The 113,741-nt window shown below is 51.1% G+C and overlaps 3 protein-coding genes across 30 annotated transcripts in view; 1 reads left to right on the top strand and 2 right to left on the bottom strand.

The window, feature by feature from the left end:
• The window catches only part of Tollip (toll interacting protein), a 22,704-nt gene extending 15,472 nt beyond the window's left edge, over positions 1 to 7,232 (bottom strand). The window contains exons 1-2 of one of the 2 annotated variants that reach the window (XM_042257624.2): positions 6,931 to 7,165; positions 2,295 to 2,341 (exon numbers count right to left, since the gene is read on the bottom strand). Coding sequence is in view for 1 of the 2 variants with exons in the window: in XM_006977241.4 (XP_006977303.1) it covers positions 6,931 to 6,963 (33 nt within the window). In the remaining variant the exon portion in view is untranslated. Of the gene's footprint in view, positions 1 to 2,294; positions 2,342 to 6,930 lie in introns of both variants that reach the window. The other variant, XM_006977241.4, reaches the window with a different exon arrangement.
• A 41,683-nt stretch (positions 7,233 to 48,915) lies between these two features.
• On the bottom strand, positions 48,916 to 55,244 carry LOC121820956 (uncharacterized). 3 transcript variants are annotated; one of them, XM_076555396.1, is made up of 6 exons: positions 53,724 to 55,244; positions 52,915 to 53,021; positions 50,978 to 51,090; positions 50,595 to 50,754; positions 50,415 to 50,478; positions 48,916 to 49,042 (listed from the first exon to the last, which is right to left on the bottom strand). In XM_076555396.1, exon 1 carries the CDS (start codon positions 55,216 to 55,218, stop codon positions 54,571 to 54,573), a length of 648 nt encoding a protein of 215 aa, XP_076411511.1. In that variant the 5' UTR covers positions 55,219 to 55,244; the 3' UTR covers positions 48,916 to 49,042; positions 50,415 to 50,478; positions 50,595 to 50,754; positions 50,978 to 51,090; positions 52,915 to 53,021; positions 53,724 to 54,570. The 3 variants fall into 3 exon arrangements, with proteins under 3 accessions (XP_076411511.1, XP_076411509.1, XP_076411510.1); XM_076555394.1 differs by having other exon boundaries at positions 52,915 to 55,244; XM_076555395.1 differs by lacking the exon at positions 50,595 to 50,754 and having other exon boundaries at positions 52,915 to 55,244.
• On the top strand, positions 55,107 to 110,806 carry Brsk2 (BR serine/threonine kinase 2). 25 transcript variants are annotated; one of them, XR_013046123.1, is made up of 22 exons: positions 55,398 to 55,633; positions 87,724 to 87,818; positions 88,942 to 89,027; positions 90,353 to 90,493; positions 90,835 to 90,951; positions 91,510 to 91,543; positions 91,699 to 91,767; positions 91,884 to 92,030; positions 93,431 to 93,462; positions 93,760 to 93,924; positions 94,123 to 94,220; positions 94,295 to 94,445; positions 96,535 to 96,600; positions 98,422 to 98,482; positions 99,264 to 99,471; positions 99,888 to 99,936; positions 103,175 to 103,298; positions 104,717 to 104,897; positions 104,974 to 105,063; positions 105,257 to 105,351; positions 107,333 to 107,380; positions 108,987 to 110,806. XR_013046123.1 is itself a non-coding variant. In XM_076555292.1 (21 exons), the coding sequence occupies exons 1-21, from the start codon at positions 55,212 to 55,214 to the stop codon at positions 109,004 to 109,006; spliced, it is 2,442 nt and encodes an 813-aa protein (XP_076411407.1). In that variant the 5' UTR covers positions 55,107 to 55,211; the 3' UTR covers positions 109,007 to 110,806. The 25 variants fall into 25 exon arrangements, 21 of the variants coding, with proteins under 21 accessions (XP_076411407.1, XP_076411415.1, XP_076411439.1 ...); XR_013046124.1 differs by lacking the exon at positions 108,987 to 110,806 and adding an exon at positions 108,572 to 108,659; XM_076555292.1 differs by lacking the exons at positions 55,398 to 55,633; positions 105,257 to 105,351 and adding an exon at positions 55,107 to 55,305 and having other exon boundaries at positions 98,898 to 99,471.
• The last annotated feature ends 2,935 nt before the right edge of the window (positions 110,807 to 113,741 follow it).

Below are 113,741 nucleotides of genomic sequence, written 5' to 3' on the forward strand. Positions count from 1 at the left end.
GAGAAACATTAGGTGACTGTCCAGGCTGCCAGCTGTCTTGGTCTACTCTTGCAAGATTCCCGAAAGTTGCTTGCATCAATCTACCATTTCTCAGGTACCATTATGTTCCTTCTCAGGTCTTTGATGGGATTGAAGACTAACAGTTATAGTTACAACTTAGTATATATAATATCTTAGATAGAACATATTAAGTATTAGATTCAGGTTCTTTAGGATAGGACACCTTTGAATGATCTTTATAACATGCCGTTTACCTATGCTCTATACTCCTCTGGATTTTAGCATGTGTTTCTTGCTTGATATTGTTTGCATTGGTTGTAGTTACATCTTATCTAGGTCATTATCCCTCATTATTTCTGGACAATATTTGATAACCATTCCTTTGTATATAGTCTTGTATTAGTTTAGAACCTTCTTATTTAGACAAAAAGGGGGAGATGTAGTGGGTAGCCATTCCAGCTTGGATCTGGAAGTTCCAACCCCCATTGAGACTCTGGCAACTGTCACGCCTACGAGGCGGGGCCAGGGGAGGCGCCAGGGGACCGGAGAGCTGGATGGGCGAGCGCTCTCTCTGTGCGCTCTCTTGGTGCCGGGACGCTGGACGGTGGAGGTTGACTGTGCAGAGCTCCGGAGAACACCGCTGGACTGTGTTACACCTTCCCCAGACCCTGCGACCTACCCATTACTTAATTTGTGAGTTACGCCATTAAATAAATATCCTTTTAACTACGTGGAGTGGCCAAAATAATTTCTCCAATAGCAAGGTGCTGGGAGGTGCCCACAACAGTGAATGGAAAAGCTGAATCTGGAGCATGGACTGAAGCCAGTTTCATGGTAGTGATAACGGTTTGTGTCACAACAATAGGGGAAACAGAGTGATAAAAGGGGGAGCTTTTTTCTATAGATTTTCCTTAAATATAAAATTATTCAATCCACAAATTTAGTAGAAAGTTTTGCCTTAACCCAAAGAGGGAGCAGGAAGGGATGGGAAAGACTTCAGCCCAAACTGGACAACAAACAATCTGGTTATACAACCAATACCTGCTGTCCTGGAAGGGAAAAGACAAGCCTGCCTGTTGTTGCAGGTCCCTGATGATTTGTCTAAATGAGGACACCTCATGCTACACCTAAAGGAAGCCACCACTGTTAGCATAATGAGAAATGCTTCAAGAGCAAAAGGTGAACCCAGACATCGGCGCAAATTCAATAAAGTCAATGACCGCACAGGAAAATACCATCAATAAACAGTTATTTTTAGTGAAGTTTTAAAATAGGGGGCTAATCCTAAAATGCATTTTTCCATATATTGGTGGAGGAAATGTTTGGCCACATGAAAATGTATATTTTTATCATGGCTTAAAGACTTAAGAATATTAAATGATAAATTCTACCAGCAGACTCACAGTGGATCTTTTTATGGTTTTACTTCAATTGAGTCCAATACTAACAAATGACTTTTAACATGTGGGTTAAACAATTTCACTTCCAGGCACCAGTCCCATGGAAAAGCTTCAAGAGTGTAAGTATTGGGATGCTCACTCCTTGTGGCCTAGGAAAAAGAAAGAACCACCAAGCAATGTTCCCTAGCCAGAAGCATCTGTGTGCCTCAGACTCACAGTCCTCAAAAGGAATGGGTATGTCTGTGTCACTAAAAGAATGCAAGGAACCCCCAGGACCCTGTCCAAAAGGAGGGGCCAGTAGGCAGGGAACACTGGGCTTCACCCTTGGCTCTGTGTAGCACTTGATGACAAGTAAAAGTAGGAACAGGCAGACTAATCTAGTGAATGAGGGCATACAAGATACCCAATCCTTGCATCTGAGGCACAGCCTATGGGATTTCCTCACAGACAGAGCTTTTGGCCTGCCCAGCATGGAGGACCTGCCTACTGGCATGTCTGGTACAATGTATGAAAAGGCAATAAGCTGCTAGTTTAGAGTTCAGAAAAAAAAAAAAAAAGATAGACAAGGACACAGTTACTTCAGTGGGTGAGTGTGCACATGCATGTGTGAGCTGCATGCGTGTGTGCACATGTGTGAGGCAGTGGTACCACCAAGGCCAAAGGGAGCAAGGGAGAATTCTGAAAAAGCACCAGCTCATAATTTAGAGTATCTGTGGCAGCTGGGCAGAGGTGGCTCTGTTGCCTGGTGCCAAGGCCAGGACAACTTTCCAGAGTCAGAGATCACAGAGATTCCTACACACAAGACTAGCTGATGCAGTGTCTCCCCACAGTCACCACAGCCAGCCCCAATCCCTGCCTTCATAGGTACAGGGACCTGGCAACTGCACAACCCACCTGTATCCAGCTCCACCATCCCTTTGATGTCAAAGCAGAAATGGTATCTGAAAAGGAGTTGATCAAAGAAATAATCATGTTTTCTGAGAAATGAAAAAGAATTCATAAGGACCCAGTAGATCACTACTAGTTCATAGTACTTCCCTTGGGCTGGGCCTGGTGCACTCTCCACGAATAAACTTGGCACATCCTCACAAGCCCTGACAACAGTTCTGTAAACGGTAACTGGCTCTCAGTCAGAACTGAAACTGCACTTAAAGGCATTCAGTGATTTACAATGAAACTCCAAAGAATGGAATTGAAGTAAATTAGTGGCTGGGACGACAGCAAGACAGACTTAGAGTGGACCGAAGAGCTACTGCCCTCTGAAACTCTCACAGAGCCCCCAGGAGCTAAAAGATTCTTACTTGAAAGTAAGGCAAAGGGATCCTGACAACAGACACAAGAGGCTTGGGAAGAAAATGGCACATCTCAGATCTGAACAGCACTGACTACATAAAAACACTGCCGCTCAAAGGAAAGTAGAACCATCACATATGGCACAACAGCACCAGGTGGCCACCTGGCCACCACCAGCTATGGTCTTTGCACAGACTGGGAGAGACAGAGATGCAACCAACTTCAGATCTGCAATACTGTGCGTTGAAATTCCTAAGGCAACTCCCTAGAAAAAAAGAAATACACCATACCTTTATCAAACTAGTGAAGAATTTACTATGAACTGAATTTTAAAAAAAAATTATGCTTAATAAATCAAAGCAAGAATAGAAACATGTAGGACAAATGGAAGCCTAAAAGTGTTAAAAATATATGTATATATTTATCCTATATAAAATAAAGCTATGTAATAGATTCCAATAGAAACCTGTACTTCTTAGATTTGACTTTTAAGGATACAGCTGTATGCTGCTGTGGGTAGATCCCTCTTAAACATAAATGTTGAATAAAATGTAAAGTCAAAAAACAAATGAAAGAAAGAAAAACTCTATCAAATACTTTCTAAAATGAAAAGCAGAGTAGCCATACTATCATACAAAATAAAAGTCAAGAGGTCAGTGGAGGTCATCATCTGGTAGCCACAGCCTGGTGCAGGAATGTTAACTTGTACCCGGGCATAGCCTCACCTCAGAATCCAGAGCAGACATTCCCAGGGACCCAGAGACACAGGGCTAGTGGCTAGCTGGTGAGCACAACCTCCCCTTGCTCAGGTTCTTCTACTCTGTGAGAATGCATGGACACAGGCTGCTAACTCACACAGCAGGACTGAAAACTATCAGTATGCAGTAACACTAAAAAAGAAAGCCGACATACACCCTAAAGAAGTGAACTTCCTCTATTACTAGAAAAGAAGAAGCCTGCATTTTGTTTGACTTTAGAAACTGTTTAGGGACAACCCAGATACCTCTGGCTGATGGGAAAAGCTTATCTTTAACAACAGACCCAGTTACCAAGTGTAGAACACATGATCAAATTCAAATATCACCCTTTTGGACCTGGACAGACATTTCAGTGGTTAAGTGCAGTGAGGCTGCTCTTCCAGAGGACCCAGGTTTAATTCCCAGCACCTACATGGTTTACAACTGTAAGTAACTGTAACTCCAGTTCTGGGAAATCTGATCCCTTCTTCTGACCTCCAACAGCACCAAGAATGCACAAGGTATACTTACATACACACAGGCAAAATGTTCATATAAAAACAACAAAACAAACAAAAAACATTTTTGTCATTTCTATTCAAGTCCCTGGCTCAATAATCAGGGAAGAATAGGACTGATGAGGCTCCAAACAGGCATGGGCATTAAGGACTACCCACAGAATAAGGAGGGGCAAAGCCAGAGCCAGTGGCCTCTGGCAAAGCTCAATGGTTAACCAGCATCTCAAGCACGACAAGTTAGTGCCTGCTGGACTCCACAGAACGCATCTATAAAGGAGGACCTTCAAAATGCCACCCCCTACATCTGATGTAGCCTCCAGCTAGAAAGACCTGCATGCATCCCCACAAGAAGTAGGTTCCTTAAAGTCACTCACTGTAGGAAAGGAACAAGTGTGTGGACTGGGTAGCAAAAGGGGTAGTTTCAAAATACCAGCATTTTCAAAAGTGAGATGGATACAGGATAGGATGTAATGCCCTATGGTGGCTATTTAAAACAAACAAACAAACAAACAAACAAAAAACCTAAAAACATAAAATACCAAATGTCCCAAGGAAAAACTTATTCCTTCACAACTACGTGGGTGCTGGCTGTCCTCACACCTGCCCCCCTAAACCCTCTCAACCAAGAATAGAGAACCCTCCTAGCCCAGATGAGAGTGTCCTGCCAGGACACTGTTTTGTCAGTCCTTCCCCACTCATTAGGGGTGAAGGTCAGCTCCAGAGACAACTGCCCAAGCCTAACTCCAGGCTCCTGGGATGGCGACTCTGAGCCATGGCCTAACCCACTGCTGGACCTACGCAAAGAAGGCTGCCTTTAGAACCCAGTACTGACCAAATGCATACTTTATCTATGTTTGGAAGCCAGCATTCTGTTTATCTTTACAGATCCACAACCCTGAGCATGACATGAATAGTAGAGAAGCACTACCACACTCTGACAGTTCTACCCTGACAACTAAAAAAGACCTTCGCAAATACTAATGAATCCAGAGGTATATGGGTAGGTCATCCTAAGTGAAGTAGCCATGAAAAGTTGAAAACTGAAAAAGGCATGTACTCTGAGAAATGGCACTCACCAGATGAAGACTCTAGCCATGACCCATGCAGTCCTCCCACACCAAGTCCATACCTTTCTGCTTTCAATGGTTAGGAGCACAGACCTGATGGTGACTGTTCTTCTCTGGCTTACATGAGTCACCATGCATAGCTGTGTCCCTGTGTTCCATACTTGTGCCTCAGTGTCCATCAATTGCTATAATATTGTGTTCACTAACACTATGGCAAAAAGTCCTGTATAGCCCAAGTAAAGACTGAGATATGGATAACTGGTGACAATTTCTTAGAGCCCAGACCCAAGGTTACAAGTCATCAAAAGGGCTCCTAAAAACCACTCAGCTGCCTATGTTTATTTATATGACTACGTGGTCCCTAGAACACTGGGGAAGTAGGAAGATCAAACATCAGGACTCGACTCCACAGATTTTGCTAGTATGAACCTCATCTGACACTCCCAATTACTCATCAGAGTAGGTTATTCCAGTGTTGTACACACAGCACCAGAGTTTCCCTCAGCAACAGGGAATTAATGTCAGACACTGAGCTCACCATCAGATGAATTCAAATGCAGCCAACCACAGAAGTAAGGACACTCTCAGACCACACAGTAAGGAAGGGTCCACTCTGCCTGGCCATCTGTCCACTTGGCAGGGGATATGAAAAGGGCAAAGCACTGGCTCCCTTTCTCTTCTGGCAGCCACTATCAATCTTCTGTAGTTTGCTGAGACACAGTGAGGATGAAGAAGCGTTGCTGAACATAAGGGAACTCCAACTCTGGAAAGCTCCACATCAAGTATGACAGTGGGTCACGAGTTCTGGCTTCAAAGCCCTCCATAAAAGCACCTTGCCTTACCTTAAAGGCATCTAATCAAGCCTGGGGCTTTCTTCAAAATCAGAAAATCAGCCACCTACCCCAAGGAGTTATCTGTTACACACACACACACACAAACACACACCACCACACCTGTCAGCTCTGTCTGGGTGAGAGATCTGGGAAACCAAAGGCTTTGTAGACACACTTAATATTAACTTAAGGGAAAGGACAGTGGGGCCATCAGAACCGTGTTCTACTACACACCGCCACTGTTAGCCAACAACATCCGATCCACACCAGTCTCAGAGCTACTGGGAGGACATCCACACTAGGGGCAGGGGAGACAGGCAGTATCATGGAACCCAAGGCAACCTCTAGGAGACATCACCGTTGGGTCTCTTTTTAGGAGAGAACACTGTCGGGAGTTCTCTGCTCCTTTCTCATTTACAGATGAACAACTGAGGCTTGGAAAGGTAGCCACTAGCTGGGCTCAAGAGGTAGTACCCTAAGAGGAGGAAACTGACACAACTAAGGACTGACTACAAAGTGGCATCTTTTGGGTCTTTTACTATTTCTGAAACCAAGGTGACCAGGACATCACTCCTTCTGGGAAATCAAGGGTGTCCAGCTTCACTCCTCTGAGAGACCATGGGAGCCACGACTCCTCTCAGTTTGGAAATTAATGGGGTCAGGACCACTCTCCATCTGGGGAAGCAGGAGAGTCAGAGCCCATGTACATCTGGGGAAGTAAGGGGTTCGGGGCCCCTTTTCCACCTGGGGAACGAAGGAGAGTCGGAGTCCCTCTCAGTCTGGGGAACCAAGGAGGGTTGAAGCCCTTCTCAGGGATTCAGAGCCCCTCTCCATCTAGGCGCCCCGGGGCTCCAGGGCCCGTGAGCATCCAGCGAACCAGCAAGCTCTGCCTTCTTGCACCCGCGACACCCGCAGGACCAGGGTCGCTACTCCGTATGGGTACCGGAAGGTGGGACCTGCGCAGCTCCGGGATGGCCCAGCAACTCTCGAGGGGCCGCGCAAGGAGCCCCGTGAGGGGCTGAGAAGAGGAGCCCGATCCCAAGCTCCGTTGCCCCAGTCCGGCCCTCGCCCAGAGGACTCACCGGGCCGCGCTGCGTGCTGACGGTGGTCGCCATGGTGCTGCGGCGGCCCTGTGCCTCGCCGACCGCACAGAGACCCGCCGGGAGAGCCCTTCCGCCCCCACCACCTCAACCTGCGTCGCCGACCGTTGTCCCGCGAGGCGATCTGCTCCTCAGTCAGCTGACAGTCGCCCCGCCCCGCCCCACCCCGGCATTCCCAAAGCGCAGGCGCTTCGCGATGGTTGACCCCGCCCCTTCCGGCTGCTCCGCGCACGCGTGCTCCGGGCGCAGGGGCGTGGGGGCGGGTTAAGTCTCCCGAGTACGCCTGCGCGGTGGCTCACTCCCGGAGTAGAGTAACCCCTTAAAATGGCTGCCAGACTGTCTGCGCATGCCTAAGCTTGAGCGCTTCCCGGCGGGCGCCGGTCTGTTCACCCAGGAGCAGGCGCGAGGAACAGGGACGTTTATCTCACTTCTGTCAAATCACCACAGAGTCTGGTCACCTGGCTGGAGATAGCTATGAGACCACCACCTGCAGGTGCCTGGTCCGCTTGAAGGAAGAAGAAAACTGATGTTTGGCAGCTTGGGGAGAAAGCAGATGGCAGTAAAACCAGCTACCCTCAAGCCCTTGAATTACCTCAAAATGCTGTGGGAGGAAGAACATTTATATTTAAATTTTTAAAAAAGAAACCAAGCTGAAAGAGAGGCAAGAGTGGGCTGGAGCACTTCCACCAGTCTTGAATTTGCGAAATGAATGGAAGGGATGGAAGATATGTCCCTAGGAAACCCAGGCCACCCACTCTTGCCGCTTCAGAGCACTCTCCTCAGAAGGACCTTTGGCCAGATAGACTCAGTGTAGTTCCTGTAAGGAGTTTACCCTATGGTGGTCACCAATCTGCAGGTCCCCTTCCATTGTGCTACAGTGGACTTGGTACTGCCACTACTCCTAGTACATTTCTTCACTCACACCATGTTCTCGTGTGTGTGTGTGTGTGTGTGTGTGTGTGTGTGTGTGTGTGTGTGTGTGTGTTTTCATCTCTAGGACCACATCTTCTACCTCTGTTACCAGTCTCTGCCTTGATATCACATGGGACTGCATGTAGACTGTCCCTGGGCAGCTGTCTATTCAGTTCTCACTGGTCTCCAGCTCCTGTTGCCAGAAATATCATCTCCATGCTGATGAAGCTAAGATGGACCAGGACACAAGACTCATCACCCAATGTGGCAGACAGAGTTTAAGAGACCCATGATCCCTTCTGTGGTGGTATTGTGTTCCCCAATACATTGTGCATCCTAATAAGCTTATCTGGGGTCAGAGAACAGAACAGCCACTTGACAGACATAGAGGCCAGAAAATGGTGGCACACACACCTTTAATCCTAGCATTCCATAGGCAGACCTCTATCTGGATCTCTGAGTTCAAAGCCACACTGGAAAGAGCTAGGCATGGTGACATACTAATCCCAGGAAGTGATAACAGGAAGCAGAAAGGCATATAAGGCATGAAAACCAGGAACTAGAACTGGTTAAGCTTTTAGGCTTCTGAGCAGCAGTTCAGCTGAGATCCATTCAGATGAGGACACACAGGCTTCCAGTTTGAGGAAACGAGATCAGCTGAGGAATTGGCAAGGTGAGGTTAACTGTGGCTGGTTCTGTTTCTCTGATCTTTCAGTGTTCACCCCAATACCTGGTTCTGGGTTTGTTTTCATTAATAAGACCTTCTAACAATTCATTCTACACCCTTCCTGGTGTACACAACCTTATATAATCCTCTTCCCTTGGTTACAGACAAAACCTGTGATTTGTGTCTAAAAGTGCAACAGAAATCCTGTAAGTGGTGTAAGACTGAATCTGGATAGCAGCCTAGGAACTCCTTGTGACAAAGACCAGCTCTAACTGATTGGGTTTGAGATATTCACACATATGCCCTTAAATGGATCCCAAATCCCTCAACATTAAGGTCAAACAAACAAACAAACAAACAAAAAGCCAAGCAAACAACAAAACCAAGGGGAAATTGTTACTGAGGAAAAACTTTATCCCATAAAATACCCCAGTAAGTCCCCAAAGTCAGTTCAGGTGACATAGTCTGTCAGAGCAAAATCACAGCATTTGCTCTACATTGGCTTAAAGCTCTCTAGTGGTAGTAGTCACAAAACAGAACACAACCTTACTTTTTTCTATTACATTTGCTGTAGATAGCACCAGCTCTGGTGTATGTGGGCTGTGATAGAATTTGCCTAGGTTACTTTGCAGAAACATGGAAACTACCTCTGTTGTAAGTACTAACTCTCCACTCAGTAGAGAGATGTTATGAGTAACAGAACTTATGGTTTCAGAGGGTTAGAGTCCATGATGGTGGAGCAGAAGTAGCAGGTGGCTGAAGCAGCAGCTGAGAGACAAGCAGGAGACATAGAGCACATTAGGAATGGCATCAGTCTTTTGAAAACTCAAAGCCTTCCTCCAGGATCATACCTCCTCCAATAAGGCCACCCCTAATTCTTCTCAAATAGTTACACCAACTGAGGATCAAGTATTCAAACCCAGGCCTATGAGCTTAACCACCACAAGATTCTACTCAATTCTTCATGTAGACACATAGAAACTCTGGGAAATGTGTTGTTGCTGAGCACAGTGGCACACATCGATAATCCTGACAATCAGGAAGCTGAGGCAGGAGGAGGATTGGGAATTTGAGGCCAGCTTGGGCTACAAACCAAGGGGGGTGGGAAGCAGTTATATCCAAGACTGCTATGTCCAGCGCTAACTTAGCCATTGGAGCTGGCATGTCTCTTCTTGCCAACCACAGTGACTCAGTTATCTAAGGTTCCATGGCCTTTTAAGGCTCAGACCAAATTACAAGGCCAGGATGTTTAAGCAAGACACTGATGCTAGCTCTAAACAAAACCAATAACTTCTTGGATTAAGTCAACTAAGTAAACCTCAAGGCCAGAATAATATTTCAGGAGAAGAAAAACATGCCCATAGACAATGAAAAATAACCAAACTTTAGTCTTCTCCAGAAAAATCAATAAAAAGCCTGCTGCTTCCCTAGTTGAGCAGCCTGATCACCTCTTCAGCTGACATTAAGTCCCTCTGCTCATGAGCTGAAGTCTCAGTAAAGCTTTAACTATCTTGTTCATCATATAGGGTTTGGTGCCATTTCTTTTGTTTCCGTACTATAAGAACCAATCATCTAATGACAGGTGGTAGTTATGCAAACATATAAGATTCTCAAAACCCATTCACTTGTGTATTTGTGATCTGTGTGTTTCAATGCATACAAGTTTTACCCCAATAATTTAAAAAGTGACAAAACATCTCCTATGTATTTTACAGGGTTGCTAATCTCACTTTATTTTAAAGCCTGAAAAATTTATAAGAAAAAAAGTAAAAAAAAAAATAATAATAAAGGAAGGAAGAAACTAGTTGAAAGTAACATGATCGTCCCCATATTCACTGTTGTAAAATATTTGCCATGGGCTCATGTGTTTAGACATTTCGTCTCCAGTTGGTGGCCCTGTTTTGAAAGGTTGCTTAACCTTTAGGAGATGGAGGAAGTGGGTCATTGGAGCCAGGCTTTGAGGTTTCTAGGCTGGTCTTACTTCCTGTCCACTCTCTGCTACCAACTGCCTTGCTCTCCTCCTGCCCCAATCTCCCCCAACACAGACTGTACTTTCAAACTGTGAGCTAAAACAAACCCTTCCTATCTTAAGTTTCTTTTTGTTGAGTACATGGTCACAATAATAAGAAAAGTAACTAGCACACAACTTTATAAATTCTTAGGAATAAGGGTTCATCTGGGGAAAAAAAGGAAGGCAAAGAGAGGTACCTGTGTTCAACTGAAGCACCAGCTGCTCCATCAAAAGAAGTACGTTTTGTGAGAACAAACAGAAAGGAGCTTGAGTTGCTGAAGCCCATTCTCTGTGAATTCATGGCTTACTGTATAAAAAGACCTAGACTATAAAGTGTTTTTCTTTAAAGGAAAAAAAAAGGAATTTTAAAGACTCAAATATTCAGGGTACAAGCAGGTGCCAAGTGTCACACTTAAGCATAGTTCAAGATATTTTAATTAAACATTTGTTTACCAGAATGTAAGCAGGGATAAAAAGATGAGGTAGGTGGACATGCCAATCCCTAGCACTTGGGAGGCAGAAGCAAGCTGATATCTGTGAGTTGATGCCAGCCTGGTTTATGTAGTGAGTTCTAAGCCAGCCATTGCTACAGAGTGAGACCCTGTCAAAAGAGGAGGATGGGGGAAGAAAAGAAAAACAAAACCATGAGGCACTAAGAACAAGGTACCTAGGGATAAAAACAGCTCCAGGCACATCTACTTCTACCTGGAGAGCCGACTCAGGAGGTTGCGAACAGACCGAGGAGGAGTTGGACTTTGGGTTGAAAGGTGTATGAGGACCATGCTGAGCTAAAACCCCAGGGACATTCAGGAGTTCATCCATGACAGGGTGGTGAGGCAGATGCTGACCAGTATTAACTGACTCTCCTTTTATATGATCCAAGCATAAGAAATAGATATTATAGTTTATCATCAATATGAGGTGCACTTAGAGTTGATTGGCATTATAGGAGGCACTAACCAGCCCCTTCCTTCCCCTAGCTGGTGCCTGGCATGTCAAGACATTGAAATTTAGAAAGTTTTACTTGACTGAGCCCAGGATCTGAAAGGGAAGGGGTCAGACTCAAGCCCCAAATTTCTCATTGAATGATGCTTTGTGTTCTAGGCCAATGAAATGGGGAATTTGGGAGGGGTGCAAGTTCTAACCTATGGAAGAAGAGGACAGGAATGTCTAGCAATTGAAGGATTTTAAAAACCACTGTCTTGTGACAAATTCACTTGCTGGCAGAGGTTTTTGCTGGCAACCCTTTCTGCAGAACTATATATTAACAACAGCATGGTTTTCACAAGTATCTTGAATTTGTTATTATCTTATTTCCAACATGGTGAGGGGGGTTGCATCCTTTCTTGGTCTAATATGTTCAGTAAGTCTACAGGCTAGGTTTAAAAAAATGTATATGGGTATCTTAGTTAGGGTTTCTATTGCTGCAACAAAACACCATGACCAAAGAGCAAGTTGGGGAGGAAAGGGTTTGTTTGGCTTATGCTTCAGCATTGCTGTTCATCTCTAAAGGAAGTCAGGGAAGGAACTCAAAACAGGGCAGGATCCTGGAAGCAGGAGCTGATGCAGAGGCCATGGAGAGAAGTTGCTTACTAACTTGCTTGCCATGGCTTGCTCAGCCCACCTTCTTATAGAACCCAGGACCAGCAGCCCAGGGATAGCACCACCCACCATGGGCTGGACCCTCTCTCATTGATCACTAAATGAGGAAATGCCTTACAGTTAGATCTTATCAAGGCATTTCCTCAACTGAGGCTCCTTCCTCTGATGACTAACTTGTGTCAAGTTGACGCACAAAACCAGGTAGTACACTGGGTATTTGCCTGAATATATGTTTGTGCACATGTATGCTTGCTGTCTGAGAAGGCCAGAAAAAGGCTTTGGGTCCCCTGGGATTCGAGTTACCAGCAGTTGTGAGCCACAGTGTCGGTGCTAGGAATAGAACCCGCATCCTCTGGAAGAGCAACCAGAACTCTTAACAACTGAGCCATCTTTCCAGTTCCCTCTAATGTTATTTTAATACACCCTGTACCCATGTGTCCCCAATCTACTTTGATAAATTCATAGGTGGTACTCTTTTACATGCACAAACAAGTGACTTTTCAGTTTCTGTGTTAAAGAAGGTGCTGTACAGGTAGTATTGTCTGTGTACTCAAGAAGTGAAGAGTTTGCCTGTCCATTTGCACTCAAAATGGAACCAAATGCTGACTGGAAGTGGAGTCACCCAGGGCACAGCCTGAAAGCCCAGTTTCCACACAATATAGGGTAGCTTAGGGCACATAGCCTGTGGTCCTCACTGGGGGATTCTGGTGAACATGAGCAAGTTAACTGAGCAAGGCCACTGTGCGACAGGAGGATAATTAGTCTGGACACTGTGCTTTTTTTTTTTTTTTCAACTTGACAGAAGCTAAAGTCATCTGGGAAGAGGGCCCCTCAACTGAGAAGATACTTCCATTAGATTGGTCTGTAGGCAAATCTGAGGGACATTTTCTTGATTAATGATTGATCGTGTGTGGAGCGGGGCAGCCCACTGTGTGTAAGTCCTGGGTTGGATAAGAAAGCAAACTTAGCAAGCCATGGAAAGCAAGCCATGTTCCTCCATGGCCTCTGCTTCAGTTCCTGCCTTCAGGTCCCTGCCCTGCTTGAGTACCTGACTTGGCTTCCCTCAATGTTAGAATATGATTGGGACATGTAAGCCAAATAAATCCTTTCTTTCTCAGGTTGCTTTTTGTCATAATGTTTATCACAATAATAGAAAGCAAGCTAAGATGTTGTAGAATATTATTTTAAGATGTGTTACTTTGTTCATGTTGCATTTGTTTAACTCTGTGAAGCTGTGTTACTGTGCCTGTGTAAAACACCTGATGGTCTAATGAACTGAATGGCTGGTGGTGAGGCAGGAGAGAGGATAGGCGGGGCTGGCAGGCAGAGATAATATATAGAAGGAGAAATCTGAGAGGAAGAGGTAGAGAGAAGTATCCAGAGAAGGAGAAGGACTCCAGAGGCCAGCCACCCAGCTACACAGCAAGCTGTAGAGTAAGAGTAAGATTTACAGAAGGAAGAGAACAGGAAAAGCCCAGAGGCTAAAGGTAGATAGGATAATTTAAGTTAAGGAAAGCTGACTAAAAACAAGCCAAGCTAAGGCCAGGCATTTATACTTAAGAATAAGTTCTGTGTGTGATTTTTTTGGGAGCCAGGTGGTGGGCCTTCAAAAGATCAAAAATATCAACAACAACACTAGGACACCATTCAAGCCAAATAAACAGGCCTTTCATCCTAGTATGATAGTCATGGGGTCAGACTAGACTCAGTTTCATATTCTTCTTTTTTTTTTTTCAAAATGAGGTTTTTCTGAGTAGCCCTGGCTGTTCTGAAACTCACTCTGCAGACCAGGCTAGCCTCGAACTCAGAGATCCTCCTGTCTCCACTTCCCGAGTGCTGGGATTAAAGGTGTACACCAACACTGTCTGGCTCATATTCTTTTTACATGAGAATTTCTAGAAATCTAATGATAGACTTACCTCTGATTCCTAATAGCATCCAATCCAGAGCAAAATCTTACTTCCCAAATCCTCTCTGATAAGTACCAATGATATCTTTATTGGGAAAGGAATAATCTTTGTGTCACACAAAGGAACACATGAAGAGAGTGAAAGAATTTGGCAAGGTGATTTCTTTTTGCAAATAGAGTGTGCCAGAACCCAAACAGGGATATTGAGCACACTTCCAAAATGGCCTTTGTCTTTTATTCTTGACATAGGGATCATTCCAATGGCACATTCTGATGCCATTGGCTAATAGATGTAGAGGGGAAAGGGGAAGTTAGGGAAATAATGAACTTTTATTGGGATGACTACTTTTGGCAGAAAAAAATATTTTTCATTGCTTTGTTATTTGTTATGTTTTATTTATTTTGAGTGTGCACATGCATACGGTCCATAGTATAAAAAGAAGTAACTGCTGGGAAAGGAGATTCTAACCAGCTGAGCTGCAATGCAGAGAGAAGAGGATTCTTGGACCATTGAGCCACAAGCAAGTTATGCAGAAAGCTCCAGGATTGCAGCCTTTGTATTGGAGTGGACTTTTCAGTGATACGATAGCTTTTGAGTCATCTTTGATCCTTGTAATTCATCACCCATATTGCTGTAAGTAACCTCAATAAGAACTCAAAGTTCACCCTAATTGAACTTTGGTTCCAATGTCACTTTGGTCTGTTGTGAGTTATTTTTCTGGTGCAAGCAGTTGTGTGTGTGTGTGTGTGTGTGTGTGTGTGTGTGTGTGTGTGTGTGTGTGTCGTGTTGCATCTCCCAAGGAGAAATTTGTCTCACAATAGTGTCTGTCTATCTGTGAGTATATGCTTGCCATACTGTGTATGTGCATGGGTCAGAGGACAATTTGTGAGAATTGGTTCTCTCCTACTACAATGGTCCAGGGATCAAACTCAGGTTAAGCTTGGCAGCAGGCACCCTCACTAGCTGAGACATCTGGTTAGCCCTCTTAAAGTCTCTCTTCAGTTTCCATGATATGTGTTCTCCTACAGAGAAGTGAGCCATGACTTTGCTTTGCTCAGCTGCAGGTGTGCTCTTGGAATTGGTCAGAGGACTTTGGCATACCCAAGGCTGAAACTGCCTAGTCCTGTGTGTACAGCTTCCAGAAAAGTCAGAAGTGACCATCCCTTCCTCTGAAATAGTTTTTTTTTGTCATAGCAACTAAGTGGTTTAGCCCCTGTCTATTCTATCTATTAGTCTTCTGCTTATGTTGAATCCCATGCCATTACTGAAGGTAGTTTGTCACCATAGAATGCCAGTTCCCAATGTTTCACTCACCCCGGCAAGGAGTATATCCATGTGCTCATCACTCTGTACTAGAATCCCACTCCAAGAGTCTGTTTCCTAGGACCACTTCTGCTACCAATTACTGTGTTAGTTGGGATCCCAGCAGGAAACAGATGGCATACTCAAAAAGATAATTAATGGGGACACTCTGTCCTAGCAACCACAAGTAATGTGCTGATCAACCACCTAGAAAAATCAGCAGATCAGAGAAGAGAGGTCACAGGGCAAATGCCCCCATCAGATAAGCTAGAAAGACCAACAGAAGAAAACAAAGAATTGTAACTCAGCAAAGCAGAAACCACCGGAGAACCTGGTACCTAGTTAATGAAGCACAAGAGGTTCAGCCTGCCAGGAGGACCTGAGATGAAGCTACAAGCTTTGTGAGACTCACTCTCAAGGGATCTACCAAGTTCTCCCAGGGAAGACCTGAGAAACACCTCCCCAAGCATCCACAGTAAGTAGGGAAGGTGTCTGTTGTGAACTATGCCACATGTTCTACTTTTCTTAAGGCCTGCCCCCAAGAGAGACTCGTTTATCAGCACTGACCTGATCGGGATGTTACCATTCCAACTGACATGTGTGCAAACCCTCCTCTGCCTAGTTTCCCACCAGAGAAGGAAGACACCCAATTTCAGATCTGTCAATGTCACATAACCTGAAGTTGTGTGGAACCTACAAGGTTCTGATGAGGTTGACAACTCAAGGTCACAAGCTCACTGACACAGAGCCCTCAGCATAGAACAGGCCTCTTGGCAATAGGTCCTTTCAATACATCATGTCAGGTTTTCCAATAAAGATCACAGGGCACACTAGAGAGCAGAAAATTCCACCTGGAGAGGGGGGAGAGGGAGGGGGAGGGGGAAGGAGACGGGAGGGAGAGGAGAGAAGAGGAGAGAGAGAGAGAGAGAGAGAGAGAGAGAGAGAGAGAGAGAGAGAGAGAGAGAGAGAATAGTCAGACCCAGATAACAGTAGGAATGTTGGAACACTAAGAATGGGAATTCAAAACAACTATGGCTAATACTGGGTTGTAAGAGGGGATCAGGAAACATGAAAGAGGGGTGGGAAAGGTAAGCAGAGAAAGAATCAAAAGAAAATGACACACAGAGAAAAAATTATCATGGAGATGAAGATTGCCTTGTGTCTTAGAGTTTCTACTGCTGTGATGAAACACCATGACCAAAACACAAGTTGAGGAGGAAAGGGTTTATTTGGCTTACACTTCAACATTGCTGTTCATCACTGAAGGAAGTCAGGGCAGGAACTCAAACAGTGCAGGATCCTGGAGGCAGGAGCTGATGCAGAGGCCATGGAGGGGTGCTGCTTACTGACTTGCTCATCATGGCTTGCTCAGCCTGATTTATTAAAGAACCCAGGACCACCAGCCCAGGGATGGCATCACCCATCCTGGGCTGGGCCCTCCCTCATTGATCACTAATTGAGAAAATGCATCACAGATGGATTTTATGGAGGCATTTCTTCAACTGAGGCTCTGTCCTCTCTGATGACTCTAGCTGTGTCAAGTTGATACACAAACCCAGCCAGTACACCTTGTGAGCTTATTTTATTGGACACAGCAGGAAAATAATCTTTGATCTCTAGGATGGATTGGTAGAAACTTCTAAAGTGGAAAAGCAGAGCCGAGAGGCCTGAGTAGAACAGAGGAGAGGAACAGGGAGCTGTGGTGGCAACTGAGAAAGTGTGAATACTTCTGATGGGGATACTGGGAGAAGAGTAAAGAGCAAAAGGAACAAACAATCTGAAGCACATGGCTGAGAATTCCCCCAAATCGCTGAAAGATCTCAAACCATAGACACAGCAAGCTCGAGAAACATTAGGCAGGATAAACACAAAACAAAAACCAAAGGGATATTTCCTAAAATTCTTGAAAGAGGAAGGGAATCTTTCACACAGAGAGCAAAGATGATAATTACACACAGCTTTATTTCAGAAACTGTACAAGCAAGAAGACAGTGGTGTGGAATAAAATCCCATGCTGTGATTGAGTCTGTGTCCTTAACACCCCCATCCCACAAAACAACGGGAACACACAGTGGAACTGCCCTGCCAGGAACACTGAAAGAAGTTCTTCATTCTCTTTTTAGCTTAGCTTAGTTTTGAAGTGTTGGGCGATCAAACCCTGGTTTGCATGCATGGGAGACAAACACTGTACCAACCGACCTATATTCCCAGCCCCAAAATACTGATGCAAATTCTTGAGATGGAGGAGTGATAAAGTCAGGTATTCAGACCCATCTAAAGGAAGAACATCAGAGAAGAGACTAGTGAAGGATAAATAAAAACTTCAGTTTTCCTTATTTTTAATTGATATTCGGGTTAGGTAAGAGTTGTCAGTCCCAGTGATACACATTGGTCATCCTAGCACTTGGGAAACTGAGGCAGATGGATTGTGAGTTTGAAGTTAGCCTGATCAGAAAGGAAGGAAGGAAAGAAAGGAAAAAGAAAAAAGTCAAACCCAGACAAACAAGAAACAAGACCAGTAAGTTTATTCAAATATACTCATGAGGGTGTCTTTGAGGATTTCAGCCTATATGTAGTTTTGATGAATGGCAGCAGCCATACAAGGCCGAAAGAAGGATCAGAATTATCTCTTGTAGTGTCTTCACACCACCTGTGAAGCTGTATTGTGTGAGCTGTAAATAATTGTCTGTCCTGAACTACAGGGAAACCACTAAGAGTTTTTTCTAAGTATAATTAATATGCATTTTAGCTCTTTTCATTGTTGTAACAAATACATAACAGAAACAATTTAAAGGCAGAAAAACTTATTTTGGCTTAAAGTTTAAGGAGATAAGGTCCATCATGGTGAGGGATGGTAGAAGACTCAGAAGTCTCCAAACTGCTCTATAAAATTCAATTTCTCAAGAGGGCTTATATTTATTAAATATATATATATATATATTCTGAGCTATCTATCTATCTATACCTCAAAAGGGATATATATATTCACACACATGTGCACACACACATTAAAATAAATATTTTAATTAAAAAAAAACAGGACAGCAATTCCTAATACAGTTGGTCCTGTAAATATTGTTGAATTCAGTATCTGGATCATGTTTTTGAAGGATGACCAAGAAGTCACCTCTGCAGTGATTCATTTGGGAAGGCTCGAACAGGAGCTGAGGTGTTGGGAAACAATGGGTATATTGAAAGTGGAGCCACTTAGTAAGCAAGGCAGAAAGGTGCCCAGCAGACTAAAACAACCTGACAGGGCACTGAGGAACAGTACACATGAAGGTGGAGTTAATGAGGAGGAAGAACGGGCTAGGTGGGACAGAAAGGGAGTTCCCTACCTAGGGAAGACATTAGGAGCCATCACAGGCACAGTGATGTGCTCATCACAGAGTCTCAGGAGTGGAGAGATGCAAACAAAAACGTAGCCTTACCCATGTGAGCAGGGAAGTGTCTGCCCATACAGGTGAGTGGGTAAGATGTCTTTCTGACTAGATGAACCAGTAAAATGATTCCCCATCCAGGTGCTCAGGGAAGGTGTTGCCCTTTACAGGTTGTTGGAAAAGAATATTCTTAATGTCTTACAAAGAAACAGATGAATCAAGTCAAAGTAACTTGGCAAGGCGATTTTCACTCTTGGAAAAGGGTGCACTAAGAACCAAACCAGATGAGTAAGCACACTGGGGCAGGAAGCTGGCTTAGTTCTTAACATAAGGAGTGACTGTGTCTCGCCCTGTGGGTGGATGTTCAACCTCACAACCTGACACAATTAGCTAATTCACAATCAGCATGAAGAGGAAGGGTGTGATAGAGAGTCAATGTTCAGGAATGTTTAGTACCCTGAATAAACAGAAATGTACACAAGTTGGAGAGGTCTATAGAATATGGCCCCTTGGTGGGCTAGCCATTGTCGAATTTTTTTTCGAGACAGGATTTCTCTGTGTTATTTTGGTGCCTGTCCTGGATCTCGCTCTGTAGGCCAGGCTGGCCTCCAATTCACAGAGATCCACCTGCCTCTGTCTCCCGAGTTCTGGGATTAAAGGCGTGTGCCACCACCGCCCGGCGCCATTATCGATTTTTAAAAAAGACTTTCTCACAAGGTAGACAGGGAAGAGGTCATCACCTCATCATTAACTACTAAATGTCAAAAGGAATAAAGGAAGGCCCGAGAAGCAATGATGATACTCTCCCATCCTGGTGAGCAGAGATGGTGTATTTGGCAGGAAAACTACAAAAGGGGGTATGGTGGAGGCCAGGAACCCGGCCAAATGCATTTCTGCCTTTAGTGTTGACTCTGTAAGGAATTCTGACTTGAGCATCAGTAGCTTCTGCGAATTGCCTATAATCTCTTAGACATCTGAATGCCAGTACTGAGTCTCATACTTAAGGAGATGATGATCTCTCTGTTGCCTGCAGAAGTCTACTCTGTCACCATTTTTGTTTCTATCCCAGGCTTGCAATGACACAGGTGTCTTCATGTTCATGGGACAGTATAGCATTCGGCCCAGATTCGTTTCCTGCATATCTTTAGGTTGCATTACATTTTTTTGCTGCTGTAAAAACATCGGGTTCTCACTACATAGCCCAGGCTGACCTTGTGCTCAAGATCCTTAGCCTTCCCTGTGCTGGGGCAACAGGCCTGTGACATTTTAGAATACTTACTGTGTTCTAGGCATTGCTCTAAGTCATGCCTGTCTCCTCAGCGAATGGACAACACAACCCAGCAGAACGTATTTGGGGGTCAATCTGCTTCAAGCTGAGGATACCAGATGGAAGGTGAAATGTTTACAATGTCCAAATCCAATAAATAATTTATATTCATACAACATATAACTCACTACTAAATATCAAAAGGAATACAGAAGTTGTAGTTAGATGAATCTGTGTTGTAAATGGATAGCATAAAGGTGAATCCCAAATGCTTCCCAGATACATCAAGGGGCTCTCAAATTCATCAATAAGAAGAGAAATTAAACAGCATTGAGATTCCACTTGTGTTTATCAGAATAACAATTAGAACAGGAGGAGCCGGGGTTGCTGTGGAGAGGGGAGGCTCTGGGTGGGGGCCAGATGGTATAGGATCTCTGAAACATGATGTAGGCTTGCTTAAGGAAGTCAAAGACACCCCTAATGAGCTCCCTTGGAGTCTATTCGGTAAACACTCTCACAGGGGCTCACAAGGGAACACACTTCAGACTGCCTGTTGCACAGTTGTTTGTGTAGCAGGAGTTGCTGGCTTAATCATCCCTCTTTAGAGGCATGAATAAGCACACTGTGATGAGTATCCACTGTGGAACACTGTGCAGCAGGGAGAAGCAACAAAGCAGATGTTTACAGAACGACTTGCACACTTTTATTTTTAATCCAGAAAAATAGGTTAGGCAGCAGTTTTCAGGGCACTGGGTATCGGGGGAGGAAAGGCAGCTCTCTCCCTGCGAGACAAGCAGCAAGCGACGAGAGCCCCATAATTGTTTACTGCCTGGAGAGTTTCCAGGCTACAGCACAAAGAAGGGAAACCGAGGCAAAGACTAGGACTCCCTAACTTGAGAAGACCAGAAAGACTGGAATTTTCTGGGGACAGAACCAGGGAGGAGAGATCTGCACAGAGAACAAGCAGCAGAGATCTGCAGAGACTCTCTGAGACTCAGTACAGATCAATACAGGCATCTCATGCAGCTGCCCCAGGGAAGAAATGGAGTTAGCACCCCGAGCTCACAGGGGCAGGAGAAGCATCTCCACCACCAGTCAAAATAAGTAAGAGACCACATAGTTGTCAGGATATCCTAGACGGTGCTCAGAAGGGTAACAGATCCCTCAGGGACCTGTGAGTCGTTTCACAAAAGAAGATAAAAATCCTGTAAGTTTATATACTAGTTTCAGAGCTTTGAAATACTTGGGGCCAAAATTGACGGAACCACAAGAAATAAAACAAATACCAAATTATATCTGGGGATCTTAACACCCCTCTCTTAGCATTCAGGAAAATGTAGTGAGGGTGTGAAGGACTCTACCAGCACCCAATCAACGTTCATAAAAAAATGTCAGTTTATAGATTAGTCAACAAAGGAACATGTAAGTTGCATATCAAACATTTACAAAAACAGACCATATTCTGGACCAGAAAACAAGTCTGAAATTATTAAAATAGTAGGAAGTATATTCTCTTGTAAAAATGGAATTAAACTTGAAATCAGAGTGTAAGAAAACATGAGAGGGAAGGAGTCTGGGGGTTTAAGAGAAGGCTCAGTGGTTGAGAGTGCTTGCTGCTCTTGCAGAGGACCTGAGTTCTGTTCACTACACCCATAAAACAGGTAGCTCACAAATGTTTGTAACTCCAGCTCTAGGGAGATCTGACGTCCTCTTCTGGCCTCCTTGGGCACTACACTCACGGACATAAACCCCACAAAGACATACTCATGCACTTAATTAATAATAAAATAAAATCCTTGAAAATATTTTTTAAACAGATCTTGAAATTTCTCACAATGGGTGTAGACTAAATACAACCAAATAACCCATGCTTCAGGGAAGAAATGAAAGAGGAAACTACACAGTCCTTTGTGTAACAAAATAAAACATATAACATAGAATGCTTTATAGAATGAAGCAGAAGCAGTATTTAGGGGAAACCACAGCACTATGCATCTACATTAGAAAAGAAGGTAAGCAGAATTCTCTGTTATATCTCTGAAAACCGGTAGAAAATTAATATTAAGTAAGCAGGGGCTGGGGAAAGGAAACATACAAGTCATAGAAGAAATTAACAGCCAAATCATGCACCCTGAGAAGACAAGTGGAGCTAATATACATCTGGCAGATTGAGAACAAGAGAAAGAAGACACAAGTTATGAGTTCCGTCAGCGAACACAGAGATATCACTACAGCTCCACAGAGTTGTCAAGGACAATTTTCCTTGAGTTAAATGTTGAAAAATGAAGCAAATTCTTTGTTGCCTCTGTTTTTGTTTGTTTGTTTGTTTTTAAACAGGGTTTCATGAGGCCCAATCTGTCTCCTCAGAATCCCTATATAGCTGAGAACAGCCTTGAACTCATGATCTTCCTGTCTCTACCTCCTAAGTGCTGAGATTACTGGTATGTGCCATCATGCCTGGCTCAGACAAATTCTGTGAAAGAAGTGAATGACTAAAGCTTTCTGAAGTGGGAGGGGAGGGGATAGACAACCTGAACAGCCCTTGCTTGTTAAAGAAGTCTAAAAACGTTTCCACTGAGAAACCTCAAACTCAAACGGCTCCACAGGCAAGTTCTAGAAATAGTTTAGCCGGGCGGTGGTGGCGCACGCCTTTAATCCCAGCACTTGGGAGGCAGAGCCAGGCGGATCTCTGTGAGTTCGAGGCCAGCCTGGGCTACCAAGTTAGTCCCAGGAAAGGCGCAAAGCTACACAGAGAAACCCTGTCTCGAAAAAAACCAAAAAAAAAAAAAAAAATAGAAATAGTTTAGAAAGAACATCAGTTCTATAGACTATAGCAGAGAAACATTTTCCAATTCACTTTGTGAAGCCAGCAAGCCAGTATCACTTGTGAACCTAGATGCGAAGGTATTGTGATGGCAGAAAGCAGAAAGGTATATAAGGCATGAAAACCAGGAACTAGGGCCACTTAAGCTTTTAGGCTTTTGAGCAGTGGTTCAGCTGAGATTCATTCTGGATGAGGACTCAGAGGCTTCCAGGAAACGGATCAGCTGAGGAGCTGGCAAGGTGAGGTGGCTGTGGCTTGTTCTGTCTCTCTGATCTTCCAGCTTTAACCCAATACCTGGCTCCAGGTTTGATTTTATTAACAAGACCTTCTAACATTCGTGCTACAGTATTGTTCTGCTTTCCAGGCACATGTTTGCTGTGTATTTCAAACTGGTCTCCAGCTTGAGGGCATCCTCTTGCCTCAGATTTCCACATGACAGATCACAGGTGTGTGCTACTACAGCTGGCTAGGAAAAAAATGTTTAACAAAAATTGCCTGGATGTGATGTCACACACCTTTAATCCCAGCATGCAGGAGGCAAGAGCAGATGAATCTCAGTGAGTTCAAGATCAGCCGTGTCCACTTAATGAGTTCCAGGCCAGCTAGGGCTGCATAGTAACACCCTGTCTCAATAAAATAAAGTAAAATAAAATAAAATAAAAGTGTTGAGGGCTGAAGAGATGGCTCAGCAGTTAAAAGCACCAAAGACCTGGATTTAGTTCCTAGCATCCACTCAGTTGGCTCACAATTGCCTGTAATTCCAGTTCAGGGTACCCATTGCACTCCTCTGGCCTCTGAAGATGCCAGGTATGCACAGAATGTATGTATGCATGCATGTATGTATGCATATATATATATGCAAACACTCATACACATACAAATAAAAATAAATCAACCTTTTGGAAAAGAAAATCATATTAAAAATTGCAAGTGTCAATATATAGAAAGGTCAGAACATGATCACAGTGGCAGCTATCTCAAGTATGCCAGAGTGATTTTCATCTAAAATCATCATTCAATGTAATCTTTCATATGCTACACTAAAAAGGAAGATAGGCAGCTGAAGAGATGCAGAAAGAACTTTAGATGAGAATAAGACAAAGCAACCCATGTCTGTTTAGTAGTTCATTTGTGTGTGTGTGTGTGCGTGTGCGTGTGTGTGTGTGTGTGTGTGTGTGTGTGTGTGTGTGTGTGTGTGTGTGTGTGTGTAGCAGAATTAGAAAGAACAACTTCTGTCTGACACTGAGCAACAAACAGTGCAGGTGGTGGTGGACAAGGGACAGTGCTCCCAGGTTGTGGAGCAGGGTGCCAAGGCCACTTCTGTCACTTTTATTCGGGGCAGAAAGAGAGGCCAAGCTCAGGGTACGCAGACAAGAAAGAGAAACAATGTGTCCTAACTGAAAAATAACAGGTCCATTTATCTTCACTCACAGGCAAAATACATGTGGGAAAACCTACAAAACAGTTATTAGAATTAGTGAGTTTTACCAATTGCCAAAATTTAAGAAAAGTAAAAAACACTGTTGCATTTCTGTAGCAGTAATATTCAGAAATTAAACTTAAAGGTACAATTTATAATAACGTCAAAATTACTCAGGGATAGGCTGACCAGATGGCTCAGCAGGTGAAGCTGCTTCCTGCCAAACTTGATGACCTGAGTTCAATCCCCAAGATCCACATGGTGGGGACAACTTGTGTGAGTCAATTTTCTTCCCCCACACAGAGACACAGGATAAATAAATACAATTTAAAAAATTAAAGAATAAAAAAAACCCCAGAGACAAGAAAAATATTTGCAAATTATCAATTAGATAAAGAATTTTTATGCAGAATGCATCACAAACTCTTTATACTCAACAACAAGAAAAATCAACAGCTCAACTAAAATGGGCAAAAGTTGTGGACTGAAAAGAGCCGTGGATGGTGGCACACACTTGTGACCCCAGCACTGGGGAGGCAGAGACAAGAAGATCATGAGTTGAATGTCATTTTCTGCTGGCTGTTCTTCAAGCTGTAGACAAACATTCCGTTCAGGGGCTTGGTCCAGCCTCATCCATTAAAGCCCAGATTTGAACTACAGTACTACATGGTATATGTGGCCACTTCTCACAGGACAGACACACACACAAAAAAGCTGCCCATGCTTCCTCCCGTGCCCCTGGGAACTCTCAGAAGTCCCAACCTCCCCACAGCAGAGTTGCTCCTTTGCTTTGGCATGCAGGTTCCTGAGGCTGGTGGCCTCAACAAAGCCATGTCACAGGCTGAATCCTGTCTGCCTCTGTGCTGAAGCCCTGACCCCTAACACCTCGGAACGCAGCTGTATTTGGAGACAAGCTGTAGTGGTTTGAGTGAGAAACGTCCGCCATAGGCTCTGGCATTTGAACACCTGGTGCCCAGTTGGCAGTGCTGTTTGGGGAGGTTTAGGAGGTACGGCCTTGATGTAGGAAGTAGTCACTGGGGTAGGGCTTTGAGGTTTCAAAGCATGGTACCATCCTCAACTCTCTCTCTCTCTCTCTCTCTCTCTCTCTCTCTCTCTCTCTCTCTCTCTCTCTCTCTCCCTCTCTCTCTCTCTCTGCTTTGTCTGTGCAGTTTAAGGTGTGAGCTCTCACCAGGCGGTGGTGGCGCACGCCTTTAATCCCAGCACTCGGGAGGCAGAGGCAGGCGGATCTTTGTGAGTTCGAGGCCAGCTTGGGCTACTAAGTGAGTTCCAGGAAAGGCGCAAAGCTACACAGAGAAACCCTGTCTCGGAAAACCAAAAAAAAAAAAAAAAAAAAAAAAAAAAAAAAAGTGAGCTCTCAGTTTCCTGTTCCTGTCATGCTTCCCCACTGCTATCATGGACTCTCATCGCTCTGGAACCAGAAGCCAAAATAAACTCTCTTCCTTAAGTTGCCTTGGTCACAGTGTTTTTATCCCAGCCATAGAAAAGTAACCCATACACATATACCTTTTCTTTTTTTTTAAATTTTTTTGGATCATGCCTCTTGGTGGACTTCTTCATCAGCTGGCTCTTGTACATTTTCTGCATTGTAAAATGGCCAAGATAATTTTCCAGGACAATGACAGAGGCACAATCACCACTTGGGGGAGGGGTATTGCAGGAATTCTTCCCCTGAAGAGATGTAAACAACTGTCTATCCTGTCCTTATAGAATAAAAATGACAAACTGAAGTATGATTCGTCAAAAGTCCAGTTTGATGAACCTGTGAGTTTATTAGACTTACTTAACAGAGCATGGGTGAGAGGTTACGGGAGTGTGGGTGACCGCAAAGCAGCCACACCATGGGAAAACCTCACCCTGGTACGGATGATGTCCTCTTAGCTGCATAAATGGGGTCCTCGCTTCAGTTAACCTTTCACAGTCTGTATGTCCTAGTACCTTCAGAGACCACAAGTCTGGGAGCAGAGCCATGTAGAGCTGGCTGGGAGGTGCAAGAGAGAGTGACTGGGATTAGGTAAGGGTCCAGTGCCTCTCCCCACAAGCCCTCTTCTACTGGAAGTATCAAAAGTCAGCACAATGCTGACCAGAAATGTCCTTTCAACTGTCCTAGCCAGCCGTGGAAGAACAGGCTAAGGGGAATTTTTCCCTCTAGGAGTTGGTCCCAAGAGGATAGACTCATTCTGCCTTTAAATTAAGAAACAAGAGACGCCGAGATGGAAAACTACAACCGTGCCTCTTGAAAGAGTTCAGTGCCCATCTGGGCTGCTGTCTGGGGCCAAACCCAGATCTCTCTCTCTCTCTCTCTCCCTCTCTCCCTCTCTCCCTCTCTCCCTCTCTCCCTCTCTCTCTCTCTCTCCCTCTCTCCCTCTCTCCCTCTCTCCCTCTCTCCCTCTCTCCCTCTCTCCCTCTCTCCCTCTCTCCCTCTCTCCCTCTCCCTCTCCCTCTCCTTCTCCCCTCTCCTCTCTTTCTCAGAAGCAGGGCCTCACTCTGTAACCCAAGCATCCCTTGGACTCATGGCAATCCTTTTGCCTCAGGCTGAGTTCTAGGCTTATAGGTATGGAACCACCACAGTCTTTAATCTTGAATTTTGACCCTCCCATTTCTTGTGGTTGTTTTGCTTTTGTTTCTGTTTTGAAATTTTATCTTGCTATATAATCTTGCCAGACCTTGTGCTCACTATGTAGCCAAGTCTAGACTTGACCTTACAGCAATCCCCTTGCCTTGGCTCCCTGAGTTCTGGGGTTATAAGTCTATACCAGTAAACCCAGCTGTGTGGGCTTCTCAAAAGCATGGGTTTGTTTTGCAGATGGCAGCTTCTGGTGTGTGGAGAAGGGTCAGCACTTCAGGGTGTAGGGAGAAGCAAGTGGGGGACCCACTCTTCTCCTTCTTGGCTTCTGTATCCTTTTCTGTGCACATAGAGGCCAGGGCCTGTGCGCAGCCCCACAATAAGGTGCCCGGGATCTTCAGCTCAAGCAAGTCGAGATCTTTTTTTTTTCAAGGACAAAGCTAGGCATTTTTTTCTGGGTCCCCGGATCCTTTCTCCCCACAGATGCCTCCACCCAGAAAAGGAGAGGCCAAGAACTCCTGCTTAGGCTACACCCTGCTGTACCTTCTTCTTAGGGTTTAGTCACATGGCCTGAAGGGATGGGGTGTGTATTCCAGACTAGAGACACTTCGTAACTAAGAGGAAAGGGGAAGCAAAGATCCCAACAACTTTCTGAGGTTTCCTTAGCAGGCCTCTCTAGGGCGACTGGGCCTGTGGAGGAGGAAACTTGTAGCTGGTCATTGTGGAAGCAGAAAGCTTGGCATGGATGTGGGATGTGGCTATAGGCCTTGTGAAGCTTAATTTTGACCATCAACTTGACAGTCTGAAATCATCTAGGAGACAACGTTCTGGGTGTGTTTTTGAGGGAGTGTCTAGATCAGGCTAATTGAAGTGGGAAGATCACCCTAAACGTAGACTGTACCATTCCATGGTGTGGTGGTTTGAAGGAAAATGGCCCCCAAAGGAAGTGGCACTATTAGGAAGTGTGGCCTTGTTGGAATAGGTGTGGTCTTGTTGGAGGAAGTGTGTCACTGTGGAGGGGGGCTTTGAGGTCTCATATGTGCTCAAGATACCACCAGTGTCTCAGTTCACTTCCTGTTGCCTGCAAGATGTAGGATACTCGGCTGCTTCTCTAGCACCACGTCTGCCTGCACACCACCATGTCCCACCATGATGATAATGGACTGAACCTCTGAAAGTGTAAGCCACTGCAATTAAATGTTTTTCCTTTACAAGAGTTGCTGTGGTCATGGTGTCTCTTCACAGCAATAGAAACCCTAACTAAGACGTTTGGGCTGGAGTTCTGGACTCAATTAAAAAAAAAAAAAGAAGAAGAAGAAAGTTCCTGACTGTAAGTGCAATGTGACCAGCTGCCTCAACCTTCTGCCACTGTGTCCTCTTTGCTGTGATGGAATATACCCTCAAACCATGAGCCAAAAGAAAGCCTTCCTTCTTAAATAACTCTGGTCAGGTATGTTGTCATAGCAACAAGACAAGTAACTAATATAACCCTCCAGGCTCATCCCAAAGATCCCATAATCTCCCCAAACACACCACCCACAGGGGACCAAACATTCTAACCCATAAGTCTACAGGGACATTTTGCATTTAAACCATAACACTTTCCTCTGATCTTAGTGGGGTTTTCTGGATGTATTCTAATAATAGAAGTGTGATGGCAACCAGTGACTTTGCAACTCAAATGATGTGGAAATGACAGGGTAACCAAGCAAATAACAGTATCTGGTCATCTCACGGGTGGTGCTAATCCTGGCCAGTTTCAGGTGGCGCAGCTGTGATATGGCGATATGGCTTGGCAGATACATCAGCTTCCAGCAACCTTGTAGTTTGTACCATTTTCCCTTTGCCTGTCCAGCTTGCCTCACTTTGCATCGATTTTTTTGCCTGTGACCTAAGATGCCTGTCCCTTTCTAGTGACCATTAAACTCTCTGGTTCCTTAATTTTTCTGCTTTGTAAATCCTCTCCACCACCTGGAAATCTCTTGCTCATTTGGCAAGACCCAACCTTGGGGGCTGGCAGGACAGCTCGGGGGATAAAAAGCACTTTTGCTAAGACTCAGGACTTGAGTTCCATCTCTGAGACCCACAGGATGGAAAGAACTATTCCTACAAGTTGTCCTTTGAGCTCCACACTCATGCCATGGCCCACCATGTACTCACATGCATATACATATACACACTAAAAAATTAAAACATAAAAGATAAAACCAGACCTGGACTAAGACTGTCCCCCACAGTCCTGGACAGCTTTAGTGACTGGCTGGGACCCAGGCCCATGACTTGTGTCTTTGCACCAGTACTGATGTTAGTCTGGCAGGAATGTCCCTGCTCACAGATGAGCAGATGCACATGTGCAGGGCTGAGTAGCTAATGAGCATTTAGCTAACATCCATGGAGAAGAGCCAGTAAGCTCGCCCCTTCACACTCCTCACAACAGCGTCACATCCCGCATAACACAGTGTCCCTGCTAGAGCACTAGGACGATGCATGAAACAGTTTCACCTGTTAATTCTGAGAGCATCTTAGATATGTGGAAAACCACACATTTTCCTCACAGTGCTCTAGGTTGTTCAGGTGTGGTGGCTAATACACGTAATCCCAGCACTCAGAAACCGAGGCAAGGAAATTGCTGAGTTTGAGGACAGCCTGGGCTACAGTGTAAAACACTCTCTCAAACAAAATAAAACAACAAGAAAAAACAAGACAAACAAACAACAACAAAAACAAAGCCATGTGTCTCCCCCTGACAAGTGTGTGTGTGTGTGTGTGTGTGTGTGTGTGTGTGTGTGTGTGTGTGTTTACCTGGGTGATGTATATACACTATCAGAATACAGTACCTATGGAAGTCAGAAGTAGGTGTCAGGTTCCCTGGAACTGGAATTACAGACAGTTATGAGCTGCCACGTGGGTGCTGGGAACTGAAACCAGGTCATCTGGAAGAATGCTCTTAACCACTGAACCACCTCTCCAGCCCTAGTACTCAGCTTTTTATGTGGAAGCTGGGGATTGAACTCAAGTCTTCACGTTCACGTGGGAAACGTTATTTACTGAACCAAACAAGTTGAACAGCACAGACCAAGGACTCGGAACTCAGCTCACTCCCATGTGAAGTGAGCAGGCACACACACCATGGGAATTAGAACATTCCATCCTGGAAAGAGGTGAGAGGCTCCTAAGACACAGGAAGTTCAGGATGCTGACCACGAGTATAAAACTCAGAAAACGCCACAACTCATGGGCTCACAACTCTACCCAAGATTATACACGATCCCAGTAACCTCCGAGGAGACGGGGTGCCTCAGTGGAGCTGCCTGCAGTTTGTGCTCTAGGAAGCAAGCTTTAAACTAAGTCATTGGTTCACCAAGATACGCTTAGGTGGAGATGATTTCTTTGATCTGTCCTTGATGCCCTGTCTACAGTGAACAAATGTTTTGCTCACAACTCCCCAGAAAAAGAGGCAGGAGGACAGCCCCACAGAAGTGGGTGCATTTGGCTATGATTCATGGGTAGTGTGGAGTTCAGAAACCCTTGGAAAGATTACTGATAAATTGAAGAGTGCCTGTCTCTGTCAGCTGATTGTGGAAGGAAGATGTCCACTATCAACTGTGTCCTAAGACCCCAGCTCCATGGAAGGGGACGTTAGAGACAGGATGGGGAGTGGGGATCCCAGTCCTGGGGTTCCTCCAGCCACCTCCCCTAGGACGACTTGCATTTGATGTTGAGCGCCTCAGAGAATGCTTGCTTCTACAGGATGCCATGGTGTTGAGCCTGCCTCTTTCAAAGCTCCCTCCTCCCACCCCACATCCATCATTGTTCCCTAGCCTCCTGGTACAATGTTCCTAAATAAGAGGGAGGAGGGGCCCAGATCAGAAATCAGAAATTCATGGTCCTGCCTGCAGAAACCAAGCTGGGGGGCCTCTAGCGCCACCTGCCGGCTGAGGTGCGCACGTTTCTCCCAACCCCCCCAGAGCCAGTGAAGGAAGGAGGGAGTCAGAGACCAAGCTTCACCAGCCAGGATGGGATGGGTGTTTTCCAGCTCTTGAGGTTCCCAGCCACCTACCCTCATCTTTTCGATTTTCCTGTCTCTGTCTCCCTGTCTCGGTGTCTATCTTTGTCACCAGGTCTCAACGTTCACTTCCTGCCTTCTTTTAAAAATGCCTTCTATTGATCTTCTGTCCTTCTTCCTCCTGCCCTGGCCTCACTCCCACAGCAAGGAGAGAGGCCCAGTTCCTGCTCTTCACTGGCACCCTGGGTCCCCTCGTTTAGTACTGAGGCCCTATTTTCAGGATCTGGAGGTTGTCCATGAGGCCAGAGTGTGCCCCAGAGTTTAGAGTCCCCCAGTGGCTGTGTGGCACACTGGGCAGCATCAGGCTGCAATGGACAGCCTTCAGAATGCTGGCTATTTGCAGCTGTTCATACACTGACAGTTACTGTCCCATTTTGAGTCTCTGGACATTAGTGGGCAAAGACAGAGCAGTCCCTGAGAGGACAAAGCTGACCTGGGCCCTGGCCCTGGCCCCTGCTTCCTAGTCCCACACACCACAACTCTATTTTCCTAGGGCACTATCAGGTGTCCCCTGGCATCTCAGGGAACAAAGCCAGAGCGGAGAGGAGAGAGGCCATGTGGGAGTGAACAATAGAGTGTACACACATGTGTTGCTGAGGTACGTGAGGTGTTCCCTACACGCCTGTGTGTAGCTGTGGTCCATGATTAGTCTCATATACTGTGTAGATATTATACACAAAGGGGCCACGCGTGCATGTGTGTGTGTATTTCAGATACCTGTATGGGTAGGTATATAGGCACAAGAGTATGCGATTGTGGTGGAAGTGGGTGTTCAGTTGTGCATATGTATGTGGGGTGACTTTGTAGTTATGTAACACACATACATATCTGTTTTGTGTGCACATGCATAAATGTGTAGTATGTACTGGGCATATGTGGGCATATAGGTATGCTGTTGTCAGAGTGTAGTTGTGTGTATGGACATGTGTGCGTTGTGTATGTAGGTATAAGTACACACATGTATGGGGGCTTTCTGATTCAGTGTGTGGGACTCTTTTTGTTTCTGAAGGGACCTTGGCTAATGATAGCCACCTACCAAGAGACAGGTAGACACACCACACCCAGGTGCTAAGAGGACTCAAAAATCAGTAACATACCAATTGTGTATGTGTGTGTTGGCACCACACCATGACTGTCTCAAATGCTGTGAGTGATTGTCCCTCAGAAGAATGGTTGCCCCACCTGGGTGGACCACAAGGGATCACTTCTGATGTTGATAGAAATACTTTTTTGGTGTATAATGTGTGAAAGGGAGGTACCAGAAAAACTTGCAACACTGAAAAGCAGAACAAAGGAAGTTCAGTTGATGCAGTGAGTGCTAATGTCTTAGTTATTTTTCTATTGTTTTGATAAAACACCATAATCAAGACAACTTATAAAAGAAAGCATTTAATTTGGCTTATTGTTTCAGATGGTTACAGTGCATGATGTTGGAGCAAAGAAGCAGCCGAGAGCTCACATTTTGACCCACAACCATGAGGCAGAGAGAGGGGACGAGTCTTTTGAAAACTCAAAACCTGCTGTGAGTGACACATCTTCTCCAATACAGCCACACCTCCTAATCCTTTCCAAACTGTTCCACCAGCTGGGGACCAAGTATCTGAATATATGAGCCTGTGGGGGCCATTCTCATTCAAACCACCACAGCTGGAGAAGGAAAAGGAGACAGGAAGTCATAGGTAGTAGGAGCAGATGCCAAGTCACTGGAAATCAGAGTAGGGGCCAGGCCTTAAACTTTACTGAAACTCTTCCAAATTTGAGAGTGTTGGGAAAGGGGACCAGAGCCAATATGCCTTGTACAATAGACACAATAGAAAATGAACCACAAAACAGGATGAAGAAAGCATAGGTTAGGCAACCAGCCATGAAGCCAAACAGAGAACAACTGTGTTTGTAAATACATATAATAGATGCTCATCTAAACAGTTGGGTGTGGGACTAGAGAGATGGCTCAGTGGTTAAGAGCACTAGGGGCTCTTATAGAAGATCTGGGTTCAGTTTCCAGCACCCACACCATTTGCAGCTCCAGTTCCAGGGGATTTGATGCTCTCTTGTAACCTTTGTGGGCAACAGACACATTCACATACATTCAGGCAAAACATCCAAACACATTAAATAAAATATATATTTATTTAAATATCAGATGTGGACAGGCTCACAGCCACAGATGGCTTATCAGGTAAAGGAGCTTGCTGCCAAGCCTGACAACCTGAGTTTGATCCCTGGGACTCACATAGTAGAAGGAGAGAACTGACTCCTGCAGATTGTCCTTTGTGTCCTTTGACCTCAACAGGTGAGCCATGACATGAACATGCGGGCATGCATGGACTCCCTCTCTCTCCTTCCCTCTCTCTCTCTCTCACACACACACAAATACATAAAATGTACTAATAATTTTTTTCTAAAATATTAAGCCAGATGTGGTAGTGCATGTTGGTAATCCTGGCTGAAGGAACACAATTGTGAATTCGACTAGCTTAGACTATATCATGAGCCCTTGTAGCAACAAAACTAAACAAACAGACCCCCCCACACACACACACAAACAATAAACAAACCAAAAAGTAAAAACTGAACAAGAAAAAGGTGGACATTACACACATTTTACTGCTTATAATTTTATTACTATGAATTTGCAGCAATTGCAATGGATAATTTGTAAGGCCATTTGGGGTCACAGCAGGCTCATTCACTAAATTCATTCCCAAACGTTCTGTGGGACCATCTGACGAGCCTGGCCAACTAGATCTGGGACAGGTAGTAGATAAACATTGACCCCTGCTCTTGAGGCTCCAACTTTCTAACAGGACAGGACCCAGAGAGGCAGAAAGCCAGGATGAAGGCAACCAGGAGAGTGGAGGGTAGTGACTTTGACATTGACACTGTGGGAACCTGACAACAGGTGAATATCCAAGTAGTATTCTGCCCAAATGTGAACATAGTGTCCCTAAAGCTGTGGACAGCTCCCTCAGTCCTGGGTCCTGCACAGTCACAAACAACTAGACAGAGAAACACACACAAACATACACATAGGCATGCACACAGACAGTCCACATGCCACACACCCATACATACATACAAACACACACATAGGCATGCAATAGACAATCCACATGTCACACACCCATATATAAACACATACATACACATAGATACAGACAGTCCACATGTCACACACCTATACACACATACAAACATACACATAGGCATGCACACAGACAATCCACCTTTCACACACCTGTACACACACATAGATACACAGACAGTCCACATGTCACACACACAGATAAACCTAGACAACATTCACACAGCCCAGTCTGACACACAGGCCCAGAGAAACACACACACACAAGAAAGAAATATACCACAGGAAAATACCTCAGAGAAGGTGGACACAAACACTCCAAGGAGGTCCACTCTGCGGTGTATGTTAGTCCACATGCCACTTACTCAGGGGGTGTCCCTCCTGCCCCGTGGCTGCCTCCTATGGCCTGTCCCTGCCCCTCCCAAGATAAATGGTTTTCTGGGCTTGGAACTGTGGGTTCTCTACACTTGTGGAAATGCACAGAGCTGCTTTTGTGCTTCCTAAATAAGACACTAGGAACGGGACCCAGCAGAGGATGAAAATAGCAGCTAGTCGTGGTGGGAAGCAGGTTATCTCAGCGCGAGGGCGGCAATGTTAGGAAGTCTATTATTGCACCCAGCCCCACACACAGAGCTGAGAAGTTCGTCAGGAATAGAAATCTCTGCCTTAGCGGCCCGGGATGTGGCTCAGAGACCCCCAGCAATGGCCCCTGACTTCTTCTGCATTAGCTGGACAGGGCCATTCCTTATGTCTGAAATGAAGCACAGAGGGAGATTTGGGGACATTCAACATGCTCAGCTCCAAGTTTGGGACCCAACTCTGCAGTGTTTTTCTCTGCTTTTAGTTATGAATTAAATCCTCTCAGACTGTCACGATTTTTGTGCCGTTTTCTCACATCTCTTGCTGGATTTACTCACACGTGTTTGATATTTGGGGAGATATCAGGAACATTGTCTCCACTTAACCAGTGGTTTGATGCCAACATGTAAACAACTGGTTTGGTTTTGGTCTAGCTTGGTTTGATTTTAGTTTTTGTTGTGGTGGTGGTGGTTGTGGTTTGTTTGTTTTAGACATAGTCTAATGTAGTTGGGGAGGACCTTGAACTCCTGATCTTCCTGCCTCTACTGCTCAAGTGTTGAGAGTATGTGCGTGCATCACTCCACCTGGCTCACAACTGATTTCTTGCACTATTTTTCCTTTTTCCTTAGTAGTTTCATGTATATGTGTATATCTGAATGTGTGCTGGTGTTTGTGTTTGAGTGTGTGTCCATGTGTATATGAGTGCATGTGGAGGCCCAAAGTTGGTGTCGGGAGTTTTCCTCGAGCGTTCTTCTGCCTTTTCTTTGTGCTTTTGGATATGTCTTGTCTCCTCACTACCAGCTTGCTCCAAGAATCCCCGTCTCCACCTTCCAAGACAAATACAGGTGGGCCGCTGCACCCCCTTGACACTTATGCAGGTTCTGGGGACCCAAATTCCAGTCCTCTCATTTGAACAGAAAGTGCCTCACCTGCTGAGCCCTCTTCTCAACCTTACATTAACTGTTTTAGTGGCGCAAAATACAATGTAAAATGTTCTGTCTAAACCGCTGTAAGTACACAGCTTGGCAGCAATAGACACCTTCACGTTGTGTGGCCATCCACCTCCAAATTTCCCCAAGCTAAAACTGCTCTCTCTATGCTGATTTTGTAGTTTGCTTCAGTCTGTGTCCCCAAAACCATGGGCCAAGGGCTTGAACAGAAATTCATTTTATCATAGTCTCAGGAACTGGAAGTCAGAGACAAGGATGTCACAGGGCTGGCTCACCCAAGGCCTCTCTCTTTGGCTTGAGACGGTGTCTTCTGTCTTCACATGGTCATCCTCCTGCTGTCTGTGCCATGAAATGCTCTTCTGTTTGCGTGTGTATCTGAGTGTGGGGGCAGTCATGTATGTGGAGGCCAGAGGACAACCTTGGGTATCAGTCCTTGCATTCTACTAGGTCTCTTGTTCCTTGTTGCAGATGACTGACTGGCCGGCCTACAGTCTTCCAGGGTCTTCTGTGTCTCTGCCTCCCATTCAGCTGTGGAGCACTGGGATTATAGATGCATGCTCCCACACCCAGCTTTATGTAGGCTCTGGGGATTCAAACTCAGGTTCTTATGCTTGTGTGGCAAGTGTTTTACCCACAGAACCATCTCCTTAGCCTCTTCTTTTTAAATGTGCTTTATTAGCATATAGAAATTATTCATAAAATGGATTTCATTATGACATTTCATACATGTACATAATTTAGTTTGATCATATCCATCTCATTATTGTCTTTTGTCCCCTCCTGCTTCTGCTGATGTCCTTCCTTTTCACAACTAATCCCTCTTCCACTCTCATGCCTTTATTTTGTCCCTGCTGACCCAATGAGTTTCATTAGGGGGCTTATAGAAGCATGAGCACCCTGGAATCCTTTTTTTCTAAGGACCCCAGTTTTGTGGGTCAGAACCAACCCCAGCAACCTCCCTATAACTTCATTACCTCTGACCTGGCCCGTCACAGGGTCACAGTGTGCAATACAGGGGTTAGAGGCTGGCTTTTCCATGCGTCCAGCCGTGTCACATGTGAGAGCAGTACTGCCTTTCCTCTGTGTTCTCCAGAGCCCAGGACTGAAGGCAGGTTCGCCAGAAGCCTCAGCTCCATTCATAACGTCAGGGATGGCTTGTGTGACTCACCAGGGTGCTTGAAGAAGCTACCTCTACTCCTAGTTTTTTTTAAATGATGAATGAATGTTAGGTTTTATTGAAAGCATTACCAGATCTATTGAGAAGAGCCAACAACTCCTCCCTTCCCTCTGTTCGCACACGGGCTTTGCCGATGAAGTCTCCAAGGGTCCCATGTCCTTGGCATCCTGTGTACTATAAATTCCAGCACAAATTCATCCATTCTCTGAAGCCCATCTGCCCTATCACAATCATCATTTCAATTCTGCTGATGTGGTGGGTATCAAGGTCACCTTAAGGACCCAGGCAAGGTTGGGGTCTCTCCCATGGGCACAGGGATATGTGGAGGAGGCATGGGGGCTGGGGATGGTTCTCCAGGGAGTTCTTAAATGCCAGGATTAGAACCAAAACATGGGTTCCTGTCACTTAAAACCTCTCTGGAATGACAGTGACAGCTGCTGTGAGCCATGCTGCTGCCCTAAGCCCTGTAGTGGGGACACCATTAGATGCCTGATAGATATATGAATCACCTGAGTGAATGAAGAAGTATCCCCTTCTTGTGGACAGAAGGACCAAGTCCCATGTTGATGTCAGCTCTTCCCATGTTAATTTGCAAATTCTGTGCAATTCTGGTGAAGATTCAGAACCCAAGTTGTGGCATCAGACACAATGACCCTAAGGAAACACCTGTGTCTGAACAGCCAGGGTAGAAAACTTGTGAGGGAGGCTGGACAAAATGACTCATCTTTTGCCAAGCCTGATGACCTATGTTCAACCCCCAGGACCCATGTGGTGGAAGGAAAGAACAGATCTCCACAAATTGTTCTTTGACCTCCACATTCACGCCGTGCCATGCACACATACATGCACACATTGATAAAATAAAATGAAACAATTAAGGAAGAGAAAGGAAACTTGTGAGGGAACCAGATGGCACAGACTTGGAAACTCTCTGCAAACCTCTGGGAAAGATGAAGATCACATGTTTGTGACAAGGGGATGCTACAAGGAATGGGCAGAGATGTGTTGAAATAACCCACAGCCTTTGAAAGAGAATATAGACCTGATCCAAGGTGTGCTGGGATGTGTGAGGCAGGGAGAGCCTTCAGAAACAGATGCTCCACATACCTTGACATTGACAGGTGCTGGGAAGAGGAGGACACCTTGGATCTGAGCCAGACTCTTCCAGGAACAGGACACCTGCTCTGGTCCCACCACCTCTCTCATGTAGTCCTGCTGAACCAAAACTCTTACAAATATCTGTATTTATTTATTTGTTTGTTTATTCATATTATGAATCTATATGAGTTTATGGGGACCACTTGCATGTAGGTACCCATGGAGGCCATCAGAGAGTGTCAGATCCCCTGGAACTAGAATTATATGAGGTTATAAGCCACCTTGTAGGTGCTGGAAACTGAACTCAGATCCTCTGCAAGGCCAGTAAGTGCTCTGCTCTCAAGACACCTAAAACTGAAAACACACAAATAGCCATGGGCTATTTTTATTGACAGTGCTTCTCTTCTCTTCTCTTCTCTTCTCTTCTCTTCTCTTCTCTTCTCTTCTCTTCTCTTCTCTTCTCTTCTCTTCTCTCCCTCTCCCTTCCCACCTCTCTCTCTCTCTCTCTCTCTCTCTCTCTCTCTCTCTCTCTCTCTCTCTCACACACACACACACACACACACACACACACACACACACACACACACACACACACACACACGGACCACACGGACCACACGGGATGTACTTTGTAATACATATTGGTCTCCAATGTGTAATCCTCCTGTCTCAGCCTCCTCGTTTAGGGATCACAGATCATGCCAGGCTTTAATAGTTGGATACTGGCAGTGAGGGGGAATCACCCATGCTCAGCACAGACGAAATTGTTTTCCTGTGCTTGGCTGAATTCTAAATGCATGGTGTAGCTATAGAGGTGGATCACAGTCCAGTATGTCTTCTTGACTCTGGAGATCTAGATGTTTCCACTTATTTTTCTTCAAAATATCAGGTATAGTTCTTAGGTCATGGAATTATGTTCCAGACTAATTAAAAGTATTCATTACTGGGCCCTCAAGATGAGTAAAGGTCACCAAGCCTGATGGCCTGAGTGAGACCTGCAGAACTCACATGGTGAAAACGGAGAACCACCTCCTTCAAGTCATCCTCTGACCTCCACATGTACACCATGGCATGCACATACACACACACACAAACACCCAAGCGTGCACACTATAAATACATAAATGTAATTTTTAAATTTTAAAAAGATTACTTTTTAATTCACCCAAGGTGTGGTGGTGCACACCTTTAATTCTAACACGTGGCAGAGGCAGGTGGAGCTCTATGAGCTTGAGGCCAGCCTGATTGACACAGCAAGTTCCAGGTCATGGCAGAGAGACCCTGTCTCAAACAAACACCCACTGCTGCCAGGGGCAGGACAGGCATGGAACTGTCCTGAAGACAGTAGCTGTTGCCAGTTTTATGACAGTTGCTACCAAGTGCCATTGAGCCCCCACTCTCTGTCTCTGGCTGATTTCTAACCGGGCTCAGCACACACTCTCCAGAGCCTTGCAGTGGACCCTTCCCGACCCGGTTCTTTAAGCATAAAGATGGCTAGGAACCTTAGTCAGTGGATCTTCCCTCACTCTCAACAGCTTTGCCGTGGACCCAGCGTGGGACTTGACCCAGATTCTGCCTTTCTGCCTGGTGGTGAATTAATGCTCCTTTGGAATAAGATGTTTCCATAGTCTTTGGGGATCTCCCCTGCAAACCCCATCCCCTTCACACCACTCTCCAAAGCATCTCAAACTCATCCCATTTCTCCTATTGCAGGGGTTCAAAACCTAGGCCCGGATCCTTCCTGTCTGTGCACATAGGTGCAGATGTGTGGCCCTGTCGGGGTCCCAGTAAATGTCAGGCAGTAACATCCCTGGTCAATGCGTAGGCAGGGCCCGGTGTGGGACACTGCACCCATCTGGGAAGGGGCATCTATTACTCTTTACACACTAGGCCAGCTGAGAGTAGAGAAAATTTGTATCAGCTACAGTGGGGCCCCGGGAGAACTCAGTCCTCGGCAAGCAGGGCTGGGCAGGGTCCAGGCAGGCCTCCCTGCAAGCAGGCAGGGGCAGTTTGCTGTGCCTTCTGTGGCAGGTGGTACAATCTGGGTGGATCTCCAGGAAAGCCAGGAGCACACACGCTTCTGTTCTCTGGGAGGCAGCCTCTCACTGCCTAGCCCAGTGGGGCCCTGGGACTCTGGCTGGTGGATCAGCTGCTCCATTTGGTCCCCACTCCCTTCTCATTAGAATGCAGATGAGGGACTTTCAGGTTGATGATGGATGATGGATGTCAGGCCCCGGGCTGACAGCACAAAGCCCCAGTCCTGGTGGTGGCCCGCACCTGCTCCGTCTGGTCTGACACTGGGAGATAGGCTGCCTGCTGTGGGGGCAGGCTCAGTGGCCAGCTGTTGGCCAGCCTTCTCTTTGTCTCTCATTCACTAGACTGTGGGATTCCACTTCTCCGCGGAGGGGCCTGGCCAGGATGATGGGGTCTGACCAAAAACTGGGTAGCAAGGCTGTTCCAGTAGAGTCACCTGCCTCTAGTCCTCAGGACCTGTCTGTCCTGTAGGGGTCTCTACCCGCTTTGGGCTGGGGGTTTTGGTTTCTGCCATCTTCTGCCCTGTACTTTGTCTCTCTGTTGTTCTGGGAGCTCCCAGGCCATTTTGAGATCCTGGCAGGCCAGTCTGTCACTCACGCCCAGGGCGAAACCGACCATCTGCTTGCCTATTGCACTGACCCATAGCTTCAGGAGGGTGAGGTACTATCCCAAGAGGCCAATAACTTTCAGGCAGTTCCAGGATGATCATGATAGGATTGCTGCACTAACTTGGAGGCAGGATCTAGGAAGACAGAAGAGTCAGTCCCTCATAACCCCTAGGCCTGTGGGAGTCAATATCACCCTTAAGCCTCACCCTGCAGCCATGGAGGGCTTCAGAGCCATCTCTGTCCTGGCTGCTATGGATCTTCTTCCTTGGCAGAGGGTGAGTGTGGGGTCACTCAGGGCTCTGCAAGGGTCCAAGCCAAGCCCTCACCTGGAGGTAGCAGATCTAGTTGGAGCATTTGCTGCTTAGAGTAGCTCTTTCATAACCAGTGACAACCCCCCCCCCCAGGTTGATGCTGGGCTCACATCCTGCTGGTTTCTGAAAAGGTCCATGGCCTGGGTGTTCCTGAGCATAGGGCTCCCAGGACCATGTTTTTCTTGCCCACATATGATATCCTGGACCCAGCCTCATCCTCCACTCCTTGGAGAAGGACCACTGCTCCACAGGTATAACAGGTTTGGGCCCCGACCCAAGAGTCTGGGTCCCTTGTTTTTATGAGCATCTTGATTAACACTATAGGGTGGTACAGAGTTGTAGTGGGCTATATGGAGGCCCTGAAGATCCACCTATGTCCAGTCCTCAGCATCCATGAGGGCATCTACATGACAGAAGGACTCTGACAGATGTAATCAAGTGGAGGAGTTGGAGATGATACTGTCCTGAGTTAGGGTGGCCCCTGTACAATGTGTTAATAGAAGAGATCAAAGAAGAATGGGCAGAAAGGAGGGGGCCATGAGAACGCCAAACAGAGGCTAGAGTGATGCAGATACAATCAAAGAACACAAAGAGGAGGAAGGCATTGCCCAGGCTTGGCCACACCTTTCATGGCTCTGGCCCTGGGCCCAGGAGCTGAGCAGTTAAGGCAATCTCTCTCTCTCTCTCTCTCTCTCTCTCTCTCTCTCTCTCCCTCCCCCCCCCCCGCCCCCCCTCAGCCTCTCTCTCCTCTCTTTGTGCCTGTTGTTGGCACGTATGTTCTATGTGTGTGTATGCACATGTACATACACACACGGGTATTACTGTTTATCTTTAAGTGTGCATGTGTGTGCATATATACTCAAAGGCCAGAAGTTAACTTGGAGTGTTTTCCCTCGGGCACTGGGCACCTTATTTTTTGAGACACGGTATCTTACTTGGCCCAAAACTCACCAATTAGGCTAGGTTGCCTGGCCAGGGCGCACGGGGATCTTCCTGTCTCTATATCCCCAGTGCAAGCGCTTTGATCACCCACACATTTTTGTGTTGGTTTTTTGGAGATGGTGCCCTGGTCCTCAGGCTTGTGTGGCAAGCACTTTACTGACTGAGCCATCCTCCAGCTGTATTAGTTAATTTTCTGTCACTGTGATAAAGCACCACGGCCAAAAGCAACTTATAGAAGAGTTTATTTTCGGTTCCCAGTCTAGAGGGAGAGTGCATAACGGCAGAGGAGGCTTGGCAGCAGGAAGCTGAGAGATCCATCTTCAACCACATGCGAAAAGCAGAAAGTGAACTGGAAAGTGGGAGTGAGGCTATGAAGTCTCCAAGCCCACCTCCAGTGACATACTTCTTCTGGCATGAGTCCACCTCCCCAGGTTTCCATAACCTCCCCCAAATAGCATCACCAACTGGGAACCCATTTTTCAAATGTTGAGCCTATGGGGCACTTTTCTCACGCTAACCCCCATACCAGCTTGGGTTGCTCCTGTCTCATTTTGAGCCCCTTTCCTGTGATCCTAATACAGTGAAACTCAGGAAGCCCAGGCCACTTACACCCTTGCCCAAGGCTCTTCTCCAGCAATGACACTGGTGTTTCTAGGGTTCCTCCCATGGGGTTCAGAAGGATGTTGCCTTAGGCCAGCTGGTGACCGAGCAGTACAAGAGATCTGAGCAGTTGTCCAGTCCCTCTTGTGTTCTGATGAGGTGGTCCAACCACATCACGGGTGAAATATGATCAGGCTTACAGAAGAAGGAAGTTCTGACACATGTTATAGTGTGGATGGACTTGGGGGACAGGTACAAGAAAATAAGTCAGACACAAAAGACTATGTACTACAAGAATACACTCACAGATGTCTGCAATGCCATCAAATTCACAGAGGCAGAAAGCAGGATGGGGAGGTGTGGAGAGGAAATGTTTCATGGGAACACAATTTCACTTGGAAGGACGGAATGTTCTAGAGGTGGATGGTAAGGTAGCTTCATGCTGTTGAACTGTGCACTTAAGTGTCTAAGATGAGAAATTTTAAACTTATTTGACCACTATTTTATTTTTAATTTAAAAATTTATTTATTTTTATTGTATGTGTATAACATGAGTGCCTGGTGCCTGTGGAGGCCAGAAGAGAGCAGAGCACCAGACCCTAGCTGCTATGTGGGTCCTGGGAACTGAATAAGGTCCTTCGTTAAAAAAAAAAAAAAAAAAAAAAACCAGAAAGTTCTCTTACCTTCTGAACTCCAGCCTCTGATTTAAATTTTTTATTACACTTATTTATTTGATCTCTGTGTCTATGTGTGAGATGAAAGTCACAGAGTGCATGTGGACGTCAGCTGACAACTTGGGAGAGCTGGGTCTCTCCTTTCACCACATGGGTCCCAGGGATTGAACTCAGGTGTCAAGCTTGGTGGCAGGCACCTTTACCCCCTGAATCATTTTACCAGCCCCTAAGGGGACATCCAGGATATTCTTCAACTCCTCTGGGGTGAGGCGTGTTGGTGTGCACTGCCACGACATCGCTTTCATTGGAAGCACTGGCATTCCACTGGGAGTGATGGTTTCTCCTCATTTTAAGAAAAGCCAGTGATCCAGGTATGGTGTCACATGCCTATAATCCCAGCACTTGGGAAGCAGAGACTTATGAGTTCAAGGTTATCCTCTGCTATTTAGGGGCAACTAGGGGCAAGCCAGGGCTATATGAAGCTTTGTCTCCTCCAGAAAAAAAGAAAGAAAGAAAGAAAGAAAGAAAGAAAGAAAGAAAGAAAGAAAGAAAGAAAGAAAGAAAGAAAGAAAGAAAGAAAGAAGCGGGGGAGGGAAGGAGAGAGGGAGAGAGAGAAAAAGAAAACCAACGCACTAGATGGAAAAACCAGGGAATCCCCATTTGTTACCAGGACGCTCTTCCTTTAGTAAACAATGATGTGTGATGCAACAACGCAGTCACCCCACAGGAATACACCACTTGCTCCCAGCAATACCACCCTCAGAGGCCCCTTTGGAGGCATTAGGTGGATTGATCACTCAATGCCCAGTGCTGAGGTGCAAACAGAAAGTGTCGAGGCAGGGAGGGCTGGCATCTGGCAGTGTTATCAGTACAGTGAGTGTGTGAGCGCTGCAGCCCAGGAAGCAGGGCATGACCAGGAAACACCTCTCTCTCTCTCTCTCTCTCTCTCTCTCTCTCTCTCTCTCTCTCTCTCTCTCTCTCTCTCTCCACCCCCCAACTGTCCAGGCATGTCCCACAGCCTTTCTCCTTTGCTCAGAAGGGCTTGTTCACCTGACCCAGCTTCTTGGAACCTCCTCCACCCCATCAGAAAGTGCCTTGAGAGGTGGGGCGGAGGGCTATGTCACTGCATAGCCACCTGCCCCAGCAATCTTTCCTTTGGCTTTCAGGCAAGTCCCTGGGTCCCTTTACGTCAGCACTCTCTTCCCCAGTCTCTCTCCTCAGTAAGTGACTTGGTCCTAGACACATATTACCTAGCCCCATCTCTCACCTGTCCTTGGGAACAATGGACATCTTGCAGGGCTATTTATTGAGTGAGGCAATACGAGTCAACCTGTTTGAGGAAATTCAGAGTTCTGTTCAAGAGCATCGAAGTAAGACCCACAAATGGCAAAGTAAAGTGATAGGTCTTTGGTGTCCCAGGCTTCACAATGAAGATAGAGGGGACAAAGGGACATGCTCAAATTAATTTAACAGATGGTGCAACCACAAAGTGTACAGAGGGGGGTCTGGAGAGTTGGGCAGGGTTCACTGAGAAACTACTTTTCTGCAGGGTCCTGATCCCCTGCTGGGAGGCTCATGGCAGGGTACAGACCCAGCCCAAGACTCCCTTTCTGGGATTGGCTGAAGGCACATGTGAGAATCAGAATGGGGTGGGAAGGCAGTCAAATATGTAGTGGAGCCAGGGTGGATGGGACAGGGTTCCTCAGTGTGCTTTATGCCTAGGCCTTAAGGCATCAGGACGGGAAGAAACTGGAGGCCCTCAGAATACAAGGGCTGGGAGGTCAGCACAAGGAAAGGGGTATGTATATACAGGGTGGAATACAGGGATCCCTTGTAGAAGGGGAAGAGTGTTTCAACAAGAGCCTGGTGCTGGTGCTGGTGCTGCACGGTGCACAGTCCAAGAATGGCCATGATGCCACTCTCAGTTCCAGTGTTCTCCTGACCTCTGAACTGCTCACCAGGAGGCGGTGGTTGCTGCCTTTGAGCCTTTGTGGACCTTTAAGCAGCATGTGAGAAAATTACAAATCCACTGACAGCCCCACAACTACTAGAGGCAGTGTGAGGCATATGAGATGATCCAACTTGTGCCTACGGTATTTGGTTAAGAGTGAATTGTTACGTACAGTTAAATCACTGTTGATGCTAATGATAAACCTTCATGGTAAGCATTCTTTTTAATGTTGATTTCCCAGTTGTTAGACCCTTTCTAGGGGTCCTGGTTCCTCTAAGCAGGAACTATTAACAAAGTAGCTCATTGGGCTGCTCTTAAGGTAGCCTGGCTGCTTTGAAATTCCATAGCTGCCTTGATGAAGCTACACACCAACCATAGCTGCTATGGCTCCCACTCAGGCTCCAGAAGACACTATCCCAGCCGTGGGCAAGACCTGCTTATTTTAGACTTTCCCCACTACAAATCTCATTAAACTCTAGGCTCCGTCTTCACCAAGGCCAGAGGAGAAGCACTTCTCCTGATGGCCCAGCAAGGAGGCCTGTGATTGTTGCAAATGTAATCCTTTATTTGCAGGAAGGATTGTGCTATGATTGGCACAAAGATCCTTGCTACATTCCCTTCTGTCTCTGCAGAAGCCAGATGCTTGGTTCGCTTCTCTAGTCTGGTAGGAGACATCCTCTAGCGCTGCCTCCTGGGTTTGCAACATCAGGCACGTACTAGTTTGCGTTCTGTTGCTGTGATAAAAACCATGACCAAAAGCAACTTGGGGGACAAAGGGGTTTAGTTCCCTTTTCAGGCTACTTTCCATGGTCAAGAGAATCCGGGAAGGAACTCAAGGCAGGACTCTGGAGGCAGGAACTGAAGCAGAGGCCATGGAGGAACATTGCCTACTGGCTTGCTCCCCATGGCTTGCTCAGCTTGCTTTCTTATACAACCCAGCATCACTTGTACGAGGGTGGCACCGCCTGTGATGCAATGGCCTTCCCACGTCAATCATTAACCAGGAAATGCCCCACAGACTCACCGAATCTGCCAATCGGATGGAGGCAATTCTTCAATTGATGTTAGCTCTTCCTAGAATCTAGGACCTAGATGCCCCTAGCCCATGTCAACGGGACAAAAGCTAATCAGCACAGACATAATATAATGTGTCACTGGAGAACACTTTTCATGATAACTTTTGATCTTTACCATTGGTGGAGTTGGCTATTCTGGTAACGCGAGAGTAAAATGGCAGTGCCATTTGAAATGGTGGCAGCAGTCATCCTGGCAGTGGGAGTGATGGTGGTGGCAGACAGAAGCCAGGTGGCTGAGGGGTTCCAAAGAGCGGCTGCAGAACAAGTGATGGGGGGCAGAGGCAGCAGAGACAAGGCATGGCAGAAGTGAAGGGGAGAAGGGGAGGAGGAAGGGAAGGAGGGAGGGAGGGAGGGAGAGAGAGAGAAGGGGCGAGCGCACAAAGCATAAGCTGAGTTGGTTCAGCAGGTAAAGGTTGCCAAACTTAACATCCTGGGTTTGATCCTTGGGACCCACGTGGTTGAAGGAGCAACTGACTCCTAAGAGTTGTCTTCTAACTTTCACATGCATGCTGTGACACACACACTCCAGCATGCGCACAAAAAAAATGTAAAAATCTTTAAAGGTTTCTCTCTTTCTTCCTTCCTTTCTTCCTCCTCCTCCTCCTCCTGCTTCTCTCTCTCTCTCTCTCTCTCTCTCTCTCTCTCTCTCTCTCTCTCTGTTGTTTTTTGAGACAGGGGACAGGGTTTCTCTGTGTAACAGCCCTGGCTGTCCTGGACCTCACTTTGTAGATCTTGCTGGCCTTGAACTCACAGAGATTTGCCTGCCTCTGCCTCCCAAATGATGGGATTAAAAGTGTGCCTAGCTAAAGGTTTATGTGATTCTTTTATGTATATGTGTGTATGTGTGAATGTAAGTTTGTGCATAGTGTGCAGCAGGTTTCCATGGAGGCCAGAAGAGTGCATCAGGTACCCTAGAACTGAAGTTACAGGCAGCTGTGCATTGCCCAGTGTGGGTGCTGGGAACTGAACCCAGGTCCTCTGTAAGAGCAGCAAGTGCTCTTCACTTCTGAGCCATCTCTCCAGCCCCTAAAACTTATTTTAAAAGAAAGGTAGGCCGGGCGGTGGAGGTGCATGCCTTTAATCCCAGCACTCAGGAGGCAGAGGCAGGTGGATCTCTGTGAGTCTGAGGCCAGCCTGGTCTATAGAGAGAGTTCCAGGATAGCCAGGCCTACACAGAGAAACCCTGTATCAGAAAACAAAAAAACAAAATAATCCAAACCAAAACAAAGAAGGAAGGAAGGAAGGAAGGAAGGAAGGAAGGAAGGAAGGAAGGAAGGAAGGAAGGAAGGAAGGAAAGAAGGCAGGCAGGCAGATGCTAAAGATAAGAAACTACAGCCTTGCCAGAAAAAAAAGTTCCAGGGAGCTGCTAAGCTGTAGGGTCAAGGGCCTCAGACCCCCTTGGTCTGACAGCTGTAACTCCAGCTGCAATCAAGGGTGAAGGAGCTGACATCTGGGACTGAAGCAGCTTGGGGTTACCTGCAGGCCATTTAAGGACGTTAACACTAGGCCTCCTGCCTTCTCAGCCCGCTGCTGCCACTCATTACTGCTGGAAGTTTGGGATTTCACAGCTGCCAAGTGCTGGGGTCACTGAAGGGTAAGGTGCAGGGTAATGAGGCTGTGTAGAGAACCCTAAGTTTCTAGTTTCTAAAGCTTGGTGCAGTACACCCTCAGCTCTCGGACTCGAGTTGTAGGCTTGGGTATTGTCCTCCCACCCCTAGGTCTTGGGCACTCAGGAGCTAGGGGCTACCTGCACTAGAAGAGCTTTTCCTTACCTGCCCATCGATTTCTATCCATAAGGACCCCAGCCAAATGATTAAGAAAAGAGTGCAACATTCGAAAACACTTTCCTGTGACTGGAAGATTCCAGACTCAGCCTTTTGTCTCCCAGCTTGGGCCTGCTAGGTTGGATTTTCATATCCTTGAGTGTTACAAACAGTTGTTTTGTGCCACTGTTTGGGAGATCTGTTTCACAGCATGGCCTACTAGGTGTTGAGGACACCCACTCACAAAGAGTCATTGGCTGCTTCCTGCCACAGTGTCCTCCACAACACCTCACTCCAGGTCTCCTGTGCTGGGACAGTCTAGTCAGTTAGGACCGAGATTCTGAATCGTACTTCATCCTGATCATGGGACCTGTCTTGCTGTCCAGGAAAACAGATTCTGATTTTAAGAAAGATTGTTTTTCAGGCTCAGGGATGGGGCAAGAGAGTCTTTTTGTGTGTGTGTGTGGTTGTTTTTGGATCTTTTCAAATGAGAACAGTTGACTAGCTCACACTCTACATCCTTGCCTTGGCACTACACACCCCCCAACCTTGAGGAGTCTTGTGAATTCATCTATTTTATGCAAACTGAGGTACCAGTAGGCATGGGGGGCCAGGCCTCATTGCCAAGGAAGGACAGGAGTGAAGTGGCTGCTGTACTCTAGGCCCAGCCTCCCCAACAGGCTTTTTGCCAAGAGACAGAATCTGCAGGGTGAGGAGGTGGGATGCCAGTAACATCTGTCTCCTGGGATTCTACCAGGAGCTCAGGAATCCCGTGGCTCCAGGAGCCCTTGGTCATAGCCACCTGATGGGTAGCTCGGGTCCTCTGTTCCCATATCTGCTCCTTACTGTAGTCCTGGACCCCTCTGACTAGTCACTGGCAGGCACTATACACAGCAGCGTCTGCCGCTCTCAACTATGGGGGGATAGCAAGCTATGCAGAAATCTACAATCAAGAGGAGTCACAGCATCAGTCACAGGTGGGGGATGAATCCTCCAAACCCTAGCCCGTGCTAGCTTCACAGGGACATGGAGCAGCCGCTGAAAGTGTCGGCTCCCAGCAACTTCTGAGAGCTCTCAACCAAAAGTGGGTTGGGCCCTGCCTGCCTCCACACACAGCTGACGTCAGCAGAGATGCCCTGGCTTCCAGCCCAGCGCTGTGATTAGGAAAACACAATTCTTAGTATCCGATATGTTTTAATGAAAATAAAATGCTCTCAATTTTCCTTCTGGTCTGCTCTTTGTCTTTGTCATAGGGAGGTCAGTTGCTTTTTTGCTGCTTCTAGACACTGGGGCTGAAAGACCTGTCGGGAGGGGAAATGGGCTGTGGGAAATAGAAATGGGCAGAGCTGCCAAGGAGCACTGGGTGCTTGTCTGGACTGTGGCCTGGGGTCACCAGATTGGGGTTGGAGGGGTGGCAGGAGCCCTAGTCTGTCACCAGAGACAAAATGTGGCACAGCCAACGACAACCTCAGGCTTGGCACTGTGCAGTACAAGCATGTATACAGTTGAAGCAGGTGTGCAGGACAGTTGGACTGTGGCTCAGTACTGTGATGCCAGGGTGTAGTTTAGAGTCCCTCTGTTCCTGTGCCACAGCTGGAGAAGCCACCTGAGACCTGTTCTCCTCATAGCCACGACAGCACAAAGGTCTGTCAGGTGCAAATTCGGGATCACTCTGTGTGCACTGCACTAGCCAGGCAGGTCTGTTGGTCATGGCCAGCACCGGTGCCTATCCAGGGGAGAAGGTGTTGGTTCTGTGATGGGGCCTTAGGGGAAGCCAGGGAACAGCATTCCTCCCACGGTCCTGCATCTGGGCCCTGGCTTTGCGAAGGACCTAGACACAATTGCTCGGGAGGTGCTCAGGGTGTGTTTGGCATTCACCCTGACACTGGTATATGTTAGGGAAAGGCTCAGAGAGTAGGGGACTCAGAGTGAGAAGGGGAGAGACCAAGTGGTGATTATGGGATATACAGGGGCAGGGAACCCTGAATACAATGAGGTACTGTGCAGATCCCAGGCTTCCCAGAGGGTCAGGGCTAAAGAAGACAAGGAGGGATGGTGGCCTCAACAATGAGCAAGTCCCTGGCCTTTGCTCTCAAGATGAGGGTGGTAGGGCTGGACCCCAAAGGATGTGGGGGACCTTCAGCTGCTTTGCTGCTGCCATCATCCCTGAATGATACCACGGAGGAAGTGGGGGACAATGGCTACTGAGCAGAGGTTGGACAAGGGTGGAAAGGAAAGTTCAAGCCCTGGAGAACCGCTGGGTCATTGATGCCCTCCCTGAGTATGCTCACAGCTGCCCTTTGAAAGGGGGTCTTCTAAGGCCCTTATAACCTTATAACCCTTCTAACCGCCTGGACTAGTCTCTTTGCAGAGGCTGAGAGGGAGGACTGTGAGTTTCTACATGAGACCTCACTACTACACTCAACCACAAAAGGCTTGACATCTGAGGTGCACCTAGCCTCAGAGCTGCTCACAGCCCAACTTGGTTACCACCCTGGACCTTGAGGAAGGGGTCAGGAAGGCAGGGCCCTGTAGCTTCTTCACAGCAGGAGTTGGAGGCCCAAGGATCGCATTGCTGGGGTGAAACGGGATTCACATTCCTCTGTGTATGAACAAACATGGGGCAGTACAATGCACACTCTGCAGCCATGACAACCATAGGCAGCTCCTTACCCTCCTGCATCACTTGGAAAATGGTCAGGTCAGGACCGAGAGAGGACCACGGTATTGGAGGTTCCTGAGAAAGGCAGGAAAACAACTGCTATTAAATGCAAATTTCATGAGAGACATCCACTTTGCAGAAAAGGAAGCCTGCCAGCTATTTGGATATGGAGAATTGATATCGAGGGTTACCTGGTGTTGAAAAAAAATTTTTAAAGAAATTGACTCAATGTGCTGAGATGTTGACTTTAATTATCAGTGTTCACCATGACTCTCATGCTCTTTCCTGGAAGCCGAGGAATGCTTTGGAGGTGTGTGAGGTGGGAGAAGCCTTGATGTACATCTCTAAACTCTGAACAGCAAACAGCAATAATAATAAAAACTAAATTGAAACCATCAATAGTCTCGTTACAAGCAAGAGCAGGCAGGATGAGAATGCTAGGCAGGGCACCACTCGTGGCTCAAAGTAGGTCTGTGGCTGGGACCTCACCTTTGCTTCAGAAGCCATCTCATTAAATGAGTCAATACAAGGACGGCTGAGCTAAAAATCCACGGCGGATGAAGGTACAGCTTACCGTTCTGTCTTCCTTCAGCTGTTACTAGTGGGCTGGGATGACTCTATACAGAGAGTGTTTGCTCAATTGCCTTGGACACAGTTTTGCTCTTCATCAATTCTTTGTGGCTTGCTCTAGAAGGAGTGGAGGGAAGAGAAAAGAATGCATGCTCCTGGCAACTGTAGTACTTGCATTTACTGCATTTGCTTAATACTGCCACCTCCTTCCTCTTTCCTCCTTCCAGGGTGTGGATGCATATTCTCAGCCTGTCCTCCACTCTGGTTGCCTTACTGTATTTACAAGACAGTAAGGAGCCAGGATGAGGGCCCCCTGGTGCTGTCTCCTAGGGAATGCATTCAGGGGTCTGGGCTGTTTCCCAGGAAATGGATTAATGCTCTAAACTGATCCAGGAGGCCTTGGAAACAATGTCTCCTTTCCTTACTCCCCATAATCCTGCATCTGGCTCCGGCTTCCCCAACCCTGGCAGTGGGGCCCCCAGATGCCATACAACAATATCCCATGTGCCAGAAAGTAAAGGAGGAAAGCAACAAAAGCACCAATTTTAAAATGTAACTCTCTAGCCTGCTTTCAATTTTTTAAAGCGTGGGAAAATGCACACAGCACACAGCATCTGTGGTCCTTTTCAGATGTATCCACACACCAGTCTCTTATCCGCATTTGAAGGGCTGTGCAACCTTTCCCAAGGCCAGGGCTGTGTTTTCTTAGCCTCATTTCCTTCTCAGAAAATGTGAATGGAATAATAGTCAAGGTGAAGGAAAAAGTGAAGATAAGTGGGGGTACACCTTCCCAATTGCACCCCACATGGGCCTGATCCTTGGCTACCTACCATCCCTATGTCCCTCCCAAATGTATCAGCCCCCTCCCAAGTCCAGGCTCCACAGCTGAATTACTGTAAAAGCAGTCCCAAAGTAGTGGCTTTGGGACTTATACTCCTCGGTCTTGGGGTTATCTACTCCCACATTTGTCTCTAGGTTAGCCCAGGCTAACTAGAAGCAGGCTTAGTCTACAGGAGTTCTGAGCCTCTCCTGGCATCTTGGTCTCCCTCCTGGCTGTTCCCCTAAATGCTCTGTATTCTCTCTCCCTGGGCAGGCAGAAGCAGGCATGGCAGTACGTGCCTGTAATCCCAACATTTGGAAGGCCGAGGAGAGGATCATGGCAAACGAGGCCAGTCTAGGGTACATGGAGAGAGCCTGTCTCAAAACACAACCAAAAGAAGCAGGTAGAAATGGCAGAGGAATTTCACTTGGACCCTCAGGCTAAGGGCTCTGGGACCTGCCTGACACTAGATGGGGCAATGGGAAACTTTTTTTTTTTTAAATGAGTATTAGAGTTTTTTTCTGGCCTAATTGGCCTAACCTACTAAAATTAGTTCGAAACATTAACTGGGAATTTCTAGACAAAAGCCCTACAGGTTCACAGGAATTCTTTTCACTTATCGCTGGAATCAATTTGCTGCTGACACTCTGTTAAGGATTTTCATTACTAGGTCCTTGGAAGTAGTGGGCTCCACTTCCTTTCTTGACCTATCTTTATCTGGTGTGGGTCCTGGCTTATGTTAAATAATTAAGGACACACTGGTGCAGCGGGAGGTTAGTCTGCCAGAGAGGCCTCCTGGTTTGGACAAGGGCCTCCCTAACTCTGGAGCAGGTCAACTTGCTCAATAGCACTGGATCCCTCACAGCTCCTGTCCCCACAATGCAGCGGACCAAGTGGGCCCCACTAGCCATGGCATCCACAGTCACAAGTGCCTCTTAGCCGACCATTACTTGGAATGTCCTTCAGTCTCAGATCTGCTCACCCTGGAGTTTGTGTTTGTGATTTCACAAAGATGGGGATAGGGGATACGGCATCTGTTATAAAGATGTAGAATTTAAGGATTTATGAAACAGGTATGGTTGGAACCTGGGCTCCAGGTGGTCCTGGCAGTAGAGACTCACCGGGCTTCAAAGCTGTAGGTACCGCAGGGACACAGCTGCTCCTGGAGGGCACTTCCAAGGGAAGAGGCTCTGCACCTGACCCCGGAGAGCTTGTTGATTGGTGTTGGCTAGATGCACACACAAAAAACGGGCAGCTAGAGAGAGGGGAAGAGACCAAGAGGCAGAGAGAGGGTAGACTGCAGGTAGGGAGAAAGCAGTCTTGAAGATAAAAGTTTTGGGGAGCAGATGAAGATAGCTACAGACCAAATGCTGCTAAGGCCATGGGAAAGGTGGGAATGTAGACAGGGAGGCCAGGTGACCAGAGGGACCCCAGTAGACAGGGACCTGGCATCGTCTTTCCTTTCTTATGTGGATCATTGGCCCTCCTACTCACCTGCCCATGTTCTACTTCTGCTCACCTCTGGCCAAATCCGGTTGAATACTCTACTCCAAGGTCCCAAATACTCTCAGGTGTTGCTGAAAAATCACCACTGCCCCGAGTGGTGCCAGCATCAGCCTGAGGCTCACCCTCTGTGGTTGCCTGTGTGTCCCCATTAGCAGGCCAGTGCTGCTCATTCCAGAACAACTCTTAGTACCCAGTGGCCCTAAATCTACCACTTCCAAAGATCAGGCCAGCTCTTTGAAGAGAAAGCTGTTCTGAGGGTTGGTTCTTTCTTACATTGGAAACATGAACAGACCACAATGTCCTCACTCTCCATTGGTCTTCCTGGTAGTGCTGGAAAAAGTGGGCCCCTTTGTAAGTTCACACTGTGACACTTAGGGTGGGCAAGGGCAAGCAGGTGGCTGAAGGAGAAGGTGACATTCCATACCGTGTTGACCTGGAACATTGTTGGCTAATGCAGCTTCCTTCCATTGAGGTACACAGGAAGTACAGCCCACATCTGTAAAGTTCTGAGCCTGGTCCTCATCTCTCCTTTTCCACCACCTCCCACAGCATATCTTAAGGAAATACAAGGGTTTCACGCAAGAAAAGGAGGGTCCCTGTAGGTCTGATTGCCTCCACTGCTGGCCTTAAGGCCATACACTTTCAGAGGCTTCTCAGGAAACCATGAAACCCCTTGACTCACGGCTTATCTTAAATATAGAAAGGTCTGCAGCTGAGGTCTCGGAGGCACCAGAGGGCCCTGCTGCAGAATGCCTCTGCTAGAATTCATGGATCCTAGTATACTGGTGTCTACTGGCATACCGCGAAAATGCTGTCCCTTTCTCACGGGAACAGAAACAGCCGGTGGAGAGAGACATCCAGGGCACTCTGGGTACTGCAGTGCACATCTCTCTCGCTCCGCATGAAGCATTACGCCTCATATGCAGAACACTACCTGCGTTCAGAGCTCTAGCCTACACATAGCACCCACGCTGTATGCAGAACCCCAACCTAAAAGCAGCATCTCCACCCCGTCTGCAGAACCCGGCTCGCATGCAGTATCCTCGCCAGCACTTAACCCTGCAGGGAACACCTGTGCCTGGTAACGAGCACTCCAAACCCGCCTGCAGCACCCTTCCATGGTACAACGGCCCAGTTTTATATACAAAACTCTCGCGAGGGGCGGAAAACTCCTCCCAAAACCCAGGGGTGCAGGAAGAAACCCCTAGACCAAGGCGGCCACATGGACTTCTCCCAGAGGCCTGCTGCCTGCACCAACCCCGGCATTCCTTTTAATGACAAGACCCCCAGCAGATAGAACACGGTCCGGAGGCTCCCAGCCCCGGCGTGGCCTCCACTTCACCCCCACCCCACCAACACCCCAATCTCGCCTTTCCCGGCCCAGCGGCCCAGTGCGCTCTTGGAGAATGGCGGGGCGGTCCAGGCGGGCGGCGCTGATTGGGCCATGCCTCTGATTGACAGCTACAAGCACCACTTGTCACGGTAGCTGCGGCCGGTGGCGCTCGCTCGGGCTCGGCTCGGGCTCGGCGGCACTCGAAGCTGCTCGGCTGCTCGTCTGGGCTCGGCTGAGCGGCTCGGTTCGGTTGCTCGGCGGGGCTCGGCTGCACGGCCGCGGACGGGCGTGCGCTGGGGGGCGCGGGGCGCGGGCCTCGGAGGTGGCGGCGGAAGCCTGGTGCCCCCGCCCGCCGGGTCCTCTCAGAGAGGCAGAGAGGTATCCCCGCGGCCCGGCCTCGCACGGGTGCGGCGGGCGCGGCGTGGGGGGCGGCGGGGGCGCAGAGCGGCGCGGCCCGCCCGGGGGCGCCGCGGGCCGGGTCAGCGCGGACGGCGCTCGGCGGACTCGGGCGCACGGCTGGCCGGCCCCTCCCTGCCCGCGCGCCCGGGCGCCCACTCGCCGGCGCGGGGCCCGGGAGCGATGACATCGACGGGGAAGGACGGCGGCGGGGCGCAGCACGCGCAGTATGTGGGGCCCTACCGGCTGGAGAAGACGCTGGGCAAGGGGCAGACAGGTGCGTGCGCGCCGGCGGCTGGGGGCGCGGGCGGGGCCGGGGTGGGGGGCGGGCGCGCGGCCGCGGGGCCGGTGAAACCGTGCTGACCGGCCGGGCGGGGCGGAGGGAGGCCGCAGAGCAGAGATGCTGCAGGCCCGGCCCGGCGGCCGCGAACAATGGGCGGCGGTGCGCCGTCGTCCGCCGCACTCCTGGGTCCCGTGGTGGAGCCCCGCAGCCCACCGGTTGCGGGCGGGCGGGCGCAGCCCAAGGACACGCGGCGCGGCCTGGGGCGCACGGCGACTGGGGCAGCATGAGCCGGGCCTGGCGGTTCCCGGCAATCCCGCTGCAGGTGCGCGGCCCGGGGCCCGCATTGTGCGCCCGAGCGAGCGCCGGGCCCATTGTGCCACGGGAGGAGGGGGACGAGCGGGCGCCCATCTGCCGTCTGCCACGCTAATAGGCATGCTGCCTGAGCAGCTGCGTCCCGGCCGCATGACCCCCACCTCCAGGCAGCGGCCACCGCCCGGCAGGTCCCGGCCTGGCTTTCCTAGCCCGGACCTCCGGCTCGGATGGGGGGGTGACAGCGCAGGAACCTTAGGAAAGCTGGACAGCGCCTTCTGCACCCAGTCTCAAGCCTGAGCCTCTGCGACACTGGGCTTCCCTCGGGAGGTAGAGGGTGACAGTTCCTGGGCTTGGGCCATCCATCCCTGCCTGACGGTTGGAACAGACCTGGGCCTACAGCCGAGACGAACCTCCCCAAGAGGCCTCGCTGTCTTTCCCCGGGCAGGTTCCATCTCTGCACAGCTTTCCCCGTAGACCAGCAGAGAACCCAGCTACCTTGCATTTGGCCAGCTTTCTGGGGCGGGCTGGGTTTAGTCAGCCCCCTCATCTGGTCAGCCAGGCGCATTCACACAGTCTTCTTTGTGGGAGGCTGGGACTCAGCCATTTTCTTTCTTCTCCCAGGACTGGCCTGTCTTCCGGCTGCCCAAAGGTCCGACTGGCACTGCCCACATCTCCTTTCCGTTTGGAAAAGTTCCCCAGAGCCAGGGCAGGCTAGGGAGTGGAGGACAGTGGGAGGGTGCAGTGTGGTTAGGGTGGGGGCTTAGGAGCCCTCTAGAAGCACCCCAGGGCTTCAGGGAGGCCGTGGTAGAAGGTGATGTTTCGGAAGAAGGTGGGCCAGGCTGAGTTCCTTTTGGAGGCTTGCAGCTGTGATGTCACTGAGACAGAGGCACATGGGTTTTTTGAGCCCCAGAAGCTACATCTTCCCACCCTGGAGTCAACCCCCAAGCTAAGCAGTCAACATCAAGGCACTGAGCAAGGGGCTCGGGGCTGAGGGGAAGGCATAGGCAGCTGGTGTTCTATTGAGTTCTGGATATGCATGTTTCCTGGGGATGAGCAACTGTAGTTTGTGAGGGAAGGGCCTGGAGCAGCAGAATGCAGGAGGCAGTGAAATAATCTAATTATCGTACCAATAAAACGTTGTTATAAGGAGCCCTGGGCGTGTTAGTGATGACAGTAGTGAATGATGCATGGTGCCTTGTGGACTTTGTGGGTAGGGGCTGGGCTCCCTGTCTTCTCTGTGGCATTACATGGTCGTATAGTTAATGACACCGTGATCGTCAGTGACATAGAAGGACCCTGAGCAGCTTAGCTCCTAGGCCCTCTGGACACACCCTCTCCTGACTTCTGACCAGCAGAGTGCAAGTGTGCAGCCAAGGAGACTGTTCATCATGTATGTCTTCCCTCTCTGCTAGTGAAAGGTCATCCTGGTGGATGTAGGTAGGTCCTGACTGTATTTGCTGGGCCTGACCACATAGCACCAGATGCCAGCAGAATTGCTATATCTCAACCTTGTGTGTTACTCCTGGATCAGTCATAGCCAGACTTCTTGCCAGGAAAGCTTGATGGGGAGTGTAGGCCAGACCTCTGTCCACTGCTGCCCTGCTTACATGTTGATCTGAGGGCTTCTCCTGGCATGGCTACATGTCATGGGAACGAACACACACACACACACACACACACACACACACACACACACACACACACACAGAGAGAGAGAGAGAGAGAGAGAGAGAGAGAGAGAGAGAGAGAGAGAGAGAGAGAGAGAGAGAGAGGGCTCTTAGTTCTTACCCACCTGCTCATTTCAACACTAACCCTTGCTTCTTTTTGCTTGTGTCTGTCTATCCACATATAAAGCTGCTTCTTGGGGCTGTGGATAGGGGATAGTCTGCTGGCTATCCAGTGAACCTTTGAGCAGTGTAAGCTCATTACTTGTAGGAAGATGGACCTCAAGATGTTGCCTTCATGGAGTTAGATGGGGTAGAGGGTGTGCGGCTTCTCTATGCTTTCTGGAGCATCCACTATACCCCTTGTTTTGGACCACTCATTGGGCAGTGGCTCAGCCTTGTGTGGGTGGCTTGGGCCCAGTGAGTTTCTTGTATCACTTTTGCTGGTGTTTGGCCTCTGCATCTTGCTGCTGTGTCTGTGGTCATGCAGTCATCTCTCTTCCTGTTAAACTGCTCTTGGAGGCCTGGAGTATGTCCTTTGATTATTTATCCACCTGGGTCCAAGTATTAAGTGACATTGGAGGACTTGAAAGCCTGGCCAGCAAAGGCTGTTTGGGAGTTGGGGGCACACCAGGGCCAAGTGTTCCTGGGATGGGATGGGGATCCACTGGCAAAGACTCTGCAGGACTTTCCCCTGATCTGAGATGTGTTTTTCCCCAGTTCCCTCCAGACTTGGCCCCTGCAGAGAAGGGAGACAGTCCCTACCTTTGAAGTCACCCCTATAGACTGAATTGGGAGGAGGAATGGGAGATGCTTCAAGTCTAGGTGGTTTCAGGAACAGAGGAGGATTGCATAGGCTGGGTAGCCTCACTACTCTGCCTGCCAGAGGCAGAGCAGGGCACCTTTCTGCCCATGCTGGAGCTCTGCCTTCATGGGCTTGCAGCCCAGGAGGGCCTGTAGGACCCTTTCTTTGTTAGGATTTCTATAGCTGTGCTAAAACTCCATAACCAAAATCAACTTGGAGAGTGCAAGGTTTATTTCAGCTTGCACATCACAGTCCATTATAGAAGGGAGTCGTGGCAGGAACTTATGGCAGGGCAGGACTCTGGAGGCAGGAACTGAAGCAGAGGCCATGGAGGAGTGCTGCTTACTGGTTTGCTCCTCATGACTTGTACCATGTGCTTTCTTGTACGACCCCAGGACTACCTACCCAAGAGTGGCATCACCCACAATGGAATGGGTGATATCATATTGATCATTAATCAAGAAAGTGCCCCATAGGTTTGTCTATGGGTCAGTCTGAAGGGGGCATTTTTTTCTCAATTGATCTTCTGTCTTCCCAAATCTAGTCTGTGTCACGTTGATATAAAAACTAGCCAGCACAGACCTATTATAGGAGGTGATGCCAGGGCCCTCTACTCTGCAAGAAATGGTCAGTCAGGCCAAGAGAAGGGGATGGATGAAGGGGACTGCCTTCAAGCTTACCTGACTGGGCTCACAGGTCAGTGATGGTCTGCCAGATTGAGAGACCTGAGATGTCCATTTCACACTGCCGAGTGGCCTTTAAGAGCTCTGATGACTGGCAGGCTGCAGGGGGATCTTGGGGTAGAAGAAGCTGTGAGACAGGACAGGTGGGCCAAAGGGGAGATGGGTAGGAGAGACAGGTGAGAAGAGAGACAGGTGTAGAGAATCAGGTGAGAAGGATGTAGCAGACTTGTAGGTGTCTCAGGACCAGGAATGTTGGTGTTTATGGGTGGAGCGCAATACAGTGAACAGAAGCAGGAGAGAAGCCAAGCGGGAGCAAGTGAGTGGCTCCTGTGTCCGGCCCTATAGATGGGCCAGGCTGGTGAGAGGCTGAGGGGGAAGCTGTGTGGGGCCAAGTCCCAGAGCCCATAAAGCTGGGTGGAAAGGGCCTGGTGGCTTTTGCAGCAGAGAAGGTGGGTGGCATGTCGTGTCTGGCGATCACCACTCACCAGATTCTTCTGGCCCCTGCTGTGAGTCCCTCATGGAATTACACAGCCTTCTTCCACATCTGGCCCTGGCCATCTGACCTAGTTGTGTAGATGAGGATGCTGTGGCTTCAGAACTAGCACTCTGTTAGAGTTCTACTTATTGGGAACAGGGAATGATTTATCTCCTGCCCAGGGCCTTGTTCAGAGCTCAGATCAGGTGGCATGCAGTTCTGGGAGCTGCATGGGCCATGCAGCTGTCCTGCCTCTCTTCTGCCCTGCTCAGCTCCCCTCTGCAGCCAAGCCTGGGCACTGCCAGCCCTCCTCCCACAGTTCGTACTTGCTCAGGAGTTCCTATTCTCTCTGAGAGATTTTTGCAGGCAGTGGGGCACAGAGGCCAGGGAAGGGGAGGTGCACTCGAAGGATAAGTGCTCATGATAGAGGTTGGGGAACCATACTGTCCTGGTCCGATGAGGTGGCTCAGAGTGCATGTGCCCTGGTGCACATGGGTATCTGCCTTGTTACAGGCAGCGATGAAGACCAGAAAGGCCCTTCCATGGACCTATGAACTTCCTGCCATGGGATAGGACATGCTTATACTGGAAAGGTATACTATGGGTGCTCACTCAAGGTGTGCTATGTGCCTGCACAGATCCTTCCTTGGTGTGCTCATTGGCCTGACTTATATGGGCTTTGCCCAGGGCCTGGCTACATACCAGAGCCCTGGTGTAATAGGCCTATGAAGAGGAGCCTTCTAGAGTGGGCCATATCTAGGTCTCTGCCCTGCTATCGCCCAGGGGAGAACTGTGTCTGGAAGCGGTGGAGCAAGCTGTTCTATGCAGCTGTGCTGAAGTAGGCGCAGGCCTAGCCCTCACGGTGACCCGAAGCAGAATCAGCTCTTGCTGCCGCTCCCCGGGCTCTGTTTCTGGCAGACCATCAAGCAGTCTCAGAGGTGAATGCCACTGTGGCCAGCCATAGGCACCACAGCAGTGGGTGGTGGGTGGGCTGAGGCTCTGGGGGCTTTAGGTCCCACCATACCCCTGGCTGCGTGAGGTAGCCAGAGCCTATCCTTACTCCGAGGGTAGCCAGACATGTCTGTGTTAGTAGTGTGGAGACTCCCCTTAACTTGCTGTGCACTGCTCTTCTCTGTGACTAGTTGCCCGAATAGTAGTGTGAGGTTGATAAGGCCTGTATGCTACCTGTTAGCAGCACCAGCCAGGCCCCCTCCTGGACATAGCCTGTCAAGTGTTTCCTGGTACCCTGGCCATCTATCTGCCCAAGGTTCTTCCCTGGTATGTGTGGAGTGGGCCAGGGGAGAGCATATCACTTTAACCCCTTCCTACCTTAGTACTCTGCTTCTATACCACACAATGGACAGCAGACCTTCCCCAGGATAGCCACCAGCTATCATTAAGAGTGGCTCAAGTCACTAGGAAGTCCCATTGTCTGGGCTCTGGCAGAGTAGTGAGGACACCTTCACAGTGACCTAATTGGTTATTTCTTTCAGAGAGTCCCTGGGGTAGGTTAACACCCAGTTGTACAGGCTGTCCTTTGTGGGCCAGGCCTGGGGGTCCCGTGGTCACTTGGAACTTAGTGGAGGCGATTCTGTGCTGCTGAATCTGAAGGCTGTATGCTGGCTACCAGCTGTAGCAGGAGGGCTTTAGGCCTTAGACCTCATTTACAAATGGGTTTGGGGGTGGGGTTTCCTTGGGTCTTTTGTGGGGCTCCAAAGATGGTTACAGTGTCTGGTAAGAGCAAGTAAGGGTGCCTGTCATGGCCCTTCTTGGGGATACTGTGGGAGATGAGGGTCTCTTTGGGCTCCTCTGTTTGGAGGGGTCACTTGTTTGCCCTGTACTCTGTAGGAAGTTCATGGGTTCGTGAGTGGTTAGAAGTAAGACTTGAGCTCACCTGCTTAGTAGCTAATATGCCCAGCGACCCAGGCCCCAGCCTGACGTGGCCAAGCTGCCCACAGGCCTCTACAAGACCTTGCCCAGAGATGCTGGCTGAGCCAGGCTGCCCAGCATTCTGAACAGGATGGAGGCTGGGCTTTGGCTTAGGCTTCGGGGACAAAGCAGGGATTGTGCCAGGGTGGCCACTACTCAGGGCCCAGCCTGCTTGGTCCAGGCCTTGTTCTGTTGTCTCTGAAGGGCCAGTGTTCTGGATCCCAGCAGCTGGGAGCCAGCCCCGCCTGCTGGACAGTATCCTGAAAGTCCATCTGTTTGATAAGAAACCTCCCCCTTTTTGAGGGTGGATTCTGGCATGCTGGTCACAGGCTGGGTCTAGGGTCTTGCCCCAGGCCTAGAGTTTGACATCATCTTCTTGGCTGATTGACCAGTCCATGTAGAGTGGGATAGTGTCTTCACTTCCTAATTGTGTGGGAGGACATAACCACCTTCTCTGGGTAGCCACAGCATCCTTGTGAATCTGACCAGGGCCGAATGGGTAATTTGGGGCCCTCGTGGTTTGGGGATGGCTAGAACAGAGCACAGAGCTGGTCTTGGAGCCGTTTCGGGAGTCCAGGGTTCATTGGTGGGTCTCTGGCACAGAGATTCTCTGGCCTTCTTGGGGATAGAAGTGCCTTGGTCGCATTCACCCTGCTGCTGCCCACTCTGGGTCCTGGGGAGCAGGGCTGGCCTTCGTGGCCTTTGGGCAGAGGCTTAAGGGCAGCGTGGACAGCTGCCGAAAGGCTAGTGACGCAGGTGGGGGCGGCTACACGTCAGCTGAGGCTCAGAGCCGTGGGCGGTTTGCGCAGGGAGGCTATGAATGTGGCTGTTGAGGGGCGGCTGGGCCTGGGAGCCCCAGTTACCCCAGCTGTCTGCAGCCCCTGCGAGGGTGAAAGCATCAGGATAGGAGTTGGGGAGGCAGTGCCTGGCGGGCCCTCAGTGCCCAGGGCTGTCGGCTGCAGTCACATGGCTGTGGGTACTTGAGGACCTGGTCCAAGAGCCCATGGCCAGGGTAAAGCCAACTTGATAGGATTACTGCCACCTGGGCTGGCTTCCGACAAGCTCTCCTGGGCTCCTGGGCCCCTGGATGCTGGTTTTCTCATCACATGGCCTCTACCCTCAACAGAGTTCTCTCGTCCCGACCACAAGTCCTCGCCCCAGGATATTGGCCAGAGCGGCCACCTTGAGGGTTATTGGTGCTGGGGCTGGGGAGGTTGTCCCTGAGGTGGAGTTCTTCATGCTCTGGGCCTGGAGTCCATTGGACAGGTAAGGGTTTGTTCAGCTTCCTCTTGTGTGGCCAGGTGAAGCCCCTCCCTCAGGTAAAGAGCTGCAAGCCCCACCCTCAACCTGACTCTCACACACAGCCTCTGGCTTGTCCTGGTATAATCAGTGGGCCCTTCAGAAGTGAACAAAGGCCTGGCGTAGCCTGGGTACTAACGGAATACATACTCAGTCAGCGTGACCTGAATACCCAGGATGCCAACCCTTCTCGTTTTAGACCATGTTGAGGGCACAGAAATTCGCTGGCTTTGGGCAGTGGCAGGGTCCCTTTATCCTAGCTGTTTCTGGATCTCATATACACTACCATCGAGTCAGGGTTCTAGTCTTTGGAGTTACATTGTGCCAGCTTCCTTCAGGGATGACGGGGCTGCAGGCACGATTCTATTGGCCTGGCCTCTGCCAAAGGCAAGTTCATCCCACTAGAAGCTGGGCAAGCCCCATCCCATGCTGCAACAAGTGGTGTTTGCAACTGTCTGGAGGCCCTGGGGTCATTACTGCCCTATGGCACAGTTTGCGTGCCATGTCTCTGGGCAGGTCTATCCCTAGGGCTTAGTTGAGAGACCAGACCACAACAGGGAATTCCTTCTTCTCCATGCCTCTGTCTGTATAGCAATAGGGCTGTAACAATGAGACAGTGCCAGGGAAGCCTTCTTACATGGGACTGAGTAGTCCCGTGCCTCCCACTGTGCCCAGTGACAACCCCGGGGTCAGCGATGTGCAGGCTAAAGGGCCTGGGACATGAGGAGAAACAAGACAGACGGGCCTTTCTGCTTGCTCGCCCCTTCCACTGAGATTTTCTGGAGCCCTTGTTGGTGGAGCAGCAGGCAGGGAGAGGTGATGGGATTATGGTCATCTCTGCCTAGCCAAGGAGAGCTGGGCAGGCCCAGCCTCTTGAGGCTCAGAATGGCACCTCTGCCACCTTCACAGACTCTGGACTAGTGAGTGAGTGGGCTGATTGTGTCTCAAGCAAATCACTGGATTCCTACTGGTTGGGCTCATCTCACTCTGCCCCTGCCTCCAGCATGGTGGGCAGGGGGGAAGGGGATTTAGGCAGCAAGCCATCTGTGGGTCTCCAGCTTACAGGGTGTCCTCCCAGACTCAGCCCTGTGGGATTTCTGTGGATTGGGGCTGTTATAGAAACTGTGTGTGCTGTGCTGGATCTGTCCTGGGTTATGGCATTTCCATGTAGGATGTAGAGGGGTCTCTAAAACACAGTGTACCCCTTCCTGACATTCCCAGCTACAGTCTCCAGCAGTGTCACCCAGTTTTGCTTCAACCCTATTTATTTGGAAACACATCCTACCTGGTCATGTTCTAGTGTGTATATCAGAAAGAGACTCAGGATCACAGAGCTGTTACCACCCCAGAAGTAACTCTGGCTTCTAAAGCAGTAGAAGCTGGTCCAGCCCTGGAAAATAAAGAGCTTTCCTGGGCCTGAACCTCTTCCACTGGCCGCCTGCATTTGCTGATCTGTTGCTCCAGAAAGCCTGGGTGGGGTGGGCCTCTCAAGGGAGAGTATAAGAGTAGCCTCTTACTGAGCATTGGGATTGCCCTAGACCCTACCATCTGTCCTGAGCCTTTCAGCAGGTGAGGGCAGAGGTGTGGGTAGAAGGATGACATCTTAGCTCAGGCCAGGTCTCTCAGATTCCTGTGTGATTGGATGTCAGAGTTGCTGTTCACATATGCCAGCCTTCATATATGCCAGGCAGGGAGGCAGTGCCCCTCACTGCCCACTGGCTCCTGATACAGCCTCCATCTCCAGGAAGGAGGACTTCCATCTAGTCAGAGTGCAGTTCCGTGAGCACCACTAGGGATGCTACATTTCCAGAGGATGGACAGCGGGTGCAGTAGGCGTGGAGCTGGGGTAAGCAAACCAGCCTGCCCGGGCCTCTTGCTCCAGGCCCCACATCCTAGCACCTTTCTTCATGGAGCTCTTGTGCTAACACACTGACTTATGGCCTCTGTGTGGCCTCAGGAGGCTGTGCCAGAAGCTGGGAGGCAGTGGGCAGCGACAAGAATGGTTGTATTGCCTGACATGTAGCAGATGCTGGGGAACTGGCATGGGCATCCCTGGAGAACGTGTATTTTCATTGGCATTGGAGCTCCTGTTGTAGCAGGCTAAGCTTAGTGCCTGTGAGTTGGGCTTCATGTCTAGAACACAGGTATCTTGGGTATACACACAACTGTGGTAATTTAGAAGAATACACCTTTCCTCAACCTGTTAGTCCATGTGTATGGGAGGTGTCAGGGCTCAGGGACCCCTAGAACTATTACCCTTTACCTGAGCAGCCCCTTACCTTACCTGCCCTTGGCTGCTGGGTGCCAGCATCTAGTGACCCTTGCCCACCCTAATTTGCAGAGAAAGCTTTTGGCAAGCCTAAGTGGTGCATAGGCCTCAAGTCCCTGGGTCCTCCCTGGGGCGGGTGGGTGGGTGGGTGGGTGGGGAGATAGCCTTGGGCCTTTGGCTCTACTGTGGAGCTCCTGTTCTAAGTCTGGCCTTTGCTCCCGGCTAGCTGGGAGCTGTCCATCAGGACTGTGCTGAAGTCCACCACTTCCACCAGGTGGGGTTAGGAGAAGGGTGCTTCTGATAGCTGCTGGTCTTCAGTCCCCAGCTTTGGGTGTACTGAGCTATGTGAGGGACTCCGAGGTCTTTGGTGGACTTCCAGATGTGTCTCCCAGCTGTGGCTTTGGGTTTGTGATGGCCTTGGGTCGCTGTTGGGACATGGATCTGGCTATGGTCCAGTGGAAATTTATGTATATTGGGCCTCATACTGCCAGCCCTGGCCTGGCCTGTGTGCTCAAGGGTGTTAGGTGCAGGCCTCCATCTGCCTCTGGAGGAGAACACTTCTCATTGGTACAGACTCTGACACTGACTTCTTGGTGATTGATCCTCCCATGAGTGGCTCTGACTGCAGGAGGATGAGGACATCGCCTTTCACATGAGTATCTTGGGGTTGGGCTCGGTTTACCATTGATGCAGCCTCTCCCCTGCCCTCATTCCTGGGTGACCCTTGTTTCATAGTTCTAAGGGTGGGTGGCATGCAGGAATGTGATGGCCTTGGGCAACTGTTGGGGCATGAAGTGAGGAGAGGCTGGCTGTAGACCAGGCTGGTTCCTGCACCCTACCCCTGGGAGGGGAGGGGCATGGAGGTGAGAGGTTGCTGGTGCTCACTTCTGGCTGCTCCATCCTGGGCCCTTCATTTCCTCAGGGCCAGCCCTGCTGGTTCCTTGCACACAGTGTTCATCTTTCCTGCACCTCCCTCAGGCTAACTGGGAGATGGGAATGGCTGGAAACAGGTGACATTTGCAATGAGAGGCCTGGGGGGCTCAGGAGGGGCTGCTGGGACAAAAGATTGCTGAAGGACCAGCCACCGGGGTGACTGTAAAGAAGCGGGCTCATCTCAGAGGACTTGCAACTACTCATTAGTGTTACAGACAGTATACAGTAAATGCCACAGGGTGACAAGGGAGTCATAGCTGCGTCCAGTGAGAGGGCTCACAAGCCCACTGTTCTGTCCTGTCCTTGGAAGGACACATTGGGGGCCATCCCAAGATGCGAGTTGGAACACTACCCAGTGACATCAGGACCCAGTGTCTGGAGAGAGGAGGAGAAGTCATGCTATAGGCTTGGCATAGGCACTTGGTAGTCCCATTGCCCCCAGAGCTTGGCTTACTATCCTAGACACACTGACAAATGCAGGCAGGGGCGGGTTTGCAGAAGTACCCTTACCCCAGCCCCTCTCCTGCGTCACACTGCTTTCTCCTGACACACACACACCTCCAGGGCCTATGCACTGCCTGTGTGAGCCCTAGCATCATCTGGAGGAGAGGAACACAGAGCCTCATCAGGTCACTTTGGGGTCAGTAGCAGGTTGTTCTCAGGCCCAAGAAGGCAGGATGATGGCTATCACCCCTGGCTCCATTGTCTTTGGTTCATAGGCCACTGTGGGGGCCTCTGCCTTGGATCTTTTGTTGCGATGCTGGGATGACAGTCCCACCAGGGAGAATTCTTGTGGGTCCTGAGCTGGTAGGGTACCACTTTCCACAGTACAGCACTCCTCGTGGGGCGCGTGCTGGTCTGATGCCCTGGAAGCTGGTCTCTTGCTGGTCTCACCTGGTTGGGGTGAGAGGTGGGGGATCTCCACAAGTAGTTGCCAGCCTTCAGGCTCATTCTTGCTGCCAAGGCTGGGTCTGGCTGCCCAGTGTGCTTTGACCCACTCTCTAGAGGGAAGCTTCCAGAGCTGGTGCTCTTCCCCAGCCCTTCAGAAGCACCTGCATTCCCTACAGCATTTTCCTCCAGGCCTCAGCTACTCTGGGATGCTTGCCAGGGTCAGGTGGTTTGCCTCCTGACCTCCAACACCCCAAGGCCTTCAGGGCTATGGGACCTGAGGTGCCATGGTCAGCTCCTTCTAGCAGGGCCTCACTCCTCTGTGTCCCCTCCTCTCTGTCTGCCTTCCCAGCTCTGCTCCCAATCGCAATGCCATACTCTTCCTGACCCTTCCTCCTCTGGTGCAGCCTCTCCTCAGGGCTCCCTCTCAGAGCTGTGGACTTCAGAGTGGGTGTATAAGGATAGAGCCAGCCAGATGGCCCTGCCTAGTGCCCGGGAGGCAGACATGGGAATAGAGACCCCACTGCACAGAATCAGTCCTGGCTTCCAAGTTCTGGCATCCACTGGGGACTGGGATGAGGACAGGCAGATCTCTTGGGACAAGGCAGCCCCCAGTCTGAGTGACAGCCTGGAGAGGAAGAGGTGGCTGAGGCAGACATAATGCTGGGTTCCTTGGTTGGACACTAGCTCAGTGATACTTGGGGACAGATGCTGGTGTTTGGAAGCACCAGAGTGTGGGCCGGCAAGCTCTGCCTCTCTCCTCTCCCTGTCCTTCCTGCCCGCTGCCCACTAAGCAGATTCTATTATTACCTTACTGCAGATTACTGGCCTCCTGCTTGAGGATGGACGGGCGGGCACTGCTGCGGGGGTGGGGCCAGTGTTTCTGTCTCTGACAGCAGGTGACTGCAGGGCTCAGCGTGACTTCTCTCCCTGACTGTGGCCTCCCGTTGGCATTGTAGGCCAGGCATGGGTCCATCTGTCCGTGTCTCTGATAATCTGGGCAGCGTGTCCCCCTGGTGGGGGGAGGGGTCCCTGAACTGTGTATGTTCCTCCATGGAGGTTGCTTCCCTGGACATGAGAATAGTACTGGCCAGGCTGCCTCCCTTTCCTTGGATATAAGGACATACAGGCAACAGCTGGACTCCTCCTCAGCTTTCTTCTAGTTCATAGATTCTTAGTGTACTGCTCTGTGGATTCTTGCAACAGGGCTAGTCCAGGGCAGGCATGGGGTGAACACTGGCTAAATGGCATGGAGATAGAAGCAGGTGAGTCCCATCTGTATGGAGAGAGTAGATTTGCCCATGCTGGCCCATTGGTGCTCATAGCTGCCAATAGTAACCGGGTAGAAGTTTCCCTGAAAAGATTAAGAATGGAGGCCTTTTCTGCCTTTGAATTCCTCAAGGGGTTACTAGAGTTCTGCTAGTGAAAAGGTCCAGGGTGAGCTGCCAGGGCCTCACATGCCTGTGGAGGATGCTGCTAAGGGACACTGATGGGTGGTTCTGAAGGAGCTAGTGGGATTGGGACATCTCTGGGTTTTGCAAGTTGTCCTTAGTACTAGCTGGGTTTCTGGGAGAACATTTGGGTGGCCTATCCCTGGGCTCTCAGAGGGCCTGAGTGATGAAAAGCCTACAGGATGCTCAGATGGGGAGGCCTGGAGCCTTCTGCTTTGGGATGGGGTTTGAGGGTGTGTGCAGGCCTATGTCAGAGTCTGTATCCTGTGTGTGTGTGTGTGTGTGTGTGTGTGTGTGTGTGTGTGTCCTGTGTTTTGCAGTCTTGTGTACCTATGTACATGTAGACCTATGAAGGTGTGTACAAAGGTGTGTGTGTGTGTCTGTCTGTCTGTCCTGTGATTTGCAGTCTTATATACCTATGTACATATAGGCCTACAAAGGTGTGTACAAAGGTGTGTGTGTGTGTGTGTGCGCGCGCGCGTGCGCGCGCGCACGCGCCTGTGAGTGTGTGCGCGTGTGTGTGCATGCGCATGTATGTGTAGAGCTGGTGTGTCTGTGAAGGTCTGAACTCTCATGTCTGCCTGTGTGTGGGATGACAGTCAGAGAATCCCTGGGGCTTCCCAAGGAAGGCATCCCCAACCTCATCACCATGGCAACCCCATTACCCATCCCTTGGGCACTGAAGGGGTGGGGCCTGGCAGGTGCAAAGCAGGAGATAGCAGCTACAGGACTCAGAGCTCTGCCAACACATGGGAGCATGGGAGTGGATGTCTGTCTGGACTCCCACAGTCAGGCCTGCAGGCCCTAGTGGCTCCTTCCAGGCCCCCCCCCCAGAGCACTACACACTGCCCAGCACTGTGATCCTGACGTCTCTGCCCTGCCCTGCATGGCCCTCCGAAGCTCACAGCCGCTGGTTAGAGCTCTGCCACCGGCTGTGTCTCCTTTGCGACATCATGGGCAGAAGGTGGGAGTCTGCCCTCACCCTCATGGGGGCCGTGGGAGTTCCTCGTGTGTTGGATCCTCAGGTGTGGACATCAGCTCCCCTTCACTCTGCTGGGCTCCGCCTGGTCCCTGCTCACCTTTCCACCTTTGCCCTCAACATGCCTTCCAGGAAAATGCTGCCCCCTCAGAACCTTCTCCTTCCGGGGCCTCTAGGCCTGTCACTCTGAAAGCGGCTCGGCCAGTGACCTAATCACCTGCTTCCATTCCTAGGGAGGGTAGAAGAGCAAGGGCTTCCTTAACTAGGACACCAGCTTAGATGAACGGTTCACTCAATTGAATTACTGAATAGATAAGGGATTCATCAAAAATACCTCATTGGAATAATTTTACAGTATTGAATTGCAGAGACCAGTTAATAGAAATGTAATGTGATCACCTGGCACTGTGGGGATTGGAGTGGGAGGTCCCCACCCACCTCTAGGGATGTGCCTCAGCAAGAAGGGGGTTCCTGGAACTGGCTAAGGGTCCAGCATGGATGGTGGAAGTCGTGTCCAGCGGAGTGTCCTGCTAGGCTCCTGTATGCCCTGAAATTTCCAGCTTGATGGTGCTTGTGACCCCAGATAAGGGAGCTAGGGGAAGGCTGCCCAACTCAGGGGGACTGCAGAGGGTTCCCATGGTGCTCCCTCGGGGAAATTGAGGCCTGCACATGGGGTCTTGGACGTCCCTTCCTGCTGCTGGGCTTCTGGGGGTGTATATCGAGGTTACCACCTTGCTATGGGTTCTTGGCCCCTCTTCTTCCATGAATGGAAGATATGGAACTGTCCCTCATCTCTCACATAGGGTATTGATGGTAGGTCTTGGAGTGTATCAGGGACCTAGACCCTTTAGCTGTAGAGGACCCCCTGCCAACATCCCCATAAGCCTCTCAAACCCTCTCCTTCTGGGACACACAACCTGTAGTCTGCTTGCCCCCTCTTGCCAGCATGAAGGATTTGTGATACCTGGTTCATAGACCTAGCCTAGCTTTCCTCGAGCCTCCTCCACAGTAGGGCTTGCAATCTGCTATGGGGGGACTTCCTCAGTCTAGTCCTTGCTCTCCATTAGTACCCATGTTTATGATCTTACTCTCAGTGCCCTTGGGGAGGCTCTCCTGCCCATCCTGAATCCTGGCTTTAGGGGGTTGGAGTTCAATGCCTGGACCACATGTATTGTTCACATTAGGGGCCTGGGGCAGACCCTGGGGTAGAGCTATTGAAACAACTATAGAGAACCCATCTTCCTTGTCCCTTAGCTTGAGTGCATCCTTCTTCCCAGAACCCAGAGTCATGTTGTCATGCTTAGATGTATTGGCAGGTGAGGACAGTTTCTCCAGAATCCCATGATGCTTCCTGGGAAGGGCATGTAGAGTCCTTTAGCTCAGGTGTCCAGTCGTCTGCATCTCATTGGAGAATCACTTGTCATAGCCTTAAGGGTGCTGGTGATGTCCTAGTGAACAACAGGCCTTATGTCCCCATTCACACCAGCCTGTCACTCTTAATATGTGTTTGGATTGTAGAAGTCACTTCAGGGTTCATGTGGTGTTCCAGGGGCTGGGGTAATGTGCCGTGTGGACCAATTTGTGAAGTTGCAGAAGGCAGACCATAGCAGTGATGGAAGTGAGCTGTGGTTGCAAGAATGCAAGGACATTTGGGGAGGGGGTGAAGGCTGTGTAGGCTTTCCTGATTGACTGATGACTTAGTACATGAGTGCTGAACACAAGACCAAAGGAGTGTTTGAAATTCTTGTAGCTGTCGTTAGTCAAGTCTATTGAGAGTGCTATAGGATGTAGGTGAGGTGGGAATGCTGGACAGCAAGTCTCAGGGGCCACATCAACCGTTCAAAGCAGGAGATAGGAACTGTGAAAACCCTGGCGGTGGCCCAGATCCTCTTCCCACTTGCCACTTACTCGTCATACAGACTCTCTAGTTTCCGAGGCTCAGGTGTCTTATAGTAGGGATGCCGTAGCCTTCTGCGCCATAGAGTGGGGAGAACTTCAGAGTGATGCTGGGAAGACCCTTAGGCAGCATGCTGGTGGACTGTTGGCTGCTATGGGTCCTGGACAGTTCTGAGTCCCCAGTGTTAAGCGCATGCAGGTACTGGATGTCTCCTCTATTCTTTGGACCCTTGGAAGTTTTGTGGGTAGCAGAGATAGAAAGAAGGAGCCATATTCTCTGACTCTGGGGGCTGGTTACCCACACAAGCATCATTTATGGACCCCAGCCAGGATGTCCCTGGGCACCCTTTCTTTTGGCTACCAGCAGGTGAGGGTACAGCAAGCGAGCTGGATCAGTGGGCGGTTGAAACTCTGTTCATAGGGCTCAGTGGCCAGGGAAGTGACTGGGGCACAGTGGGGGCCAGAACCTAGCCCTAACTAAAGGAGGCAGGAAGGAAAGGGGAGCCTTGGATGCCTTCCTTATCTGCTCCTGTCACCATGGCAACAGATGGAGGTTGGAAGAAGAGAAGGAGGACTCTATATGAGGTGCCTGGGATTTGGAGACAGGGATCCTTCAAGGATCATTGAAGAGGAAGGGACATGACCTCAGGACCTCTCCCTAGGGCCATTGACCCCCCAAGACTTGTGAGTGGGATTTGGAGTAGGACTGAACCTCTTTTTTTAGCGTCCCTCAGCCTGATTTCTGGTTCAGAATGGCAGACTGGGGAGGGTTTCATGCTCCCAGCTGAATAGCTGGTGGGTTGAAGCGAATACCAGGGCGGAGAGCTTGACAGTGGACATGGCTGTGTCTCTCCCACTCTGAAGCCAGGGAAAAGGCCTCCGAGGGACACCAGCCTCACCTATAGATGGTCATGTCCCAGATGTCTCTGAGCCCTTTCTCCCCTCTTCCCTAGAGAGCTTCCCGGCCTCACATGGCAGGTAGAGCTAGGCTGTGGCATACAGCCTGGCTACACTCCCAGGCTCAGGGCTCGGTGCTCTGACCTCTTCAAGGCTGGGCTTAGGGTAGGCATGCGGGTTGGTCTGAACCAACCCTGCATGGGATGTTTATGGCCTGTGAAAGTTCATGCTGGTGCATGAGGAGGTGAGAGAGGGAGTTGGCCTGCTGGGTAGGCCTAAGCAAATTCCTGAGAAAACAGTGGGCACTTCCACCGTGGGGAGGGAGACCAGCCCTCTCCAGCTGTTGCATTCCCAAGTGCTGTGGGAGCTTGGCACTTGGGCTGAGGCCTTGGGCCTGGCACCACCCTCTGTGGGGGAGGGCAGCACTGGCTGTAAGCCTGGCCTTGGTACCCAGGAGCAACTTGCCAGCCTGGCTTGGCTGTCGGAACCCCACCTGCCTACCCTCTGGAGCACTGCCTCTAGTCCCAAGTATGTTCCCCCTGCTGCATCTTCCCTAACCGTCAACGGACTGGGGCATGGGTTCCTTGGGCGAGGCCCAGTAGCAGGCACCTCAGGGTTGGGCTAAAAAGGAAGGGCTGGTATCAGTGGGAAGACCTTTCCCCAATTGGAGACAGTGGTAAGGATCCCATGGTAGTTTCCACCTTGGGTCCAACACTGCCCACCTGCCTAGTGTAGGCCTTGGGGCCCAGACTACACAGCGATGCAATGTCCTACCATGTCTGTGGAGCCCCGGCCACTACCATGTGTCTCTCGTTCTCCAAGGTCAGGTATAGGGCAGGATCTCCTTGGACCCCAAACAGAGAAAAAGATAGTATATAAGCTCACCTGGCAGACATTGCATGGTCCTCCACTACATACCCCTCTCTGCCTGTCACAAGCCTGGCTGGTGGGCTAGCTCAGTCTCCCAGGGAGGATGGTGGGGTAGGTATTTGCCTCATAGCCACCCCAACTCACACTAAGGCTGGAACCAGTTGCCTATGCTGGCAATAGGCACCTCTGGTGGTCCTGTACTCCATTGTGGACAGTGCTCTCTCCAATTTTCAGTCTACTACCCTCACATGTCTTCACTAGGACATGATCGAGGTAAGCACGTGCTAAGCCCACCACCCTCCCCGTTAATCCAGGGAATTTTGCCCTTCCCAGTCCCTGGGTTCTGGTCTGACCTCCAAGACCCCCACAGTAATGGTCCCTGTGAATGTGGTCTTCCCTGTATGGGGCCTTTAGAGGGTACTGAGGGGAGATGAACCACCTCAAGAAGCTGTGTGTTCCTACAGGGCCATTCTAGAAGGTCTTGGGTCCAAGTGGGTTCCTTTAGCTTGTGAGGGCCTCTGCCATTGGTGTTGGCAGGGAAGAGTGACCCTGTCCTCAGATGTGTTGGGAAATGAAGGCTATCACCTGCTTCTGTGAAAGGGTGTCAGGCCTTTCCTCTCTGCCCAGAACCCAGAGACTGTGCCAAACAAAGGGGAGGCAGCTGTGATGGGGCCTGAGCTTAGCCCCTCTGGCTGTTCTAAGGTTGAGGCCCCTCTAGCCCCAGGCCTTTGTCTCATGATTCCCAGGAAGTTGCTGCACAGGTGCATCCAAGCATGGCCTTCCTTTCCTGGGCTGACAGTGGGTAGTGGCACTACTTATCACAAAAGAATGTTTGGGCTGACAGGCTGGGTGGGTTGGGATTTAGTGCCTCATTGCTGTGGTGGGTGATCCCCTGCAAGTCTCGTGTCCACTTGCAGGGGAAACCCATTGGCTTTGCCTGGTATCAGGGTTGAGATCACAGGGGTGACACAGGCTGGCCTTCGAGCTCACTGAAGCCCCTGGCCTGATGTGGAGGTGGGCTGGGCTCCCTCTGCTGCCCATTTCCTGCCATTCTCTGGTTGGAGAGGGATACATACAGAGGACCTGGGTCCTCTGGGCTCTGGTGTGAGAGGAGCTCTCTGTTGAAAACATCCAACATTAGAGCCCATGTGGAGAAGTGGGGTAGAGGCAAAGGGTTAATCTCTCCCCAAGGTAAGGGATCAAAAGTGGTTTCTTGGCCACTTGGTGGAATGTTCCCATTATATAAATCAACTTGATGTCACTGTTTTCTTATTGCTGGAAGGCAGGAGAATAGGGCAGGTGGAGTGAGGGACGGGGATGGGCAGCCAGGGTAGAGTCAGTGGCCCACTGGAAAGACACTACTTGTGTGCCTAGTAGTTCTGTGTTGAGACTGATTTTCATAGACTTGGGAGGTTGGGGGATGGAAGCCTGTTGAGTAGACTTTTTTAAATCTGATACTGTGGATGCTTTATATTTATGGTATGGTCCGTTTACATTTTCACTATGTCTCTGAGGCCTTTGAGTTTCCTGTAGTTCTAAGTTGCCTTTATTTAATTTTTTTTCTTTTTGTGGCATTGTTTACCTATTATAAGCTTGATTTTTATAAACTCCAGGTCCATTTTTGTGCACATGCCCCTCACCCCTTTGCCTGGGTTGAGAAAGCCTCTTAGGAACAGTCTCCTTCCTCTAGCTTCGCTCTGTGGCCTCCTTATCCTCACCTGACTGTGGCCTGATGGGTAAAATGCCTCTGGCCACTCCTGGCCAAAATTGCCATTCTCTCCCATCTGCTCAAAGCCTTGGCCAGCCTGTCCCTGGAGGCCTGGCTGCCCAGTATCTAGGCGCTCCAGGCTGCCTTCGGGCAATGCGGATGACGCCTGGCTTGACCCCTGCCTCTTCCCTGGTGAGCTCTTAGCCACCTTTCGGTGGGAGATGAGACGGGCAGGTGCAGAGTTGTTAGTACTTCCAGTGTGGGGTCCTTCACATTTGATTGTCTACCACAGGAAAAGCTACCAGGAGATCCCTGCGTCCAGGCTGGGGGAACTCAGGTCCTGCCAGATGAGGTTATAGGTCCCTAGCCCTCCTTGCCCATCCATGGGCTGCAGAGATGATTTCACTCTATCTGGGAAGGGATTTGGGATACAGCACAGCAAGGTCACGTGAGGTTGATGCTCCTTTCCCTTTCCACATCTCTTCCCTTCCTGGGCCAGAGCCTCCTTTAGTGGGCACTGACCTGGGGGTACATTTTGCCTAAGAACAGGAGGCTCCTGCCCCCTATTTGGGCAATACGCGGGGGAGGGGAGGGGTGCATAGAGGCAGCCAAAGGGCCTCAGGCATGTGAAATATTTCAGGGCTTAATTAATTTAATTTGAGAGATTCCTTTTCAGAGTGTGAACAGTTGTCTCCCCAGAGACGTGTGCCTTCCCTAGCGCACTGGTGGGCGTCCTCGGGATCTGTGTGGGGGAGCTTTGCCTGCACCCTGTCGCCAGCCTCCCCCAGCATTGGGGAATCCTGACTACAGCCATGGCTTGGAAACATGGATGCCCGAGCTGTGGGGGTGGAGGCTGACAGGTGAGGAGTGTCTGTGGAGGCCGCTTCAGCACCCACAGCTGTGTGGCTGCTGAGGAGAACATGAATACTTTGATGTCCTCAACTTCAAAGTCTCCACAGCCCGGCTGAGGGAGAGGCATGCTCCAAGCCAGTCTGCCTTTGAAGCTGCCCACTGGGTCTGAACACCCCCAACCCAGGAGCCAAATTCCCTCCCCGGTGTGTGCCCCAGGCATCCTGATCCCTTTGCCCACGAGCCTTGCTTTCCAGCCTGACGTGATCTGTCGTCAGGATCAGAAGAGGGGCCAGTCAGAGCTTGGGGATGAGGAAATCTGAGGGCCTTCCCGGGCCAGCAGCCAGGCTCTAGAACTGTAGTTAAAGTGCCAGACTCTCTCTCTCTCCAGAGCATTGTCATTCTCAGCACATAGAGGGAGGGTCAGATTCTAGAGATCTGGAACCCTGAAGCCTGCCAAACTTGAGCTCTGGAGAGTTAGGGGCTTCTGGTGACTTGGAACACTGGCAGCCAGCTCCCAAGGACACCCCCAGTTTGGTCCTAAGCAAATCTTCTCTCCCAAGCTGCTCAGCTCTGTGTGGTCGGAGACCCTTCTGCCTGGCAGCTGAGCTGTGCTGTCTGTGTTGACGTCTGATGGCTGCCAGGAGCTCCTCACGACCCCAAGCTTCTTGGGGCCCTCACGTTCCCACCCATGCTGTCTGTCCCTGGACTGTCTCTCCAGTGTGGTTGACTCTGGATAAACAACATGCTGTCTCCGTCTTCTCTCGTTTTTTCACTGCTCCTTTGTTCAGGCATGGTAGACACCCTGTGTGGTGATATATTGTGAACCCTAATAAAGTTTGCCTGAAGATCAGAGGACAGAACAAGCCACTTGATTAAACACAGAAGCCAGGCAGTGGTGGCACACACCTTTAATCCTAGCACTCAGGAGGCAGAGATGTCTGGATCTCTGTGAGTTCAAAGCCACCCTGGACTACATGAGATGGACTCAGTCTAGGAGAGAAAACAGAGCCAGGCAGTGGTGGCACACACCTTTAATCCCAGTACTTGAGATCTCATGCCTTTGCTTGGGAAGTCACATGCCTTTCATCCCAGCACTACGAAAGGAGTGATGTGGTGGGCGGAGAAAGGTATATATGGCGTGGGGAGACAGGAACTAAAGTGTTCCGGCTCCCTTTCGGCTAGGGAGCCTTTTCAGGCTGAGGAGTCCTAGAGGTAAGACATGGCAGTGGCTTGTTCCTTTGTCTCTTTGATCTTTCAGCATTAACCCCAAAATCTGACTCGAGGTTTTTTTATTAAAAGACCGTTTAGATTTCATGTTACAGCCCTGAGCCTGGACTGAGAGGAAATGCTTGGGACACCACCCAGCTGGAAGCCTTGACTGCTAGTGCAGTGGCAGGAGAAAGAGGCCTGAAGTCTTGTGAACCTAGTTTCTGAGCATGTGACCCCAGGCGCTGAGCCTGCTTCCCCTTCTGAGAAGAAGAGCAGAGCTTCGTGACTAAAGAGGAAGGTGCATGTGAGCCTAGCTTGGTCCCACAGTGGCATTGCTGGGACACCTGGTCAGACTACCATTCTGTCCTCCATGTCCAAGGCTGGTGGTAGGTCTTAGTGCCTCTGGGCGGTGCAAGTGTATTTGCTGGCGGTAGTCATATTGCAGTGAGCAAAGAGGTCTTTGTGAGTGAACTTTTGTGGAGACATGACCAGGTTTGTCATGAAAAACATACATGTGCATGTGAGCTGAGGTGTCATGTGTTAGCTCATTGGGCCTCCAGACAGAAGTGACTATAAAAGGATTTGGCCTCTCACACTGCAGGGTCAGCAGGGCTGATTTTTGAGATTTTAGGGAATTCCTTCTAGCTTCTTTCCGGTGTTGGGGGTTGCTAGTAGTCTTGGATACCCCCAATTCAGCTACCTCATATTGGGATAGTGAACTAATGTGCAAAGGCCTTTACCTAGGCCATCACCTATCCCCCATGTGCCCTATTTGAGGCTTGGCACTCAAGATGGGTACAGGCATCAGCAACAAGTACATGACAACCCCATCTCCGCCAAGTCTTATCACCTCCATACCCCCAAGGCTGCCCCCTGCTCTGGGTTCCCTAGCACCAGATGAGTCTCAGTGTAGGGCAAAAGTAAGGAGGGCCAGGCAGGGAGGAGGTGCTCCCAGGGGAGCTCCAGCTCACCCTCAGGACCCTGCCCTCTAAGCAGGTAGCAGAGGAGTGGTGGAATCGTCATGAGAGACGGCGCAGGATGAGGAGCCCATTTACTCCTCATCAGTGGGAACTTCACCAGCGTGTAAAAGGGAAGAGGGATCCAGAGCTCCTCCACTCTAAAAATCTTGGTATCTAGCAAGGGCAAGAAATGGCCAAGACCCTCCCCTCTCCTCCAGTGTCCATGCTGACTGCCAGTATCTCTCATCCTTTGCTCCCGACCCTCTGTCCTCTGCCCTGGCCTGAGAGGCCCAGGCATTGGACGGCCTGGGATTAGTGAGCAGGGTGGGCTCTTGCTCCCCAGGGGGTGCTTTAGCTATGGGACTCCCATCAGGAAGGATTCTGGGGCTTTGGTCACGGCTGGGGATGTGAAGGGGAGCTAAGCAAGCTAATGATGTTGACCCTTGTCTCCAGTTGCTCCAGAAGAGCTCAGCTTTGTCCTACTGGGCCTGGGAAGTGGGGGAGGTGAAAGCAAGTTCAGAGACCACACGGTGAATGGGGTTGGGTCTGGCCAGGGCACTGCCACAGTGAAATGGCTGCCCCCTACGCCTGTCTGCCTGTCCTAGCATCATCTGGAGGCCTTTAGGGACTGAACATCCGTTGTTATTTTATGACTGGTCACCCTGACATTGAATGGCCTATGGTGGCAAACACCATCATTCCCTGGTCTCTGGTGTCAGGAACTTGGGGCAGCTTAGCAGAAGCCTTGGCCTAGCTGCAGTCCCAGCTTAGCTGTGGTCCAGCCTTAGCTGTGGTCCAGCCTTAGCTGCAGTCCCAGCTTAGCTGTGGTCCAGCCTTAGCTGCAGTCCCAGCTTAGCTGTGGTCCAGCCTTAGCTGTGGCCCAGCCTTAGCTGTGGTCCAGCCTTAGCTGTGGTCCAGCCTTAGCTGCAGTCCCAGCTTAACTGTGGTCCAGCCTTAGCTGTGGTCCAGCCTTAGCTGTGGCCCAGCCTTAGCTGTGGTCCAGCCTTAGCTGTGGTCCAGCCTTAGCTGTGGCTCAGCCTTAGCTGTGGCCCAGCCTTAGCTGTGGCCCTGGCTTAGCTGTGGCCCTGGCCTAGCTGTGGCCCTGGCTCACAGTCTGATGAGGGTCAACTGGGATGTTGTTGGGAGGGGAAGACCACTCCCTCCATCGCTCAGGGCCAGAGAGCTGCTGTACAAGGACCTCATTTCTCTGCAGGAGGCTCTCCACGGAGCAGAACCCCAATAGTGGCCATGTTTTGGGGGTCCATGGCCAGGAGAGGGGCCTGTGTAGGGTGTGGCTCCAACAGGCTGGCTCATTGGGGGGCTTGGGGAGGTCGGCTGGAACAGTGACTGAGTGGGTGGAAGAGCTGAGACCAGGGACTGGGTGGTTGCTGCCTCCTGGTCTTCCTCCCCAACTCTAGGGTCAGCTTTTTCAGGAACCCTTGGGAACCCAGCCAGCCCTGTGCACCAGTGCCTCTGGTCTCCTGCTCTGATATGTGGTTGTGGTTGTGTGTATGTGTTAAGGATGTGACCTGCAGTAATAGCTGAGACCACCATGAGGCTACTGCTGGTGCCTGTGCTCTGGGAAGAGCCCGCAGAGTTCTCTCAGGACGTTCAAGGACAGCTGTGTGCAGGCAGGGATGGCTTCATCTGCTCTCTGCTGTCAGTGAGACTCTGTGCATGATGGAGAACATCTGCCCCCTTCTGGCGAGGGTGGGGACTTCATTTCTCAGGTGTTTGTCCTGCATCTTACCAGACACATCCTCAGGATTCACTTGCTGCTGTTATGGACAGCCTGGCCAGGGCAAGTTGGACTCTGCATTGAGATCTATTTTCCCAGGATGGGGCCGCCCCCTGCCAAGCCCACACAGGCTGGCTGTGAGTCCCATCTGTCACCTCAGGGAAATGGGAGCCACTGCCCCTTCACACGCCCACAGTGCTGCCTACAGATAAGTGAAGGAAAATGGGTCATCATGTGCCATAGTGGTTGCCCTGGGAGCTGAGCTTCCCAGGGTGGAGCCAGGGGTCTTAAGACAAGGCGCACTTGGTCCCAGAGGCGGGCTGGTCACTTATGGGGGAGGTCCGGTGACCCGTGAAGCATTCTGCTCATGAGCACTAGTCTTAAGCTAAGGTTGGAGCAGGTGCCCCCTGCCGGGCTCTTCTGGAACTGGGGGTAGTGTGCTCATCAGCTGACTGGGGCCAGCATTCAGGTACTGCTGAATCCTGCCTGCTGTGATGCGCCTCACTCCATAAAACCCTCAGAGGAGACTGCTGCCAGCCACTCACACACCACACCCAAGCACTAGCTAACTGCAGGACCCTGCCCCCAAGGCTGGCACAGGCCGAGCACCAGTGCCCCCAGCCTACTGCATTCAGCACCAAGGACAGCAGTCCAGATCCGTCCTCCCTGCACAGCCAGGAGGCCTTTCAGCCACAGCCTGTCCCCTCCATCCTCTGCCCTAGTACTTCATCTGACCACTGGCACTCTGCCATGGGCAGGACTGACTCCTCTCCACCCTCTGAACAAACTCTGGCTAGGACAGGAGTTGGCAGAAGCCAAGTGGGTCCCCAGGGTGACCTGTAGGCAGATGAGCAACCTCATGGGTAGTAGTGGCAGGGCGGATGCTCCCAAGTAGGTGCAGACAGGTGCCCAGAAGAGAGGTGCCCTTCATGTCTGACTTCTGCTCCTGAAGGCCTGTGGAGAGCTGAGTCCACCAATGGCAAGGTTCAGGAGAGGCCAGGGAGGAGACTAGGCAGAGGATCCACTCTGATGACCATCTGGGAGGATTGGGAAGGGGTGAGCCTTAAGAGTGGCTGGTTAGAGATGACCTGGGGGAGAGGAGAGGAGGGAGGCACTTGGCTTAGGTCTCCTTGGACCCGGCTCCTGGGAGCCCCTGACTTTCCTTTACACTGGTCCCATAGTGCTCACGGGGATAGCATGATCTAGGCAGCTACTGCGACACTGGTGGCTTCTATACAGCCATGCCCTGGACCTGAGAGAGCACCACTGTACAAAGCTCTAAGAAGTCAGTACTGTGTGGGACCTGGGAGTCTGTGAGAGTCATGCCTCCCTGTCCAGCCTAAGTTCTTGAACCATGTGCTCCCAACAACAGGTGGCCCACATGTATGCACATGTGCCATACCCAGGGTTGTAGACTCTGAGCCTCATGAATTATGGGTTCCCATCTACACACGGGAGGTAGTATGCTGTAACCTAGTAAGGCCTGCGCTGAGGCCCACTGGCAGTGAACAGATGGGGCCTGTGTGCCTGTCATGTCGTTTGCAAGAGGGGAGGTAGAGCAGTATGGGTGGGAAGGCCTGAGATGACCCTGTGGGAGGGCTGAGGGTCACTGTTCCTCTCAGGCTATTGCAGACAGGTCCTGTCTGGGCTTTGTAAGGGGAGCGACTTGGGGAAACCGGCGTCCTTCCCAGAGGGGCTGGAGAGCTTGGCCCTAAGCTAAGATCTGTTGAGGCTGTGTACACCAGGAGCCCCTGGGGCACTGGGAGCTTGAGGGCCTGAGAAACGTGAGTGCAAGTTGATGCAGCTCACATCTCCCTGGTAAGAATCCTGGGGAGGCAGGGAACCTTAGGGTTTCTATTGCTGTGAAGAGACACCATGACCACAGCAACTTTTATAAAGGAAAACCCTTAATTGGATGGCTTACAGTTCAGAGGTTCAGTCTATTATTATCATGGTGGGACATGGTGGTGAGCAGGCAGACATAATGCTGGAGAGGTAGCTGAGAGTTCTGCAATTTGCGCAGGCAACAGGAAGTAGTCTGTTTCACTGTGTGTAACTTGAGCAAAGGAGATCTCAAAGCACAGCCCCTGTCTTAGGGTTTTCTGTTGCTGTGAAGGGACACCATGACCACAGCAAATCTTTTTTTTTTTTTTTTTTTTTTTTTGGTTTTTCGAGACAGGGTTTCTCTGTGTAGCTTTGCGCCTTTCCTGGAGCTCACTTGGTAGCCCAGGCTGGCCTCGAACTCACAGAGATCCGCCTGGCTCTGCCTCCGGAGTGCTGGGATTAAAGGCATGCGCCACCAACGCCCGGCCCTACAGCAACTCTTATAAAGGAAACATTTAATTGTGGTGGCTTGCAGTTCAGACTTTCAGTCCATCATGGCGGGGGAGCATGGTTTCATGCAGGCAGGCATGGTACTGGAGAAATAGCTGAGTGTCCTACATCTTGCAGGCAACAGGAAGTAGACTGACTGCCACACTGAGTGATGCTTGAAAAAAAGACCTCAAAGCTGCCCCCACAGTGACTCACTTCCAACAGAAGGTGTGGCCCAGGTTAGAGGTGCTCCCTCCAGCCTCAAGGTTTGGATTAAAGGCTCCCTCCAGCCTCCTCCAATGAGACTACACATCCTCCAACTAGCCACACCTCCTAATAGTGTCACTCCCTATGAGCTTATGGGGGCCAAATATATTCAAGGTATTACAATCCTACAGTGACATACTTCCTCCAACAAGGCCACACCTCTTAATAGTGTCACTCCTTTTGGGGGCTATTTTCTTTCAAACAGCCACATTCCACTCCCTGGCCTCCAAAAACTTGTAGCCATATCATAATGCAAAAATGTATTCAGCCCACAGTCTCAACAATGTTTTAAAGTCTAAAGTTCAGACTCTCTTCTGAGATTCATGCAGTCTTTTAACTGTAATCCCCTATAAAATAAAAATTAAAAACCAGATCACATACTTCCAACATACAATGGCATAGGATATACATTGCCATTACAAAGAGTAGGGAAGGGAGCAGAGTGAGGAAATGCTGGACCAAAGATAGACCGAAAACCAGCTGGGCAAACTCCAAACTCTGCATCTCCATATCTGATGTCAAAACACTCTTCAGATCTCCAGCTCCTTTTAGCTTTGCTGACTGCATCATACTTCTTTCTCTTGGGCTGGTTCCAGCTTTCCTCGGCAGGTATCCCATGACTCTGGCATCTCCAATATCTTGGGGATATTCTCCAAGGTAATCCAGGCTTCTACTTCACAGCTTCACACAATGGCCTCTCTGGGCCTCCATTCAGGGACATCCCTGACACATGCCTGGCCTCAGCAGCTTTCCTTAGTTGGAGCCAAAGTCCATAGCCCCTTTCTCCTGTTCTTAACTCTAAAGTCAGAACCACTTGGCTGAAGCTGCCAAGTTCTGCTGCTTACTGGGGCTGGAACATGGCCCCCTAGTTCAATTACATCTTCACCAGCTTTCTGTTTTCCATGGATTCCTTCACTGCCTAAGCACTTCCTGGTGCTCCTTTTCTCAAATTTTATATTTTGTGATTTACCCTGATCAGCTTGCTCTTTTCCATTATAAATGTTCGTTAGAGTTAACACTAGTTACCACACATCAGAGTCTATACTAGGCTGTTTTGAGATTTCCTCTGCCAATGTAATTACTCCAAAACTCTTCATTTTAGTCTCAGGCAGACTCTTCAGACAAGGGCAAAAGGCAGCCACATTTTTCACCAAAATATCACAAGACTAGTCTATAGGCCACAAACTAACAGTCTTCTTTTCTGAAATCTCTTGATCCAGGCCCCCATAGTTCAAATCACACTCAGCACCACTGTCTACCATGCTCTTACTAGGATGGATCATTAAGCACCACTTAAATCATTTAACTGCTTTTCTAATCCACAGTCCTAAGGTCCATATTCCTTAAACAAAAGCATGTTCAGGCCTATCACAGCAATACCCCAGTCCTTGTACCAACTTCTGTCTTAGTTAGGGTTTCTACTGCTGTGAAGAGGCACCATGACCACAGCAACTCTAATACAGGAAAACATGTAATTGGGGTGGCTTGCTTACAGTTCAGAGGTTCAGTCCATAATCATCATGGTGGGACATGGTGGCAAGTAGGCAGACATGGTGCTGGAGAGGTAGCTGAGAGTTCTGCATCTTGCGCAGGCAACAGGAAGTAGTCTGTTTCACTGTGTGTAACTTGAGCAAAGGAGATCTCAAAGCCCAACCCCACAGTGACACACTTTCTCCAACATTCCCTTTAGGGGCAATTTTCTTTCAAACCACCACAGGGGGTCACTGTCTTGAGGGTAGCACTGGGACCTGGGGAACAAGCAGAAGGTTGCAACCATGTGTATTTTCTAGGTACCCTGGCCCACTGTGGAAAGACGGAGGGAAGGGACTGGCAGAAGGAAGTTATAAGTGGACCATGGTTTCCCAGTTGACTTGATGCCTCTGCAGAAATGTTGTGCTTGGGATCCAGTTGGGTGTATGATGCAGCCCTGAGCTCTGCTTGCTTGTCACTTTGAGGTGAACATCAGTGGTGAGACATGCAGGCACATGCTGCATCCATGATTGCTGCTGCCACTCAAATGGACATCCTGTCTATCTTGGGGAAGGACGTCTCTGGAATGCCACCTCTACCCCTCCAATCCCATGGCTATGGCCTGAGGTGTTGAGAGATACAGAAGGTCCCTCCCCGGTGCTGATATTGTCACCTACCTAGTGTACACTACCCGAACCACAGAGCAGCAGGCCATTCTGTGGCTGTCACTGGACAGTGAGAAGTGTTCTCTGACCATGGTCCCCAGGGCTCAGAGAACCCTGAGGTTGGGGTTTTCAAGAGGACCCTGATCTACAAGAGAGTCCAGCAATGGCAGGAGGGGAGAGACACTGGATCCTAGAATGTGTCCAGTGCCCCCAGGCACTTGGCCATTAGCCAAGGACTCCTGCAGGTTCATAGGGAGCCAGATCTGCCTCCCAAATGGGGGCCTCATCCTCTTCCATCTCTTCTGCCCAAAGTTATCCCTGGGGTATCCTTGAAGATCACCTGGCTTGATCCACAGTTAGGCTTATTCCTTCCTCTCCCCAACTGAGGCAGTGATTCTTTGGGATCACTGGAATCCAGAGGGCACAACAGCGTACCAAGCTGCTACTCCACATCCCCTAGAAAATGCCCAGCCCACATGGTAGTATCTTGCCCCAGTTCTGTATAGCTGGGTGGAGGACAGGTATATCTGTATGGTCTTCTTGTTGCCCTCACTCTGGCACAATCATTAGTCTCTGCCTCTAGTGAGGGTCAGCACGGCTCAGAACCCAGTCACCATGTGCTTCCTGGGCAGCTGGGGGCCCAGCCAGGGCCTGCCTAATGCCTGAGTTGACCAGCTGCAGTTGCATACCTGCTTACCTCCCCTGATTTCTCTAGCCAGGCTCAGAAGCCCCGGGTGCCTGTGGGTCGAAGTAGCTCTAGAAGGGCCTGGGGCCTTCATACCCATACTTTTGAAGCCTGGGGACCCTCCGTAGAGGCATGGAAGCCCCAGTACCTTTGAACCTGCTGCTGCCCCTTGCAGAAGTAGTGCAGTTGGAGCTGGTGGATCCTCATGCTTCCAGCTCAGCCCCACCCTGGCAAGGCCCCATGTAATTATCTGTGACATGGTATACTTTCCCTTTCTATGTGAGGCTGCATCTGTGTGAAGACAATAATTACAGATAAAATCACAATTGGAAAATAAGCCCCAGCGAGTTAGAGGGCTGGGTAATGACGGGTGATCGTGGGCTTCCCGCCAGGAAGTTGCTTGTCCCTGAGGCTGCAGGCCAGACTGCGGGGCTTCTGAAGGCATATTCCCTACTCACTGAAACAGGAAGGGGGCAGAACGGCTCCTGACCCAGACACCTCACCCCAGGAGACCCCCCCCCCCATTTGCCCTTTTTTCCTGAGGCAGGACCACACTTTCCCACATGGAGACAGGGAGGGTGTGGCCTAAAGCACCAGGAGAGCTTTAGCAAGGAGAAGCAATGCCATGCTGGCCTATGCCAGGTATGTAGGGATATTCAAGTACAGTGGTGGATGGGAGATGGACTTTCTGTGCATACTGGAAGCAAGTGGAAGAAGGTGAAGGGAGGGGTCCAGGTGGCTCCCTTGCACCTTAGCCAGACTATCTAGAGCTACCATTGTACCACCCATTCCCCTGAGCAGGGATTGTGAGCTCCTATTCCCAGGAAGCCCCTAGACAAGACTTGGGGCTCAGGGGCACCTTGTTCTGGTAGCCCTCTGTCCTCTTGGCTTTTGAAAAGCCAGCTAGGTAGATGCCACAACCCCAGTTCCCCCTACCTCTAAGGTGGGGTATGATACACAGCTATGCTCGGCAGACTTTGGAAATCACACTGGATGGAGATGACAGCCTTGTCTTCTTAATATCTGATGCCCACTCCAGCTTAGTACCATGTCCTTCCTGAGGCAGGACAATACTTTTCTACATGCCTCTCATGGTCCCTGTTACCTGGCTGGAGAGTGTGTGTGAGTGTGAATGCATGTATGTGGGATTGGGTGTGGGGTATGTGTGCACATTCATGCGAGGGTGAGTACATGGTGGGCATGCACATAGATCAGATGTGAGTGTTCTGGTATATGTGCACATACATGGGAGGCTGAACGTGTATGCCACCTGTTTGTGAGGGTGAGTACATGGGCATGTACATAGGATGTGACTGGATATGCATAAGTGCATTGTGGGGGGGGATGGGTGTGCACACAACCATATAAGGGTGAGTATGAACATAAGAGTGAGGAGATGAGGCATGTGTCATATCTGCCAGGGCCCAGCATGTCATCTGTGAGGTCATTTGGTAAGCATCTCATGATTTAGCCGCACTCCTGGTTAAATGGCTTCTGGGTATGCTTGCCAGCTGGATTGTGATGACATATGGAACTCCTCTTGTTGAGACTCCGGTGTTCCCTGTTCCTCACATGCTGAGCCATCCAGTCTGCCGGAAGGCTGGGCCTACCTGCCTGGAACACATTTGAGGATGCCTGTCATGCTCCTTCCTACCCACCAGCCCTGCTCTTATTCCATCCTTGGGCAGCACATGGCTTTTTGTCCTCTGAGATCTCCTGAGGGACACATTGTTTCTGGGTCGCTCTCATCTCCAGATTTGCTTTTGTCCTTTGCAAGTGGATCTTGTAGGTTTGCAGGAGCCCTTCCTCCTGGGGCAGGAGGCTTTTATCACTCGCCATACTGTCCTTCCCCATTTCTCTTGCACCTACAGTCTTGTTTTGGGGACTGGATAGTTTTACCAAGTCTTAAGTACCTCCTGACCAAGTGCAGATGGCCTCATGCCTTGGCCAGTGCCACAGCCCATGTGGTGATTGAATTATGGATAGCAGGTTATCAGTACCCTTGCCCTCCTGGCTAGTTCTCTTTCTCCCCAATCTGAGCAGGAATCACAGGCATTCACACTGGCTCAAAGGCAGCCAGCAGGAGGTACCAGAGCCTATGCCAGGCTTCCCTGGCTAAGGTGTCCCACCATGGCCACCTCCTAGCCTGGGCTCTCACATGGCAGCCTGGGATTTTCTCCATCAAAAAAACACAGCACTGCACTTAGATACCCAGGACCCCAGCTCCAACTGGGTTCTGAAACCACATCTCTGTTGTGACCTTACACAAAACATGAACCATCTTTCTACACATTTATCTGTTTTGTGTTCATTTTTTGCCCATTTGTATAATACTGCCATGTGCACGTGTGTGTCCATGGATGTGCACATGCACATGTCTTTGTGTATGTGTTTTCTTATCAATTTTCAAGAGCCCTTTGATTTGGTTAGGAAATTAATCTTTTGTGGAGAAGGGAGATAATGCCCACATCAGAAATGCTTCCTCTATCCCTCTCTACCTTTCTGCTGATTTTGCCCTGCACTGTTCTCATGTCTCCTGCTGTGGCTTATTCTGTCGGGACAGTATCTGGACACACCCTGAGTTGAAAAGAGCAGTCTCTGCCTCATGGCTGCTGATCTTGATCTAGCTTTGCTTCCCACTGACCATCATGGGTTCCAGAGAAGACCCCTGCTACCTCCTCTAGCCTGCCTAGCATCCATATGTCTCATGAGATTCCTCCAGCTCTAGGTACCAGTCTCAAGATAGGTAGACTCCTCCAAGGGGGCTGGGGGGAGCATGTCTAGGGACTGGGCCTGACAGGGCTCTGGGGGCACAGGTACAGAACACTATCCCTGCAGAAGTCTGCAGGTGAAGGGTTTTAAGTAAGATTGTGTTAGAGGATAGAGTCACTCTGGACTCAGAGCATGTTGCCTCTTCAACATGGGATGTACTTGGCCTGGGGGAAGGGCTCTGGTGACCTGGGAGAGGGACAGTGGCACACGAAGACCTCAGGTTTCAGGAGGGATCTGGTTTGGGTGCAGCAAGCCACTTTTCCGGAGCCATTCTGATCAGGGAGTAGGGTGGTCAGTGGCCAGGGCTTGACAGGCTTGGGGATTGCAAGACAGAATGCAGAGCTCCCAGCCTGGGATGTGGCCCCTGCTGTCTAAGGCTGGGGTGATGTAGAGCTGGGGCTAGAGTCTGGCCTCTCTCCCACAGGCCTGGTAAAGCTGGGAATCCACTGCGTCACCTGCCAGAAGGTCGCCATCAAAATTGTCAACCGTGAGAAGCTCAGTGAGTCGGTGCTGATGAAGGTGAGGCAGTGGGTTGAGGCAGAAGGGTCACTACCTGGAAGGATGGACCTAGGTATCTGGGACTAGCATGGGTGGCCTCTGTCTTACCCCTTACCCCAGTTAACCCATGGGATCCTGCCCAATTCTGGGGGAGCAACAGCAGGTTAGCTCCTGGGCTATTCCATCCTCAGGAAGGGTTCCATTTGCCTTGACTATGTTAGCCTGGAGAACAGTTCCACAGTGGACAATGACATGCTGGAGCAGCGGGCTGAGCCCTAGTTCTCTGATTAGGATGAGGACGTGCCCCTTGCCTCTGAGACCCCTCCTGCCATGACCAGGCTATCCTGAAGAGGGCTGGATAGGCTCTAGCTCCTGATGTGGAGAAGCTGAGAGACCTGAGTGGGTGGCAGTTGTAAGAGAAGACACCAGCTTAGGTGGAGTGGAGGACTTTTGGCATTGGTGGGCTGTCCAGTTTTGAACTGGAGACACATTGGATGGATCTATTCCATGGCACAGGGGCCCTGAGATAAAGGGCAGGGTTTTGGTTCTGTGGGCATTGTACACATGGGACTGCATGGGAGTTAAAGACTTTGGGGACAGAGAGGCCTATGAGAGGTTAGTGCCTACCGGTACCTTCTCACTGCCATTGCCTGTGGGGCCAAGGTGGCTGTGGGCAAAGCTATGCTCACCAGAGTTCTCGACTTAAGCTCAGAAACAGACCTGGGGTAGGCACTAGAACAGACTCCACCTTCGCTTCCAAGAATGGTGACATCCTGGAGCCCATAGAAGAGGGACCTGAGTTCTTACACAGGGCCTGTCACACAGTTCCACATCCTGCATGTGCATGCAGTCCTCTGTGCACACAAGCAGCCCCCTACACATATACACACTGAGCAAGCACACTCACCTGCAGCTCTGTCCTGGTTCCCACTGCCAACTTAGGCAGAACCCCTGGCCAAGGCATTTGTCCTGGCATCTGCTCTTCCCTGCAAGATAGCAAGATCCAAGCTGCAGATATCCCTTCTCTCCAGCTCAGCCCCAAATGCAACGTCATAACCCTAGGAGGCAATGCATGTAGGCCACTGGAGGGCCTGTTTGAGTGGGCTGTGGTCGGCTGCAGGACAGTGACATAGTTTCTCTGCAGGTGGAGCGAGAGATTGCCATCCTGAAGCTCATCGAGCATCCACATGTCCTGAAGCTGCATGACGTCTATGAAAACAAAAAATATTTGTAGGTATTGCTGGGCCTGGAGAGCTGGGGAGGCCAGGGGGGTGGCTGCAGAGGCCCAGACTGCTCTTGCATTTGGAGAGCTGGCTGTGTCCGTGTTGCCATCCAGCTGAGGAGGGGCTAGCCACCGTGGCCACGGTTTTCATTACCAGACCTGTGGCTGGTGCTCCTGGGGATCTCCAGGCTGTTAACTTGAGGCCAACAATGGGGAGGACTTCCCTGGAAGAAGATCTGGGTCCTAGGGCCAGTAGAGCTTGGCCCCTCCTAATACTGTCCCCTACGGAATAGCCCCTCTGTGGGGATTCATCAGTCTTCCAACCCCCACTGCCCCACAAGGCCCAGGCTCAGTGAGGCATCCTGGGAAGAGGGTGGAGCTGTAGCTTGCCAGGGCCCGAAGGAGGCCAGCGAGCAGGGCCCTGAGTGAGGCTCATTGGGCAGTGCATGGAGGGTGAGTCTCGCTGCTCTTTTAGTTCCTGTGACCAAATACCTGACAGGAAGCAGCCTGAGGGAAGAAGCGCTTATTCTGGCCCTTTTGAGAGCTGAGGATGTGTGGTGGGAGTGAGCAGGGCATCAGCTCCCACAAGCCTGGGGGCTGGGCAGTTGATAGTCCTGGACCTCTATGACAGTCAGGAGGGAACTGGGGAGGGGCTGTGCTGAGGCAATGCCATGCTTCTACCTACCGCTGTGTCCTCCAATGCCGGTCCCAGCACCACAAGGCTTGCTTATAGGGCTTGGGACCCCAGGTCAGCTGACTACTGTCAGCAGGTCCCACCCCAGCCTGGCTTCCTGTCCAGTACCACTGATGCCTGTCACCAAGTGAGATGGCGCCCGTCTATGCCACTAACTGTCCTTTGTTCCCTCCCTCGGGGGTCTTGCCTTCCCCAAGAGTTTGTTCCATTCTGACCGGGCATCTCCTTGGTCACCTCTTGAGTCCTGTTATACAGCTAAGATCCTAGGGGCTCTGAGATGTAATTCTCCAGTTACCCACACTTCCCCTCTGGTTCTGCAGTATAGCAAAGACCCCAAGGGACTGATACAAACTGGGCAGGGAGGAGATGACAGGCCCCGCTGGGTCAGCCTCACTCCATTCTTGGTTTCCACACTGACCCTCTGCCCAGCTCCAGGGGGTCTCTATGATCTTCACTGGGACCCAGCTGCTTGTGTGAGAGCCACCAGGAGCCATAGCAGGTATCCTGCATGGGCCCTCCTTGGGGCCTTGCTCTGGGCCCCCTGCACCAGGCCTCTCTGATGAGGCAGCAGGAGGGCAGGCAGGGGCTATGTACCAGGCCATGATGCTGGCGCTGATGTTCCCCTGCCCCATTCCACAGATACCTGGTGCTAGAACACGTGTCTGGGGGGGAGCTGTTTGACTACCTGGTGAAGAAGGGACGGCTGACCCCCAAGGAGGCCCGCAAGTTCTTCCGGCAGATCATCTCTGCACTGGACTTCTGCCACAGCCACTCCATATGGTGCGAGCCAGGCCAGGCTGGGTCAGGCCTGCATCTCAAGAGGGCGGGGGGGGGGGGCGGGGGGGCTCCTACAGGCTTCATCTAGGAGGCATTGAAAGGCTGCCAGGAACCCACCCCCACGCTTCATCCCTATGGAGGGCAGGAGGCCACCTCATCCCTGTCCCTGTCACCCAGACTAGGAAGACCACTTAGTGTCAGCTGCCAGTATATTATCTACCTAGGTCATCACCGGCCTGTCCGACTAGCAGGAGTTCAGAAAGGGGAGCAGTCCCTATCAAGGAGTTGCAGTGGGGAGGTGGGTACAGGGCCTCGTTTCGGCTCACCTGGGTCTTACTCCCCAGCCATAGAGACTTGAAGCCAGAGAACCTGTTGCTGGATGAGAGGAACAACATCCGTATCGCAGACTTTGGCATGGCATCCCTGCAGGTGGGAGACAGCCTGCTGGAGACCAGCTGCGGGTGAGTGAGTGGTACCCCACAGGCTCAGGACATAGCCCCCCCGGGGGGGCAGACACCATAGCCATTGCTGCCCAGTCTGGACAAGCTTTGAAACTGGCCTGTGGCTTCGGAGCTACAGGCTATTTTGGTGGGAAACCCTAGGACTTTCTCTCCCAGCACTAGAGCTGGACTGAGGGCAGAAGGCATGACCCCTGTCCTTATAGTAGGCATGTGGGGACCCTTTGTCTGGCACCAGCATCATCTTTCAGTGGTGGGATCTGGGGGACCATTTCATTGGGCCTTCTCTCCTGGGTCTGGAGAGATGAGCAGGTAGGTCTGAGCATCGCAGCCCCCAGGCTCCAGACCTCCATCTCCTACCAGAGCATACAGGGTATTCAGGCTGGGGGGACTTGGTCTCAAAGCCATTCATCTTCCTGGGGCCAGACCAGCAGTGGCCTGTAGACCTCACATGCAAGCTTCCTAGGGCAGGGCTCACATGGAGAAAGCCTCCGGGAGGGTGTAAAGATCTGGGCTGTGCACCCTGGCCTCCTGCCCCCTGACCTGCTGTTTTGCCCTTAGATCCCCACACTATGCCTGTCCGGAAGTGATTCGGGTAAGCAGCCACCGGGGTCCCTGTGGTGGAAGGTCCCCTTATCCTGTTACTGCTGGGCTAGTCACAGCTCAGCTGCCTTCCCTCAGACCCACTCCCCGACTAGACACCCCCCACCCTGCATACTGCCAACACCTGGCATTGCCCTCCTCCCACAGGGTGAGAAGTATGATGGCCGCAAGGCAGATGTGTGGAGCTGTGGTGTGATCCTGTTCGCCTTGCTGGTGGTGAGCCCCACCCACCTCACCTACTTGTTCCGCTCCCTGCTGCTCCCCACACCCCGTCTCCCTTCCCTCCTCCCGTGCTACCGCCCCCTGATGAGTGCTGTCCTGCTCACCCACAGGGGGCTCTGCCTTTCGATGACGACAACCTGCGGCAGTTGCTGGAGAAGGTCAAGCGTGGCGTGTTCCACATGCCACACTTTATCCCACCAGACTGCCAGAGTCTTCTGCGTGGCATGATTGAGGTGGATGCAGCTCGGCGCCTCACGGTGCGTCCTACCTACCCCTCTGCCCTAGCCAGAACTCGGGTGCCCTTGGGGAGCCAGGCCCTTCTCCCTCCTCTTGTCCCCCCTTCACACCATCTCTTGGACCTGTCCCTTCCTCAGACCGCCCTGTACCGGTGGGGCCAAGCTTCCATCTCTAGCACTTGTTCCTGGGCACTTTAGGGAGAAAATATCTCTCAGGGTGAGACTGCCCACCAGTGCCTCTGTGTGTGTGTGTGTGTGTGTGTGTGTGTGTGTGTGTGTGTGTGTGTGTGTGTGTGTGCTGCAGGCATACCACATGTACAGTGATGTGAGTCTGTGCCATGCCAGGTGGATAGGCTCAAGTGTCGATCCGTGTTTGCTAGCATGTGTGCCCAGGTATGTGTGGGCAGAGTGTGCCCAGCTGTGCATGAGGCTGTGCACAGCTGCATGTAGGGTGAGTGCCCGTGCGTTTTACTTATGCATATATTTGTGTGTATCTGAGTGGTGGGGGGAGCTGTAACCAGCTTTTGTGGGGGAGAGTATGTACCCAGCTTGGAAAGCATGTGCCCAGCTGTGTGCAGGGTGAGTCCTCAGGTGTGTGTCACCTATACAGCAGTATGTGGGTGTCGATGTGCATAGGTGTGTGTATGTGACTGTGCCTAGCTGCATGCAAGGTGAGTGCCTATGTGCATTATCTGTACATAGCCGTGTGTGCGTGCCCAGGTGTGGGGGGCCTGTACCCAAATCTTAGGAGCACATGTGTGGTAGATGGCAGGTCTGAGCCTGTGAGTGGTTGGTTCAGGTGAGCCCTGGAGAGTTTGCCGCCCTTTACTGCCATTCTGCCCCTGTGACATCCTTGTGGAATGCCTCCTGGCAGTGCGAGCCTTATAGCTCCATCAGCTGTGGGGTGGGCAAAGGTGTGAGGGGAGCCCCAGCAGTTGGTTTTGAGACACACAGCATCTGCCAATGTAAAGGAAGCAAGATGCCTGGTAGGCTGGCCTTTTCTAGAAGAGATGTTTTCTGCCCTCTCTCGCAAAGCAAGTTATCCCTGTCTCTGAGTCAGGATGGAGAGAAAGGTGTAGTGGGCTACCTCAGCCTCCTGCCCACACCTGCACCCAGCCCCTCCCAGCTGCCTGGCTTTGCCTCCTGGACTGGTTCCTCACTCATGCCCTCTGATTTGGGAGGGCCCAACCAGGCAGGGTCCCAGGGCACTGCTCGCTTTCTTGCCTCTCTTCTCTGTGGACCCTGTCCCCCAGCCTCTCCTTCCCTGGCTTTATTTCCTCTGCATCTGGGGTGGAGTAGGGGTGCTGGCCTGGGCCTCTGGGAATGCGGCCCCTGCCCTGCCTTCTGTTCTCCCGCTCTGGCCCCCTACCTCCTAACGTGGGCTCCCCCTGGTACTAACCCCTGTTTCTCTTTCCTTGTAGCTAGAGCACATTCAGAAACACATATGGTATATGTAAGTAGCTTCTCTGCCCACTAACGCCTGCTTTGCCTGTTGCTGTGGCCTGCAGGGCCTGATAGGAAGGGGGGAGGGTGCCAGCCAGCTCGGGGCTGCCCTAGCCTCACTCTTGGCCTCCCTGAGCGGCTGTTGCAGGATACAGGAGGTCTGCAGGGCTGGGTGCAGGGACAGCAGCAGGACTTGGGCTCACGTGAGGGTGGACCTCCTACCCTCCTGGCCACCTCAGGGTGGGTGGAATGGTTTCAGAATGGGCCAGGAATGAGTGACTGCTGCTGGGTGCCCTGTCGTCCACAGAGGTGGCAAGAATGAGCCAGAGCCAGAACAGCCCATCCCACGCAAGGTTCAGATCCGCTCACTGCCCAGCCTGGAAGACATCGACCCTGATGTGCTGGATAGCATGCATTCGCTGGGCTGCTTCCGAGACCGCAACAAGCTGCTGCAGGACCTGCTATCTGAGGAGTATGTTGGAGTGGGGGTAGGGCTGGCTTAGTTACTGGGCTCCATGCCCCAAGCTCTAGCTGCTCTAGGGAATATCCTTGTTGCCCCCCCTGTGGACCCTCCAGGGCAGGTGGCCACAGCCAGAGTCCCTGCAGCATCATTGTCAGGTACCCCATATCACCATATGCCCACCCTCTTGGCACCTCTCACCTTCTGCAGGGAAAATCAGGAAAAGATGATATATTTCCTCCTCCTGGACCGGAAAGAACGGTATCCCAGCCATGAGGATGAGGACCTACCTCCCAGGAATGAGATAGGTACAAAGCTTCCAGCCTACCCTGTGCCCCCTGTTCCTGGCTTTTGGCCCAGCCTGACCCCAGTCTGCACACAGACCCTCCCCGGAAGCGTGTGGACTCCCCGATGCTGAACCGGCATGGCAAGCGGCGACCTGAGCGCAAGTCCATGGAAGTGCTCAGTGTGACAGATGGTGGCTCCCCAGTGCCTGCACGGAGAGCCATTGAGATGGCTCAGCATGGCCAGAGGTATGTGCCTGCCCCTGGGGGCCCAAGCCTCCCTCCTTTGCCCTGGCCAGGGCAGCATCAGGTTCTTAGCCTACTACCCTTTCTCTGGCCTTGCTTGTCTCTGTCCACTATCCCTGGGATCTGAACTGAGGCCACTAGAGTGGGTTGGAGTTCACGGTGCTAAGCATGCTGGCTGGCTGGCTGCATGGGCTGAGCTGGGCTGCACTGGACTGAGCTGACTAAGCTGGGCTGGACTGGACTGGGCTGGACTGGATTGGATTGGATTGGACTGGGTTAGGCTGAGCTGGACTGTACTCAACTGACCTGGGTTGGACTGGACTGGACTCAATTCGACCAGGCTGAGTTGGGCTGGACTGTTGTGAAATGGACTGGGGTGAGCTGGGCGGGGCGGGGGGGGGGGCGGGGGGGGGGACGACGGGGAACGACGGGACGGACGGACGGACGGACGGGACGGGACTAGACTGAGCTGTGCTGGCCTGGACTAAGCTAGGCTGGGATAGATTGAACTAGTCTGGTCTGTTCTGAACTGGGCTGTCCTAGACTAAACTGGACTGGCTGAGCTGATCTGGGCTGAGCTGTGCTAGACTAGAATGATCTGGTCTGTACTGAGTTGGCCTGAACTGAGCTGGTCTGGTCTGGACTAAGCTGGGCAATCCTGGGCTGGGTTGAGTTGGCCATGACTGAACTAGACTGGACTGGACAAAACTGAATTGGGCTGAGCTGAGCTGGGATGGACTGGACTAGGCTGGGCTGGGATGTACCTGGCTGGTCTGTTCTTGTTTGAGCTGGGCTGTGATATGGTGCAGCTATAAGTTCATATATAAGTTCAGAGCTCCTTGCTCAGCAGGCTTGTCCCTCCCTGGTGCTTGGCTGTCTCTGATCTGTATTGAGCTGGGCTGTGATGTGGTACAGCTTTGTTCAGAGTCCCCTGCCTAGCAGGCTCGTCCTTCCCTGGTGGCCAGTAGCAGTGTTGTGGGCAGGATGTACAATTCAGGAGAGTGATGAGTAGAAGGGCACTTAGAGCCTGCCAAGCCTGCCCTGGCTGAGTGCAGCTCCCTAACAAGCTGGGGTTTGGGTCATCCGTGAATGGACCTGGAGCTGGGAGATCCCACAGGCCCTGCCAGCAGAGGTCAGCATTGTACTCTGCACACAGCACCCACCTACAGTTCATTCTTTCTGCTGGGAGCTTGAGTGCTGAAGCAGGCCAGGTCTGCCCCTGAATTTGTCAGGAACTGGGAGCCATGAGGCGGCTAGGTAGTCATCAAGATAGGATTTCCTCTGCCTTGACTCTAGGGTGCTGGTATTTCTGCCCCACTAGGCCCTCCCCCATGGATCTGGGCTGACTCATGCTCTGGCCTCAAAGTTTCCCTCCTTGAGAAACTTCTTCCAACTTTGCAGCCAGCCATGGCCCACAGCCCCTCGGCTTCTGGCAACAAGGCGGGACAGCAAGGGTCCCTCTTGGCCATGTTCTTACCTAGCCCTTCTCTGGGATTCTGCCTCTTGTGGCTATGCTTCACATCATCAGGACTCTCCCAGCAGCTCTAGTGCACACCATCTGCTCAAGAGATGGTTGCCTCTCCCTGGCCTCCCTTGAACCCCAAAGGGTAGCAGCTGAGGGCCAGAGCTCAGCCCTTCCAGCATCTAAAGCCTGAGTGAGCTTCCCTGGCTTCTAATACACCTTCTAGGCCTAGGTGCTACAGGGTGGGCCCATCAGTGGGGTGGTGGCTGTCTCCAAGGGAATATGGAAGATCCTTTGTCCTGGCACGTCTAGCCTGCTTCTGCTCTGGTTTTACCACTTGACACCGGGCTGTGATGGGACCACTGGTTGGGACAAGGGATCCTGTGGCTGGTGGTGAGTCTAGATATCCCTAAGCTTGGCTGGCTCCTTACCCAGAAGGTCACCCAGGGCAGGCTGTGCTGTGGCTCCTGTCCCCTTCCTCTCTCTTCATCTCCGTACAGTGGCCTGGGGTTGGCGGGCCATGCTTGGAGGGCTTGCTTGGCGTGGCCAGGCAGCACATGGCCCGGCAGCTGACCTGCATGCGTGTGGCCAGGGCAGTAACTCTGTTTTCTCGCTTTGTTCCTGCTATAGTAAAGCAGTGTTCAGTAAAAGCCTGGATATCGCTGAAGCCCATCCCCAATTCAGCAAAGAAGACAGGTATACACCCTGCCCATCCATCCTGTCCTCCCAGCCCCAGATGCAGGACTCCTGCCTGAACCAGGCAGACAGAGGCGGGCCTGGAGGCAGGGCTTTACTAACAGACACTTCCACCTCTCCTTTCTGGGAATGGAATCATCCAGCAGGTCAGGGGAAGAGCCTGGCCAGCTGTGAGGAGGCAAGGAGGGGTGGGGCTGCTGGGGCAAGGCCCATGGCCAGCCCAAAGCAGAGGGCCACAGACTCCAGGTTTGCATAGGGCCAGGACAGGGGCACAACCCTGCACCCTGAACAGACCCCCCCCCCTTACGGTTACAGGCCTGCCACCCCTGTTGCTCTTTTGTCCAGACGGCCTTGGGTGCTGTTCCCTCAAGGGCTGGCCAGTTTAAGTGACTGAGTGTCCCAAGCCCCTGGCAAGTGACAACAGGCCAGTAACATCTGCTGCCCACTCACGCTGCTGATTGGTTGGGCCGCATCCTGTTGAGCAGCACACTGCCCCCTGTACCTGCCTGTGCCCCTTCCTGCTTGCCTCTTGCCCACCTGGCTGTCCTCAGGGCTGGAGTCATCTTTCCCACTTTGGACAGGCCGCAGCTCCACTCCAGCATTGCTGGACCGAGGAGAGGTTGATATGGCTCCCATGCTTCCGTCTCGGCTTCCCTTCTTCTTCCCTTGTGGCCAGCAATGTGCTCCTATCTGGCATGGTGGGACCGAAGGCCCAGGCCTCACTGCTCGTGCCTGCATCCCCTCTCCCGTCTCCTGCTATGACCATCTCCATCTTCTCAGGGCCTGGCTCCTAGCTGTACACCTGGACCTTGGTCCCAGTGGGGAGCCCTGGTACCACTTTGACCCAGGCATGCTGCCCTGACCATGGGTCACCACTGTTTCTTGGGCTCCTTTAGCAGTGGGTGGAGAGACTCGGAGGTCATGGACACAGGGCTCTGCTCACAGGTGCTCGAGGTGAGAGTTGCCCAGGCGGGAATCAGAGACCCGTTGTGTATAGTCTGGCTCCTGGTGGGCAGGCCGGGGCAGTGCAAGCTGGTCTAGTGCTCTTCTGTCCTCTTTCCTCCTGTGGCTGTACCCCACCCCCACTTTTCCCACCCAAGATGGCAGGTCCCACTGCCAAGGGTGAACCAGTGCTTTTGGGTCCTTTCTTGGTGAGCTGGATGGAAGGCCTGGTCTCGGACCTGCAGAGCAGCTGTGCTACCATGTTGCAGTGAACACACGGGGCCAGCACCTGCCCCTAGCTATTTGCAGGCTAGGTCTTCAGCCTGGTGGGGTAATAGTGGGTTAAGACGAAGGCTGTGGGATGGTCCTGGGCTGCTCTTGTGAGTAGCGGTGGATGTGAAAGGACTGGGCAAGTGCCCAGGTAGTGAACCACATGCTGGACGTTGTACAGTCCAGCCTTGGAGAGGCTGGACTTGGGTGCCAGGGTCATGGGATGCATGAGGCTATATCTAGTTCACGGGAATCCTCTATTGCGTGTCCTTGCACCTCTGTCCACACAGTGTCTGTGGACTGCTGTTGAGGGCCCCTTAGTACCTTTTCATGTGCCTGGTCTGGGGTCGCTGGTGGGTGGCCTGGGGTCGCTGGTGGGTGGCTCGTCTGAGTGGAGAGGAGCCCCAGGAACCTTGGCTGCATACTGATGGTGACTGCCAAGGTCAGCAGGATGATCCCCGACACAGCTGTGCCTCCAGAAACCCTTCTGGGCATGGTAGGAGCCTTGGAGCTCTGGGCCAGTACCCCAGGCCTCCTGAAAGGGCTACCTAGGGGACAGGAGCTTGGAGCCCTCACCTGCTGAATCAGTACTCTGCTTTGCACCCCCAGGTCTCGATCCATCAGTGGCGCGTCCTCAGGCCTTTCCACAAGTCCACTCAGCAGTCCTCGGGTGAGTGACTACCCGACCTAAGCCTTAGGTTACAGGGCTAGCCTCAGGAAATAAAAAAAAAAAAAGGAGCCCCAGCCAAAGTCCCCGGGGGTGGGGAGCAGGGCCTCCACAGACTGGGAAGTAGCCCCTCCCTGCCTTGCACACAGGCCTCCTTTGCGGGCACCCTCCTGGCTGCTGTTCTGATGCTGGGCGCTGGCTAACTGCATGTTCTTTTGTTTTGTGTTGTCCGTTTTCGTGTGTCACTTGTTTTCTTTTGTGGCAAACCCTCCCCTCGCCTGCCCCCTCCCTCTGGTCCTGCTTGGGGTCCTGCTTGAACGGTGTTGCCGATCCTGGCTGCTGTGTGTGCATGTGGGTGGGGTGGGCACGGGCCCCGCTTCGCGGTCACCCCTCCTGCCCCTGCTCTGCGCCACCGTAGCCTGTTAGGAAGTTCGTCCTGCCCCCTCTGCCCCCTGAGCTTCCCTATGTGGCCTGCCCCCCGGCCACTTCCTCGGAGCCCGAAGCTTGTCGGAGCGCCTCTCGGCCCGGACACATCCTCTCTCCACAGGCCGCCCTGCGGCCCAACCCCAAGACTCAGACCTTGCCGTGCAAGGCAAAGCTGACTGACAAGCCGCTGCAGGGCACCAAGTCCAATCCGCTCCCGGCCTGCACACAGACCCGGCCTCCTGGAGCCAGCCTTGGCCCTCCACTGGCCCTGTCCCCTGGGCCCCCGACCCTGCCGGCCCCTGCCCGGCTCCTGCCAACCGGGACTGAATCAAACGCCAAATCTGTCCCCACCATACAGGTGACCCCTCACCCCTCACCAAGGGGTAGTCCCCTTCCTACCCCCAAAGGGACGCCTGTCCACACGCCAAAGGAGAGCCCAGCTGGCACACCCAACCCCACACCACCATCCAGTCCTAGTGTTGGAGGGGTGCCCTGGCGGACACGGCTCAACTCCATCAAGAACAGCTTCCTGGGCTCACCTCGCTTCCACCGCCGGAAACTGCAAGGTTAGCATGGATGTGGGGTTGGTTAGGTGGTGGGATCTGCATTGGGGGGGGGGGGGTCCTGCACTGCTGAGATGGAACATGCTGGCGGGTCTGTGGGCCTCTCCACAAGTCTCTGAGTCTGCCCTGTACCCTCTCTTGTCCCAGGCCCCATTCTGTCATTTTCGAGCAGCAGTTATGTTCAGTGAGGCCTTTTGGGTGGTCAGGAAGTCTATAGGTCCTGGCCTGTGGTGGGGCCAGTTCTCTGCTCAGCGGGCGGGGGGGGGGGGGGGGGAGGAGGAAAAGGGGGGCGGGGGAGGCTGGAGGGGCACAATGGGATTTCAGCACCAGAGCATGGGACAGCGTACTGGGCCAGGGGGCCAAATGGACACAACCTGCAGCGCTCACCCAGCCTTGCCCTTGTCCTTTCCTGTACACAGTTCCCACGCCAGAGGAGATGTCCAACCTGACCCCAGAGTCCTCTCCAGAGTAAGTGGCTTTGCGTGAGGCTGGTGAGAGAGAGACCTAGGATCTTTCCTGCTGGGCAGGGGTAACCACCTGAAGGCTTTTGGTCCCTGGCCTGAACCCCTTGGGCCTGACCTAGCCCGTGAGTTTTTATGAACTTTAGGTCCTGTCCACATGAGGAATGCCAGTGGTGGACATGTCCTCTGAGGAACCTGAAGTTGGCTAGAAGCAAGTGACTGTGTCCTGGGCTTCCCAGGAGTCTAAGGGATCACAGGGATGGTTTGGACACAGGAGAGACGGGATTGTGCTGAGGAGAAAAGACAGCTACAAGATGTAGGGCCCAGGTAGAGCACCAGTAGCCTGGTTGGTTTGCGATGCTTGGGGGAGGAGAATAGGCAGAGGCCTGGGACAGACAGAGTACCTCTAGCCTTCCGCTGGAGGAAAGGGAATACAGGTGGGTCCAGTGTTGCCCCCTATAAACGCTGAATGCCCGCCCGTATAGTGTGGCTTCTTTGTGTCTTTCACAGTGGCCTCTCAGTAATCACCTCCTTGGTAGCTACTGGTGTGAAAGTGTGAAAATGTCGTATGACCGAGGTGGGGGGAAGCATGGCGTATATCATTGTAGCTCTACAACCTCACACAGTGGCCAGATCAGAAGAAAGGCCTCAGTTGTGTTGCCAGCACCCAGTAAGGACCCATGGGAGGTTGCTTGCTCTGTGCTAGCCCACTGGGAGCAGCGTCTGCAGAGGTAATTGCTGTGCAGGCTTTTGGTCCAGGTGGAGGTCAGAGGCTCCTGCCCAGAGGCTCTGGGAGCGCAGGACCATTTTTGCCTAGGTTAGGCCTTTATGTTGCTCTGATCAAAGGTTTTGGAGATATACTTATAAATACCCCCCCCCCTAGAAAAGTAGAAAATCTGTGACTGTAGCTTAAGGCCAGTGAGAAAGGCCTTGGCCTTCCACACCACCTCCTCCTCCTTTGGAAGCTTTGTTCTCACCCTCCCCTGGCCCTGCACAGTGGCCCAGGATGGCTGAGGGCTTAGCACCCTCCTTTTCTCTCACAAGCCAGTTCCTCATTGGTCATGGCCTCCACAGAACTATAGCCAGGAGAGGAGAGGTAGCTCAGGAACCAGCTCCCTTGGTCATCCATGATGTCGGGCCAGCTAGCTAGAAGCCATGGGAGCTGCAGCAGTCTATAGAAGTCACTCTTGCAGAGCCTTCCTCTCCAGTGCCTTCAGCTGTTAGCTGGGGCCCACTAAGCTGAACGATTTTTGCCCGCTGACCGAGGTAGGCCCTTCTCTCATGCAGCCCACACCCAGAATTCTGTGTGCCCAGGCTAGCATTAGGGCCCAGCAATATGGACACCAGAGCTCTGTTATGGGCTTTGTCACCCTATGCCATGCAATCCCCTCTGATCCTCTGGCTTCTCTCAGATGTGGCCATGTCTCACATGCCATACCAGACAAGTATTATTGCTTGCATCTAAGATTTTCATCCAGAAGCTCTACCTGTGTTTTCCAGAACAACATTGCTGGTCTCTAGACATAGGGCCTGCCCAAGGGACATTTACACACAGGACTGGACAGAGCCGACAGCTGAAGCACAGAGGGGCTGGGGAGGGTGTCTCTGTCTGCTACAGAGGCAAAAGACCCACCCCAGAAATGAACAAGGGGGCAGTCACACAGCCAGGAAAATCTACACTCAGCCTAGGTTAACAGAGGCCTGTGCTTCCCAGCACAGATATTCTTGCTCATGCTAGCCACATGCTAACCCTATCCCTGAACACCAGTGTGCTTCTGCGGCCACTTCCCCAGTTTCCAGCCTCTCTGAGTCACTGATACAGGGATATCTCTGACTGGGGGTGCTGACTGTGACCCCACTGCAGCATTCGAAGTCTGCTTGGCCATGTTGCCTGGGAGTTGCCATGAGTCAGCCTGCAGCTCGCCCCCCCTCAACCCCCCAGCTCCCCACCCCAGGATCTATGGAACAGGCATCTAGCAACGACTTGACTGGACATTCTGCTTTCTGTTCTCAAGGCTGCAAGCCAAGTGTCAATGGGCTGTGGTGGTCTCTAGGGCTAGGAAAGAATCTCTTCCAGTTGCCCATGGTGGTGGCTTGGGTTGGGGGTCTCTGCAGATGTTGGTGGGAAGCCTGTCAGCAAGTTGGAAAGAGCTTCAGCTGTGCCTATGATTAGTTGGGCGGGCCCTGCAAGTGAGGCTGGGAAGCTTGATATCTGCCTCCCATCCCCTTGGATTGCCATTTCCAGCCCCTGAAGCTGAGGGATTCTACATAAGAGTCGAGTATTCACAACTTAGGAGGTGGTGTCTACAGTGAGGAGTGGCGCAGTGGGCCGGGGGCGGTGCTGGTGTTTCCTGGCCGGACAGCTGAGGTCAGCTAGGCAGTAGTGGAGCGGTGGCCAAGCACTACATCAAGCTGTCATGGGAAGAGAATAAGTCCTGTGGGCAGCGTATGCCAGACCTGGATGAGGCTGTGGCTGTGAGCGCTCAGGGCAGGGCCTTCCCTAATTGACTCTGAGGGTCTGCCAGGGATCTTACTCCACAAGCTGGGGTGTGGAGCCACATAATCTTTACCTGACCCCAGAGAGCCCCACCAGACTCTGTAGCATGCCCCGGGAACATTTCTACCAGGAAGCTGGAGAGCATGCTTCTCCAAAATTTAGGGCCCAAATCGAGGGTGAGACCTAGACACTCTCTTGTTCCATGCTCTATCCAGTGGAATGTCCAGCAAGTGCCACTCAGACATCTCTGTAGGAGTCAAGGACTTGTGGTTGGGTGTGTGTTGGGGTGAAATTTATAGTTAAGGACATAGGATTGGGGTTAGGGTTGTAGGGTGAAGGTTGGGACAAGGGGTCCATGTTAAAAACATGGGGTCTGGGTTAGTGACCTAGGGTTCAGACTGAGGATACAGGTCTAGGTTTATGGATATTGGGGGAAGGTTAGGGGTTATGGAAGTTTGGTTATGGTTAAGGATTTTGGTTATTACGGTAAAAATGTATTTGGTTAGGTTTTGTCTTGTTTGTGGGGTAAGTTTAGAGGTGGGAGTTGCCCTTAGGGTTGGATTGTGGAGTTGGAGGGAGTGGTGTGGTCAAGTTAGCATTAGGGCCACAGGGCGGGTCTGGGCTGTTGGGGCACCAGCACTGCTCTGCGGGGGGGGGGGGGGGGCGCTCTACTGCCCCAGCCCCTATGGAGGTTGCAGGAATGGACCAGGCATCACAGTCCCGTCATCGCAGCCTCTGCTCTGCCTAGGCTGGCCAAGAAATCGTGGTTTGGGAACTTCATCAACCTCGAGAAGGAGGAGCAGATCTTTGTGGTGATCAAGGACAAGCCCCTGAGCTCCATCAAGGCTGACATCGTTCATGCCTTCCTTTCGGTGAGGTTACAGCAGAGCCAGGTAGAAACCCTCACTCATGGGCCCGGCCTCCAGGCAGACCACAGGACCTCTCACTCCCACTAACTCTGGACACCCACCTGTCCTTATGTTCTTCTGCCTGGACCACCACTGTCTACCTAGGCCTTCAACTTTCTGGGAGCTGCACCTCTGGGAGTGGGGAGCTGCCTGTGGCTGGGGTGTGCTGGTCTTCAGGTGAAACCTCCCTGAGGCTGAGGGTGAAGCACAGGTGGCCACATGAATTAAAAAGAGGCTGTGACCCTGTGGGATCTGTGTGGGTTCTGATAACACCCAGTTAACATCTAGAGGCCCAGACTCTGTTTCCCATATTACTTCCTTATTTGAAGTCTGTGACCTCCTGTCACCCCCAACCTTCCTGAAGAGACTGGGGTTCTCAGAGAACATGGGGCATCCCTGTGTTCTAAGGAGCAGAAAGGCACCTAAAGACTGGAGATGAGACTTTCCAGCCAGGATATGAACTCCCAGAGTACCCTCAGAATTGACTCTGCCCCTCCTGTGTAGGGCTGCCTTATGCTGGGCTGGGCCTCTCTAGGACTTCCCTCAGGTTCTACCTCCCACCCCAGGACCTCAATATGCTGACTTTGGCCCAGGAAGTCATCTTTCCAATGGTTATCCATCAGAAGGTGCCTGCCTTATTCTAAGATAGGTCCTCCAAGGTGCCCTTGCCTTTCTGCCCTAGAATCTTCAGACTACCATATCTGTGGCTACAGTTGAAGGATTTCCTTGGTCCCCTGGGGACAGCTGAGAATGTCTGTCTGCCAGAGGACTCAAGCCAGGAAGGCCATTCCCAATAGAGTGGTCACCTTGAGGTTGGCCAGACTCTTGGCCTGCTGTGTCTCCTTAGCATTCCTACCCTTTGACCTGAGTCTGTCTCTTCCTCGCCTCCCCCCATTACACCCCTTCACAAGGCCCCCAGCACTTCCCCATGGTGGCTAGTCCTGTATACTGGGGTGACCCTCTCTGCTTTCTAGTTCTGCTCTTGCTGCCGTCAAGTGCATGTGACCAGCCCTCGGTGCTGTGGACTCACACACAGCCTCCCACATCCACAGAAGGCCCATAGCTTTCCTGATCACTACCAGGATGCTCCTCTATTCCTGCCCCTGACTCAGGGTTCTAACCCCTTCCAGTTTAGGGTTTTCTGTGGGAAACCCAGGATAGAGGCTAGTGTACACCCTGGCTGGCTGAGCAAGGGGTCTCGGAAGTAAGTTTCTGTTAGTCTTCTGTGTTATACTTGGTTCTTCAAACTGGAGATGACTTGGAGGGCTGGGTTTGTGTCTGGTGCCCACATAGTGCTGGCTCTGCTGAGGTCACCTCCCCAGAGGTCCAGGAGTGAGGCCTGCTGGTAGGCTGCGCTCATGTCCAACCTGTGCACACTGCAGATACCCAGCCTCAGCCACAGCGTTATCTCCCAGACAAGCTTCCGGGCCGAATATAAGGCAACAGGGGGGCCAGCGGTGTTCCAGAAGCCAGTAAAGTTCCAGGTGGACATCACCTACACTGAGGGTGGAGAGGCCCAGAAGGAGAATGGCATCTACTCAGTCACATTCACACTGCTCTCAGGTAAGCCAGCTCACTTGGTGGCTATGTTTGACCCTCACTGGTCCTGCCGGTGCCCTGACTGCCAGTCTTCCCCCAGGCCCCAGTCGCCGCTTCAAGAGGGTGGTGGAGACCATCCAGGCCCAGCTGCTGAGCACTCATGACCAGCCATCAGCCCAGCACCTGTCAGGTGAGGTGGGGGCTTGGCAGAGCATCTATGGCTAGTACTGCTTGGATGGGAGGTATGAGGACTGACATGGCCTCCTACTCTGACGGATGCCCACCTCCCTGCCCTGAGCAGTGCTGCACCCCTCAGGGAGCAGGGCCCCTCCCAGGGCATGGTGGGCTGCATCACACTGAAAGGCGCCTCTTGTCCACCGTAGAACCACCCCCGCCAGCGCCAGGACTAAGCTGGGGTGCTGGGCTTAAGGGCCAGAAGGTGGCCACCAGCTACGAGAGTAGCCTCTGACGCTGGCAGGTAAGGTGTCCGGCCTGCTGCCGGGGAGGGGAGGGGCTGCGGGCAGGGCCTCCTGCAAGAGCCAGGCTTGCCCTAAGAGGGGTGCCCCGTGGCCACTCACCTGGCCTGGCTCCGGACAGGCCTGCAGGCTCAGCACCCAGGCAGCTGGACATGAGGGCAGCCTGAGCAGGCTCCGGGAGTAGGGCCCAAGGCCTTAATCCTTGGGGCTCCCCCTGAAATGCCCTACAATGGCTGGGACTCACCACCTCCATGCCACTGACCACCAGAGCTCTGCCTTAAGCAGGATGGGGTCTGAGGCTCTGGTCCTAGCATGGTGCTAAGAAAGGCACCTGGGCTGCTGGTGTCTATGGGAGGAGGTAGTGCCTGTGTGTCTGGCCCTATGCATAGGCATACACATGGGACCTGTGTGTCAGAATAATAGCTAGGATGGAGTCTGGGCTATCTTTTAGCAAAGGGACAGACTGATGGTGTATGGCATGGGGCAACTTAGACACTCTTGAGAAGTCTAGAAGAGATGGGATGTGGCTCAGGGCCAGCTTCTCTGAGCCCTATTCCCAGCTTACTGTCTCCACATCTGGGGCCTGCTAGAGTCACTTGGCGTGCGTGCGTGCGTGTGCGTGTGCGTGTGCGTGTGTGTGTGTAGGGCCTTTCCACCTGTTCCTCATCTCATTCCATCCTCATTCCATCGCCTGTAGATGTGCTCCCAACATGGGCCTTATCATCTGGCAGGCGGGGCTGGAGCCCCAGCAGCCCTGGTCTCATTCAGCTGTCCACTCTTCTCGAGCAGGCAGGGCCAGATGCTCCTGTAGGCACTTGTACTTCAGTCAGTCTTGTCTTCCTGGGGCTTTAGGCCTCCATCTTGGAAGGAGGAAAACGTGCTGGGGACTAGCAATAGTAGTGGGAAACTGGGGGCAAGAAATGACAGGCAGTGTCTGAGGCAGGCCAGGGCTGTTCAAGGCAAGTAAATCCAGGGTTTAGCATGCGCTGGGGTTCTGCTCTTGGTGACCACTCAGACACTGCAACCCTCCTGTACTCCTGAGTATTGGACAGCTCTCCCTACCCTGTCCTATGAGATGTTCTGTCATAGCCCTACCCAGTGTCATGTCCCAATATGTTGCAGGGAATATGGTGGGTGTGGCCTGTACACAGGACCCACTCACCAGTTCTACTCAGTCAGCCCTATCAGTGCCAGAACCTACCCTAGAGACTGTTGGGTACCACCCACTCTTAGATCTCAGCTTGTGCCCCTGATACCTTCCCATTGTGTCCCTATGTCCTGGGCCCTTGTCCAGTGAGGTTGGCTCCAGAGACCCTGCTGGCAGTGGGCAGAAATAGACCTCCAGGATACCTAGGGACCATTCAGTGACCCCACTCAGGGAGAGGAGGCTGGGAACGAATGAGTAGGCCCAATGAACATGCCCCATCCAGGTCTTCTGATGCCAGCAGGCGTAGCATAGTCGGAGAGGTGGAGTAAATGGGAGCCAGTGGTGGTGAGGTACAGGCACTGTACAGGTGGCCTGTTAAACAGTGCCAGAGCAAGAGGTTTATCCAGCCCAGGGGAGACAGGCCCACAAGGGGGAAAGACCACTTCCAGTTTTCTGGCTTTGGCTATTGGCGGGTGACCATCCACCACCTGCCTGGCTCCCTCCCAGTTGTAGTCATAGGCCTACTCTGACCTAGATCCTAGCTCTCAGCTCTGCTCCTTCCAAACCCAACACTTCCCTGGGCTTGCCTGTTTTCTCCCCCTGTCTCTGCAGACTCAGCTCCCCTTCCTGCCAGCCACTATTCTTAGGCCCTGTCTACTCATAGCCCTGCTCCTCTATGAGCCCCAATCCCCCTGGACTCTGTCCACTCCTGGCTCCAGCCTTCTCAGGGTCCTGCCCCCTCCCACCCTGGCTGGCCGCAGGTTGCCAACCAGCCCCAGGTAGCAGGTGGGCAGCCTGTTTACTGTCTCCCTCCCTCTTTCCATTCTGTGCTCCAGACACCACTAACTGTATGGAAGTGATGACGGGGCGGCTTTCCAAATGTGGTAAGAACCCCTCATGCTCACTTGGCCCCCAGCCTGCCACTTCCACTGCGTGCCCCCACAGCCTACCCTGATTAGTGCTGTCCCACTGTCCCTGGACTGTCCTGGGTCCCCTGTGTATGCACAGGCAGTGGACCACCCACCACCCCTGGGCCCCATCTTCTACCAAGAGTGGTCTTAACCACTCACTTCCTGCTCCCCATTTCTACAATCAGGCCAGGCTGAGGAGGGACTTCAACGCTCAGAGCAGGAAAAGGTCCTTGTGCTTGAGACCCACAATGGTCCTAGATGTAAAAGCACTGCCTAGATGTAGCACTGCCCTGGAGGGCAAGTGGACACCTGTCCATAGACCATGCCAGTCAGAAGAGGAGGGGTATCCGCTACTGGGCTCAGATTGATGTCAAGTGAGAGAATAGAACTGAGGTATCCAATTGGCACAGCTGGGCAGTGAGCACAGGCCCAGGAGGGTGGAGGGTCACCCATTACTTCTGCCCTCCAGGACCAGAAACCCAGCTGTGGCTGCCTGTCCCCAGCTCCCTGCCTGCCCGCCAACCATTCATCCTGTCTGTCTGCTGCTAAACTGTCTGTGCTAGCCAGGGCCAGGCTCTCCCTGTATGCTGCTGGTCATTGGCTCTGGCCACCCTTTCTGAGAGCAACCATTACCCACAGAGCAGCAGCCAACCCCAGGGTCTGACTCAGCCCTGGTCTTTCCATTGCTCTTTCTACTCCTGGGGTTGGCCAGCTTACGTGGCCCTGACACTTGGGAAGGGAGGCCCAGGACCTTCCGGGCTACACTGGGTGAGGGAGGACTCGCACTGCCAGGCCTGGGCCTCGGTTCTCAGAAGCAGCCCCCAGGTCCCCTGCTCCTTTGAAGGTATGGAGGGTCCAAGGGTCTGTCCCACAGCCAACAGCCCCTCCCACTGCATCGCTCCTGGTACTAGGGACCCGCTGGCCGCCTGCCCACCCTGCTTGCTACCCGCCTATCCTTGCTCTGCCATTCCATCTGACTTCATCTCGTTGGGTTCTTCTTTCTCTTGTCAAGGCCCCTTCGTTCATTTGTTTGTTCTTTCTCTCCTTCCCTCCCTCTCTCCCCTCCCCCTTTTTCTTTTCTTTTCTCTCTTTTTGTCTTCTGTTCTGTGTACCCAGGCACCCCATTGAGTAACTTCTTTGACGTAATTAAACAACTTTTTTCAGACGAGAAGAATGGGCAGGCGGCCCAGGCCCCCTGCACACCCGCCAAGCGGAGTGCCCACGGCCCCCTGGGTGACTCCGCGGCCGCTGGCCCTGGAGGGGACACCGAGTACCCGATGGGCAAGGACATGGCCAAGATGGGGCCGCCCGCCGCCCACCGTGAGCAGCCTTAGACACTAGTCCCTTCCCAGCACAGCACAGCACAGCACAGCACAGCACAGCACTGACTGTGGCCTTCTGCCGCCCTGTGTGGACCAGGCCCCACCTGCCTGCCCAGAACTTGTCTCAAGCCTGGGAGGAAAGGAGAGTGGCCAGGGCGTGGCCCGCAGGCTGGGCTGCTGGGCTTGCTCTCTTTTCTCTCTTGCGGTCTGTCTCTGCCTGTCTCTGACAGCATCGCTTGTTTCCGCTCTGATACCAGGAATTATCCCGAAAAGTTAACATGTCACCTCCACGAGGCCATCCTCTGTGCTGCGTGTGGACACTGGCTGACCGAAGGCAGCTGCTGCGGACCACCCTCCTCCTCCTCCTCCTCCTCCTTCTCCTCCTCCTCCTTCTCCTCCTGCTGCTGCTGCTGGGCAGAGAGGCTAGCCCCTGTCCACCTCCTCTGCCCGTTCCCTGGCAGCTCTGCATGGCCCAAGGGAGGAGGGCCTGACTCCCAGGGGACTCTTCTTCTAGCCCAGCCACCCTGGACTCCCAGTGACCAGACCCTTGACAGGGATAACCTGTCCACCATCTTCCAGGGTAGGGGACCATGGTGGGTGAAGCAGTGGGAATGGATTGTCCTCCACACTACATTTGGAGGCCTCCTAGGCCACTCACCTCGCCTTTTCCACACTTTGGCCTCACCAGGGCCACCTCTTCTCATCTGCATCCATTGCTCCACCTTGTCAGGCTGCAGAGCTCCGGCTGTGATGGTTCTCTTGGGCTGAAGTGGAAATAAGAGACCTGGGTGCTCCAGAGCTGCCTGGGCTGGCCAAGCTGTGGAGGCTGGGCTGAGACCAGTATTATTTATTTGCTGTTTTAATTTATTGAGTTTCTTTATGTCTCTGTTCTCTGTTCAGGGAAGGGGGAGCAGCAGCAGCACCCTCTTGCCTTCTGTCTGTCTGTCTGTTCTGTCTGTCTGACTTGGGCAGGGTGGGTCTGGAGCCCAGGTTCCCTCTAAGGACAGAGCCGTTGTGGGGCTGGGAACGGTGGGGAGCCAGCCAGTGGATGCAGCACTGGCAAGCTACTGTAAACTTTAAAAGAATTCCTGCAAGATATTTTTATAAACTTTCTTTTCTTGGTTGTTTTTGGAAAAGGGTGTGGGGTCGGGCCGCTGGGGCAGAGCTAGAGTTTGTGTTTCGGCTCCTTGCTCTTGGCTATTTCTATACACATATACATATATATATATATATATATATTTAAAGAACGATGTGGTTAGCTCTGTCCCGGGTTGTTTTATTACTACTTAGCAGCAGCTCCAGTTCCACACGAGGGCTCAGGATACAGGGCGTCAGCTTGCACTGGCCAACTGTGCCTGCTTCCCAGAGGTACTGCCCAGTACTTCTCTGCTGCACCAGACTGAGGGTGATCTTGGTTTGGTGTCTGAGCGAGAAGGGGTAGAAGGCCCTGAGCTGGCACCCTACTCACACACAGGATGGCAGGGGTACCTCGGGGCTTTTTAAAAATGAAAATAAAAAAGTTTAAAAAAAAAAATCAAAGCCAGAAATGGAGTTAGCAATGTGCTCTGCAGTGGGTTCCTCCTGGAGGTGGTGAGGGCAAAGGGCCCACACCACTGCCTGCTGCCCACCGAAGCCCACCTCACTTCCCTCATCCCCAGCTTCTGTCTGTGTTCCGTTCTGTCTGGCTGAGCCAGTCCCTCCCAGCTGGCCCAAGGTGCCCGGCGTAGCAGCAGGAGGGGCCGGGGGGCAGGTTTCATGCATGCCTTTGCTCTTCCCCTCATGTACAGATTTTAATGCTTCTATTACATTCAACCACCATAGGCTGGGATTCCCATACATAGGGCAAAATCAAACACCTATAATAACAGCAAAGCCACGCAGTACAAGTGGGAAGGAACTTATCCACGGAGTCAGGATACTGAAAGCAATACCTCTTGTTAGCCTTCCTCTTTTGTACTTTGGACACACGCGGACTCGCAGACATCACAGAAATGGACAAGCCCCATCTGGTGTAACCCCTGTCAAATAACTGTGAGCAATTTCAGTTCTGGAACAATAAATTCCTTCCGTAAAGACACATGATGCAAGGTCTCCATCCGGGCTGGGTGGGAATGGGAAAGGGTACAGGATGTCTGGAAGTGGTTCTTGTCCCCAACTTGTACCTGTTTGGGCTGTGCTCAGGGAAGAGGTCCACCCCTGGAACGGCGTCTGTTAAACAGACTAGGGTGTTGCCCCTAGGCTCTTCCACCAGGGATGGGGTCCCAGTGAGAACCAGAGCTAGGGAAAGAGCAGTCTAGAGACAGGCTGGCAAGGAGCTGCCAGGAAGATACTACAAATGACAGAAGTGCGGTCTTCCTCATGGCAGTGCCAGTGTCACCCCAGGTATGCCTGAGGTCACCTAGCACTTGGGTTTTCTCCAGGAAGAGAGTCCCTACCACACTCCCTGTAACCAGCCGGGATGCCCCAGCCTCACCACTACCTCTCGGTTGCTATTATATGGAGGACAGGTCTAGTACCATGTCTTGAATGCCCAAGAGCCTGAGGCTGGACAGTTCTCAGGAGTCTGAGCAAAGTGCCCAGCCCATGAAGCTGTGCATTTGGCACAGGTGCCACACTGCCTAGTGGCAGAGCTCTACTAATAGCACACTGACAGTGGGGGCTGATGGTTCTGCCTTGCACTGTAGGAGTTCACAGCATCCTTGGCCTCTGCCTAGTAGATGCCAGCTTTCTTCTACCCTTCTGGAGCTCTCTGACACTACTATGTGTCTCCTGGGGGTACAGTAGCTCCAAATGAGGTCCTGCCCTGGGGCTGAGGCCTAGTTAACACACAATCTTACCAGAGAAGTCTAAGAGCCATTTTTGCCTAGCTTCACTGTGCCCTAAAGGAAGCAGCTCTGCAGAATCAAGCTCAAAACCCAGGACAAAAAAGCAACAAGGTAAAGCCAGGGTCACCCTTTGCTGAATTCTGGATGTTCCTGTGCCCTCTAAGGAGTGGGGTACCCAGAAGGCACTTGGTGAGGACAAGGGACCAAGCTCCTATTTGAGCTTTTCAGTTAACTTTAGCTTGAAATGTAGATTTAGGTAAGGATTTGATCCAAAGGTACCTAATTATCTGGGTCTGGGTGCTAAGATGTCTTCCCATGGTCCTGCATCTGCTTTGCTAAGAGCAGCAACCCGCCCATCCCCATGAGATCTTCCTCCAGCTGGCCCACTGGTCATGTAGTCTACAGTCAGCCTTTGTGGGAACTAAGGAGGCCAGCTTACTTCACAGACCCAGCAGCTTCCCATCTGCACACTATTGCACCCCCAAGGCTCATAAAGGAAGCTTCTACAATCCCACTTCTGACTGTATATAAGGCAAAGAAAGCTCAGCCCATTATTCATATAAAAAATAAATAGGAAGAGACTGCACCAGACTCGGCCTTATGCAGTTCACGCTGAGTATTAAACCCACTGGTCTGCACATCATTCTGAAGAAATTAAGATGAGGACTACCAAAGAGTAAAGAGAAGGCCTCTAGAGGCCAGCCCATCTCAGGACATAACTTGATTGTCCCAAGACAGCAGGAAATGTGCAGGTAGGATGGGTGCCTCACCCGACAAGTGAAGCACAGCCTAGCCTCTCAAGAAGAGATGCTCAAAAACCCAACCACCTTGGTGAGCCATCTCAGGCTTCATGCTGCCTTCAGCTGAGCATCCTGAGAGCAGAATGGCACAATTCCTTGAGAGACGATGGGGCCTCAAAGTCCTACATGTCAGCTGCAGGGTGGCCTGTTGTACAGCACCTCAATGCCAGCTCACTACAGACTTCCAGCCTGGCTGATGGCTCCTTGTCAGGTATTCCATTCTCCTGTGACCCAATGCCCACCCCTCCACTGACACCATTCGATACCCACTAGCCTAGGTCTCTTGATGAAGTTTAGTAAAGAGCAAACAGCAGCTGAGTGCCAGGGGATGGTGGTGGTCACCAAGGGTGTGATGTCTGAGATACACAGCTGGATTGACAGGTGAGGGAAGAGTACTCCTACCTGGGGAGGCCATCCTGGGGTCCTGGGGTTCCTGGGGCTCTGTATCCCTTAGCTCTGGGCCTTACCACTGCCTTCCAAACAGGTGCTCCAGACTGAGTCACTGTGTTGTTGCCTCTAGTTCTACTGGCTGATGTCCCTCCCACTGTTATGGACATTGTTTCAATAAGGACCTGGGTCACCTCCATGACCATATATCAGCTGATTACAACCTTCATTCTACCTGTAACTTTATGTCCTCTCAGGGTGAGGGCCTCGGCATGTTTGATGTGAGAGGCATTATTTTCAGTCTGCCCATAGGCCACACTTAAACTTCTATCCCATATGCAAAACACTTATCACACCCCAAAGTCCCAACTCATCACAGTATCAAGCCAGGCCTCATATCTCACCTTATTAGTTCAGAAGCCTCAAACTGCATCCTCTAAGTCAAAAGAGGTTGTTATGTGTGAAGCCATAGGAATGTGTGATCTATCCTGAGAGTAATCTTTCTACACTTGCAGGCCAATACCAAGTCATGCACTCCCAGCTACAGAAGGACAAACAGGAAGCCAGTGACAGGCATCCTCTATGGCTCAGGGGTCTAGCCCTACGCACTGTCCAGTTTGTAGGAAAAGCAGCATCCACTACTGCACTAGTTAACTTCCCACCTGAGAGCTTCCTGACTCAATAGCTTTTTGTTTCATCCCATCTTAGGGCTTCTGATGAGATGCACTGTTCAAGAACCTTGTTGGACTTCTGTGTCTATCATAGGACTCACACCCTAAGACAAAGGCTTGTCCACAAGTCCTTCACAAATAATCTTTGCTCTGCTTTCAGCTTTTGACCAAAGGTGTCAGTAACTGCTGTTGAACAGACCAGGCTAGCCTTTCTGCCTTGCTAAGGTCCAAACACAGGGCTGCCCAGATTCATCTGGGCCCTATCTTTGGAGTATATTTTCCTGACAATGAAACTTGAGTGTCATTTGTCATTCACACAGCCTGTGTGC

This window comes from Peromyscus maniculatus, chromosome 1, assembly GCF_049852395.1.
Source record: "Peromyscus maniculatus bairdii isolate BWxNUB_F1_BW_parent chromosome 1, HU_Pman_BW_mat_3.1, whole genome shotgun sequence".
NCBI lineage: Eukaryota > Metazoa > Chordata > Mammalia > Rodentia > Cricetidae > Peromyscus > Peromyscus maniculatus.

What these genes read in the sequence shown, in the direction of transcription:
- Brsk2 (XM_076555292.1), top strand. Translation starts at nt 55,212, where the DNA reads ATGACATCGACGGGGAAGGACGGCGGCGGGGCGCAGCACGCGCAGTAT. An exon ending in CAATTCAGCAAAGAAGACAG is followed by an intron (nt 96,601 to 98,421) that starts GTATACACCCTG and finishes TTGCACCCCCAG; the next exon opens with GTCTCGATCCATCAGTGGCG. An exon ending in CACATTCACACTGCTCTCAG is followed by an intron (nt 104,898 to 104,973) that starts GTAAGCCAGCTC and finishes GTCTTCCCCCAG; the next exon opens with GCCCCAGTCGCCGCTTCAAG.
- LOC121820956 (XM_076555396.1), bottom strand. Translation starts at nt 55,218, where the DNA reads ATGTCATCGCTCCCGGGCCCCGCGCCGGCGAGTGGGCGCCCGGGCGCG.